Below are 113,530 nucleotides of genomic sequence, written 5' to 3'. Positions count from 1 at the left end.
TTAAGAACTGTTGTTCTGTAATAGCTTCTGTCCTAACTTTAGTCTGAACTGAAGTGGCCATGACAACAAGGCAGATATGATATGATCTCAGACTTGAGAAATCAAGATATGATTTGCTTCTGTAATACGAATTTGTTAAAAATCTTATATTGACCTGTCAGATCTTAAGACAGAAAGGTTTCTGTAATACGGCCCCAGATCATCCTATTCTATTGGCGGTGCTTTTCTGTGGAGATTATATAAACTGTGCAGCAATGGCTGCACCTTAAAATAGCTGAATTCACTCATTAGAGGGGCTGTCTGGACACCTCTGGACATGCATTGTAGGTCCCTGAGATCTTCTGTAACTACAGGGGTGCAAAGACATGTTGACTAAGCAGTCCCATCTTCAGTCCTGCAGTCCACCAATGGTTGTTCCACAATACTAGATAACTTACTAGACGTGGGCCTCATTCACCAACCGTTCTAAAGAAGAAATCTCATCTTAAAGCCCACTTACTCAGTTTTCCTGAAGATTCTGACATTCACCAATGGTTTCTTATTTGGGATTTGTTCTTAGGCAAGAACAGAATCTACACACACCTAAGAGCACAAACGGTTCTGCGGTTTAAGAATACGTCATGAATCTGACGTAGACTTTTTCTTAGGACCTTCTCAAGAACTAATCTAAGAAAAAATCTTAGAAAGATATTGGCAAGTGTGGCCCAATGCTTTTAGCTCTTCTCCTGTACATTCTAGAAAAATGGTTCTTTAAGGGCTTTTTTGTTAATGCCAGGGTCCTATATAGAACCATTTCATGCTCTTCAGATTGATGGAGAATGTGTTGTATATAGAACCTTTTTGAAAAGGGTTCTTCTATTGTGATGTCAAGGTTATAACAATAGAAGAATTCTTTTCAAAACGGTTCTATATAGAACCATCTACAGCACCAGAAAGTGTTGTTACAACACTCCTAAAAAGATGGTTCTTTAAGGGTTATTTAGTAAAGGGAATGGTTCTATTTAGAACCTTCAGTTCTATATAGGCAAATTTGCATGTTATATATAGAATTTTTTAGTAAAAGGCTTCTACTACTGTTATGATGTCAAGCTTGTCACAACTTCTTTTGGTGCTATACAGAACTTTTTTTTTAAATGGTTCTATACAGCATATTCTCCATCAATCTGAAGACTCATTTCATCATGCAAAGGGTTTTGTGAGTGTTGGTTCTATATAGAACCTTTGAAAAACCATCTTTTCGCTGTATCTCCAAAATGGTAACTTTCCAGCAGAAGGAAAAAACCTACTTTACTCTTAATATAAGTCAATAGAACCAGACTTTTTCCAAGTAATTTTGGGCTGTTTCTTTTGGACCATCCTTCATGAAATTTACACACAATTTAAAGACCAACGGGCTTTTTCATATTATGTCAAAAAAACCTGAAAATTGGCTAAAATGGTGATAAGAGATTTTCTTCCGACCGCAGCGTTTTATAAGTCTGTAGGCTTCACTTAAGGCCTAAGTTATCTGGCTGCACAGGTTTTGGTTCTGTCTTTAACACACATACAGGACTAAGGCTACTTTTACATTACCAGGCTGAAGTGGCACAAATCTGATTTTTTGCCCTAATTTGACTCAGATCTGATGTTTTCAGGGCTGTGTGGACACGCAAATCTGATCTTTTCAAATCCAACCTGAGCCACTTTCATATGTGGTCCTAGATCGGATACGTATCTGATTTGTGGCCGTGCTGCTTTAATGTGATGCTCAGATCAGAATTCATGTGCTTTTTTTTACACTGCCCGTGACCATCATTCAGCGTTACCATGGCAGCAGCGCTGAACAGAAGTTAAAGCCTGTAAACGGTGGAAAAGCAGCTCATCTCACCCTTTTCTCCTTCGTCTCGCTCTAATAATGAAGCTGAGAGCTGATCAGAGTTAATTATCTTCTCAGCGAAGCTCGTTCTGCTCGTTAGTTTGTGCTGATGATGAACGTGATTCATTCACGTGACGTTACTGAGTAGGATAAGCAGGTCATTTCAGGACGCCGGTTCGTCACATTAATGACAGATTTGAATCACTTACCTAAACGAGTGTGAACCATCATGTCAGAGAGATCGGATCTGAGCAATGAGGCTTGTAATGTGAACGTAGCCTAAGAGTGTTTTATGCATGTGTTCACACTGTGGCTCAGCATCCAAGCAGTTGCAGAAGGCGACCAGTGTGGCCTGCAGATTCTCCATGACAGGCCAGCTCTGCTCTTCTGATGAAAAGAGAACACACAAACAGACTTGTGAAGAAGACAAAGATTTAAACCCTACACTCTTAAAAAAAGTTCTTTAAGGGTTCTTTAGTAAAGGGAATGGGTCTATTTAGAACCATAAGTTAAATTAAGAACTATTTGCATGAATATTTGCATGGTGAAATGGATCTTTAGATTGATGATGAATGTGTTGTATAGGTTTCTACATAGCATCACAAAGTGTTCTTCTATTGTTACAGCACTCCTAAAAAAAGATTGTTCTTCAAGGGTTATTTAGGGAATTGTTCTATTTAAAATCATGAGTTCTTTACAGAACTATGTGCATGCTTAAATAGTTCTTTGCATGGTGAAGTGGTTCTTCAGACTTCTTTTGGTTCTATATAGCACCAAAAAGTCTTCTTCTATTGTTACAACACTCTTAAAATGGTGTTTTTTCAAGAGTTCTTTTAGAACTGTATAGAACTATTTGTATGAATATTTGCATGGTGAAATGGTTCTTCAGATTGATGGAGAATGTGTTGTATATGGTTCTATATAGCACCAAAAAGGGGCCTTCTATCGCTACACCATTCTTAAAAAAGATTGTTTGCCAAGGGTTCTTTAGTAAAGACAGTGGTTCTATACAGAACACTCAAGGAACCATTTGCATGCAAAGGTTCTTTGCATGGTGAAATGGTTCTTCAGATTAATGGAGTATGTGATCTCAGAGGAGAGAAATATTCTAAATGAGATCTAACAATATGATGTAACAATAGAAGAACACTTTTTGGTGCTACATAGAACCATTTTGCAAAAAGGTTTGATACAGAACCATATACAGCACATTCTCCATCAATCCGAAGAACCATTTCACCAAAAACCGTTCAAGCATGAAATGGTTCTATAAAGAACACTTGGTTCTAAATAAAACCCTTTATTAAAGAGTGTAGTAGAGGGTTCTTGCCGGTATGTAATTTATAAAAAATGATTTTTTAAAAATGAGGTATTAAACTCTTCTTATCGTATTTGAGGCTGTGTGCGTGGTGTGTGTTGCACTGGTACGAGTAGATCAGACAGCAGTGCAGCACAGGACTAACATACTAAAATCATTTTATACACTTAGTGTATAATAAAATAAACATTAATTCATATTAGATTTGAGGTTGTGTGCGTTGTTGTGTGCTGGATATTGATTTTTATTTTTTTTTTCATCTACTGAAATTTTAAAAAGGTACTTTAAGGTATTAAAAAGTCTGTAAGCTGCAGATAAAAAGCTGAGTTCAGAGTATTTAGTGCCCTGGCTGGTGTTTGAGTATCAGTCAGCCTCTCCGGCTTCTCAAGCAAAAAATTCTGAGGTAATTTAAGTTGTCTTACCTTAGCGATCAGTGTGAATGTCGTTATTCCCACCTGAATCAGTTTTTATGGTGATAAATGTATGTTTTTACACCGCTAAACGTCCTGCTTGCCTGCAGTTCTGCTTCCAAGAGAAGACCGGAGGCTAAGCTAACACAAGCTCGTTAGCCAGCAACAGTTAGCTATGTTCGGTTCTCTAGGGAGACAGGTGAGAAAATGTAGCTTAACCTAATAATTATGGTGTTTTCACTTTTCTCATATAGCATTTAAACTGCTGTATGAAAAAAAACTACTTTAAGAAATCCCTATTCGGTATTTTCTGACAGGTTTACGACTAGCCAGCCGCTTCAGCTGTGAAGCTGGGTTAAGGTTAGCCTGCTATCTAGAACAGGTTTCCCTTGCTCACAGTTCTCACATACAGTCGATGATTTGTCCAGGTTCAAGAAGGTTTCGGTGCCAGTGACCAAGTTTGTTCTAACATATTAGTCGTTGAGGGTTCTACACGGTTAATAGAAAACTAATGTCTCCTCTTTTTCAATCTTAGTTGAAGAAGCTAACGCTAACGGTCCAGCTCCTGCTGTCTAGTTAACCTAGGTTAGCTAGCTACCGTTAGGCTTGAAAGTCTCCAGGCACTTATAATAGTGTGTGTGTGTGTTATGTTTTAATACTAAGTGTCAAAATAATTTTATTTTATCAAGTAAATCCCTTTTTGTACACATTTTTATACCACTGCATTGTCATGAAACCCAGCAATTAATTTAGCTGAAGGAACAGCTGAAATTATTAGCTAGCTGGCCATGCTAACATATATAAACTGGATGAGACACAGTTTGACAGCTGTCAAAGTTTGTTAGCAGTCAGAAATACATTTTAACAAGTTGAAATTACGTTCCTTCAGCAACCAGTGTTTTGATAAGAAATAGTTAACGTTAGATAAGAAGTGGGTAAAGCACAGGACCTGCAACTTCTAATGAAAACGTTAAGGCAGACACTGAACAGTAAACGTTTGCCCTACACTAGCATTCAAAGGCTTGGAATTAGCTAACTAGCTTTCTTGACTAAGTAATTAAAAATAAAAGCTATATAGACAGTTACAGATACCCAAATTATGGAAAGTTTGACTTTCATCCTCAGTCTCCTGTCCTTGTTTCTACACTCATTGTCCATTTATCAGCTCCATTTACCATATAGGAGCACTGTAGTTCTACAGTCACAGACTGTAGTCCGTCTATTATTTCACCTTTTACCCTGTTCTTCAGTGGTCAGGACCCCCATAGTACCACCAGAGAGCATGGTTTTATTTGGGTGGTGGATCATTCTCAACACTGCAGTAACAGTGACGTGGTGGTGGTGTGTTAGTGTGGGGTTGCACTGGTACGAGTAGATCAGATACAGCAGTGTAGCACAGGACTAACATACTAAAATCATTTTATACACTTAGTTTGTATAGTTGTGTATATATATTACTGAAAACACTGATTCCAAATTTTTAATGGTCATTCCACCCTTCTCAATGGAAATGAATTTGGGAACAACTATTACGTTTTAATTCATTTATTATCTTACCTTCCGTTCTTTTTGGGAGACTTGCTTTCAGTTTTTAAAAGAAATCTGCAGGGATGTTTTCCCATACTAAGCCAAAGGTAAATAAGTGGAAAAAAACAGGAGTTCCCTAAACTAGGGGTTTGAAAAATGATTAAAAGATACAGAGAAAATGAGATTCCTGACAACCACCTGGAAGACCTGGTAGACACCAAAACTGTCCCCATCAGATAAACAGCACTCAAAGCTTTCATCTTTGAGAGAGAGGAGAAAATTAAGCTGCTTCAGGTCTGAAAACATCCACAGCTCAGCGTTATGGGTCTGAAAGGATGTGTAGCTGTCAAGAAGCCCTTAATGTCTCCTGAAAATAATAGAAGCTGTAATAAAAGCAAAAAGTGGACAAACTAAATGCAGAAAAATGTGGTATTTTGGTATTTGGTATGTGGTATTTTATTCGGATGTTGAGGTATTGAGGTGGTTTGCTGTTAAATATGTGTATTCTGTTTCTTTTCTTGACACTTAATAAATAAATGTTATTTAATGGTCATTTTGACTAGAAATGGAATGAAGCGGTGGTCTCAGACTTTTGCATGGTACTGTATTTATATAGGGAGATTCACTCGAAAGAGGCCCCAAATATTCTGTACTAACTCTCTCTAGGACGAAGCAATCTGAACGAAACAACGTGCAATGAGCTCCTCAGTATATGGAGCTTTAAACAAGCCACGTTGCCCCTGCGTCAGAGCGATATGGGAGGCACCGGACAGCCGTCGCGACATTTGACCTCCGTTTGCAACTTCTAGGTGCATACCCCCGTACCCCTTCATGTGTCTGACAGAAAACAGAGATCACTTCCAGCATCAATCGATTACACATACATCAAGGTATGTAGCGTATTTTCTGGTTCAGGTTGCTTCGTCCTAACGGGAGTTACAACAGAATATTCGGGGACTCTTTCGCTTGAATCTCCCTTTATAATGAATGGCTCTATAGTAGAACCATACATAAACCAACCCTTTGGAGACTTTACATTTAAGAGTGTAATTGGAATATGTATTTATATATTTATCTTTTTTTTGCTATTTGCAGCAAATACCTATGATGAATACATTATGAAGGAGGTTTTCTGAGTGTACTGTAGCTGACTGCATCCTTCAGCAGTGGATTTTGGTAAGTACGTTGGTAAGCTTGTGCAGGTTTTGCACCCCTGTAACCATTTACGGTAAAAGCATCACTGCAAGACTTCACTTCATGTCCTAATTGTTTCCGACGTACCAGTACCTTGTAATGGAGTTTGGGTAGCGATCCATCATTCCTCACTTCAATGAGTCGTTGCTTTTTGATGCCTTTTGGGGCCTTTTTTTTATTAGCCTGGCTTTGAAAGGTCAGACGGTATCTGTTAAACACGACTTCTCCCCGTTGTTGACTGCCACACTCCGCTGATAACAGCCGGCTGTTACCATGACGATATTTCATCGTCTCGGTGTCTAGACGCCTGATGACACCTGACACCGTGTCCCTTCAAGCCGAGGTAGATTGTGTATGTCAAAATCAATGTCCCGCCGGCTCTTTGGTTTTGGTTTGCTGACCATTTATCATCGTGGGGTCCTAATTTATGAGCATAAGGTATAACTACAAAGGCATTTAGAGCGCGTTGTTCACAATGTTTTGCCTTAAATATTTATGTGTACATATATTATATGAATAAGTATACAGTTATATATATATATATATATATATATATATATATATATATATATATATATATATGTATGAAATTAAATACATGAAAGAGGATGTATTTATTCGTATTGGTAGGATTTTGTCACTTGAACTGATTTTAAAGAAAAAATACAGCCCCATCCATATTAGGTTCTTGCTTGCTTTCTTCTGAATATTTATTGATTCTGTCAGTTTGAAACTCCCCCAAATGGGCCTTTCTTTGTTGTTTGTGGACAAAATGGCCATTCATTGTTCCAGAGAATTACAGCAATGTGCAAAAGTCAGAGAACACCTTTCATTCTTCTGCTTCCTTTCTTTTTGGAAGGCTTGCATTCAGATTTCAGAAATCTGCAGAGATTTTCTTTCCCATACCTCCAAAGTTCAGTCTTAGAAACTGCTTCTCATGATCCAAGTAATCCAAACACATTCAGCGATGTTGAGGTCTGGACACTGAGATGGTCAGTCCATTCTTCTGAGAACACCAGCAGCTTCTTTGTTTGATTGTTTGTTTGTTTGTCTATTTTCTTTCTCAGTATGAGCTTCTTGACAGCTACACATCCTTTCAGACTCATAGTGCTGAGTTGGAAGGATTGACTGTGGATTTTAAATAAAAGTGGAGCTTGATTTTCTCCTCTCTCTCAAAGTGGAAAAGCTTTAAATGCTGTTTATCTGATGGGGGCATTTTGGTGTCTGCCAGGTCTTCCAGGTGGTCGTTAGGAGTCCAATTTTCTCTGTATCTTCTAATCTTTTCTGAACTTTTGGAATCTCCCTGTTTTTTCACTCATTTTCATTATAAGTCGTATCTTATATCTAATCTCTTCAGAAATTTCTCCTGAAAAATGAATAGCTTGTACTTAGTGGCCGTTTAGACTGGAAGTTAAATAAATGAAGGGTGAGTTCTGCACAGTACTGTATTTTGGACGTGCTTTCTTTTGTAACCAGGGTCTGCAGAATGAATAGTTGTTAGGACTGTGGTTCTCACCATAAGACTGGCACGACGTGCTAACTGTTGGCAAGTTTCGGTGCCGTTTTCACCAGGGATCTGTAGATTTTATTGTGATTTCTACAAAATGGGGTCACAGAAGTAATTTATTCTGCCATCTGCTTAAAAACCATTATATTGTTGTGGATGATAATGTATATGAATGGCCAGCAGCAACTGCTGTGGGTAAAATCCTGCTAGAATATCCACTGCCCCTTGGGTCTGCCTTAGGCAGACCACTACGAATCCTGCAAAAGAAGGCTTCAGAGGGCATTCTGTTCAAAGCCATTCAACAGATATTTTTGTTCAGGAGTGCTTTTTTTTCCTTTTCCTGAATTGAATATCAATCAACAGACGCCTCTTTAGTCCGCTAAAGCTGGAGAAAAGAACCTCCCCACCCCACCACCTCCTACAGAAAAGGGAAGAAAAAAATCAGCTCAAATTGCTGTCAGTTCACTTAGCGCTTAATGATGCTTTCTAAGAGCTGCTCTAGTTGGGCTGTGTTTTATGGTCGGATAAAAGTTGGTGCGGGGAGAAAAATGCCGTCTGGGCTCCGTGCCAGAGTCTGGTGTTTCACAGCAGCCGCTGCCTCTCACCGGGGAACGCACAGTGGAAGCTGAGGCGGCCTGTCCTGGAAGAGGTGGGGGTTAGCGGAGGGATCAGGTTGAAGGGGAGGCTGGGGAGGGGGGGCTGCAGAGAGCCTCTCAAGGTGCCACTTCCATGGAGACGCAGCTGGCCTGAACAAGATTCCCATCAATCGACAAACAACAGCCAAGCTGGTGTCTGTCTCCAGCTCTTCTACGACCACGCCGTTACTAGGAACCCAACAGCCAATCGAGCCGCAGCCCCGCAGCCAATTAGCTTCACTGACGACTCGCCCGTTTTTACAATTATACCCCAATGAATTTTGCTTCACATATCATTTTCCTCACCTAGATTAGTTTAGAGGATTTGTTATTCTGACGACGAACTCAATCCGTGATCTGTTCTACCTCAGCCGCTTTCATTTCTTCGCTTGTTTGCACAGCTGGGGCAGGCATTTGCTCTCGATCCTTTTTGTCCTGTCCTCATTTTCATGAACAGTATCTCATCTTCTCTCCCTCTGGTCAGTCTGACTTTATGATAATCATCTCGTTTTTGATGAAATGTACAGTACTGTGCAAAAATCAGCGACCGCCCTTGATATTCTAATCTCTAATCAAAAGAACCATTAAGTACATGTTATTTATCAGCATCAGGAAAAAAGCAGAAAACATACAGGCCTATGGAGAAATAAAAAAAAAAATGATGTTTTGTCGATAAAAATGAGTAAACACATCCTAACATTTGTGGAAAAAAACTAATATATATTTAAGTTTATTGCATGTAAAGGATGTGGTAACTTATTTTTTGCTTAGAAAATCACCAAAAAAAATGTAATTTTACCCAAATTCTTACTTTTATTGAAGCTTACATTCTTTTCAGGAGACTCACTTTCAGTTTTTCAAAGAAATCTACAAGTAATTTTTCCAAAAGTTCAGTCTTAGAAGTTGGTTATATTTTCTGCTTGTTGCGATCCGAGTAATCCCAAAGACATTCAGTGATGTTGAGGTCTGGACTCCGTTGTTCTGAGAACACCAGCAGCTTATTTGTTTGTTTTACTTTTTTTTTAGATCCGATGCAAGAGAGGAGCTTGGTGTTCTCCTCTCTCTCAAAGATGAAAGTTCTGTTTGTCTGGTGAGGACAGTTTTGGTGGTCTACCCAGGCTTTACCAGGCAGTACAATTGTTAGGAGTCCCATTTTCTCTGTATCTTTTGATCAGCTCCAATTTGGAAACTCATGTTTTTTTTCACTTATTTTCCTTTAACTTTCCTCTTTCTTATACAAGTGGATTATCTCATATCTAACCTCCTCAGAAATATCTCAAGAAAAATGAATAACTTCTACTTAATAACCGTTTTTAAATAAATGAAGGGAGGTCTCTGACTTTCACACAGTACTGCATGAAGCAAAATAGCTTTGCTTTGCTTCGACACCCACTTGACTTCAAGTTCTGACTTTCTCCCTCGTAAACATGTTCGTTCAAGTTCAATCTCCCATTCTCTTCCCATTACATCTTAGCAGGAACTTACTAAACATTTGAAGATTGCTTGAAGGAAGCACTGAATCCTCCACACAGACTGCAGTCAGGGGAAAACATGCCGTAATCCACAGATATTTTTGGCATCATTAATGCTAATATGCTTTTAAAAACCTGTTAACCTCTTCTGCTGATAAATGAATAGAAAAGCAAACTAGATTGGGTCTATAAATTTACTCACTTATACGTTGCTGAGGTATAGGCATTTGCTCGTACCCTTTCATTTTCATAGTTTCCCAGCTGTAGATCATAATTTGAGGCAGCTGTAAGATGTCCTACTCTGGGGTTGGGCACCCCTCAGGACTCTCAGCTCTTATTCTGGACCGCCAGGGCTTTCTCGGCTGAATGGAATTACTTCAGGCTCATTGCCATGGATTTTTTCCTCCCTCCAATGCTGATTAAGGCATTCATGAATACTTCTAAAAACCTGCTTATCATAATTATCGTAAATGTCCTGTCCCTGTTCACTCGTCCCATACGTGTTGTTTCTTTGGACCTTTCCTGTTTGCAACAGAAGATACAGGAGGAGTAAGATAGATTCATTAAAGTTTTATCCAAACATTTTTAAACTTTGAAATATAAAAGCAGTTTAAATAGCGACCTGTGGCTCTTGTTTCTCTATTTTGGGATTTTCAACAACTGCTCTTGTACCGTGCCATATTCGTATAGTGTGTCAATCTTGAGGCTTTGGCGCATTAGTGAACAGAATTGCTGATTGGTAAAGCACTTTTCAGCCCCACAGTTCTGCTTCTTCATCCTCTTTGTGCTTCTGCGAGTTGGGAAATTGTAGATTTGGAGGCTGATCAAGAAAGAGAGGCCGTATTACAAGCTGGCTTAAGGCAAGCGCTGGCTCTGAAGTTCAAATATATATAACCGACCATTAGCCGCTAAACCCGAGGCCAATGTAATATTCAGCAGAAAGTGGCTTAGTCAGATGTATTTAACATACGAAGAAATATTAATTTCAAACCCACATACTATAAATTATCCCTAAAATGATCTCCTTCTTTGTCACTTTCATCCCTCCCTTATTGATTGCCATGTAAATCTTTAAAACCAGTAGTTTGTGTTGCCAGCTTCTTTCAAACGCTTACTTTTATGTAACCTGCGAGGTATTTGGCAACGGCTCGCACTAAAGGTGTTTATGACGTTGTCCTCAGGCAACCCCTTCTTTTAAATCAACATGCTGACTATAATATATGATGCAAATCTCAGTCTTGGAGACAGCTTTTAAGAAGTTGTCCCTGTGAATAATGTGCCGGGTTTTTGTGCCAAAACCACCGTTGTGAATGTATTAATTATGAACAATTTCAAAAGCAATCGTTTCTGTTGAATAAACGTTGCCAGAGTTTGGCATCTTCAGTTGGATTAGTTCTGGTGTGTCTAAATTACAGGACATTTTAAAAACAAAAAATAACCATTCACCCCTTCTGGAAGATGAGCCACTGTCTCTGTTAGGCCTTTTGAATGATGAGAGTGGTTTGAATGTGGCATCAAAGACTTCAGACAGTTGGGAGGTGTCCAGTAAATGTGATATTTGCAACATGAATGGGACATTAGAGTCGTTCTGAGAGATCAGTGCCAAATTTGTTTCTTATCAAGTAATCGTTTTTTGGACGCCGCAGTTTTAATTGCGTTTTATGTATGGATCGTTCTGCTGAATTGGTTCAAAGTCAGAGTCGGACTTTAACTTTAGACTGAAAGCCTTTTGCTTTGATTGATCATATACCGTAATTATGTATTTTTAAAATACAACTATTGCTACATGTAAGCTAACTCTCCTGTGCACTGAATTGACATTGTAAGACTGGCAACCTCACCAAAACCGGTACGTTTTGCCACATTTGGTAGTTAAGTTGCTTTGGCAGTGAGCAGCATACAGTTTGAGTAGCTGCTGGTGATACATAACAGTTTAATAGTAGACTTATTTTCATGCGTACAGTAGTGTTGGCTTGTTTGTGGCACGAATGCAGCATTATTTGTGTTTTGACAACTTAAAGACCTCATAATTCAGAAGATCCAGTGATGTTTGGGTAAAAAATATAGACAAAACAAAATGTGATCCCAGAAGGATAAGCGGTTTAGATGATGTATGTATGTTTGTATTTCGGTACTGATAAATTCTTATTGATCCACACTGATTTTTAGACTTTGAGACACATGTACCTCAAAACAATGGGAACTAATGAACTGCTCACCATGTGGCCATGAGGGACAGGGATGCAGTCTCTTTTCCTGCTCTAAAATGCAGGGGTGTGGCTAAAATAAGGATGTAAAAGGTATGGACTAAAAAACTGTTTCAAATGTGGGAAAGCTTTTTTGTTTAAAATTTTAACTTATGATGAATCTAAATAAAAAAATCTTAAAAATATAAAAATGTAGGTATTATTTTCACATTTGTAAATTTAGGGATTAGGATTTGGGACAGACACCTCCCAACAGAAAGTACCCTTTAAATTATAATTTTGTATATATATATAGCTTATTACTGTCTCAGTTAAGACCTTAAATTAATCCTAATATAATCCTTGTAAATACGTAAGGATATATATACGGATTTGAGCTAATTCAGTGGAATGGTCCATATACTGTAAAGAATGTCTTTAATTTCCGCAATAGTGTTCTGTGTTCACGCCAGTTTGATACTTTAAATATAGCTTAAAGTACAGTTTATACAACATCGTGTTAAATTCTGAGAAAACATTAATAGTAAAGGCAGATTATACTGTATCAAACACCTTATTGCTACTTATGGCTACTGTAATGTTATTGTAACAATACTGTAATAATACTGTAAAAAAATCAACTTTGATGTAAAAGTAGGCATCAGAAAGTATTTTTCTGCTTTCCATTATTTAAATATTAAGAGCTACTTAAGCTGATTTAATATCTTTGAACTTTGGTAAAAGCAACAAGTTTGTATTTAACAAGTGGCAAAGTTGGTTAGTATTAGCCTGGCTAGCTAATACTAGGCTAATGTTTAATGTCTAATAGCACACTAGCTTACCTATTGTAACCTGTACCATCATAAATTAAAGCATGTAGTATTTGAGTGTATTAACTTTTTATTTTTTGTCATATTATTAACACTAGTAGTAAGTATGCTTCTCTTCGTACCTGTTTACCACTGCTGTGCTAATGTTAATTTCAGCTAGCTGTGCCTCTGTAGAATTTGCACTGTCGTGCTAAGGGTGGTGTACAACTTCTTTTCCACATTTGAGTTCAATAATGTACGGCTTCAGCTAAAACACTGATTTAAACTTAAAGCCTAACTGTGAGTATTATTACAGGAGCCTGTTAGCCTGTTAGCTTTTGAAAGAATAGTTGAAAACTGAAATAAAAGAAGTACATTGATTATTTTGTTAGAATTTCAAACGAAAGTATTTAGCAATGTTCGGTATGTGAAAGGCTCTTTATAAATTCTTCTTCTTCTTCTTCTTCTTCTTGTTTTTATTAGAGTAACTGCAATTTTAAAACTACTGTTTTAATTTTTTTTTTTATATTGCATTTAAAAAGTGCAATATGTCATTACTATAAATAAACATTGCAATATGAGAACGGTAAATATTTGTTTGAGTATCTGGGCTGAGCTACAGTTTTCCAAAGAAGTTTCCTGTAAGGACATTTTTTCTCCAAACATCACTGGATGCTTTGAATTCCATCATTAAGAAGCCAAAATACGACTATTGCTACATGTAAGCTAACTCTCCTGTGCACTGAATTGACATCGTAAGACTGGCAACCTCACCAAAATACCCCACACAAACCGGTACGTTTTGTCACATTTGGTAGTTAAGTTGCTTTGGCAGTAAGCAGCATACAGTTTGAGTAGCTGCTGGTGATACATAACAGTTTAATAGTAGACTTATTTTCATGAGAACAGTAGTGTTGGCTTGTTTGTGGCACGAATGCAGCATTATTTGTGTTTTGACAACTTAGAGACCTCATAATTCAGAAGATCCAGTGATGTTTGGGTAAAAAATATAGACAAAACAAAATATGTCGTTGGTTTTTGTCATAGAGAAAATATGGGCTTAACAGCAACCGCAGAATAACAAAAGACAAACATTTCCTTACCTTAAGGTTTGTTTGTTTTTTTAACAATAGCCAGAAAATGTAATTTCGGTCTGTCTTGGAGGTCCCTCTTTTTTTAATGTTAATGGAATATATGTATTCAGAAGAAAACCTCATGTCTCCAAAATGGTAACTTTACAGGAGAAGGAAAAAACATACTTTCTTTTAATGTATGTCAGTGGAACCAGACATTCTTCCAAGTCATTTTGGACTATGTTCGTTCATTCATTTTCAAAAAATGTAAAAAAAAACTGAAAAATGACAAAAATGTAGATGTATGCCTTACAAAATCAGAAGCAAACTGGATGAAGTTCAACATAACGTTCCAGCGTTTCACACACAGAGAGCCAACAGTGTCCTAGTTCATGAAACAAATTTATGAGGGAAGATATTTCATTTGATTGCATTATTTGAAAATATCGTCAGTTTCCATTTTGCTGGTACAGTGACTACTTGGAGACCTGCAGAAAGAGGTTAATAGCCGTTTTTATATTTTGTGCCAAATTACACTGAGAAGTACAACCCAATCACACTGAGGTTTTGACGAGGTAGGATATTCCAGGCTAAACTGGCTGCCACACTGCCTGTTATCCAGGTTAGACTTTGTAATGTCAGTTATTCAACAGTAAATAACATATTTTCTGTGTCTATTCCAAAAATCCAAACACTTTAGCTCTTCTGAAGGCTTAAACGATGTCACTTACTCTTCATCATGTCATATAGCCTTCTGCACATTTTAATGCACGGTTTCAACATATTCAAAAAATAAAAAAATAAAATATGAAAGGTGCCATAACATTTGCACAGGGTATTTATGCATTCAAATGTGCAGAAATGTGTTCACTGTAGAGAATGTGAACTTATTTTCACTTAGTAAATCAACAAAACGTAATTGGGCCGGGGTGCCCAAACTTTTGCATACAACTGCATTCTACTACGACTACTAATAATAATACAGAACTAGTCCCTCACATCTCGTTTACAAAGTGTTTCTGTAGAGAACCATCCACTGAAAATTTAGAGATGTGAAAGTGCTTCTTCTATTGCATCGCTGGAGCCCCTAATTTGTGTGTAGGAGGAAGAAAGGTTAAAGTGTTTTGATGGTTAAGTTACCCCGGTTGTATTAACTCTTCTGAAGGCCTGAAGGATGTCACTTACTCTTCATCATGTCATATAGCCTATAGATTTGGAGGCCCCTCAGTTCAGCCTTGAATTCTAATGTATTTAATTAAGTGAAATTTATTTTCATATTTTAATTATGTTTTGATTTAAACAATTGTATTTGCTTATAATACTAAAAATATCAGACGAGACAGTTTCCATTCCAACATTATGAGGGCTGCTGAAAGGGGTTAATGTGGCAGAACATTATTTTTAATGCTGAAACATTTATGTAACAGGATGGAAAGCAAAATGTAAGGGCATATATATAATTATATTTTCTTAAAATTGCTGTTTTGATGTGTTAATGTGGGCCTGGCAAAGGACTGATATTAAAAAGACTTATTTAGTAATATTTCAGATGCAGCTTGATCTGTTTAAATGTGCAAAAATGTGTATATTCTTAAAAATACATGAGCATTTTTTCCTTTCGCGATAAAAACATACTGTGTTAACGAAGAGTTTTAACTTAATATTTTTAAGTGTGAGAAACACTCATTATCAGATTATTAATTTTTGTCATTGAATTTTGTGGATTCAGTATGCCACTCTCTTCATGGAGTGACCCTATACAGCATATAACTATCTAGAAGATGACAAGAGGAAGAAAGATGTGGATATAGATTTATATAGAAAAAAAATGTGGATATAAATTTATCTTAAAAAATTTAATTTTGGATGTATTACAGGACCAGACTAACTTTTTCAGAACCGCCCCGAAAAATATTGTTAGCTGATGTGGGCATGGCTGAGGGTTTAAATTAGAAAGACTTTTATTTAGTGATATTTCAGATGTAACTTGCTCTGTTTGAACATGTAAAAATGTGTGTGTTCTTAAAAAATACATACAAACTGTTGCGAAACAAACTATTTTATCAAAGAGCTTTAAATAAGTGTGAAAAAACACTCATTATCTGGAGAATACTGACCATTTTAAAAAAAATTACTGCTTTGTTCACATTTTTCATTAAACATTTTGTACCACTATATTATGACACACACAATGCATACAAACACATTTGTGGTCCATAAACACCTTTATCTAGTATCTATGAGATTATGTGTTTCAAAAGCTCTATAATTATGTATGTGATGTTTTAAAACATCACTTTATTCCATGTAATGAACTGCGTTCTTAAAATGCAAAATGAATCTCTGTAAATTCAGATTGTGTTCGGGTTTTGTTGCAATAACTCTTAAAATTATAATACATTAGTACAGGAATGTTTCTGCTCTTCAGAACCAGCATGCATTGTATTGGGCACCAGAAACAGTATATATAAATAATAATTAACATTTGATAGTATTAACATCGTCATTTAAGGCAGTCTTCAAAAAATAGCATAATTTTGTGCCCTGGAACATAATTTGGGTCTGAAAGGGTTAAATGTTCAGGCTGCATAAGACATCGCTGGCTAATCACTGAACACAACAAGCACTCGAATAGTCCGTAAGTTACTACCATAATCTACGTTCTAGAGAGACTGTAAAACCCCAACAAACAAAATAAGAAATATATATCTGTTTCAGGCTGTAATTGCCCAAGTTTAAGGTAAAGCATGCTAAAAACTTGAATGGATATTATTGTTAGCTTGATGCTATTAATATATAGGAATTCCTATTGATAGGCTAAAGGAAATTAGCATTATGCTGGTGGAAGAAATTTGATCATTTCTGGATTAAATATTGCTTTGGATGGATGGCACTTTCATGATTTTATGACTGTTTTACAGACATTAAGTGTTCAAGTTAATTGTCCCTGAAGTGTCCCAAAACAGTTTAAATATCACCCTGTGTGCTATTTTTATTGTCCCAGGGGCATTAGTCTGGAGCGCTGTGTTTTGTAATCATCCCTCCAGCTTTCCCACTCAAAGAAACTTCAGTAGTTCAGCCTAAGATGACTCCTGCTTGAGTTTGGAACAAAGCTAATGCTCTGTCTCTTTCAACCTTTACGTTATGTGAAGGTTCCTTAAACTTTAATAAGGCTTTTCAGTCTCACACATCCCATTTACAGAAATGGTTTTTGAAGAACCGTCCACTGGAAGCTGTTTTGAGACCCAAAAGTGCTTCTACTCTCACATCGTGCAAGGAGCCCTTTTTTTGGCAGCCTTTTAAGAGTGTAGGAGGAAGAAAAGTTAGTGTTTTGATGGTTAAGTTACCACAGAGCCATAAATAACAGACTCACATACAGTTCTGTACAAAAGTCATGCCCTTTATTTATTTAATTTCTAGTCGTAACTGCCATTAAGTACAAGCTTGAGATTGGAACAAAGCTAATACTCTACCTATTTCAACCTTTGCAAGTAGTATATTAGACTTCGTAGTCTGGGTGTCCAACTGAGATGATGCAGTATGGTGATTTCTCTGCTTGAACTGACCTGATTCAACTCCTCTAAATAGGTTTAGGTTTAGTAAGTGTGTTGAAGCAGAGAAATCCCAAAACAGTAAACTCCAGCTCCCCTGAGTCCTGAATTAGGCACCATTGTTGTAATCAATTAATGCTAAATCCTAGAATTTCTAGACTCAAATAACAAATCACAAGTCACTGAACAGGAGCATTCATGTTAACAGTCATGCATTTTCAAGCTAATTTTGACTGCAGTTCAGTCTCTGTATAGTATTTATCAGTCATAGATTTTCTCCACTTCTTAAAACAATGTCTTAAAGGGGAATTCCACTGATTTATAAACCATTTCTGCATAATTAAATGGTTAAGATGTAAACAGAGTCATTCAAAGTGGTGTGATGTGAAATGCTCTGATCTAGAGAAACTTAATGAGTCAGAATTGCTCACAGTGGTGGTGATGGGAACCAGACGTTTGAAGAGTTTAATGGCTCTAAAAGCTGCCTCAGATAAAGTTAGTACGCTATGTGGTGATGAATGCACTGCCTGATGTCTAAGACATTGTTTTGCGATAATTATGAGAGAAGATTTTGGCCTAAAATGTGTATTTTTTAAAAGCTATTCATGGTGGAGGGGTACAAAAAAACATATTTTCTTCAGATATATAACTATTTTACCGTCATCATCATTACATATAACAACCCAGGGGACACATGTAAGTACACAAAATGGGTAAATACAGTGGTTAGATTTGTGTTGTAGACATTGTGACCTCTGGTTCCTATTACCACCACTGTAAAGATGTCTGAGTTGGTATGTTTTTCTATAATGCACATGAAGCCACTCTAAATGTGTTGGTTTCTATTGCACCAAAATAATTATGCAGAAATTTTGAAAAACTCATCTGTAATGAGGGTATTTTGCCATCATAATCCAGTGAAGCGTGTGAAGCATGCAGTGTCTAGAATGTTTAATGCGCAATCCAGGCATTCTCAACCCTGCTTTAATGTAATCTGTGTTTAAAAAAGGACGTCTGCTTAGTCTCTCTAGACCAGAGCATTTCACATCAAACCACTCTTTGATTTAGCACAAATTTTGAAAAATTGGTGGAATTACACTTTAAGGTATGGTAACAGTAAATGGCACAAAACTGCTTGCTTTAGCTTTTGTCTTCAAAGTTTGACAGCATTTTAACTATGCTGAATATGCAATAGTAGCATTAACTATGTGGAATATGCAATAGTAACACATTCTGTTGACTTCCTAAGTGAAAAAAATTACACATCTCTATAGAGAACACACTTCTGCACACTTTAATCACAGTTTCTGTTTGTTCAGTGAGTTTACCATATTTGAAAAAATAACATAAAATAAAAAAGTGTGCCGTAACATTTGCACAGGGCACATTTTGTTTTAATTTATTCTAATCATGTTAAATTCAGCAAAAATACCCCAGCATTTATGCATTAAAATGTGCAGAAATGTGTTCACTGTTAACTTATTTTTACTTAGAAATTCAACAAAACATGTAATTGGGCCAGGGGTGCCCAAACTTTTGCGTACGACTGCATTCAGCAACACATATTTTATACTAATACAACAACTGCTACTACTACTACTACTACTAATAATAATAATAATAATAATGATGATAACAATATTAATGATAATAATTATAATACAGTCTCCTCATATAGCAACTTTTGCATACGACTGCATTCAGCAACACATTTTATTCTAATACAACTGCTACTACTACTACTACTACTAATAATAATAATAATAATGATGATAACAATATTAATGATAATAATAATAATAATACAGTCTCCTCATATAGCAACTTTTGCATACGACTGCATTCAGCAACACATTTTATTCTATACAACAACTGCTGCTACTACTACTACTACTACTAATAATAATAATAATGATAATAATAATAATACTGTCCCCTCATATAGCATGTTTCTCACACTCAGTTACATTCGGAAGCAACAAGAGACCTTAAAAAAATGTCCGTCAAAGTTTCTTTATGGCGATGCTGTAGAAGAAGCACCTCTAGTTTGCCAACATGCTTAAGATTTTTGAGCTTTGAATGGTTTAAAAAACCTCCACATTATGTAGGGATTCTATATAAAGGGCTCTCCTAGAACCTTTACATTCTGTGGAGCTTCTTTAAACTTCTGCATGTTCTGCAGTCTCTCACATTTCATTTACAAAATGGTTCTTTAAAGAACCATCCACCGAAAAAAACTTCAGAGATGCAGAAGTGCTTCTTCTGTTGCTTTGTACGAAGAACCTTTTTGGTGCCCTTAATTTGTGCGTAGGAGGAAGAAAGGTTAGTGTGTTTTGATGTTTAAGTGACCACAGACTTATAAATAACAGACTCATATACAGTTCTATACAAGAGTCAGAGACCACATTTCATTTGTTTAATTTCCAGTCAAATCTGCTTTTAAGTACAGATTATTGATTTTTCAGCATCAAGGAAAAAGCAGAAAACATATTTAAAAGAAAGTCACACAGAAGCCTCTAAAACTAGATAATGTAATTTTAAAAAAATAATAAAAAATTATACACACTAAAGTTGTAGTCAAGACCACTGGAGCTGAGTCCAAGTTGAGACTTGAGACCTGAACACATTGAGTCTGAAGTTAAGTCTGAGTCAAGACCAAGACTTTGTAGGGGTCGAGTCCAACCAGACCGGAAGTAACAAGACCAGATTTAAATTTTTCAGAACATAAAAATATGAAGAAGAAAGGGGAAAAACTGAGACCCATTTTTAGTTCATTGTACATTCAGTGCTTCATTATACATGACATATATTAAAAGTCAATATTATATAGTACAATATATATTGTAAGATATAGCCTAAACATATTTTTAATTATTGTTGTATTATAGTCTTTAGTCCAACTTTTGCATTAGAACTTTTGGAAGTAAACGATAGAGAGGTTATTTTCTGTTCATTCCTCTCTAAAACAAATAATACCCAGTTAGGATGGAATGGATCACTTAGATCCTCATTGGCAAATTATATTTAAATATATAGAGAAAGGGCTGTTCTATTTGAAGGTTTGTTGCTATTCAGTATTGATAGAAATAGGTTCAGTTTCCAGTTACCTCAGTCGAGGACGATGTAAAGCTTACCCCAAGACCAAAACAAGACCAAGACTGTTTATCTGCAGTCTTGAGACTGGGCTTGAATACTACAACACAAGCATCCATGCTTTCAGTTTTTCCATACCTCTAAAGTTCACACTTTTGTGCTTTTTCAGTCCAAAAACCTCACCCCACATCTCAGGTGTCCAGTTCTGGTGTTTCATTGCAAATGTTCTTCTTTTTTGTCTATTTCCTTTTCTCACTTGGTGACAGCTACGCATCCTTTGGAAAAGGATTCAGGGCCATTAAAACCAGCACAACCAGTCATGCTAACAGCTCTTCCACCAGAGCTGTAGTGCTCAACCCTCCTTACTGTATTACAGTCTAACTCTTACAAAACAATACTCATTTGCACAGCTGTACAAATGTTGATTTCATTCATGTTCTCTATATAATAGTTATTATGTGTCTCCGTAGTCCATACATATGTGCAGATATTCACATATCTTTTTAGCTCATTTCACATTAGCTCTTTATCTATCCACTCATTCTTTATTCTGTTTTTTATTTGCTTGTATATTCTGGTCTGTGCGCTTGTCTGCCCTGTTCAGTATGTTACATGTCATACATGTGCACTCACCAATACAAATTCTTTGTGTGTGTAAAGTGATTCTGATTCTGACTCTTTCAGACCCAGAGCGTTGAGTATCTCTCACAGTGGAAGGATGGACAGAAAGACCTGTGGATTTTTTCAGATCTGAAGCAGCTTGATTTTCTCCTCTCTCTCAAAGATGAAAGCTTGAAGTTCTGTTTATCTGTCCCCTTTTTCGGGGACTCTTATTGTGGTCTACCAGGTTTTTCAGGTGGTTGTTAGGAGTACCCATTCTCCCTGTGTATTATAATGATTTTTTTTTTAACTGTGGTTGTGGTAACCCCTGTTTTTTCACTTGTTTTCCTTTGACTTTTCTGATCTCCTCAGTAATACCTGCTGAAAAATGAAATGCTGACCTCTGTGCATTACTTTATAATGGCTATTTCAGTAGTGTCCCACTTACTTGAGATGCATGTCAGTAGGTTCAGCTTGCCTAAACTTCCCCCCCTTCCCCCTTTTAGCTCTCTCTCTTTCTGTCTGTCGAACTCTTTCTCTCTTGCTTTTGCACACACTTGCCGTGTCTGACCCCTAGGTCAGGGTGAATTGACTTTGAGCCTTGTCTAACTGGGCCTCTTTGAGAGCAGCCCTCGCATTCCTGCTTGCTGCAGCGCTTATTACCAGCGCCAGGGAGGAAGTTTCTACCGGCAGGGATTATGCGCAGTTTCCTTGCCCAGAAGCTTTTGGGCTTTGTCCCCTCCCACTCTTGAAAAGCAGCGATTCCACAAACTAGAGGTGGTGGAAAAGGAGGGGGGGGTTATTAGTTAAAAGCAAACTTAAACCTGCTCCTTTTGCAATGCCTTTTTCTCCCTCCTCGTTTTTTCGGAGCTGGAAGAAGGAGCACGTTTCGGCCACGTTTTTGTACGGCGGGCGGCACAGAAGTGCATTGTGTTGGGACCGGAGTAGGGAGGGAGGAGGAGGAGGGTGCTGGAGGAGCACAGCTGCACGGCGCACAAGAGCCGGCTTCTCAGCCTGACAGGCAGGCAAGCAGCGAGAGGGAGAGAGCGAAACGAGGGCTCTTCCGCCGCTCTCTTGGGGGGGCCCCTCCGTCCAGCAGTCCCCCCCCACCAACCCCACAACCTCCCCACTCCTCCGCGCTACAGCAGCTCCGTCCGGGATTTTTATTTATTTATTTATTTATTTATTTATTTATTTTAAAATCAAAGCACCGAAATGTGGAATGGGCGCGGACGAGTGAAAGGATTCTGTTCCCTTCTTCTGTGGCTGGCTACTCAAATTCAGTACAGTGAGTACAACTCTACTCTTCGCTAAAGTTGCTCACACTCTCGCACTCGCACAAAGAGCCGTCCTTTTCACGATGCCCACAGGCGCTCTGCTTTCCATTTGTTGTCCGTGTCTGTCGTAAGTCTTTCAGAGTGCTTTTCTTTCTCGGTCAGAGCAGAACTACCTTATCATTTTTACAAAAGTGGCTGTCTGTGGGGAAAAAAAGAGGGCTTTGTGCTTTGCAAATTCCAGCCGTGCTTTAGGGTCACGGCCCTAAAAATGGTGTCTGTATGTTTGTACATACCAAAATACAGAATCCAATCAGATAACGGCTGATCATAAATCTGCCCAAGGCCTGCTGCACTGCACAAGTTTCTTTTTTCGCGCTTTTCCTGCTTCAGGTCTTTTTTTTTTGTTGTGTTTCACAACTTACATGAAATGTGCACTTGATTTGAACTTGGAAATGACTGAGGGACTTTTCGAACACTGTTTTTCTTTTTTTTCGGACTGTACAGTGCACTAAGTAGTTGCACAACTTAGGTGCTTGCTCCTGAGAGAATCGCACATGTTTTTTTCTTTGCAATAGGAAGTGACTAACTTATTGGAGGGAAAATGTATGTTTAGGTGTGCTACCCTGTAGTGTATTCACTGTTTGTGAAGTTCGGAAAGCTGTAGGGCCTTTTATGCAGCTTGCGCTGGAGAAATATTAAGGCCTAATAATGCCAGAACTGTTCTCTGGGCTTAGCAAGTAAGCAGCAAATAAATTTGTAGTTTTTCGCTGTGCAAATGCTTAAACAGGCCTGTAATGTTTACCATTCATTTACCATCTTGTCTTGTGACCATAAAGAATATTAATCACTGCAAACAGAATTTTCAGTCTGCCAAATTAATATGAAGAAGATTTCAGAACAGCTTTGCTTCTGTATGGAATTTATCGTAGTTTTTATTGTTGTTATTGTTCTGGTCTGTTTTTTCACCCCTGCTTATGACCCAATATACCAATATATTATATTATTTGTGTACCTCTTTTCTCAAGCAAATTTCAGTTTCCAAAAAGTTCAAAAATTGAGTACAGCCTCATTCATTTTTTTAAAGTGTTCTGTTAAATATAATCTTGTGGACTGAATTATCCTGTTTCTTTTAAAGTCGTTTGCTTCGGAGTCTCAAGGCCAAATTTTTGTGTTTTTTAATTTTTCATTATGCAGAACTTAAAAACTAGATTCCCGTCCCTGAGACAACCTTGTGACACAGGATTGAAATGTTTTGACAGGAGTTATTGGACTGCTTTCTTTTCACGAGTGGTATTTCAGAACATGGCCAGAGGCATGGAAAAAGAAATGTTAAAAAAATAAATAAATAGAAAAATGAAGAAAAAGAGAAAAATGGTTTCAGCCAGTGCTAATATTTTCCCTTTTTTTTAATATCTGAAATGGGGATATTGTGCCTTAACTGTCAGTTTTATAAATACACATACAGAGAAAGAGAGAGAGTGGCCTGCGCTGTATCTGGCCCTCTATTTTGGGTATATAGGTCAGTATCTTCTAAAGTAGCAGAATTGCACACCTTCTTATCGAGGGCTTATGAAGTCATTGTGGCAAGGGATTTATTTTTGGCCGAGGTCTTTGCTGTTCTCTAGGCATAAAGCAAGTTGTTGCCCGGACTTTTCTACCACACATCTACCCCCCACCACCCCCCCCCCCACCCCACACCCCGCAACTGCTCTCCTTTCGCAAGCTTTTCATAAGCTGCATGGCTTCCTTCCTTTTGAAATGTGCTGTGTGCTGTACAGTAGGCTCTGCGCTGACCTTAATGAGAGCTGCTCCAGATATTTTGACAGCAGTGTTCGAAAGAAAAGGGACATTATTATTGCGTGTGTGTGCTCAGTGGGCTGCAGAAGCAGCAGATCTAACGGCTAGTCAGGTGGATGTGGGCTTGCTCCCCCCCTCGACAGGCGGAACACTGGGTGCTCGATGTGTCTTAACTGCCTCGCAGGCTGTAAATGTGTCGTATTGCCATTTGCAGGGAAAAGAAGGAAAACCACAATTAGCCACAGTGTTTTATGAGCTGTTAGCTTCCAGGTGCTTGGTGGCAGGCCGAGGAACAGGAACCCCGCCTAGAACATGTTTTTCCAGGTATTACGTTTCTTCTTAAGCACCTTCTCGGCCTTGACGGACATGTTGTAAAAAAGGCAGGGTCACTTCTAAATTGGCTTTTCTAAATTGTGCACTTTCATTACTTTCAGGAACAAAAAAAACAGTCTAGAAGACAGTGATGTCTTTGCTTTTGGGGTAGGGTCAATGAGGTTTCGCAAAATACGAGCATTTTTTGGTGCAGCTAAGCTGGTTTTTATTTAAATTTGGTCTCCTGCATTTGACTTATTGCTGTGAAATTTGAATTATTCAAACTGTGCGCTCAGAAAAAGAATTGGGTGAGGCATAATCTTATCTGAGTGAAATGTAAATAGCATTTTTCTTTTTTTGCCATTCTACCACAGTCCATACAAATTTGAGGCTCTGATATAGTTAACACGAATGTAATTTCTATGAAAGACCCTAATTTTTAAATAATTCCATTTTTATTCAGTAAATTTTGAGCAAATTTCAAGTGTTAGTCATTTTTTAGCCTGCAAATGCAGCGAAAATAACCCTTATCCACCTCAGTACAGTGTCTCAGGCACAATATGACACTGTTTCAATCATAGATTTTCCACACTTGTCCATTGTGTGCCATTGAGGTACCCCATCCATAGTTGTTTTTTTGTCTCTCTCCCTCTCTTTCTCTCTCTCCCTCCTCTTGTTATCAGAGAAATGGCACTAAGGAGCTTTCTCCCTCACAGTCCCTCACCGGGCGAGCCATAAAAGAGATGATGTCATGTCTGAGCCGGAGACTGTGTGGCCATTCGCAGTGATCCGTTTCTTATTCAGCTCACTTGAATGGCACAAAGCTGAGTGAAAGGGATTGAGAGAAGGATTGGAACCCCCAACAAATTTACCACCGGCCCCAGGCTGCACACAGTTCCCAATCTGGCTGGATGTAAATGAAAACATTTGTTCGCAAAAATAAGTGGACGAAGGGCCGAATCTTTCCAAAAGAAGATGGAGGGAACGAACGCCCATTGTTTTGTAGCCCGCCATGCTGTTAGAAATTACACAGCTGGGTTTAAACAACAGGTTCTGAATTTGTAGCTGGACAGAAGCACAAAGGAATATTTGTAGTAAGTGTAACTGCGAAAGAGTTGTGGCTGACATGATGATGCTGTACAGTCCAGTGCAGTGCTACACAGCAAACTGGACTGTGATATCACTTCCTCCTCATTAGTAAGACCACGGCAGGGGCTCGTTGGAAGGGAAGACGTCTCCTTGTTTCAGAGGCGCGGGTTGTTCGTCCTGGCCCGTTTGAAACAACCAGGCTTCTTTTAACTCGCTCAGTGCTGTCCTTTTGATGGCCAGCCTGACAGGGTGGGGGTACATGCCGAGGCAGTCTTCATTAGGATGTTTTAGAGAGAGGGGCTGCTGGGGGTGTGTGGGGCGGGGGTGCTAAAGAATATATAAGGAAAGGGGAGTATTCCAGACACAAAAGGCAAAGGCAAATATTTAGTGTGAGACAATGGCTGCGCCAAGTAACTCACCATGGGGTTAACTTCTCCTATTGTCTGCTCGTAATTGGAGGATCAGCACAAGCAGAAAGTCACTGGTCGGTGCTGTGGTGGTCAAGTCTTTGGAAGTTGTGCTAACTCTAAGAAGAGGGGGAAGTTCTAATCACTTGGCTGACATTTTGCCAGCATTGTGAACCTGTAACCTGGTAAAAATGAGTTAAACTGGACTTTGGCATTGTCATTTTATGCAACTTTGCCATTTTTCCTGTCTTTTAACAGAAGAAATTGGTTATTTTTGTTTTGGAAAATCTCTTTATTTACATACAGTGCAGTTGCTGTATCTTAACTCACTCTATGAGACTGTAATGCTTTGTCAGTCATTTAACTAGAACGTAGTTATAGTAATTGCATTTAGAATCTCAACCTTCACTTATTTTCTAATTACTTGTTAAAGCTTAATTAGGTTTTAAAGATCGGTATCCACTTTCAAACAAAGATTTTGTTATTTTAGCCAAGATTCTGGTTATATTAAACTAAGAATGAAGGTTATATTGGTCCCCACATGGAAGAGCAAGCTTTAACATACTTTGAAGCTTTCAGTTTCTGTAGTTGCTCTGAAAGCCTCTAAATGTAGTCAGACTTCATACTGATGCCACCACCCTTTATTTAATTTCCAGTCAAAAACATTCATTATATTTCTGAAGAGAATCAGATATAAGACAATCAGTTTGCATAATGAAGGGGAAAGTCAAAGGAAAATAAGTAGGGGGAAAAATTCCAAAACAGGAGTACAAAAAATACAGACCACCAAAAGACAGACCACCAAAACTGTCCCTGTCAGATAAACTACTCTTAAAGCTTTCATCTTTAAGAGAAAATCAAGCTCCACTCTTTCTTCAGATGTGAAAGAAAGTCTGCAGGTGTTTCTGTTCAGACTTACACTATGAGATGACAACTCAACACTGTGGGTCTGAAAGGATGTGTAGCTCTCAGGAACCCCTTACTGAGAAAAGGAAAGAAACAGAAAAGAAGACAGTTTGCACTAGAACTAGACATTTGAGATGTGGAATGAGGTTTTTATGGACTGATGAATCTAAATTTGTAATTGGGATTATTAAGACTGAACTGTAGGTGTGGAAAAATATCCCAGCAGGTTTATGTGAAGAACTGGAAGCGAGTTTCCTGAAAAGAATGAAAGCTTTAATAAAGGTAAAGGGTGGACACCCTGAGTGTCGAATAAACTGATATTATATGGCTGCTGTCGTAACAAAATCTCCAGTACATGTCCATGTACATCATGAAATTTACTCACAATGTAAAGGGTAACGGGCATTTTCAAATTATGTCAAAAACTGGAAAACAGCAAAAATGGTGATGCAATGTTTTGTTCCAACAGCAGTGATATTTGGTTGTTGAGGCTTCTGTGTAATTTTCTGTTAAAAATGCATTTTCTAATTTTTTCCTGACACTGAAAAATGAATAGATTGTACTTAATGGTCATTTTGACTGGAAGTGAAATAAATAAAGGGTGTTTTTTTGCACAGTACTGTACCTTCTGGAATGATATCAGTATCTTCAAAGGAGAAGTCAAAAATGGAGTAGTGTTCTGTAGGTACAGAGCTGGGTTTCATATATGATCAAGCCTCACGATGATTCACTTTTAGTTCAGTAAAATTGATATATGCCCACATTGAACAATGTATAATTAGCATCTCAGCTTAATGTAAGATTGACTGGCTCTTTATTTTAAAAAGATAAAGTTTAACCCTTAAGCAAATCATTTCCCCCAGATGTCTCTAGCTGATACATTAACAGGGAGGTGGGACCACACAGCTACGACTGAACATGTGGTAAAACTTTGGCATGCATATACGAGGAGATAAGGCTGAGGCTAATATGGAAAGGTCCTGACCCTGTCAGGCCAGACACCGGGGAGTCTCTGCTTCACGGAGTGTGTGCATTCGGGTGTTTGTGCGTGTGTGTGTGTGTGTGTACGCAGCTAAAGGGCTCTTGTGAGACAGGTCTAGAGGCAATAAAGGGGGATCTGGGAAGTGGAAACTTAATACTGCCTGGCTGCTGCTATTGTGTACATCAAGTCTCCAGCTGCTGGAGATAGCAGCGTGTGAAGTAATGAGTTGTCTGGTTTTATATTGACCAGTCTGGTGCTGTGGTCATGGGGCCTATTAAATTTGCTATTGAGAGTGAAGGATTATGCACCTAAAATAAATTAAATGGTGGCAATGAATAGATTGGGAGAGAAAATGAGGCCTACTGCCTCCTCTGTGTACGTGCTAATCAGATGAACATTTTGCTCTTGGTGGATAAATAATACACATATATTGAAGATTTTGTGGCAGATTTATTTATATGCATTCCATTTCGTCATAATTCAGGGGTGGAGGTGGATTTTAGTGTTGCTATTTTATGAAAATATTTACAGTGCTGTGCAAAAGACTACCCGTCATTTATTTACTTTCCAGTCAAAACGGCTTGTCGTTTTATTCAACAGTTATTCATTTTTCAGAAGATATTTCTGAGGAGATTAGATATAAGACAATCTGCTTGCATAAGGAACAGGAAAGTCAAAAGAAATTAGGTGAAAAAGTACGAGTTTCCAAATATTATTAACAATGATTAAAAGATACAGAGAAAATTGGACTCCTAACAACCACCTGCAAGACCTGGTAGACCACCAGCACAGTCCCCAACAAATAAATAGCACTTAAAGCTTTTATCTTAGAGAGAGAGGAGAAAATCAAGCTCCACTCCTGATTCAGATCTGAAAACATCCACAGCCATCCTTCCACTGTGAGAAGACGACTCAGCGCTGTGAGTCTGAAAGGATGTGTAGCTGTCAAGAAGCTCTTACTGAGAAAAGGAAATAGTTAAAAAAAAAGTAGAACATTTCTAAAAAAGAAGCTGCTGGTGTTCTCAGAACAAGTCCAGACCCCAACATCATTGAATGTGATCAGTTGGATTGTGAGATGTAGAAAATACAACCAACTTCCAGGACCGAACTTTGGAGGTGTGGAAAAATATCCCTGCAGATTTCTTTGAAAAATCTAAAGCAAGTCTCCTGAAAAGAATGGAATATAATGAAGGCAAAGACTGGACACACTAAAGACTTTAAAAAATGCAATCAACTTCGAAGGCTGAACTTGGTGAAATCCCTTTGAAAAGTGTTTCTTTGAAGCAAATTTCCTGAAAAGAATGGAAGCTGTAATAAAGACACAAGAGTCGCCACACTAACTACTAAAAAAATACAAGTTGTTGAAGCTTCTGTGCAATTTTCTGTTAATTATGTGTTTCTTGCTGAGATTGAAAAATGAATAACTTGTACTTCATGGCAGTTTTGACTGAATTAAATAAACGAAGGGTGGTCTCTGACATACGCACAGTAATAACACATGTTTGAGTAAGTCTACTGAACAAAATGATTATGTATTGTATATTGTTGGTGGTATTCAGTCGTTGTGGAAGAATCTGTTATTATTCATGTCGAGGGACCCCATTAGTCTTGAATGTGTTTAACGTTTACGTTTTTTGAACATGTTTTGTTGGTAATGGCATTCAAGCATTATGTGATACATTTATCTTCAATAAAAGAAAATGTGTCTTTTTCAGGGAGTGCTTCTCGCCTTGGAGGAACATCGTGGCGTGTTTTGGAGACAGAGAGAGAGAGAGAGAGAGGAGAGAGAGAGAGAGAGAGAGAGAGAGAGACAGGGCATTGATGGCGTGTAATGAGGAGAACGGCAATATAAAAGTATTCTCTGTAAGAGGAAATTCAATCGGGGCCCGGACCCTCCTTAGGGGAAAAGATTTGTGTCTCTGTTTACAGGCTCCGTGATTGGTTTCACTTACGGTTGCCCGGAGAGCCAAACATATGCTTGCGCTGGTGGAGCAGACAGTGGCTCCTGGGCCTGTGTGGGGCCGCGGCACTGACGCTTGGGGCTGCTGTGGAGGGCCGGAGCTTTCTGGAGCTGGAACTATCTGTCATCAGACGTGTGGGGTGAACTCCGTGCCCCCAGCGGCTGGGGGGGGGTTGTTGGTCTGAGTCCCCAGACCATGCTGTAATAAGATCGGCCCTTAATGGTGGCCGGGGTCTATTTGAGCCCCCCAGCCCCCTCTACGATGAAAAGCTGTGCATATTGGCTAGCTAAGGTTTCAGTTGGGTCAGCCTCATCTGGGTTGGTGGACCATAAGCCTTGAGCGTACCTCTGAAATGACAGGGCGCTGATGTCATGGTGCTATTCTTTGTTTGTGTGGCGTGCAAACGTGGCCTGTGGTGGGCTTTTCGGGGTCAAGACTAGACTTAATGGAGACAAAAAAGGCAATCGATGCAGTGTACTGAAGTGAAAATGCTTCTTATGACCATTTCTTTTTTAGGGAGCTGTTGGGATGATTGTGTATGTTATTTCATTATGTCTGCTCACATGCTTATGATTAGGGATGCACCAGTATGGGAATTCATTTTTCATGTGTATATCTGCTGATGCAGATACATAAACTTTCATAGAATGTAGAAATTGTGCCTCCACCTGGATTGGTGTTATGGAGAAATATAACATTTATTACTACGGGGCTACAAGTGCAGTAAAATGGATCATATACAGACATTTTTCATTGTGTCTTCTAAACATTCTGCTTTTCCTGTACAATGAATACTCATGATAATCAACTATCAGCTTGAAATATAAATCTAAGAATCTGTCCTGTCTGTCTGTGTGTCTGTCAGTCTGTCTGTCTGTTTAGTATTAGGGATAAATAAAACTCCCTATCTATCTGTCTGTCTGTCTGTCTGTCTGTCTGTCTGGTAGTAGGGATAAATAAAACTCCCTATCTATCTATCTGTCTGTCAGTCTGTCTATCTGTTTAGTATTAGGGATAAATAAAACTCCCTATCTATCTGTCTGTCTGTCTGTCTGTCTGGTAGTAGGGATAAATAAAGCTCTCTATCTATCTATCTGTCTCTCTGTATCTCTGTATCTCTATCTGTCTATCTGTTTAGTATTAGGGATAAATAAAGCTCTCTATCTATCTGTCTGTCTGTCTGTCTATCTGTCTATCTATCTATCTATCTATCTATCTATCTATCTGAATCTTCCCCAAGTATTATATATTTCTCTGCCTTTATTCTTCTTTTACCTATTATTATTAATACTATTATTATCAAAATTGTCATTAATAGTATGTTTATATCTAGGAATAAATATAGAGATAGATATCTAACTATCTGTCTGTCTGTCTGTCTATCTGTCTGTCTATCTGTCTGTCTGTCTATCTAATTGAGGCTCACTCTATATATTTTCCTGAAGTATAAACTCTCTAATCATCTCTATATTTACCTCCATTTGACTTCTGTTGACACGGCCTACGTTTCAGTTTCTGCTTTAATCTTTTATTGCCCAAGTTTTCCCTGCCTGTTATGAGACAAAAGCATCTAGCGTTTTGCAGTAATTGCAGTGATGATATTTTGCTCCACAGAGAGTAAACTTTCAGGAGTTTTTAATTTTTTTTATTAACATAGTTTGATGATTCAAAACAGAGTGTATAACATCTTGCTAATTATGTTAGACAGTTCAAACGTTCTGTGAATATGAAGACTGATGTTTACATGCTTTATTGGGACTTCTTTAGTTTTGAGAATTTGTCCTTGCTGTGTTTTCAGGATGCTCAGTTATTAGATTACTCTGTGCGTGTCTGAATTAATTCATTCAGCCTCTTTTTTGTGCTGCATGACCTTTTCTCAGCATAGGGAGCCTTTTTAAAACAGCTTTTCAGTTATTAAAAAGTCCTTTAGTGTCCACATATTTCTTGCTACAAGATACATGACAGTTTACATGAAGTGAATGTTGTCCAACACAAAACTGTAATATATTGAATAATCCATTGGATTATGTTAGGCACGCCCTGATATGACAATTGTGGGCCGATGCTGATATTCAATATTTTTCATGAACAAATCTGCTGATGCTGATAAAGAAGTTGGAACAATTTTAGTACAGTAACTTTCAGTTCAGTGAATACATCATCAAATCTATTGGTACCGTTAAACAGCTATTCAGATTTTTATTTTTAGCAACACTGATAGATAACAAAGACTTAATTGCAGTGTACAGCTGCAAAAGTTTGAAGACGCCCAGTCAAATGTTTTTTTTGATTTTCTGAGTGAAAATAAGTTAACACATCTTTCACAGAGAGCATATGACATGTTGCTGCAAAGTTTAGTGTGTAATTTCTATATATATTTCTGTGAGTTTAACATTTTAGGGGGGGCTCTCACTTTATTTGCATAGCTCCCAATAGATTATCTATAGATGTTCAATTTAACAATATGAACAAACAGTATCTAACAGTAATAGGGCTAAGATTAGGATTAGTACCAGGGTTAGGATTAGGATCAGGGTGAGGGTTAAGTTTGGGTTTTGGCTCTAGGTTAGGATTAGGTCAGGGTAGACGATTCAGGAAAATCAAGGTGAATTTAATAGGCAATTAGTAGAATGTAAGTTATATGCAATACAAGCATCTACAAAGCATTCACAGTGGACTATTCAAATAAGGTGTTAAAAACATAACAGATTAAATGTGCCTTAACCTTTGCACTGGCAACATTTTTAAAGTGTGTTAAATTCAGCAAATAAACAGTAATTTTTGCAATAAAATGTGCAGAAGTGTGTTCTCTGTAGAGGGTGTGTTCCCTTATTTTCACTTAGAAATTCAACAATACATCATTTGAGAATAAGTGCCCAAACTTTTGCACACTACTATTTGTATTTTGCATTATGCTTCATATGGTTCTGAAAGAACGATTGAAAATACATAAAACTATATCAGATGCAAGTTTGATTTCTGGAAATGTGATTTCTGTGTGGTTAATGTTTACAACACTGTTTGTAAGACATCATTCCTTCAGCATCGTCTTATACTAGTGATGAACTGAAATAAACATTCTGAACCGAAACCAAAACCAGAATCAGGACATTTTTTGCTGAAAACTGAAACCATAAACTGACAAAAGTTTTAAAAAAATCAAACCGTTTATGTAAAATAAAATTACTAAAATTGTTATGTAGACTACAGTGTGTTCATGGAATTCAGTATCCTCAACATTAGAGAATGGTTGGTCAACCCAAGCAGTGATTTCCATTATTTTAAGTTACCTTTTTGCACTTTTGCACGGTTGTTTGTGAATTTTTTCACTTTATCAAAACAGCTTTGGCGTGCCAGCAGGGACTTTACTTTCTGCTTCTGTTGTTTTGCTGTATTTTGTGTATTAAGTGATTTTCACAAGGTATCAAAGCTGTAGTAGAGGTCATAGGGTTTTGTATGATTTCTTGCATGAATAGTGATTATAAAAGGCTTGTCTAATGTGCCTCATAGAAAGTGTGAATTGGTTCTAAATGGCTGACATTTTCACCATTGATCTGCTGCTCAAGCTGTTTGAACTTGTCTGCACTGACCGGTTCAGGAGAGTGAAAGAAAACAAACAAGTTTTTTTTTTTTTATCACTATTTCTCATTTACATTACAACCAAAATTGTTTGTAAAGGGGTGCGCAGTCCTGGTTCTGGAGATCAACCATGCTGCAGAGTTTAGCTCCAACCCTGATCTGGCACACCTGATCCGGGTAATAAGGACTTCAGGGGTATCTGACCATTAGAGCCAGGTGTGGTAGATCGCCAGGACCAGGATTGAACACCCCAGTCTTCCCTTCATTGTAGACCTGTTTAAACTTTATTTTTGTTCTGAATTTTTGTTTGTTTTTTCTCATAAGGCTGAAAACCAAAAGTGCCATTTTTTACCTTTTTTGGCCGAAAATTTGACCTGGAGGCTGAAATTTCAGTGTATCCATATCTTAAACCATGATACTGTGATATATTTGGAAAATATTGTGATATTGAATTAAAACCTCCCAGCACTAGTTCTGTTTATGGATAGTCTGTTTAACAATACAGTTGATTTGAGCTGTGTGTGATGCTTCGACAGTCCAAATACGAAGTCAGAGGCAAAAGCTTGGGCAACACAGGTCAAATTACGTTTTGTTGATTTTCCAAGTGAAAATAAGTTAAAACATCCTCTACAGCGAACATGCTTCTCCACATTTACCTGCACCGTTACTGTTTATTTGCTGAATTTGACACATTGGAAAAAAGTAAAGCACAAAATGTGTACAAAAGTTGTGGCACATTTTACGTTTTATTTCCAGTATGTTAAATTCAGAAACTGCACACTAAAATTTGCTAAAAAATGCCATACTTAAGTGGGATCTCTGTAGAGGATGTGTTAACTTATTTTCACTTCAACAAAACGTGTAATTTGAGCAGGGCAGTTCAAACCTTTGCATACGACTGTAAAGTAGTCATCCTCACTGGGGTGGATTCTGGGGATTAGTTTGTCTGAGTACTGGCGCTTCCACTCTTTCATTTAGTCAGTCGGTCACACCATCAGTCAGAGGTGTATGTGTGTGGGTGGGCGAGCATCCGCCTGTCCCTCACCTCCACCACCCCCGATACTACCTCCCCTTTCTCATCTCCATATCCCTGCTTCGTTCTCCGCACCCCACCCCTCATACCTCCCTTTAATTGATGGCCTCACCTCAGCAGGCCCACCTTAAAGGGCAGGAGGGACGTCCAGCGCCTGTTTCCGCTCGCTGCCGGCCCTCAGAGGCTGCGGCAGTGTGGGACTGATGTATCAGAGCTTGTTGTTGGAGTGAGACAGAGAAGGAAGAGAGAGAAAAACAGAGAGAGACATAGCGGTGCACTAACAGCGCTGATGCCACTGCGGGGGTCCCTGTGCCTGCTACATTTCAGACAAAAAAAAGCTGGAATACGAAGCAAAGGCAGGTGTGTTTTCTTCCTCCCGATCCCTTTTTGCTTCCCTTATCTCTCCCATATGTTTTTTTTCCATGGCGGCCGGGCTTTTGATGAGGTGTCGGAGGAAGCGAGGTTGAGGGTGTGAGTCGTAACCCATGCGTCATCGCCTGGGTGAGGAGTGTCTTTTCCACTCAGGCGGGTTGGAAATCCTTAGATATGGCAGGACGCAGTGACTAACGTACTAACGTCGAGCTCGGATTGAATTTTCACTGTCTGTGTGTTTGTATGTTTAACTATGATTGTTTCAAGAATCAGTTAATCTGTCAACTATTTGTTTTTTATTAATCAACTAATGTTTCTGTTTCATTGAGAAATGAATGTAAAAATTAATGGCACAAGAAACCTAAATTTGAAAACTCGGCATCAAAATATTAAATTGCTTTTGTTTTTTGTCAGTTGAAATTGCTGCTGATTTCAAAGTATGATTAAATCCTAGAGTTTGAAAAGGATGCTTTTAACTATTAACTATTTTAAATAATGGTGATATAATTTTGTGGCTGTTTTATGGCTTTCAGTACATTCACAGAAAGACAGCAACTAAGGATTATTTCTATAATTCACTACTTTTTCGATGAATTGACTGATCTAATAATTATATATATTGTTGATATTACTGTCATTTATTTCTCAGCTGAAGTTGTTGCTAAATCAAATATGACAAGAAAATTTAGTTAAAAATAAAGACTTTAATTAAATTAATTAATAACTGTTACATCCAAATAGTTAAAATAATATTACTTCATTTACCTTTTAGTGGCTGCTTTCATTATATTTATTTAACTTAGTCTTTTTTTATTTTTACGATTCCAGCCCGTGTTTAATGTTTATTTATGTATTTTTAATTTTTGCCACTATTTATGATTCTGATTGGGGCATATCTTAAATGCCTGTGACATCTGATACATCACTGGCTGAAGGTTTCTGCTTTTAACGTTATTTTATGCACTATTATCTTACCAATGACAGGACGGCATTAGTTTGGAGTCTTACCGTTTCTGTATTGAAGGGCTAACTCAGAATAGCATCAATTTTTCTACACTGTGCTTAACATCACTGAAATGTTCCTCTCTACTGTGAATTGTTCTGTTTTCCAAAGTGTAAGCTAATGTCACCTTTCCTGGGCTGATATTAGCCACTTCGGCTAGTTAGTTGGCCTAGCACTTACCTACTGTAGGCGCAAGCAGAAAACGTGTTGGTATTTGGGTGCTTTACTTTATTTTTGTGTGTTTGTTTCATTGTTGACTCGTCTCTGTGAAATGCCAGCTCCTCTTTTACGTTGTGCATTACATACTGCGACTTGTGGGTCTTGCCTTCTTGACTTTATCTCCATTTGCAACACTGTTGTTCAAAGTTGAGCAAAATGACAGAAGCCGTATCGAGAGTGTGTCGAAATCTGTCCGAATTAACATTCATACAGTACTGAATAGCTTCCTTTATTTAATTTCCAGGCAAAATGGCCATTAAGTACAAGTTTTTTAGAAGGTCTTTGTGAAGAGATTGGATGTAATATTTTCAGAACTGAAGCCACCGAAACTGTTCTCATCAGTTAAACAGTACATGAAGATTTTCATATTCAAGAGAAAAATCAAGCTCCACTCTTGCTTCAGATCTGAAGAAGTCCACAGGTGTTTCAGTCCATCCTTCCACTGTGAGAAGACAACTCAGCACTATGAGTCTGAAAGGATGTGTAGCTGACAAGAAGCTCTTACTGAGAGAATTTGAAAATCAAATAAGGAAGCTGCTGGTGTTCTCAGAACAATGGACTGACCACCCCAGAGCCCAGACCTCAACATCACTGAATGTGTTTGGGATCACTTGGATTGTACAAAGCAGAAAATACACCCAACTTCTAAGACTTCTGAAAGTGAGTCTCCTGAAAGAATGGAAGCTGTAATAAAGATTAAGAGTGGACACAATAAATACTGAAAAAATGACATTAGTTGTTGAGGCTTAGGTGTGATTTTTTTTTTTTCTTTCTGAAAATAAAAATAACTTGAATTTAATGGGTGTTTTGACTAAATTAAATGAAAGAGTTTTGTGCACAGCACTCTATGAACATTACAGTTAAATGCAAAGGTTTGGGCGCCCCTGGTCAAATTACTGAACAAAAAAAGCATAAAATGTAGCCTGCGCAAAACTGATGACACGTTTTAATTTTTTGTTTTTCCCAATGTGTTAAACTCAGCAAAAAATAGAAATTATACCCTAGAATTAGTAGAAAATAGCACATTTTAAGTGTGTAGAGGATGTGTTAGCATACTTTCACTCAGGACATTGAACCTGGGGGTGTTCAAACCTTTGTGTACAGCTGTATATGGTCCTTTAAAAAAACATCGATAACAAAAAATCCACGTCGACAGTTTTTTTTATCACTGACTTAGTCGACTAATCATTGCGTCCCTCATAGAGGTGGGCAGTATGATGATATTTTGTTCTTATCGTGATGACTTTTATCATGATAATATGCTTTTCTGAGTGTGGATATCATCCTTACTCAAAAAACAGTGGCCAACTGCATTTTTCATTAAAAAGAGAGAATAATTTGTAACTGAATTTCGTGCAGAGCGGTCTGTGAAACATTGGGTAAAAATGGTTGATCTGAGATTTTTGACTGGCTGTTTTTAAACGTGGCACTACCAGTGCAGTTTGTCTGTTTGTCAAGATATCACCATTCCTATTGTGTATTGTGAAAATGTCTTTTAAGTATCGTGATATGATTTTTTTACCGGATCACCCAGCCGTAGTCCCTGGTGTGGGTGCGTGTTTGTGTTTGTATCTGTGCGTGCGCATGCGTATGCATGTGTCTGTGTTGACAGGGTGCTTCTGCTGACATTGGGATTGACCTGCGGGGTGCGACATCTCAGGAGGGGGTGTGTGAAGTAGAGGTTATGTGCGCACGTGTATGTGTGTGTGCACAGTTTGGATGTGCATATGGCAGAGACAGTTGTGTTGTTTGGGGAAAGGGTGGGAGGGGATGACTAGGGGGGTCTATTCTGTGTGGCAGGACACAAAGCGAAAAAGGGATTTTTTTTTTTTTTCCCCAAGCCAAAGTCCCGTCCCCACCCCTCCTCCCCCACCCCTGCATGACTTCCCGGGTGACAGGATCTCGCACGTTCAGGCAGCGATTTTATTAAGTATTCATATGGTAATGGGGGGCAAAGGAGGAGCAGATTCTCACATAAACTTGATCTGTCCATGAATAGCGGCCTGTTTGGCCTGACCCCTCGGTGGCTCGAAAAGACACTGCCCACCCGAGCCCAAGTCCTGAGGAGAAATGAAAAGCAAAGCACATTCCATGGCTTCTCCCTCTCTCTCTCTCTCTCTCTCTTTCTCTCTCTCTCTCTTGCGTACTCTCTCTCTAAAAGACAGCTTGGCATTCTCAAAGAGCGACTGCTGCAGCTATCATCCCCTCACTCTCTCCGTTTCTCTGTTATTTCTCTATTTTTCTCTCTTTTTCTATCAGCACTCCCTCTCTTGCTCCTCAAATGGCTGTATCATACCTCTCTCGCCCTTTCTCCCTCCTCCTTGGCCTCTGCACCTGAGGAGCTCGAGGAGTTTTCTCTCTGCCCTGCGGGTCGGCTTTCAATTGTGGTTTCATAGAGGCATTTTTAAACCTCGCAGCTTACGCCGTGTTAATTGATGACGTAATTGTCGACAGAACGCAACACAGAATACGTTGCACTTTACTTTCTCTCACATGTTCACTGAATGACTGGATTATTATTTTTAAATGTGTTGCTACCCCAAACCATCGCTGTTCGTCATTTTCAGTGATTTAAATCAGATTCAGTCTTAAATAGCCATACATTGAGCCCTATTATAAAAAAAAAAATCACATTTCATCTATTCAGCGCTGAGCTGAAAGAAACATGCCAAAGTCCACAATGTTTTTTGTCATGCATACCTTCTTCATAACATAGCCTCAGGGTGCTAGCCTCCTGCCGGCCCATTTGCACGGGCTGCGCTAAATAAGATTTGTCCTGGTGGATATAATGCTCATCTTATCCCTGCCTTGCCACATCGCATTACGCCTCTTGATTATGTCTTCATCAGTATCTCCAGATCTTCTGAGTAGGGTCTTTTCATTCTTAATAAACATTATTGTTTATTCTTTATTACTGCTGGAGGTAGCTGCTTTGTGTTTTTACATTAAAACATTTCTATTGAGTAATAGCCTGCAACATCATTGAAGTGGATTTTTCTGTTCATTTTATTTTTTATTCATTTGTTTATTTGTTGTTATTTATGTGTTTTTTTTTATTTTAGGAACATAAAAAGGAGATAAATGTGAAATTATCTCATCAATAGGTTTACTAAAGCTTACTAGGCACTTTAAAATAAATAAAATGTTATAATCCCAAATATAGTGATGTTGCTAGTATACTTTATAAACCTACTGACAAGTGTTTGTTTATTCATTCATAAATTAATTGTCTCTTTATATATATGTGTGTGTGTGTGTGTGTGTGTGTGTGTACACACTTATGTGCTTATGTGTGTGTTGATACTTAAGATATAAATATAAGTATCATACACTCTTCACAAAAAAAGGTACTAAATTGTCACTGGGGTGATACGTTTTCAGTCTTCAGTGCTTTTAGATAATGAACATTGTGCCATATTTCATTACAGTTACATTCCTTAAATTCTATTGACTCCATGCACCCCGTCTCGTCTCCAGGCTTTTTTATTTTGTTGCTCTGTTTTAAAACATCAGGTTGTGAACAGGTGCTAATATGTACTGTTTCCCTGGGAAAAAAACGTACACAGTTGGACCTTTAAACCACTGTTGTACCTTTGAGGGTACATTTACATTGTTTGTACCTTGTTGAACAAAAAATGTACCTGAACAGAACCTTTTTTCTGACAGTGCAGTGATGTTGCAATCATGTTTACCTTTTTTATTTTTTGCTAATGAATATGAATTTTAAGGGTGGCAGTAATATTGTGGTTATGTGGTCTATTAGCTGGAATGAGGTAAATGGGCTTTGCCTCACAGTTATTTAAAATGGGGCCACTTTGTTGTTTCTCCATTAGCCTCATTTGAAAAAAAAAAAAAAACAATGAGATGGAAAAGCAGATGGGAGGCTTGTTAACGCAGTCGTTTATGAACTTGGGTGTCTTTGAGACGGGCCATTCGCAGGGTTGTCACGGACTTCTTTCACTGAAGGAGCTGATTAAGCACTTCAGGAGCACCGTTGTCCCATCACCTTAAACAAAAGAATGTGTTTTTTTTTGCAAGCAGTTAGAGGCTTATTTGTGATGTCATCATACAACCTGTGTTTTCTTTGAGTTTAACTGTGATGTCATAATAGGATTAATGTTTTGCTGGTGGTTCACTGTGATATAATAGGAAGAGTGTATTGTTTGAATGTAATTGTAATGTCATAATAGGATGGATGTTTTGTTTGAGTTTAATTGTAATATCATAATAGGAAGAGTGTTTTTTGAGTTTAGTTGTGGTGTCATAATAGGAAGAGTGTTTTGTTTGAGCTTAATTGTGATGTAATAATTGGAAGAGTTTTTTTGTTTGAGTTTATTTGTGATGTCATAACAGGAAGAGCATTTTGTTTGAGGTTAACTGTGCTGTCATAATAGAGTGTTTTGTTTGAGGTGAACTGTGTTATAAAATAAGTAGATAGTGTTTTGTTTCCGTTTAATTGTGATGTCAAATAAGGCGTGTTTTGTTTGGGTTTAATTGTGATGTCATAGGGGTGTTTTTGAATTTAATTGTGTGATGTCATAATATGAAGAGTGTTTGGTTTGAGTTTAATTGTGCTGTCGTAGCAGTAATAATGTTTTGTGTGAGTTCAGTTGTGATGTAATAATAGGAAGAGTTTTTTGTTTAAGTTTAATTGTGATGTCATAATAAAAAGTGTTTTGTTTTAGTTTTATTGTGATGTCACAAGAGGAGTGTTTTGTGTGAGTTTAACTGTGATGTCGTAATAGGAAGAATGTTCTGTTTGAGTTTAATTGTGATGTCATAATAGTGGTAATGTTTTTTGTGAGTTTAATTGTGATGTCATCATTGAAAGAGTTTTGTTTGAGTTTTAATAATAGGATGAGTTTTTTTGTTTGAGTTTAATTGTGATGTCATAATATGAATGGTGTTCTGTTTGAGTTTAATCGTGAGGTCATAATAGGAAGTATTTTTTTGTTTGAGTTTAATTGTGATGTTATAATATGAGCAGTGTTTTGTTAGACACACACATTGTTAGCTCACCTTGCGGTTTGCTTTCCCCCTTTTTTCCCTTTTAGTCTGTCACAGCAGTGTTGCTTGTGGTTTTGAAGTACATTTTTCTGCCTAACTGAATTGTTTTGCATGCGGCGTAATTTATCCTGCTTCAGCTGATCTCTTTGTATGGTATCATTTGTGGATTATTTAGGTGCAGAAGTGGCACTGCTGGATTCTGTGGTGCTCTGTTAACCCGTAATGGCGCTCTTTTACAAATAGTCTGATTCCGGCTGTTTATTTTATTAGGGCTCGAGCCGCTTCAAACAATGCGAGCCCCATTAGTCAGCTGTGTGCTAAGTAAATGAGGTAATGTTGACATTAGAGCTAGTGTAACAATAGGGCTGGTGTCGTAATGCGTGACTCCGTGGGTGCTTCATGCACGTGAATGTGCCTTTGACTCGTGGAGGTCGGCGACGGGGGGTGCGCAGCAGAATGGAGGGTGATTCCAAGTGACACTGTCATTATGGAGCCTCAGTAGCTGAGGATCCACAAGGCACCGCTGGAGGGGAGGGCAGTCGTACCCCCTGGCTCCAGCGGATATGACACCTCCAGTAGCGCCTCTGGACATTGCAAATCCTGGGGGAGGACTCATATTTTTCCTTTTTTTCTTAAAGTCATGGAATTCTTAGCTTTGTCCCAATCCTGTGGCATCTTTGAGGGTTTCTCGGACTCCTGGAGCTGGAGCACTGTGGCTTTTTGGTTCACTTACTCTGTGTCAGGCCACAGTTTTGGCTGAGCTCAGGGGAGAAAATGTCTCGATAAGGAAAATCCAAAACCATCTCATGTTACCTTTTGAATTGATTTCTGTTCTGGTAGCATTCAGAGACAAACGTGACAGATGATCTACATGTAATATTAAAGTTTGGATTCATCGTGTTTTAACGAGAGCCAATTTAGGTCCAAGCAAATGATTGAAACCAACAATTTGTGTCTGGTTGAAATGTCTATTTTTCATATAAGGTGGAGTCAAACTTCAGATTTATTGTGTTTTAATGAGGGCCAATTAAAGTCTAGTCTTTTTTTTCTTTCTTTTTTTTTTGGCTCAGATATCTATATTTTTCATTTGTCTTATTTGTCTTTTCTGAATTTAGCTGTGTTCCTTCAGGTTTGTTCTAACAAACCTAATCTGGTGTGGAAATGTGAGTAAGTGTGCTGCCGAGCCTCTGGAGCCTCTGTGCTGCCAGCCACCAGCTCTCTGCAGCGTCTGTGAGGCAGGCACGGAGCTCCGTTTTCTGCTTTTGTTCCCACCCAGGGTGGCTCATATGGTGGTCCTTATCCTTCAGTTGTTTAGCTTAAGAAATGCTTTTTGCTTTTCTCTGTTTTCCTGTTGTGCACATGCAATACTTAGCAGGACTAACACACGTATTAGCATATTTTATTGTGTCCTCATAAAAAATATAATAAATAAGAAAAAAGACGTGCATCATTTTTAATAATAATAATAACGCTACAAAAATGTTATCTTTAACCTTTATTTAATCTTTATTTAAACATTGAGGCATTTTATTAGCTTCTTTCTAAAATATGGATTGTCTTTTGAATATGAAGTGTCTTTTGAATAGCTTCAAAAATAAAAATATGTACATAAATCATTTTTTTTTTTGTATTTTTAGCAAAACAAAATATTAACAAGATTAAAAGATTATTAGGAAAATTAAATATTTAGTCTTCTTTTTTTATTTTATTTTTTTAACTATTTCAAAAAGAAATAAAATTTCAGGCACAGTTTAGTGAAAAACATCATTACATTTTTAAAAATCTATTTAAAATAAACATTTTCTGTCATTTTTAATTTTGCTTTGTTAATTTATTTTTAATGTTTTTTTTAAAGCAGTTAAAAATTGGTGGCTACCACATTAATTCTACAGTCCTCTTCGTTTGTCTTTTTATTTCTTCAGCATTTAAATATTATTCATTTTGTACAAATTATATCTACTCATGTATTTATGTATCTAAGTAATACCTTATTTTATTAAAACTATAAAATAAAGACGGATGTAATTGTAGCATTTTATTATCTTTGGTAGCTGCAGTTCCAAAGCATCTGCAGTGACGGGATCCTCAATGTTATATTTCATGTAGAAAAAGATGAAGAATGGTGCTTCGGCTCAGCCGTACTTTAACCTCCGATTCTGTGGGCGACGAGGTTTGAAATCCGCCGTGTCTCTTCAGAACGCAGCTTTATTCAGGAGCGAACGTGGCTGCAGATCGGAGTCGCGCTTCTTAAAGGCCATTGCTCTGCTCATTTTCTGCATCCCGGGAACAATGACATTGTCTTCTCACTTCACTGCTCCCTTTCCTTCCTTTGCCTTTGAATTTGCTCACTTTCAGCCGGGTTTTTTTTTTTTGTCCCCCTCCTTCGCTCCCCCTCTTCCCAGACCTCCATGGCAACGTGTCAGATGGAGTGCGGGACCCCCGTCCATCCAAGCATGCTTTAAATGGCTTTAAATGTTTTGGTTACAAGCAACAAAAGAACATTGATCACTGTTCTCAAATGTTCTAAAACCACTTAGCTTTTTCAGAAATATGAGCACGCTATGATCTAGTCATGAAATATTCTCAGGTTTTATAAATATAAAGATACATAGATGTTTTATGTACCTTAAGAAAATACACATTTTTATTATAGAACATATGTTTAATAAAACACCATATAAGTGAAAAATGTGGGGAAAAAAATCTTGAAGTCAGTCATTTAGAAATCATTAAATAAATGAAAATTATTTCCATATTAATCATGGCTAATTCCATATGTAGTGGGTGTTTTACTTCTTAGATTAAAATACTTTTCTTTATGTACAGCTGTTTGAAAAGGTAGCCGTGTCACTGAGGACACAGTGGATGTGATGTCACATTCGTTGACTGTGCAAAAGTCTTAGCACTAATTTAGCAAACTAAATTAATGTATCTGGACAATAACTGCATTTTTGCTTGGAAAACACTGCATAATATTAGAATAAATACATACAAACATTAATGCAGTAAAAATGAATGAGAAATCCTATTTTTAAAAAAAAGTTCCTTTGAGCTAAAGGTTTGGTTCTAGATTTCTTATTGATGCACAACAGCCATCACAGAAATGTGTGTAAATTCTACCACTGGATTTAATAACTACAAATAAAACTGGGCTTCCATGAGGAGACGTTTGGAAATTTGACATTCATGAAATCCTGTATTTATGCTATTTGTATTTACATTATTATTAATTTCTCAGAAAACAAACCTTAGATAAATAGCTTTTTAAATATGATTTTCTCAAGCCTCCACGCAAAACTGTGCATTAAACAAGTCACATATATAAGAAAAGCAGCATTACAAACAAAAGAAAAGGATAATAGAATAAGATAAATTAAGAATAATGGAAAGTTTTATAGTTATTACAGTGCTTTTACCTCAGTCATATCATTTTGTCTCAAATCCATTCCAAACACATTTGCGATAGTATTCAAAATTTAATTCATTTTAATTTGTTGAATCTTTTTAATGAAATTGCGAAGACTGAAATGACAAATCTCAGCAGTACTGTGTTTCAGTGAAGTCATATTTTCAATAATTTAATTTTTGATCATTTTAATTCATATTAAATACTTTGACTGCTGAAGTGTTCACTAATGCAGATATGAGGATGAAAGAAAAACGTTGCCAAGAATTCCTAAAAGATGAATACAGAATTAAATGATTATTAATTATACTCAGCTAAACATTTATTTAAATGTATTAAAATGTGAGGTAATCAAACTTTGAATCATAATTAAATCTGGAATAAGAAAAGGAGCTGTTTGGCCCCCTGCACCGGTCTGACCAGAGAAGAGAGAGGGGGGAAAAAAAAAATGCTTGCTAAGCTATCTGTTTCACACATGCACCGACAGAAGGTTCGATATTCATTCGATCGATGAATGAAAAGGCACAATGGCAAAATCGGACGGGGCTCCTTTTCAAATCCACATCTCCGATGTCCCCCCGCAGTCTGCAGTCTCGCGGCTGCTGGCGTGGCAGGCGGAGAGCAAGGGTTACATCAAGGCTGCTCCGTGGACCGTGCAAACAAGTCTAGACCAGTGACCTGCTGAATGGCTCCCTTTGAAGAGCAGGCAAGTTCGGTCAGGATGAAGAGAAATCGAGGCGGACCCTCTTTTGAATGGGGGAGCAGCCCGTGGCCGCTGGGAGGTAAGGAGGGCAGGGGAGAGGAGGCATCTGCTTCCATGGTTACGGGCCGGGCATGGAGACCTTGCTATTGAAGACGCTCTGTTCTCATGCTCCTACTAAGGCAATGTCATGCATTTTAAAAGCGGACGCGCTTCGGTCCGGGACGGGTCTCCACATCAGCACCGCCAGAGCGAAATAAAAATGATAGCACATGGCTGTTTTGGAGGAGGGGGCTTTGTCACATGATCCCACCAAATTCTTATTTTAGAGGACACTTGTATTTATATATATATATATATATATATATTTTCTCCCGGGGAGGTTTCGGATCTTGGTGGGTGGAGTGGGTTGTTTGTCTTCTCTTTTATGCCGCAAAGATGAATTGCGTTCGAAAGGAGCAGAGGTCAAAATCTTTTGTAGGTTTTTTTTTTTAACTTCAACTGAGATTTTGTATTTGCTCACTTTGCTCATGAAATGCGGCATTGAAAAATTTTAATTCTTACCTACTTTAAGTTTTCTCTTGCTTCTGTTTCACTTTTCATTGAAACACCAGTCTTTTCATCCAACTTTAGCACATTTCCAAGCATTTGTTTACATCATTCCTTCAAAAAAATGACCAGCCAGAGTGTTTAGAGTTTGCTTTATCATGGCTTGTGGACAGGATTTTTTTTTTTTTAAAGGGGGGGGGGTGATTTCACTGTGGGGGTAGTGCTGGAACGTTGAATTTGATCATGCAGCTGACGCTTGCCCTCCCAGAGTGAAAATAGAGCGGACAGATGGCTGTCTTCTAGGAAGGGCTCAGGGCAGCGGATTTGCTCCCGGATCGTGGGAAAGTCTTGAGCTGAGTTCACCTGCTCACGGAGGCTGCGGTAGGATTAATACAGAGCCCAAATGAACCGCTGTGTAGTACACAAAGAGTGCAGCAAAGCAAGCAGGGCAGAGCTCTGGACGTTTACTCGCCTCTTTAGTCTAACAGGGACGGAATTGTGGATTGTTGAACCTGGAATTTAATGCGAAAACAGGAGATTGTCTTTGGAAAATTGTCATTTTGTTGTAGGATTCCTTTATTTGTTGCTGTCATTGTTTCTTGTCATGCAAAGAAACTCATGTCTGTCTTTTTGCTTTGCCTTTCATTATGTTTTGCTTCAGCTGTATAACTGACCACACAGCTAATTTATTTTACGTTGGTTTACATCGTGTTGAAAATGCCCAGTTTTATGTATAATTAAAAACAAAAATAATAACAAGCAGCAACATTTTGAAAAATGAAAAACCCTAAAAAGTTTCTAGATACTATTGATATACCTGATACATGTATAAGTACATGAAAAAATCTGAAAAAACCTAATATAAAATATATAGAGAGAAAAAATACAGGTCTTTGAACTCTCTTTTGTGGCTGTAAACTGGGCCAATTGCTGCTTTACGCACCACTTTAATTACGTAATGTATATTTTAAAAAAACGTATAAATGAATGAATTATTTTACAATACGTTTATTGTTTTTATGGATAGAATCTCCTTCAAGGACATCTCTTCGTGATAACTGATTTGGAAGAGTGCAGTTCTCTAAATGACAGAACATTTACAAATCCTCAGTGACGTGGATAAACCACATTATTCCTCACAATGATGTTTTCAGACTTCGCTGATCACCTTCATATTTACGTTGCTTACGTCCTAAACAGAAAGGAGATTTGTGAGGGAATGTGCATAAATATTTAATCATCAAAACATCATAAATATTTAAAAAGATCATGAGTAAGTCCCGCTAAGCATAAGCGATGACCGCACCTCCTTGAACGTCCCCAGCGGCGGTGTCATTAGGTGTTTGTTGTGATGGTGGATAATGGGGCTGAAAAAGGCGCCGTGTGTTGTCTGACTCTGGTGTCCTTCAGTGAAGAGACGGTAAAACAGAAGCCTCGCCTCCACAGACTGGAGTGAGGTGCACTGAGTGCAGTCCTTAGACGCTCCACTCCCGCTTCCTTTTGTGCGAGGAAGATCCTGGCATGGGCTCAGGAATTTGTGCCAAAAGGGATTTAAGGTGAGGACAGAGAGGACTTTGTTAGCGGAACCATGAGAGGAAACTTGTCTTTGTGTGCTCTGTCCAAGTCCCTCATGTTTCATAAAACCAGCTGAAAGCGAGCGCCATGGCGAGGGCGTCTGTCTGATAGCAGTTTAAGAGCGCCACTGCTCGGAGTCAAGAGCCCTCCAATGGGGCCACAAGATCAAACACAAACGTTAGGCCGCCCATACAATGCTGTTTAATGATATAGTGCTTGACTCGGCGTGTGAATTTGATGCATTTCAGGAATGTTTAAGAAGCCTCCATGGAGTTGAGCTTGGACTGCAGCCACCGCATGGCCAAGAGGTCGTTTAAACCACAGTCTGGTTTGTTTGTGAAATCTTGTGAGAGCTTTTGGCCATTATTTCTCAAAGTACGCAACATTTTGTTGGGGGCTCTGGACTAGAGGAACTTCTCAGAATTCCAGTGGCGTTACTCAGGCTGTTTTTGTGGTCAAACTTTTGGGAACAGGTCGGTTAGCAATGTGTTTGGCAGCTCGGCGAGGATGAGCTTCACACTGCCATTGGGATCGCTTTCAGTCACTAGAGATCAAGCTCTCGTTTGGAGCGGGATCAGGACAAGGCACTAATTGGGTTACTGGGCCTCATTAGCCCTCGCCGTGCCCATTCCTATATAAATATACGCAGAGACTTTTGGTGTCATGGCTTTGCTGACCTGTTCGCATCGTGGGCTATTTTTAACATGGTAATTTGCCATCGGTCTCAAAGCCCATGATCATTCATCATCGAGGGCAGCACTGCAGTAATTACACTAGTGCTTTGTTTACCCTCCATAGGGCGCCTTTCCCCACGATGGCCGTCTTATGCCAGCCATTAAAACCCCAAAACAGCAGAGAAAGCAGGCTCTTTGGACATTTATCATGGGTGCAGCCAAGCTGATGTATTTTGGTGAATTACAGCTGCAATAATTAGTTCAAAAAGAGTTTAAAAATTGACAATGTCGATTTTTTTTTGTTAGTCTCGATGCATCATTTGCTTTAAAAAAAAAAGCGTGGTATGTTGTTCATTTGTGCTGTCCAGTCGTCCAGCCGGAGAATAACACAATACAACCTGTTTGAAGATGCCCTCAGGGCAGTGAAGTTGCGTGTGTTACTTAAAATCTGCATTCAGTTATGAAATCATAAACGTTTCATGCAATCCATACACATAGTAAAGTTTAATGTACACACCTTTAGTCAATGATGTATCAGATGTACCCACTTAGAATTATATAAACGGTGAAATGTAAACAGATGAATCGAGAAAATAGGAAAGGTGATTAGTTAAGAAAAACTAAAATAGCCACGAATTGATAGTTATATGAAGTTATTTTCATGTATTTTTAACTGTTTTGAGGCATACGTAAATAGTTAAGATTTCTAGAACTTCATCAGTTTCGTTTAAAATTTTATTTAACTGTTTGGAGGCTTTAGTAAATATTCATATAAAAGTTTTCTTTCTTGGCTTTAGAATTCAGTTATACTTTTAAATCTGCAACAATTTCAACTGAGAAATTACTGTAAAAGCAATGTAAACAGAAGCAATTTAATGTTTTGATGGTGAGTTTTCGAAGCCAGGTTTCTTGGCCTATTATTTCCATTTATTTGTCACTGAAATAGGAACATAATGATTAGATTAGTTGATTAATCGGGACAAATAATTGACAGATTAACCGATTATAGCAAGAGACAAAACAGAGCATAACCATTTAGTAAGGCTCATTCCTACATTAGATTCAGCAACAGTTTAAACCACAGTGAATTTTTCAAATTCAGGTTTCTTGTGCCATTATTTATGTATATTTCTGCCTAAAATAGAAACAGAAATAATAGATTAGTCGATTAATAGTCGAAAAGAATAGTCAGTAGAAGAACTAATTAAACAAAGAGACAAAACAGGTTCGTAACATGTAAAAACAAATTCCACTGGGCAAAACTGTGTAATTCTGTGGTGAACTTCAGCCATAAAATATATCAGCATTGTTTAGTAGAAAAGCTTGAATTAAAAAATGGAAACGCAAATAAATTATACAAAGTTTTGACATAGAAACGTTGCTATTCACAGCTCTTAGAGAAGCAGAGATCTGCCACTTGACGTTACATACTTCAACCATGTTTTGTTTTGCTCCATGCATTAAGAATAAGTGAATATACAAACCCCGGGGAACAAATGCGGAGGATCAGTTGCAGTGGTGTGTAACCCCTTTAAGATCTTTGTTCCAAACAAAATGGCCCCCCAGGGTATGTGACACTTGTCTCAATGGCCTCTTATGTGGGATTTAATGGGTTAATGCCAGACAAAAGAAGCTGAAAACATGTAACACAGCAGGAGGGCCCAGTGGTAACACCAGGCAGCCATAATCTCAACCCAGTCAGTTCCTGTTTGCTTTGCTTACAATCATGAGTATTACACAGGGCTTCGGTGAGGGAACCACATGTTGAGGCAAAAACACATTTCACCACACCTACGATATCCTGCGCAAAGTTAAGGTTTTCATTACACTCTAATACAGGCTCGAGAGATAATGAAAGACAAATGTTATGACTGCGGTCTCGCGAACATAACTTATAAACTGAAAGCTTGCGGCCATAACTTCTTTTCAATCGGCTGCCTTAACTGTCCACACTGCGTAAACATTTCGCCAAACAAAAAGTTTTTTTCATCAGCATCGGTACTTTTTTTCTGTTGTCATGCGGTATTTCTGATGAGAGAAGGCAGTCTTTGGGAAATAACAAATCTGGAAGACCTATTTGTGGGATGTATCATCAGTACTCCCACAGTCTGTCTAATGTTTGGGAACTAAGAACCTTTGGGTCAGTTTTTGGTCATTTTCTTCTGTAAATGACTCACAGATTGAGTCTGTTAAAACCCAAGACACTAAGAGTTGCGTTGTAATTACCAAACTACAGCGAGGGTTTAATTTGGCTTAATGCGATGCTGTTGATCTGTCTGGATTTGTCAGCCCACTCTTAAAAATGAATGCCATAGATCAACCACGTTTGGTTCCCTAAAGAACCTTTCAGTGGATGGTTCTTTAATGACACATTTTTGGGAATGAGATGTTAAGGATCTGTACCAATTAGGGATGCAAATTATTGCCAATTGTTTTGACCGATAACCAATCATCATTAGTTCACAATTAATTGTTAACCAGCAAACCTAAAAAAACGATTATAAACTGGATGCTTCCGGTTCTGAAATTTGATTGGCTGAGCCATGTTCAGTGCTGTTGTAAAATACTAGATATATGCACAGTTATGAGTTCAACATCAACTAAATTCTGTATTAATGCACCAAGATATTAAACTGATATAAAACGTATAGTGATAGGTGGGGCCAGGCATCAGCATGTGTATGAAGTAACTGTATTAAACATACCCTACTTAAGGATCCGGTTCCGAGGGGCTCATAACTATGATATGTTCATGATTATTTGACCAAAAACTAAAATGATGAAACTAAAAAATGCTGAAATGCCTGGAATTTATATTGATGTGCTGAAAGTTCTATTTTCTAAAGTTGTAAAGATGTATTTCCCTTCATTACGAGCCCAAGTTAAAACAGACATAAATGCCATGAACAGGTCTAGTTTTAGTGCAGTGTACCTTAGTAGCTCTTGAAAGCCATCACCATTGCGAACATTTTTTAGTAGGCCTTTCTGGAGCAACCTAATCAAAGACGTTCCTCAACTTGAACAATAAACCTTCCTATTCAAATAGGAGCTAAAATGAAATGAACATTTTTTTAACCAGCAGCACTTGTTAAAGCTGCTGATTTGTTGGTTAACGGGTAATTAGTTGATAATTTTGCATCCCTAATGTCAATTACAAATTCTTCCTGGAAGTACACGTCCAAACCAAGAACCATTTAGGAACTTTTATATTTAGGAACTTGAATTATATTATAAACCATAGCAAACTCACTGCCCAAGAAAAAAACTGCCCTAACATTAGTTTGCAGGCGCTTAAGCTGTAAAACATTTTGTTTAGAAAAGAACACTAAATCCAAAAAAAGACTGAAACTGGCTGAACTAAGAAGAAATAAGAAAAAAAAGGTTGCCAGATGTGACCAAAACTGTCATTTTATCTTATTTAAAACTCTTGCTAAAGTTAAGTCTTTTTTTGGATTAGTATAGGAGTGAAATTGCCTTAGCGCAGGGGTCTTGCCTTTTGGTCAAAACATTTCTTGTTTTTGGCCACTAAAAATGCAGAGCCTGTGGTTTTTGCTTCTTTCTATTTTAAAAAACCATCAGACCACACATTCACAAATATCCACCATTCATAATTGCTTTTCATTCTCCCCGGTGAGATCTAGAGTCTGTTTGGTTGGACACTAATTGCTGCAAATCAGATTCTGTCAGACTTCACCAAATGTGTGTTAACTTTACCACCATGATAGCTAATATGATTGTACGTGACAGCTTCTTTCCAGAACTCTAAGCATTTCTTTATAGCCTGCCATGATGGCTGGGTTATTAAAATATGGCTTTAATGCCAGTGACAGTGCTGACAATAAAAAATCAGGTAACGGTGATGACTACACTGTAAAAATGTCACAGTAAAATTTCTGTAAGTTACTGGCTGCCATTGCATTACTTTCACAGTAATATGCTGAACCATATTAACAGTAAATGACAGTAAAATAGCAACTTTATTTGTGACTTCACAACCACCTGGAATACAAGATTGTGATGTATGTTTTTTTCTGTACACTCATTCTTGTAAGTTGTAATTAAAACACAGTAACCACCTGTGGTTCTACAAAACTAATTCAACTCAGTATTATAAAAATTACAGTAAACGCTGCTGCCAGTATTTTACTCAATTTTACAGAATAAAATTACAGTTTAGCCTTTATTCAAATAAAGTAAAAGATCAATTGAAACAAAATAAAAAACAATATCAATGAGCATGTTTATGTTTTGCACTGAATATATTTAAATGTTTAATTTGTACAAACATGACCAACAACTCTGGCAGTAACATCTGGCAATCAATAAACAATACAAGTTTTGTCAACACCTCATGGTTCCAGCATCTAAACAATCAGGAAACATTAAACTTTAAAAGTCCTTAAAACATCAAAACCTGAATCCTCAAAATAAAACACTTAAGATGAGTTTATTAAAATGTTTTGCCTTTTTAACTCAGCTGCTGTTTTTTTTTCCCATAGCGCAGTAAATATCAGCACCTCAGTACTGTACAATCATTGTAATAATGAACAGTGTATAAAAAAATGAACTGGAAAGTTTGAGCGGAAAGAGCTGAGTAGAAGACAGAATTCTTTAAAAAGTTTAAGAAGGATGTTAAGTTCTGTTAAACATGTCTGTTTCCACAACAGACAATTCAATATTCAGTAACACTTAAACCCTGCTACATAATATTGATATAACCATGCCATAAACATGTCAGACTAGATGTCTTATGTTGTTGTGAGTTGTTGTGACGGATCATGTTCAGTAATATAACACAGTCGTGTTACCATTGCTGACGTTTGATGCTATGACAGCTTATGCCATTCAGTTTTTTGCTATGTAGTTAGCTGTTGTGACATCAAACATTATCGCATCTGTCATGATGACTCATATCACAGCATATGACATCTGATGTTTATAGCATCCTTATGTCAATATTATGTAGCAGGGTTCAAGTAAAGTGTTACCATCATACTATATTGGAAGTAACTCATTTAGATCATTTTTATTGAGTGATAAAAATCTGCAGACTGGCTGACTTTATTGTGAAAATGAAGATTTCCTTCTTATAATCTTCCAGCTTAACTGGTATAATGGAACAGAAATAGACTGGATGTGGAGGACTTGTAGCAAAAAGCACATCTGGCTGGTTTTTGGCACTGAAGCACACTTGTTTAGATGTAAATACTATGCATATATGATAAATGCTTCTGTAATTCTGGCCACATATTCTTAAAATGGCCCTCCAGATTGATTGGCTTGGTGGCCCAAGTGGCCAATTCAGATATTTCTATGTGTCTACCCCTTCATTATTGTGCGATTTTGTCTTGAACACCACCATATCAGCCATAAACGTTCTGTCTGTTTCTTCTTTACAACTGTCAGGGTCTCTTCACCTCATTTGTGTGCTTAGAAAACACTACTGCATGCACAGAACAGTTACCTACACTATTTACATCTTTCTCGGCTTATGAGGTGGTCTCCTTTTTTTGTTTTCTGTCTATAAATGCGAGGCAATTTTGGTTCTGCCATTTCCTGCATGCTGCAGAGGAGAATCATAATTATGCCTTTGTGTATAATTCCTGCAGCGGCCTCGGCGTATTTTGCTGAATCAACATTTCAGGCAGTGGAAAATGCCACGCTTTTCATACTTAATTCTTTTCGGCGTAGCAGTAGAGTTATGAGGGTTTAGGAACGGGGAGTTTAAAGTAGGATACTTAAAATCAAGGGAAAAATAGGTTAGTACAGGTTGGAGAAAATGTGACTGTAGTTTTATATGAATAAACTCCATAGACTCCATAGATTTACATGAAGTCTCTAAATAATGAATCAGTCTCCAGCTTTAGCTCTACCTGAAAGCAAAAGTTCACTCATCTTGAACCAGCTGGGGTTAAAAAGATTGAAGATTAAACCTGTTATCTTGTCAAAAGGTGTAATACGCAAAAGCTTCTTTCGAGGTATTATTTAGAAGCTTAGATATTAATATCTGCACTGGTTCACGAGTTTGCCTTATTGAATGCCACTATGTAATTACAGCTGATTGCTTCACAAGAGCCTAATTACAGGCTTAAATGTATAACATTATTTCTTCCAAAGGCTTAATACTAATTTAGGTAATTTTTTGACTTTCCTTTCCTATTGTCTGTCAATTGCTGTGACAAAAAGAGGTTGTACTGGCGGGGGGATTATCTAAGGAAACACTCAGAACAGGCATGATTACAGAATGCAGTAATGAGTGTTGTTCTTGCTTGCCAACTGAAAATAGATTCATCTTAGAGCTGCACAAAATGATAGACTGTTTCTGCACTTCCACTTTAGAGTGGAAATTGTCAAGCAATGTCTTTTTTAATTGTCAAGATGTTTTTCTGCATGATAACAGAGAAGGATTGTTTGAACTTTACTAGAAAAACTTCTACAAAAATGGTTGAAACGTGATGGCCAGTATTCTGGTGGACTGTGCAGATATGTTTTTCTCAGGTCAAAACAATGTATGTGTGCTCTTAAATAACCCAGTTGTGTACCTTAAATGAGTATACAGGTACACTATGTTCACTTTTCTAAGGTGCATATTTGAATATTTTCATCGTTTAAATAAAAACGTTGTATAGAAATGTGAAATAAAAAGCCTGGGTGTGAGGTTATCAGTGCAGATTTATTATTGCAAAGGAATCTGGTGAAATTACAGTACTGGACAAAAGCCAGAGACCAACTTTCATTAATTCAGTCAAAACAGCCATTTATTATAAGTTATTCATTTTCGTCAGCTTCAGGAACATATTGTTGATGTCGTGCAAGAAAGCTTGTATTTCCCTTTTTATCGTTTTTGACATGATTTGAAAATTTAATCTACCCTTTGCATTATGTTAAATTTGCCTATGAATGGTCAGATAAAAACTTCCATTATACGTTAAGAATGTTTCTCTTCTCTCCTGTAAAGTTACTGTTTTGGAGATATGAGGTTTTGTTCCAATAGCGAGAATATATTTAACAGAAGATTGCGCAGGATCGTCTACAACTAAATATAATACAAATTGTTCAGTATTTAATGTTTCCCAACTGTTGCCTTTATTACAGCTTCTGTTCTTTTCAGGATGGTTTTTTAAAAGAGATTTTAAGGGATATTTTTCCACACATCCAAAGTTCAGTCTTAGAAGTTGGTTGCATTTTCTGCTTCTCATGATCCAAGCAATCTCAAATGCGTTCAGTGATGTTGAGGTCTGGACGTCTGGGGTGGTCAGTCCATTGTTCTGAAAAAACAAAACAGCAGCTTCTTTGTTTGCTTTGCAAACGTTCTTTTTTATCTATTTCCTTTTCTCAGTTGGCAGCTACACATCTTGTTTTATTGTACGTGTTGAGTTACAGCACTGGATGTTTTCAGCTCTGAGGCTTGATTTTCTCCTCTCTCTCAAAGATGAAAGCTTTAGTACTGGTTTATCTGATGACAGTTTGGTGGTCTACCAGGTCTTGAATGGTCGTTAAAAGTCCCATTTTCTCCAGTTTTGGAAACTCCTGTTTTTTTCGCTTTCCTTTGATTTTCTCCTTCCTCATGCATATAATCTCCTTAGAAGTATCTCCTGAATGAATGAATAGCTTGTACCTAATGGACATTGTGACTGTAATTTAAATAAATGAAGGGTGGTCTCTGACTTCTGCGCAGTGCTGTATGTGCTCTAATTGAAGAAATTTGCAGTTTAAAAGATGTGTATCTTGGTAGTCCATTGACAGCATCTTTTGTGGTCAGAGATGATGCATATCATTATGACTTAATGCTATTTTAAAACCATTTTCTCAGTGAAAATTAAATTTCGTCTGCAGTTCCATCTGTGCTGGATAGCCTGATGCTCCTTGCACTTGTGTTTCGCCTCTTGGGCTATATTTCCTTGGCCGTTCTGAAACGAAGCACTGTTAATTAAAGACCACCATCCTTTGAATTCATTTTAATTGTCTATGTCAATTAAAGATGATGCTCTCTCAGGCTCTGTATAGTGCCGTTTTTATCGATCCTCAGACAGTGTTTTATGAAGTCCAGTGGAGGATACATTTATGTTTTCCAAAGTTGGATGCTTGGAATTCATAATACATTGATCAGTGTTGTGATGTTAAAGGAACGAGGTCTGCTGGTCGCTCATGCTTAGCAGTGTTTGGCCAGGTAATCAATGCACGCTATTCAGAAACTGATTAAGCCTCATGTTTTAATTGAACGCCCTTTTATATTCCTGACCCTGCAAAAAAAAGGCTCAAAGTCATTGCTTGTTCTATTGAATGTGGTTTTAAAGAGGAGAGAGACCTTAGCTGAGCCCCTCAAAGAAATGCTTTGCTTTCTCAAAGTCGGTATTAATTAAATTAGCGCTGCATGCTCATGCTGTGACGTTGTTATGAGGGGCTTCTCTTTTAATAGACTGACTTCTCACCACTAATGGAGGCTTAACTACTCCTGATTGTCTCCAGACAGGGAATGTGGGTTAAACTTATGGTGGAGAATATGGTTCAGCCTTCCTCTGTTCTTTTTCTCCTGCAGTGTAGTTTGGCTTTGGATTGGGTAAACCTATTCCCACAGTGCAAAAACTGCCTAGCAACACACAATGAGGTGAAGAACTCTTTGTATGTAAATGACACGAGCGTAAATGGAATAGCAGCTGTTTCCCCCGCTAAAGTTGAATTAGCTCACGACATCTACCGATGTTTTAACGACGCGTTTAGCCAAGTTATTTAGTCGACCAAGTGGCCGCGCCGCGATTGGCCATGTGTTTGCAGTAGGTGTCATGCACCAGCTCTCTCCTTCCCTTTTTCCCTTGTCAACAGCCCAGTTTCTGTGCCTGGCCCCGCCCACGGAAGGCAGCTGCAACCAATGGGGCTCGCTGGAAAAAGGGTCTGTTTAGTCTGGGCCCTCACTGCCGAATTGATTGGCAGTCGGGTCAAACAAAGTCATTTTCTTGGCTCGTTGCCTGGCAAACCTCTGCAAACATTTAAGGAAAAGGTAGAAGGCATGGCCCTTTTCCACTGATGCTTTTCACAAAAGTCTCTTGCCCTAGACTTTCTGCTCTGCTGTCTCTGTAGGGTTCTAACCCTGAAAATTAGGACGCTTTGCAGCTTGTTATTAGATTACACACATAAGGATTGCATCTTGCCGTCAAAACGTCTGTTTTTTCAGTTTTTTTTTTTAAACCCCATTTGAAAACACCTGCCAGTTATATTGTCTGAACATTTCAGTTCTAATCAACAAATAGACACTGTGTTATATGAATTTTGTAACATGCATTAAAGGGGGAGGGGTGCAAGTAGCCAAAACATAGCGTCACGATACTTGACATTTTCACAATATGTGAAATGTTTCACTATATTTAGTTTTTCTGAAGTTTGACTATACAGTGGTTTGTATTGGACTTTTTACATGCTGCATTAAAAGCAGTTAAACAGGACTAATTCTGTATTTAAAAAGTGCAGTTAGTCTTTTAAGTACCAATGAAATCAATGACATTCTCAATGTGACACTTATTGTGATACGTTTTATTATGATAACGGTAAAATTACATCATGAATGATTTATGAATGATTTAAAATTTGTTTATTAGATTAGCGCAAAAAGTTATTAATATGCTGTTATGTTAACATAAATATAAGGGGCAACAGTGATCTGTTGCTTGCCCAATAGTGAGCCCACATTAATCTGTAATCTCTACTATCAAAGGTTTTGTTACCTATCTTACTTCATTATCAGCCAACATTAAACCTCTCAGCTTCATCAGATATTCATATTCATCAGATGTAACTGCTCACTTTTGCCCTTTTTATTTGTTAACAGCTTATTATGATTTTTAAGGTGGTTATGACGTTATTAATCACAATTAATAACTTAATTTCAAACAATTAATAGGCCCGTTCCAGGGATAGTCTTATTATAGGATTATCTTTATTTACAGGGTTAATTAAGAAACAATAATAAGCAAATTTCAAACCATCCATAAACCCTTTATAAGGACAGTCTTTTTGTATGATTAGTGTTCTAAAGGGTTTGTGACCGTATTAATAACCATTAATGAGCTAATTATGAACCATTCAGAAGACCTTTAAGGTAGTCTTATTGTAAAGTGGTACTTCTACAAAGTTACCTTGGAGACACGAAGCCCTGTTATGACAACGACTCTGCAAATTTTCTTTTTAACGAAGCAGCTCTGCATGGTGTAGTCAATTTATTCAAAAATATAATAATTACTTATGAAAGAGTCCGTTGACAGCAATTTTTATCCCCCTAGCTGCTCTTACTTTCTTCCTTTCTTTGCATCTTTTGTCAAGGAACAAACTAAAGCAGTTTTTTGCACGAGAGGTCAGGGCTCCCAGATGCGTCGTTTGACCGAGCTCACAGCTGGAATAGCCAGCGCTGCGCCAAACTATCTTCTTTAACCTGTACTCTGTTCCTATCTTGCTTGAGGCAACATTAAATTAGTGATGATGAAGCCCCGTTGCACATCTATTTGGCTTTGAGACAAAAATAACGGCTTCTCCCTCGTGGGCTCTCTGGAATAAGAAGCGGATATAATGTTCCCCAGGAGCTTATGGCCAGTCGTGCAGCCCCCTTCTTTTTTCACTGAAGATTAACAAGCCATGTAAAAATAATGTTTGACATTTCATTTTCACTGCAAATGATACGGCTCAGACATGCGGGAAGGTCAGCGATGTGCATTTTCCTGCAGGATTGCGGTTGCAGAAGCAGTCTAGACAGCCTCTGGACGTGGCCAGGGTTTGTTTTTTAATGTTATGAATACAGCAATAAGGCAAATGAAAACTTTTACGACAGAGCAGTCCGTCATATTTGTTGACATCGTTTGATAGCGGCGATAAATAAATGCAGTTAAGTAAATGCGGCGGCTATCGATCGTCTGCATTTTTGTGCCTGTGCCACCCCTGCGGTGTGCGCAGAAAGCACTTGGTTTGTCCCGCTGATGGGACTGCATTACGACTGTTTCGCATTATGGGGACGTCTGTCTGATACCATATTCCCCCCTGTCTGGTTTGCAGTGGTTTATCCTGTCCCATGGGAAAACCTTTTCTTTTTTTTTCTGCTGGTCTCCATTGAACTTTGACCCTCGCCTCCTGCTTCTGTGGATATGAAATTGCACCCCCACTTTTTTTTTATTTTTTTTATGGGGAGTAGTGTATACAAGCAGAACGATGCAGGTGAAGCTGTTGGCTTTAACAGAATAAATAGAGGTAACTATTAATCAATCCGAACTTCTTCACCGGACTAAAGGACATTTAAAAACCCACATCCTACATTTTTCTTGCATTTTATTATTTCCTCTGATGTCAGCTTCTCACGTTTATGTTGGTTTATGAACAAAAAGACTCATAATTATTTTTTATATGACCATTTTCCAACCTCTCTTTATCCCATAGTGTTAAACTGGATGTGCCTTTACGAATGACACATGTAAATGATCTCTGTTGTCATTGGCTGCCCTGTATTGTGCCCAAGGGTAGACATTCCCCCTGGCCACAACATTTCACTGGCTGCTAAAAATGCCATTTGCCACACACACACATTTTTTTTATATATATATATATATATATATATATATATATATATATATATATAACAAACATTTTATATGCTGTCATGAATCGTAATGACAGTATTTGTTCAGTGTTGTGTTCCCATCATTTGCAGTTTCCACAACAGATCCCATAATGTTTGATGTAGTGGGCCATAAATTGGTCATAACTTAAGGAAAACCTCCACCTCAATGACGCTGCTAAGTTCTTCTAGTGTTCTTATTCGATTCTAGTTTGGTACCACTAAGCTAACAGTGATTGGCATGAACACTTTCTGATGAGGGTGAAGTTCTTGGTTGAATTTTCCCTTCCACCCTAAACAGTACAGCGATTACCAGAATGTACCTGCTGCATTATGTAAGGTGAGATGGAAAGTTTGAAAAGGCAATTCTAGATTAAACACAGACATTTGAAACTTCTCAAAGACTTTCTGCATTTTATTTGAAGCTGGTGACAGACGTATTAGCGCATATTTTACCTTGTAGCAGTTTCACAGTGACTCAGCAGAGAGTTCTGGTACAAACCAGCTGTTGTTTTCAATTTCTAACAACGTATTGATTAGGCTGCCACTCATATTCAGAATCAGTGATGTATCTAGGACTTTCAGAAGGCCTAGAGTGACAATTTTTCTCATTAAATTGGTTAATAATTTTGCTGAATTAATCTAACATGTTAGGACTTTCCTTTAGTTCCTAAAGTCCTAACCAATAGGAGAGCTCACTTATTTATATCTTCATACCACGGAGAAAAACAATTCCTTATTACCCAACTTTCTGCTGGGCATTTCAAGAACTGAAGCCTTTTGTTTCCATCTAAAACTTCACAGTTGAACAGGAGTAATACTGTAATACTTGTAGAGTATAATACAGGCATAACTCTCCTCTTGTTTGATGTCATGACAGCTTGTCACATGATGATAATTAGCCAATGTGACATCAAACGTTACAACATCTGTCATGACAACTGACGGTAGTGGTAAAAACCACACTGATATAGTGCTGAACTAAATTTATCATGACAACTCATGACCACAAATAACATCTGCTATTGTATTTTTATGGCATCCTTATGTAGCAGCATTAAAAGTAAAAATTTTCATAGATTTTTTGTTGGTTTTTTTTTTCACTTTTAACAAAGCTGTTTGGTTGGACACAGAAACAAAGGATTCAGATTTTGTAACAGTTCGTAATCTGCAGTAATTAATTTGATGGTGTGGTGACCTAGTCGAGCTAGAGCTGAATTCACAAAAGCTTTCTTAAGAAAAAAACTTAAGAAGGATCTTGAGTAAATATTTAAGACCGTATAATTTTTTTAAGAATATCACTTTTAGAGAGAAATTTTAAGACAAACATTGAGAAGTTCTTCAAAAAACATCTTAAGATTTTTTTTCTCATTTTTTCTTATGTATATAGTTTTAGTAGATTTTCTTTATTTAGACTCTTTTCTGAATCCAGCCTCTGGTCCGCCTAGCGGTGTAGATGCTCTTTCATTGGCTAAAGTTTGCTAATATCACTCTTAAAATAAAGTGTTATATAAGCTGCCGTTACACTAAGAGGCTATGACTGCGGTAGCTGTACAGTAGTGAAGTAACCTAGATCAGACCAGTGTTGACGAGCTTGACAGAGGACATCACCATGGTCACCACAACAGCAATTATTATTATTATTATTGGTAATGGAAAGTGTTTAATAAGTATTTCCTTTTTCAAAGCTACACCAAACAGGCTTTGATACTGAAGCGTGCTTGTTAAATGTAAACTCTATGTATAAAAACTAAACACTTCTCCGTTATTCTGGCCACAGGTTCTTAATTTTGGTCACAAGACTCATTGGCTTGGTGTCCCTGTGCAGATTTTTACTGTCTGTCTACCCCTGATTGGACCCTTTTCGAAAACTAGTCGAAGCTCAAACAGTCATTATAAGGTCAATGTGAATGGGCGGAGCTAAATTCCTCTAAGCTCAACAGGCAGATATATGTAAAGGCATTTGTTATTGTTGCATCAAAAAACTATAAATTAAAAATGTGTAGCTAAGTTTCCATACAAGGACTACATAGACTGGGGAGTGAATTGTACTTGTAAAGTGTTTACAATCCACCATCATATGCAAAAGTTTGGGTGCCATTGGTAAAATTACACGCTTTGTTGATTTTCTCATGGTAAAAATAAATACACATCTTCTACAGGGAACACATTTCTGCGCAATTTAATGCACAGTTACTGTTTATTTGCAAAAAAAAAGATAAAATGTGGCTTTTGTGAATGTAATGTCACATTTTATGTTGTATTTTTTTCTAAATGTTCCCATATTGTGATTTAAACTCAGCAAAAAATAGAAATTGTGCACTTACATTTGCAGACAAATGCCGTATTGAAATGTATTCTCAGTAGAGGATGTGTTAGCTTAATTTCCCTTCAACACTTTTATTTCAAAGAGGAAAAATATTATTATTATTTTAAGTAGGATCCTCTTTAAAGTGGATCATGTATCATTTATTTTTGCGTTTACAGATGTGTAATGCATGCGTACAGCATACAGTAGTTATGAACTCAGATTTTCTCAGCGCTTGTGCTTTTTTTTTCTCCTGTTTTATTTTAAATCACTATCCATGTTTTAAACACATTGGAAAATGTGAATGTCCTGCAAAAAGGGGAAAAAAGAACGGATTAGCATCCAAATTACCCCTGCCGCACACAACCTCTGCGTCTGCATTTTTTAATCATCGAGGTGGGGAAGCGCAGTGGACGCAGCACACTTTTTTGATTTAAGGCTAAATTATGTGGGGGAAACACATGTAGACGAGGGTTTTTGGTGCATAAATTAGATTCCACTACCCGCTGAATGGCGGACCCTATGTGAGTCATGAGGCCTGTCATATGGCTGAGTTATCTGAGTTATCAGTATGAACCTCTTGACTTCTGGATGCTGGAGAGAAGCACCATGTGGCCAATCAGGGCATGTTGAGGAGAACTTTTTATCCGCCGTTTTATCAAACCACAGTCCTCATGGCTGCACCTTTGAGCCACGTGTCTTTGTCTCCACACCATTCCCCACCAAACCATACCGAATGATTTACACTTAAACCGTTCCATGTTGTTTCTTTAGGCCAACTTGTTACGGTTTTACCTGTTTTTTTTCTTTACTGAAGGGATGCCAGCAACCCCCCCCCCTTCTACTTTAGTAGTGTGATTTCTCAGTGTTGTTTTCGCATTTATTCTGCTGTGTACAGTACCGTGCAGTCCAGTTGAAAAGGTCATTAAGTACAAGGTATTCATTTTTCAGGAGATATTTCTGAAGAGATTAGATGTAAATCAACCTTAATAAGCAAAAGTTTGCTTAAGAAGTTGAACAGTCAAAGAAAGAATATGTGGAAAAAACTGAGAAAAAAGAGTAACAACTTAATACCTGATAGACCACCGTCTGCGAGAGAGGAGAAAATCAAGCTCCACTCTTGCTTTGGATCTGAAAAATCACAGGTGTTTCTGTCCTTCCACTGTAAGAAAACAGCTCAACTCTATGGGTCTGAAAGGTTGCTAAGCTGCCCTCACTGAGAAACGGAAATAGCTAAAAAAATAGAACCTTCCTTGGACTGACCACCCCAGACCTCAACAAGACTGAATGTGTTTGGGATTAGTTGGATTGTGAGAAGCAGAAAATACAACCAACTTCGAAGACTGAACTTTGAAAAAAATGTCCCTGCAGATTTCTTTGAGAAACTGAAAGCAGATCTCCTGAAAATAATGCAAACTGTAATAAAGGCAAAGAGTGGACACACTAAATAGTAAATTTAATATTATATTTACTTGTTGAGACGTTTTTGTAATTTTATCTTAAATATGTTTTCTGTTTTTTTCCCTATTGCTGAAAAATGAATGGCCTGTACACAATGACTGTTTTGACTGGAAGTAGCACAAATGAATGGTGTTCTCTGACTTTTGCATTGTACTGTAAACACCATGATCAAAGTTGAAAGTTCACTAACTACCATTTGATTAAGCAAACATATGAATAGGAATCTGCTTCACACTTCAGTCACTGTGTATTGTTAAGGCAGTAAGGACGTCAGTACATTAATTTGAACATGTATATGACTGATTGCGTTGCATTCGATGTGCATGATGTTGGTGCAGAAAGAAGTGTGTTGAAGCCTTTGCTAACCCATAATAAGCGTTTAGATAATGTAATGAGTTCTGAATGTTTACGCACGGTCACTCATTGCAGTGCATCCGACAGTAAAGGTAACGTCAGGCTTCTTTTATATAGCGATAGAAAACAGTGTCACACAGAAAGCTCCAGTTCTACGTGCTGTTCTGTTTTACTGTGATCAGCATAGACATGCACACAGCCCAACTACTTTAGGGGCAGATGTTTATTAGTTAAACACTCTGAATGGCTCACTGTTAGCACTTTTTAGCGATTACCAGTATTGAAACTTTTGTATTGGCTAATATCTGATATTTAGTCTTTAAAAAAATATACTTTATAATGAGCAGTTTTTAGTTGAAACACTTCACTTCAGAATGCAGAAATGACTCAAAAACACTAGATGAGCTCACCAGCTCAATTGAGGATGATGAAATACAATGTCAGACACCTCAAGATGGACATTGTGAGCATTTGTGCTGTGCAAAATACAGAGCACGAAGCTGAAGCAGACGTTTTTCTAAGAAAGTAATGGCAGCATGTTACGAACTCGGTAGACTTTGACTCACAGGCGTCATCTCACACAGATTCAAAGTCCAAATTCTGCCAGAAAATAAGAGCTTAAGAAGCTAAAGAAAGTCTGCTGCTTCCTGTCGTGGGATTGTTGACGATGCCATGGCTAAACTGCCATCTCCTAATGTCCCCAATCATCCCCAAATGCCTACACAGTTCTGGTCAGGCATAGAAATTCAGTTCTCTAGCCTTTCCTTCCATTTGCACTACGGTTATTGGGAAAGTAAAGCTATGTTCAGCTCTAAACACGCTATCAACCCACAAATTACTGGGCAGCCAGAAACCACCCAGTTGTCAGCTGCACTTCTGGTTGCTCAGTGAATTAAAACAGGAACAGCCATGTTCAAGTTAACGGCGTGACGTCAGCATTTTCAAAAACATCGGGACAGAAGCTGCTACACATCTCCATCCTGAAGAGTGTTTTTTAAAGAAACCAGTGTTTTGAGTGATCGAAAACACGGGATAGGAAGCCAAACTTTTTCAAAAATATCTGGACACTTGTGCACAGGGCCTTAAAACGATTCTCCTGGAGTCTTATCTAATAATCTTAAATATATCCCCACACTAGCTTGTTCTATGCACATCTGCCCTCTATACTGTTCCTTTATTATAGACGTGTACAACCTATGTTTGTCTCTGAATGTTAGCATACATGAGCGTAAATAGAGCGTATTTTCTCATAAACAAGTACGTGTCCTACGCTGTTCCGAGAAATGTGCCTAAGCGGAGGTATTTCGCCTCGGCCAAAATTCTTTCCCATGATCCCGCGTGCCGCTCCACAGGCAGCGGGAGCAGAATGGAGGGAGGTGTCCACTCAGATGCTATCTGTCGATCCAGGCACAAAGGCAGACGGGTTCAGGGTAATTGAATCCACATATCGAGTGTTGCGGGCCGGATTCCACAGGGCCCAGGGCTGGCATGCGTCTTTCGGCTGAATGTCCGTCTAAAAGCTTTGCTGCTGTTACTGTACCGATCGCCCGGCGGGTGGGAGAGAGGGGAGATGGCCATGAAATGGTCCATATGCTCGCTGCTGAATGTGTCTGACAAACCGGGAAGACCCCTCAGATGCTCTTCTGTCAGTTAAGCAAGGATCTGAAAAGGCAGCACAAAATCAGAAACACTCGAGCGAGTGATTGGACGTAGTTGTTACCGGCAGCGCAGGGCACCGAGTTCAAAACCGGGGTGATTTAAGGTAAGCGTTTTGTTGAATGGAAACTAGATCTCAGTGTGACAGGAAAAAAGCCACCTTTCAAAATAAGCTTTACAGTACAAGTCCTCCAGAAGGGCTGTTCCTAATTCATTTCAGATGTGATTTATTTCTCTCGCTGACACAACCGTTGGCTCCTATTCATTAAGATTTTCAGGCAAGGAGTGCTAATCTAAGATCGCTTCTCCCTGTCAGTGTACTGTGACTGCATTTGTAAGGAGGTAAAAGCAAAGATCCTAGACCAGCTTTTTTAACTCTTATCACCAGAGATAACAATAGAACAAAGTAATATGATATCAGTTATTTCTCAACTGTAACTTGTTGAAACAAACAAGTTTCTCAGAAGTACAGATACTCAACTTTCTATCCAGGAGGCTTGGATGATAATGTAAATTTAGATGTTGCAATAAACAATATCATCTCGATCTGAATTCATCTGTGATCTGTGAGCTTTAACCCACCGCTCACGTTTTTCCAGATGGGAATGAATTTAGTGTATAATTACCAATTAGGCTGTACCAACTATAATGATAGCTGTGTTCCTCAAAGGTGGCCTGTGGTGATGACCAGTGGTTCTTCATGTTTGTTCGGTTGGAAACGACAATATTGGTAAATTGGTGCGTCTAGACAAGCTTGTCCATTTTACTCTACATAAAATTGGATCTCTTGTACCAGAGTATCTTTGTTTCATTTGCATACTCCCCAGCATTCTTTGCCAGTCTGCAATTCTACATTATAATCTTTCCATGTGGGATTTGAATATTTGGTGATCTGTTTGTACAGCCTACATATAAGTGCAGTATTTTCTGTTGCCTACATTTAAATTAACCATAAATTACAATGACCATACAAACGCAATGGCAAAATAAAAAAAATCATGAAGAAGAATGAAAGAAAGATAATTTGCATATTATCAGCACCTATTTAAAGCACAATATTCAGTAATATCAGTTGATATCAGTTAATATCAGCTAGTATGTCAGTCAATTAATTGTGTAATTAAACATGGAGGTACATAATTACTTTTGAACAAAATGGCAAAACAACACGTTAAAGCCTAAAAAGTACAATAAGTATGGCGTACACTCTACCTTGGACGAAACCTTAAACTGGCTATGTTTAAGGCTTTTTAAACCCTCACAACGTTCTTCACACTTTCATGATCCTTTGGGGAACCAAAAATGGCTCTAGAGTGTAGGGTTTCTGATTTTCCTTAGTTAGTTTTGCTCAGTCAGTTTAGTTGAGCATTTGACCTGCAGATAAACGTCCTTGTGTTGCGCCCAAAGTGAACCTGAGCATTGCTGGTAGGCAGTGTGAGTCTCCTTTGTTACGTTTCAGGCAGTGGTCAGATGTTAAGTGTGGGTTATCAAGTGTACACAGTGTCTGGGGAGTAGCCAGCGATGGTGAGAGTCTCTGTAAGGAGCATGAATCTGTGGAATGGTGCAGAATGTTAAGTACCCTGTTGGCCAACACTAGAACACACTTGATTGTTTTTTAGTTCAGTAGGAAGTCAGGGCAAAATCTGTTTTATGTATGCGTTGTCTACATAATGTGACATGGAATCAATGCAGCTACTTGAATTAACTGCAAAAAAGTCATTAAGGTACTTTTTTGTAATGGCTTCAAATTGGCATTTGGCTAATTGGCTGATAATTAGTCAATACCCCAATTAGATTTCTCTGCATCAACCACATTGTAAGCAAATTATTGAGAAACACAATAGCCTGCCTAATGAGAACTGAGGGTTGTGTTTTGGAATATGTATTTCAAAACCCGTTTTTCGGTCATATCTAATGGTAATGTCACCAAGCAGTATTGATTTTTAGTTTTAGTCGTATAGATTTGTTTAAAAAAACAGTTTGAAATACATAAAAACATAATAAATAGTGTGCTTAATTTCTGTCAGATATGTGTCTGGTGAACATTGACAGTACTGCAGTTTAAAAAAAAACAGAACAAAACATGTCAATGAAAACAAACTAAAGTACTGCGTGGAAGTTGAAACAGCCATTAAATACAAGTTATTCCTTTTTTAGCAGAAAACTATATATATTTAACAGACGGTTACCCAGAAGCCTCAACATCTAAATATATATACATTTTTCAAAAGTATTTAGTGTGTCCACTCTTTACCTTTATTACAGCTTCCATTCTCACTTTCAGTTTCTCAAAGAAATCTGCAGGGATATTTTTCCACACCTTCAAAGTTCAGTCTTAGAAGTTGGTTGTATTTTCTGCTTTTCATTGTCCAACTAATCCCAAGCTTATTCAAAGACATTGAGGATCTGGACTCTGGGGTGGTCAGTCCATTATTCTGAGAACACCAGCAGCTTCTTTGTTTAATTTGAAAAAATTCCTTCTCTTTTCTTTTCTCAGTAAGACCCTCTTAACAGCTACACATCCTTTCAGACTCATAGCATTGAGCTGTCTCACAGTGGAAGGGTGGACAGAAACAGTGGATTTTTTTCAGATCTGAATCAAGATGGAGCTTTAAATGCTGTTTATCTGGTGGGGACAGTTTTGGTGATCTACCTTCTATTTCAGGTAGTCCTGTATTCTCTGTGTCTTTCAGTAGTTTTTAAACTCCAGTTTTGGAAACTCCTGTTTTTTCACTTATTTTCTTATGGATTATCCTACATTTAATCTCCTTGGAAACATCTTTGGAAAAGTGAATAATGGCCATTTTGACTGAAAAATAAATAAATCAGTTTTGCACAGTGCTGTTTGTTAGGTTTGTATAATTTAAGATGGACTAGGAACATTCAGAAACCATGGGTTTCTTAACCCAGAGTAGAAAAAACGGAGCTGTTTTAGCGACTCTGTGAAATATGTTGGTACTGCAGCATTCTGCTAAGGTAGTGATCCTGCAGTGAGTCACTCTTTACACATTCACAGGCAATGGTTAAGATTCAGCGCAGACTGCCACAGTCTGAGCATTTGCCTCACCTTCCATCTGCAACCAGACAGGAGACTAAGCCTGTATCTAAGATCGAGTGCTTCCTTTGTGTACTAGTCACTATAAATGTGTGTAGTATGATCTCCAGAATATAAAACAGTACATAATATACTGTTAATACCAGTGAGGAACCCTCAGGGCCTTCTAGGGCTTCAGAGACAGCCTAATCATTTCTGTGAAATAAAAAACAAAATACATTTCTGTCATTTTTTGTTCGTTTTTATTTAGTAGAATCATTGTGCTTCTTGTCTTACAACTCTGGAAGCATTGTAGGTCAAATTCTTGAAATGACCAACAGAAAATTATCCAGTTAAAAAATTAGGTAAAAACAGTCAAGCTTTCCCATTGGTTAGGCATTCAGACGCAAGTTTGAAAGCCTAACTTGTCAGATAAATCACCAGAATAATTAAGATGTGACAGTGGAGTCTACTAATCACATTCTGATTTCCAATGATGGTGAGAAAAAATAGTGATAGTGCTGGATATTATTAAGTGCGGACACTAACAGTAGTTTTTGACATTTTGACATTTATGGCCTAAACTGAAGGCCTCGCTGTAATAGTCACGGTTTGCCACTGGTTACTACCTGGATGATGTAATAGCACTGCCGAAAACTGAAGTGTGGAACATTTTGCACTCAGAGGCCACACTTAGGTCATGTTCTATCGGCAAGTGTGATTCAGTGTTGTATTGTATTTGTCATTTCCGTTTAGTGCCCAACATTATATGGGTACACAAAAGCCAATACATTTTTGGCCAAAATTAAGAGTTTGTAGAAACAGGTTTATCGTATATACATAATATTTACAATTAATAAGCATACTCCAATACCTCCCCCAAAAAGTCACGTGGTACATTTTGAGTCCACTACATTTTTTGTTTCATTACATCAGTCAAACCAAGGAATAACGTAAATCGTTTTTCACAGTATAGTCAGCCAGATAAAATTTTTATCATCCAGTTCCACTGACCCACCTCCAGGAATGCTCTCCAGCTCGACTCTGAGCTTTCTAATACATTTTTTCATTGTCATCATCATTGTTCATCAGCAGTGTTAGCAAGGCATATTTCAGTAATCCAGCCTTTGTGGCAGGCTATGAAAAAATGCTTAGAGCTTCAGAAAGTAGTAGACACTTGGTATCACGTATGGTTATGGTAACGTTGTCATTACAGTTGGTAAATCTGCTATTAATTCTGTGTCTAACCAGACAGCCTTTGGATTTCGCACGGGAGGGTGAAAAGCAGTTTTTATTAATGGTGAATATTTGTGAATGTGTGAAAATTGAACTATTCTGGTGGTTTGTTTAAAAAAAACCCAGAAGACAAACAGGTACTCAGGCTGCAGGTTCTGCATTTTTAGAGGTGAAACTGTGAAATGTGGCCAGGGACTTTAGGCAGTGTTGAGATATTATTTTAAGGCAACACATGCAAAAGGGACAGATCAGTCACTGGATTTCTACGCGACACGTTTTTCACATTAGTTAATTTGCAGCGTGCAGCTAATGATTTCCAAATGTTATAATGATTACTGGGAGTCTTATAGCCAGCTTTAGTTAACTAACTGCAACAGTCTCCATTTACTGCAAAGTGTTAAAGCTTCAATATACTTTCAGCAAAACAAAGCTTGCGAGAAGACAAAATCACCTTTACGAAATTACAAGCTCATGCACTTTCTGCAGTTCTGTTTTTGGCTGATTACGCCTCTTGTGCACCAACCAATCGCAGGCCTTGTTCGTGAAATTCCCCCTGGTTGTCATGAGTGTGACACGGCAAGCAAAGCCTCTACACAGTATGTGTGGTTAGATCGTTTTCTATGCAATAGTACATTGTTCATCAAAGCTAGGTGAACATCGTCTTCATTGTCTATACCGAGGCCTTTAGTGTTCAGTTTGTGGTGATACAATTATACAAACATCCAGGCTCTGGAAAGTACATACTGTATAGCCCCCGGTTCACTTGTTGACCGACTCAAAGCTTGACATGGACTCGTCCTTAAATGACTCAACATTGACTCGAGATTTATGGCTAGAGACATTTCAGTCTGAGAAAAAAACACATAATCAACACTGATTATATTATGACCACCTGCCTACATGTGGTACATAAATATAACCTTTTGTCTCTAACTGTATGTTACTTCGCATTTCAGTTTTGCTGTGGTCAAGTTGAGTCATGACTGCAGTGTATTTCTATACAGCTTACAGCGGCATCAAGTTTGATGCAGCTTCAAATAATGAGCCTTTCTGTATAGGAAACCGTTCAGTCTGATGGACAGAACGAAGCGCAACAGGCGGTAAATGTAGTGTTTAAAGGAAAGGGGAAACTTGAAACATTTGGCTAGCATGTGGATAACATTTGAATAGTGAGTATAGTTAGCGCAAAGCTAATTTAACTGAAGTTGTCAGCTATTCTAGCTGGAGTTATGGTAAGTTACAGATCACATTCCCTTAAAACTTACTAAAACCTTAGCTGGATTAACTATTGTGCTTGCTAGCTAGCATACATGCTGCATAATCTACAGACCAGCCAACCTTTTCAAGTTTAGATTTAAAAACCACAAGCAGCACTTCAGTTCTGTCGTTTTTCTTTAATGAAAAGCTAATTATCTGAAGTCGTGTTGAACCTGACAGGTTTCAGGGGGAGTTTATATTTGTATGTTATGTCTGCAGCTAATAATGAGACTAAACTAAAATTCTCTGCTATAGACTTGCATGGGTAGACCAGTATGTAGCGTAAGAATATAGTACATAGCGTCTGAATTGAGATGTAGTTACTGAGTGTGAATGAGTCTGTCTGGTGTAGCTCGGTCGGCCGTGGAACGCTCTCGTTTTCAACAATACGGAAAGGTGCTGGCACATTGCTGTTGAAACCGAGGCACTGGCGGTGAATATGAGATTGACTTTGGCCAGAACAGAGCATTCCTATTCTTCCTCACGTAAGCCAGCGCTACTCTCCATGTGTTGATGATGGGCAGCGTGCCAGAGGTTGCCATGACTCCCAACACCACCCCTTTTCTCGTCCCCGCTTTCTCCCCCTGGAAGGTGCCGAATTTTTCGGGGTAGGCAGGGCTCAGGGTTTTGATTTAGACAAAAGATGTCTTCACACTGTCAGCTGAATGCTTCATTGGAATGCTTTGCTTTTTTTGGTCTCGGAACGGAGAAACCATGTGACCTTATGGCTAAGGTTTTGTTTTGGTGCCAGGACAGAAAGAGCGCAAGAGAGAGAGGGGGGGGATAAACTTGGAAAGCAGTGCCAATTCTTTTGCTTTTTCTTTTTTTTCTCACTTCCCTGTCTTTCGATTGCTGAGAAAATGGCGGATGGCGCAGAGCAGACTTTTACCTGAATTCGCCAAGATTTTTGGATCCAGTCTGGTTTTGGCACGACACCCGTCTTTTTTTTTGTCATTTCTACTCAGTCTCACGCCTTTTCTTCGGATGGGACGCAAGCGCGTTAGAGGAGATTTTTCTTGTATTTTTATTCACACAAAATGAGCACGTTAAACTTAATCGGGTTTGCTAAGCTGGTACCCACTTTGGTACTGTTTATTAAAAAAAAATGTCCTTAAAAAAAAACTGGCTCCATTCGCCTGGAAGTCATGTGAATATGTGCTGGTGGGAGCGAGTGAATGGGAGCTGTTTTGTGGCACAGCCGTTTGGCAGGCTTGCTGCCCTGGCAGCTTCTTTGCTCTTTTAAAAATCACTGTGGTCTCATCTAAGCTTACCCCGTCCTTTCGCCACAGACACCAGGCAGCAGAGCATGGTAAGCACTGGCAAGTGCCTCTTAGAGCAGCCTGCTATTGCTGAACTTTGTGGTACATTTTTCCGTGAAAAATGCAGTGAAATCGTTCAATCTTGTACGTATTTAATATCTGTTTGCATGCCGCAGTGCTTCATGTAAATGAATGTAAATTCAGTTTCACAGTGCAAGGCTGTTGTTAGATTCTTGTTTGTCAGTAGACACAAAAATATAAATACTTCTGAACAAAGAGCAGAATATTTTTCAGACATCTGCAAATTCAAATTAATGTCACATAATGCATTAGTGTTAATTATTCTGTAATAGCTATGTCATTCCTATGAAATAGGCTGAAAAAGTGCAGCAGTAGGGTGTGTCTTGTGTTTGTTGTAAACACAGTTTAGGAGATAAATATACACAATTTATGTATATATTTATCTCCTATTCTTTATGTGTGTGTACATTTTATATGTGTGTGTATATATATATATATATATATATATATATATATATATATATATATATATATATATAAAATGTATAAAAAATTATATTTAGGCAATAAACTAATTGCATAATCTAGTAATATTTGAGGGAAATATTACGTATTGTTGAATTTCAGACCGCTCTTTCTTTAATTTAATTTTTAGCAGATGTGGCCATTTAGTACAAGTGACTTATTTTTCAGCATCAGGAAAAAGCAAATCACATTTATTTAACAGACAGTTACACAGAAGCAACAATTAAATATGATATTTTGTTATTAATTTATTTCAGTATTTTAGTGTGTCTACTCTTTCCCTTTATTATAGCTTATTACAGCGTTCACTTTCAGTTTTTCAAAGTTCAGTCTTAGAATTTGGTTGCATTTTCTGCTTCTCACGATCCAAGTGCAGAATATTTATCACTTTTCACTCAAGTTTGGGAATTTATTACCTTTTCCAGCCATCTGCAAATGCAAATGAGTAATTTTGTTAGAATTGTAAGTGTTATAACTATGTAATTACTATGGAATAGGCTGCAAAGGTGCCACCTTAGTGTGTGTTATGTGTTTGTTGTGAACATAGTTTAACTAGGTAACTAATATCTATATTTTTTTATGTTTTCAGTGGGTGGAGCAGCATCTGTTAATGCAATCCAGGAGTGCTGACATCAAGCCAGGTAAGCTTTCCTTGCTAATCTCTCATACTGGGTCAGTTTCATCTCACATCGAGTCTCTGTGTTCCTCCAGAAAAACTCAGCAAAACAATTTATAAAGTGATTCAGGCACTAAACATGTTTGTGAATGTTCACGTTCCTGTTTGTCTTCAAACTGCTGATGAGTGGCTTTCAGTGTGAGATGCCTTCCAACTCGAAATCAAGACGATGTGTGCATAAGATGGAAACCCAGAGTAAAGTCAATGTACTATGCACTTTTTTTGTTTACAGGATAGCAAAGTGCACAACTGAGGCCATATAAGTAAACATATTGCACTGTAAAAACTGACATGTAAAATCTCAGTGATTAACTGGCAGCAGTTTTGTTGGTATAGAGCTGTTTATTTACAGTACTGGCAGAGCCATTCACAATTACACCACTGTAGTCCAAATATACAGGTTATTTCTTTATTTACACAAGTTAACAGTACTGTTTTTACAGGAAGATATTGTTTATGTATAGCACTGTTGCAGTTCCCATTTTCACAATAATACTATAATGTTTGAAGGAAATATTACTTATTGTTGAATTTCAGCTTTTTATACAGTACTGTGTGAAGGTCAGAGAGCCTTTATTGTGTTTAATTTCCAGTCAAAACAGCCATTAAGTACAAGAAATTCATTTTTCATCAGAAAACATATTTAGCATGAAATAATTAAGCAGCATCTAAACTGTAGTCTGTATATATATATATTTTTTAATACTTTGTCGTTAGTACAGCTTCCATTATTTTTGTGAGACTTGCTTTCAGTTTTTCAAAGAAATCTATTTTTCCACACAATGGTTACATTTTCTGCTTACTCACAGTCCATAAAACCTTACTCTACATCTCAGACGTCCAGTTTTGTTTTAGTGCAAATAAACTCTTTTTTCTCAGTAAGAGCTTTCTGACAGCTACACACCCTTTAAGACTCACAGTGCTGAGTTGTCTTCTCACAGTGGAAGGATGGACTGTGGATGTTTTCAGATCTGAATCAAGAGTGGAGCTTGATTTTCTCCTCCCTCTCAAAGATGAAAGCTTTAAATGCTGTTTATCTGATGGGGACAGTTTTGGTGTCTACCAGGTCTTCCAGGTGGTTGTTAGGAGTCCCATTTTCTCTGCATCTTTTTTTAATCATTTTTTGAAACCCAGTTTTAGGAATTCCTGTTTTTTCACTTATTTTCCTTTGATTTTCCTCTTCCTTGTGCAAGTGGATTACCTTACGTCTAATCTTCTCAGGAGTATCTCCTTGTAGGCATTTTAGGCACACATGAGAAAGAAATGTACGAGGCGGCTAAGGTGAGTTTGGGCAGTTGCTTGTGTGAATGTTAAGTATCTTTGAGGGGGATCATAATGTCAGTGAGATATTTGGGAGCAGCTTTTGTTGGCAGCTGTAACTGGTTGGTTTTAAGATTCAAAGGGTGGTTAAAGTGCACAAAAGTAAAGAGTGAACAAATTAAATACTGATAGATTTAATATTACACTTGGTGTTGGAGGCATCTGTGTAATTTTCTGTTAAATATGTTTTCTGCTTTCTTTCTGACACTGATAAATGAGCATGTACTTTATAGCTGTTTTGACTAGAATTTAAATAAACAGAAGGATCTGTGATTTTACACAGTACTTTAGCTATTCAAACACTGTTAATCACCCAGCATTAAACTGTTTAGCAAGCACACATCATACATAAAACAGCAGTTATGTGCATTCATGCCAGTCTTTAAGATAACAAAACTGACAGTAACCAAATATCTGATTGTTTACAGCACTACAGTTTGACCAGTTAACTAAAACAAGAAATATTTATATGGTTGGAAAGACAGAACATATAGAATGCATTCAGACTTGTATGTAGGTTAAGAAAAACTCACCTGAAGGGAACTGTAGATGAGGAAAAAGGCTTGTTAACAGCAACTAACAAAAGCAGAGGGGATACTGAAGCTCTGCCACAAGTGCTACAGGATTTAGAGACTGCTGCTCAGAATGGAGCATATTTATGATCACTTTTTCAATATGCTGTAAAATGTGTCATTAAGCCTCTTTGACTTGAAGCTTGACCTGTATCTCCTAGAACCTAGAGTGCACCATTTTTTTACAGTAATCTCCTATAAATCCACAGCTATTTTTGTAGTTTTATATGCGAGTTCATTGTAGTTTAGTTTATCCTGCAAATGCTGTATTATTAAGTCCCACACTGACCTTGTACTTTTCTTAAAGTGCGATTTTCTACATTCTGAATGAAACACACTGCATAAGTAATCGGACCTCATTTGCTATTGTTGAGTTTCTGCATGTTCATAAACAGCATAACTTAACAGTGTAATGTGGTATGATGAGCTGAGGTTTGTTATTTTTATTATTATTGTTTTTAATTTACTTTTTGAACATTAACCACTTGTCATAAACCCGTAGATCCGATCTTGTGGCGAATATGGCAACCCAAGCTCGCTTCTGTGGGTCTCTGTCACTGTGGTACAATCAGCATTTTTATTTTTTTTTTAAAACCAGTGCCTGTTTTTCTATCAGTGCTTTGTTTTTTGCAGTAGTGTTGCTGTCGTTTTATTTTTTCAAGGCTGTCGTGAGCCCAGCTTTGTGAAACAGTACACTACATCTCTTCCTAATTGAAAAATCTCTTCTAAATCTTTGGGAAACGTCTTCGCTTGACGTTCGTCAGCGTTTCCAGGTTGACGCCCAGGCGTTTATCCCCAGAAGACAAGAAGAAAGCCTGCAAGGACGTGTGCATCCAGGTTGAGGTAGTAGGTTGTATGGTTTAGAATTACACCATGGGAGTTAACTGTACAACCTTCTAGCTTTCCTTGGAGTACACTAAAGTCATCCAGCAAGACCTCGTTCCACTAAACAAAATAAACACTCAAAAGTCCTGTTGAACTTAATCTCCCATCACTTGAAGACTTAATCCGCTAATTCCAAGACAAAAAACTCTGCAATTTAATCTTCTCATCTCCTTTGATATTTTTTTTTTTAATGATGTTGCAGTTACCACAAAGCGCCACAAATGACCATGCTGAATGTACACATAGGAATATACAGTATTGTGCTAAAATCAGAGACCACCCATCATTTGTCTCTTCAGGAGATATATATCTGAGAGGATTAGATATTAAAACAGCCCACTTGCATAAGGAATGGGAAAGTCCAATGAAAAATAAGTGAAAACAACAAAAAAAAGTGACAAAAAGTGTGAAAACTGGACTCGTTACAACAACGCCAGATCTGGTGACCACCAAAAGTGTCACCGTCAGATAAAACAGTACTTAAAGCTTGCATTCTTGAGAGATCAAGCTCCACTCTTGCTTCAGATCTGAAAAAATCCAACAAAGAAGCTGCTTGTGTTCTCAAAACAATGGACTGACCACCCCAGAGACCAGACCTCAGCATAGCTGAATGTGTTTGGGATTACTTGGATTGTGAGAAGCAAATAATTCAACCAACTTCTAAGACTAACCTTTGAAAAACTGAAAGCGAGTGCTGTGATAAGCTGGAAAAATATCCTGCAGATTTCTTTATTTTATAATGAGTTGTATGAAAATGTTCTGATAAATATGCATTTTCCTGATGGTGAAAGATGAATAACTTAGTTGTTTTGACTGGAAATTAAATAAGTGAAGGGTAGACAGTGCTGTATAGGGATAGAAAACGTGGTAGCACACAATTTTTTAGGTAATATGTTGAATAAAATGGGGTTAAATAGTTACCCCTAGTTTATTGCAGGCCAATAAGACCTTGCCTTTTTTCCAAAATCAGACATTCAGTCTGTAGCAGCCTATTACATTTGAATACATAAAGATCAGAATTGTTATGTTTCTCTGCTTTTTTACGATATTTTCATTTCCTGTAACTGCTGTTATGGTTTATGAGTATCAATGTCATGTCTCACTTTTAACTCTTGTGTGTGATGAGCCTCATGATGCGTTTTAATTTGTAGAAAGCTTTGTCTGTCCCTGAGGTTGGTTCAGACCAGATGTTTCCCTTTTTCACTTCACTTTTCCTCACACCTTTATTCCTCGCACTTTTTAGTTCTAAGTGTTTCCAAAGCACACATGACATATTGTTAAGATAATTGGTGAAAAGTCCTTGCAAAACCATTACAAAAGAATATGATGCTGTAACTTATTAACCTCTGGGTCAAATAGAACAGCTGCACTCTTAAAAATGAAGGTTCCTAAATGATTCTTGGACACACAGTCTCTACACTCTTAATAATACAGGTGCCAAAAGAACACCTAAACTATAGAAGACCATTTTCGAGTGTGAAAAACGTCTTTTTTAAAGTTTAAAGAACACCTCCCCAATTCAGGGTTATGTGAAGAACCCTTAAATTATCGTAGCACCTTTAAAATATGTGACCTTCAAAGGCTCTTCATGCTCTCCAGTTTCTTTTCAAACATGATTCATTAGGGACCAATATTGGTTCTTCTATGGCAAGGCTCAAAGAACCCATTGTGGCACCTTGTTTTCAAAAAAAGTTTGAATTAGTTTAGAACCTTTACATTCTGTGAAGGTTCTTCAGATGTTAAAAAAGGTTCTTTACATCCAAGCAAACGTGTTTATTTAAAGAATCATCCATTGATGGGTTCTTTAGGGAAGCAAAAGTGGTTCCTCTATAGCATCACTCCAAAGGACAATTCGCAACCTTGTTCTTAGAGTGTGAAGAAATGCTAAACATAATGTAAAACATGCAAAACATGCTGTATACTTCATGTGTAAACTCAACCAAGTAGTTGAGTTGACTACAGTGGAAATGGTCTGAAGAATCCAGTGGCCTCAGTTGAATTGTTCTTGCTCAGCTTAGTTACACAACTAAAGAGCGTAATAGGACAAATGTTTTTAATGATGGACATTGTTTCGAAAATATCTGGATATAAGTGTATGAGGAGTAAATTTAACATAGAATTTTTATCTTTGTTTTGGCCTCCTGTCCACACGAAAATGGTGTTTTCGGTCACTAAAAACAGTTATTTTTAAAAACACTCTCCTGGGTGGACACCTTTAAAAGCATTTTTCAGTGATTCCATGTGGACAGGCAAAACTCAGCTTTTTGAGAATGCTGACATGACGCCATTAACTTGTCTGTGCCTGCTGCTGTTTTCATTTATTGAGTTTGCAGAATTCAGCTGACATATGGGATTTTGTGTACTCAGCCATGTTGGGGGTGATTTGTGTTGATAATGTTTTATAACTGAATTTAGATTCACTTGTTCATTAAACTATAGTGCTGAGTTGTTAAGATCTGCTGCGCTCAGTTGTTTTAAGCAGAGTTTAACTTTGATTGCAAATATGAAAAATACCTAAATGATTTGGTGATCTGTAACTTGTTCATGAACCAAAGTCAGATTTTTAAAAAATCCTAACTCTGTGATTCACATGGAGTTAAAAACTAGGAAAGCTCAACTTATCCATATCAGCGTATCAAAACAGTGTCAGTGTTTGCACTAGCAGTGTAAACAACCACACAGCTGCAACATTTCTCTTGCTTTTTTTTAAGCTTTTGTTTTCTGGCAGAAATCAGACTTTGAATCTGTATTAATATTGCAAGGTCTGACAGCCTGCAAGCCAAAGCCTACTTTCTTGGACAATTTCTGTTCAATACAAATTTTACATGGTATGCATGCTTACATTGTTGTTCTTGAGTTGTGTGACCAAGAGTTTTGAGCTGTAACCACCTTCCATTCGGATGACATGCTCATGCAAGCTTCTTTGAGTTGTTTTTGCATTCTTGTGTGGACGGTAAGATTCTTGAAAATGCTGTTAGTATGGACAAAGATTTTTTTTTCAAGTTTTTAAACATATCCAGATACATGTGGACGAGGCCTGAAACTGGAAAAGTGTGCAAAATGCTTTCCAGACATCCAGCTGTTAACAGATTACTGTTACCAGTGTTCAAGGCATTGATAATAAAAACCCATAAATGTCAATGTAATAAGACTTTAAATAACCCTGTCTCAGAAAAGCCCTGTACTTAGTGCTTGCTTTGCATATATATTGTCAAAATCTGCCTCTATTTGGGTAGAAAAAGTTTGACTGCTTCTTCAGAGTTTAACACTGACATGACGTGACAGTGGAATTCACATTACGGTTGCCGTTAACGCGGCCTGTTAATTAACTTTTCCCATTCTCTAGAGGGAGCCCACACTCTCAATTAGTGGTATTTTGCCGTGTTGTATATTTTTAGATGGAGTTTTAATCCGCTGTGGGGACAGGGTACAGTACACAGCACATACTGGCTGTAACCCGATAGGGCACCTTCATCATAAACACGCAGGCTGAACCGAATGAACCGTGGTAGTAAAAAACCCACCGACTCCCTTCGAGTCTGCTGCGGTTCGCCTTCCGCACGTCGTCCGTGCATCGAGCCTGAATGCCTCGTGCTCTGCTATCGATGACAAGTCTTGCCATTCAGAAGGAAGCTATACGTTTCCTTTGAGTTCCTCACCCTCGGAGGTTGAAGCAGGTTTCAAGAGCTATCAGGTTTTCCATTCAATTTTATGTTGGGTGCTAAAGGTCAGCAGTGTTCTGTGGCAAGTTCGTGTTAGCATAAGGAACCCATTTTACATCTGCTTCATTGTTGCCTTTTGCCTGTCAGCCTATCCCTGGCTCTCGGTGCCTCCTGTGTTTGTGTAGCCTCAGTCAAGGCTCACTCCCTCGTACCAGGCCTTGACATCAGCCTGCTTCTTGCTCAGCGCTGCGAATCAGCTACGTTTAGAATGATTTACAGATGGGTCCAGGACATAAACATAACGTATGAAACGTAATATTCAAACTGTACCATATGGGAAAAGTCTCAGTGTTCATGGTCTCCGCAGTCTATTGCCTTTTTGATATACAGCTCCGCGCTCCTCGCAGTGAAAGATGGCGTAGCGCTGTAATATGCGGTCGAGCATGCAGATTGACTGGTCCCAAACCTGCATTGCCTCTGCTGCTGAAATCATTCAACACAGACCCAGTTTCTGCACAAGAGGGGAATGCTGGGTTTCTTTGGCCGGACGCCACTGCTTGTTAAGCGCATTTGAATACCCGAAGAGGATAAATGTGAAGAAAGGCCTCAAATCTGGTGTCATTCCATTGACACAACTGAGAGGATATACAGCTTTTCTGAGTCAGCAAAGTTGATTTAGGATTGAGTTGAGCATTATTAGTTGAGAGTCGTTAGAAATATTGTGTTTTGCCATGAAAACTGAAGACCCAGAAATACTTTTATGCCCCATACATGAAATGGAAGGAAATATTGGTAATTTTTTTGTCAAGTTATACAAACTTTAAACTTATACAAGTGTATTTTTTATGTCACGTTTTAGCTTGAAAACTTGTAACCCAGAAATATGTTTATGCTCCACTCATGAATACAACAGGACATTATAATGGTGCATTTTTAAGTTGCGCTTGTTTTTTCTCTCTTCTGTTATTTTTTGGCATAAAACCGTTATGCTCAGAATTATAATACATACAGTACTGAGCAAATTCAGACCACTCTTTCATTTATTTAATTTCCAGTCAAGACAAGACAAGTGAATAATTTTCAGTGTCAGGAAAAAAAGCTGAAAACATAGATTTAACAGAGAAAAGCATCAACAACTAGACATAATATCAAATCTTTCAGTATTCAGTGTCTTAGAAGTTGGTTGCATTTTCTGCTTCTCACAATCCCAGTAATTCCAAACATGTTCTCTGGGGTGGCCAGTCTTCTTTGATTTGCAAATGCTCTTCTTTTCCCAGTAACAGCTTCACACACTTTCAGATCCATAGCGTTGGGTTGTCTTCTCACAGTGGAAGGATGGACAGAGACACCTGTGATTTTTTTCAGATCTGAAGCAAAAGTGGAGCTTGATTTTCTCATGTCTCGAGTCAAAGTTTATTTACATAGCGCTTTTTACAACAGGCATATCTCTCAGAATGAAAGCTTTTAAGCACTGTTTATCTGGTGGTGGCAGTTTTGTTGGTTTTCTAGGTCAGAAGTCCCATTTTCTCCATGTCTTTTAATAATCGTTTAACTCTAGTTTTAGAAACTCTGCTTTTTTCAGCTGTTGTCCTTTGACTTTTCCTTTCATTATGCAAGTGGATTTTTATATCTAATCTCCTCACAAATATCTCCTGAAAAATGGATTTACACTTAATGGCTTTTACTGGAAATTAAATAAATGAAGTATGGTCTCTGGTCCTTTTGTACAGCAGTATAAATACCCCAGGCATGAAACATACGAAAATATTGGTGACTTTTGCAGAAAAAACTGATAAAAATACACTTGTGCCTCAGTGGATCTGCCCTCCACTTGAGAATACAGAGCATTTTTCCCCCTCCTTTCTAATTTGTGTCCTGTTCAGTGACGTGTTTGCCAGGCTTGTCCCGGAACTGTCTCAGTAAAGCCTTGAGAGATTTAAGTTCACAGTTTTTGTTCCCATTTCATGGTGTGCATGTGTGTATGTAGGGCTTTAGTGTGAAGTATGCAGAAGGCCATTGCTCCAGACATAGCCTGCTACGTCTGCTTGGCTTGTTGTTAGCGTGCCTTTTCTGCCCGTGTGGTCTCGGAGGCCCAGTCCACGTGCTGTATTTCAGCTGAGTCTGAAAGAGCCTCTCAGCACACGGGCCTCCCAGCTACATGGCCAATAGGGTGAAAAGGGACTTAACACCTATCAATTAAGCACAAACAAATGGCCTGTGATATTAATGGGGATTCAATAGTGTTGCATGAAAGCTTCAGTCATTGATTCTTAGTTGCCACTGATTTGCTTTCCTCACACCACCAGCAGCTACTTAGTATTGTTTGTCCAAAGTGTCACCCTTCAGTAAATAAATGTTCCTAATATTTCCTGCTTTGGACATAAGAATGCTAGGAAAGACCTTTATTGGTATAGAACCTTCACATTAGCTTTAAAAAGGGTTCTTCACTCTCATACTTCTCGTTTACCACAGAACGACTTACTGGACGACTCTTTAGGGAACCAAAAGTGGTTCTTCTATGGCAGTGCTCCAAAGAACCCTTTGTGGCAAAGAGTGCCGGCTTAATTCTGATTCCTTCTTCTTTGGACTCAGACCAGCTGTTATATCCAGGGCAAAATATATGTTTCCGATTTTGTTGCTACATATTGTAATTATATGCCTGCAAATAGGGATATAAATGATAAACAGATTAAGAATTAACTGACTAATAAACAGCTGTCGACCAAAACCTATTGTTTATAAATACGTTAATTTAATTTTATTCAATTTCAGCAAATAGGAGCAACAGTTTCAACGTTGTATGTTCCAATTGTTTCTTCAGCTCTTACGTTTTTGGCAGAGGTTGGTAGTAACTAGTTATATTTCATAAAGTACACACACTTCAGTAAAACATAGATGGATTTGCACTCAGTATTTCCAAATACTGAATAAATACTTTTACTTCTACTGACGTATATCAGTGAGTGAAGGTATCTACTTTTAATTGTTTTGTGTTGAATTTCGTTATGTTTTGGTGTTGACAACATCTGCACTCACATCTCTGACTTTGGAGCTTTAGTATCTTATTTTAGACCAAAAGAATCCCAAACAGAGAAAAATAGAGCCACACAAACTTCAGTTTGCTTATGGCAAAGCTTATGGATGCTGGGTTTACCTTGAAAGTCCACTTCTGCAGTTCTTTAAGTTGCTTGCTACTTGATAACTTTTGTGCTTCTGTTGTTTTTTGGGTTCTTATGTAGGGTGTGTTTAATATGATTTCAGCTCGTTTACTTCATATACACGCTTCTGACTGGCACCACCTATCAGTGCAGCGCCCCACGTTCCATATAAGGAACTTTCTTAGTATTTTTGTGCATTAGTACATAATCCAGTTGTCGTGCGCACTTAGAAGTACTTTACAATGGCTTCAAACATGACTCAGCCAATCAGATTTCAGATCTGGAACTAGTAGTTTTATAATGGATATTTTAATGGATTTTAGGCTTGCTGGTTGATGATAAATCACCAAGTAATGACAGTTGGTAACCAAGAAATTTACCAAAATTTGCATCATTACCTAAAAATATATTAACACAATTGTAATCCCTTCTAATGACGAGTTATTTTGACCAAAATTAATTACACTTTTTGGGTCACTTGAACATCAAGACACCTGCAAGGACTATCTAGGATTGGTAAGGGTTCTGTGATTGGTCAAAGGGTTCATTTGCATATTGCAGTCTTGTGCAACATCAGAAATGCACAGGCCAATATTTTGTTAACAGTTAACAAGCACTATTTTGTGCAGCTCAAGCCTGGATCTTCAAAACAGAGTCTTCAGTGAATTTCCTGTAGAAACATTACTGTTTTTAAGTTTCTAACATTCCTAAAGCTGCACTTTGAAACAGCACAGAGTTCAACCCGAGAAAAGAAGCGCATTAGTTCGTAAACCCGATGTTGCTGACAGCCTCCCCCTCCCCTCCGAGGTAAATGGCTGGAGAGAGAGAGAAACGAACTCCGTCGTCGCAGGAGTTTGTTTTAAGAGGGAGTTTTTGTCTTCACCTCTGAACCCCGATGGTTCCTCCAGATGTAGCCAAGCGAACAATATTGGAAATCTTGCTGCCTCAGCAGAATCAGGTCCAGCTGGCTGGGGCGGTCAAGCTGCAACTCATTGGTTACAGCTGGGCTTCGATTTATGTGATAGTTGAACAAATAAATTACTGGATTAGACAAGGAAGGGAAGAAGGCACGTTTGTTTCACTGCGCTGTAGGCCCCCAAGAAGCTACGCTCAAAAGGGTTTGCGGCGGTTCCCTCCAGGGCCTTCTCAGTGAATTCGAGAAAAAACTAAAAACAAACGTTCTCTTGTTCTACACCATTTCAGAGCCCTAGGCAGTGCATCGTTTTAAGAATCATAGCCACCAATTTCTCAGAAAGCTTTCTCAGACTTGTTTTGTGCTTAAGGCTTAAGTGAAGGTGGAATTTATTGCTCTCAAAAACTATGAATCCATTGCCCATCCAGAGTTTTGCAGATTATGATAACCTTATGATGATAATACTATTGATAACTTCGCTCACCTTAACCCTGCCAGAACCCTAATGGCCTATACGCCATGAACTTTGCTGCTTTTCATTTTAATCATCATTCGTAGTTCATTGATCATTGATTCTGAACTTTCAATCTTTACCACATTTATATTTGGAAGTTAAAGAGGAAAAAGTTTGTTAGGATCTCAACTTGATAAAGTTATTTATGTGTGTATGATCTTGTTTGTTTTGTGCTTTGCCACATTTTTGACATTGAGACAAGCATGTAAATTACAGAATGTAATAGAATCTACAGAAACAGAATGTAAATTAAATTTAAATCTAATCCATTGTATAACTATGTTAATTACAGAATTATGGAATTATGGAGTTATTTAATATCTGTGTTTTGTACAGTACAGTGCGAAGGTCAGAGACCACCCTTCAATTATTTAATTTCCTGTCAGGACGACCATTGAGCACAAGTTATTCATTGCTTCCTTTCTTTTCAGGAGACATGCTTTCAGTTTTTCCGAGAAATCTGCAGGAATATTTTTTCACCTCTGAAGTTCAGTCTTGGAAGTTGGTTGTATTTTCTGCTTTTCTCAATTCAAGTGATCCCAAACACATTCAGTGATGTTGAGGTCTGGACTCGCGTTGTTTTGAGAACATCATCAGCTCCTTTGTTTGATCTGGGAATTCTTTTTTGTCTACTTCTTTTTTTCAGTAAGAGCTTTCTGACAGCTACACATCTTTTTAGACCTGTAGTGCTGAGTTGTCTTCTCACAGTGGAAGGATGGCTGTGGATGTTTTCAGATCTGAATGAAGAGTGGAACTTGATTTTCTCCTCTCTCTCAAAGATGAAAGCTTTAAGTTCTGTTTATCTGATGGGAACATTTTTGTTTGTCTGCCAGGGTTGTTGGTGGTCCTATTTTGTCTAGATATTTTAATATTTCTTTTACTGATTTCACTTATTTCCCTTTGACTTCTTTGTTTACTTAAGTGGATTATCTTATAGTTAATCTTAGAAATATCTACTGAAAACTTGGCCAATTATATAAATGGATTGTGGTCTTTGATTTTTGCACAGTTCTGTAAATCTAATGAATATTAAAATGACCATAACTCTAGGCTTCTGAAGCTTAAATCACAGAATTCCTTCGTCAGCAGTAAAGTACTGTTATTCATACATATATTATTTTGGTGTATATCGTTGTTGTACTGCATTAGTCACACATTTTCATGTCTAATTGATTTTTGTTTTGTGTTAAGAGGGGGGTGTAATTGACAGGTTAGCCTGCTGCCCCGCTCCCATCCAAGTACAGAACATCAATGAACATGACCTGACCATCCTTGATCTAGAAAAGCCCAGGTTTAGACCGTGTCAGAGCGAGTTGTCTGCCTGGAGAGGGCATGAAGTTCGTGAAGGCACTCGATAATTTGTGCCAGTCCTTTGCGTTGGCAGATTAGGCAATAAAGTGAATCATTTTGGGGCAAATAAATAACCATAATATATACATGACCGAGGTGTCATTGATCTGTCTGGACTCAGGACTGGCCTTGCTGCGTAAGGCACTTTCTCCCATCAATATACTTTTGCCCTCTGACCCCTGGGAGAATCAATATGATTGATTTGCAAGGGCAGGGGCAAGGGCAGGGGCTGCAGACTGGACCATCATCTGCGGCGACAGGACATGATGGTCATTAATGCTTCTCACTCAGCATGTGCGTCTCCTCCAAGGCAGCCAGTGTATGTGTTTGTTTTCGTACATTTCCAGGACAAAAATGTCCAGAAAAAAACGGATATGAAGAGAGACAACATGCAGGACCAGTACACTGGAGACTGTAAAAGCCTGTTTAAAAAGCCCCATATTTTTTTCTTGAAAACTGAGAAGGTAAAACAGTTTAATTACTGAGGTTACAGTTAGGATTAGGTTAACCTTTTATAATGTATAGGTGATTAACACTGAGAAATAGGACATATTGCATAAAGATATTTATATATAATACATATTTTGCATTATCATATTTTGCAGTACATATTACTACATATGGTACATATTATTACATATAGGTACTTACATACATATATGTTACATAGAACATATGGTTATTATATACAGGTAGTTACGTATATAATACTTATTGAGCATATGATTACATGTAGACACATGTATAAAATACATATGGGACATATTACATACAGATACCTATATGCACATGATTACATATGAGTACATGCCTATCTATGGGACATATTACATGTAGTTAAGTACATATACATAATACATATGGAACATATTATTATTATATATATAATATAATATTGCTGCTGTTGAAAGAAAACCTCGCATCTCTTTTTTGTCGTTTTCCAGTTTTTGACACAATTTGAAAATAGGTCTTGCTGTTTACATTAACTGTAAATTTCATGATAAATGGACCAATAGAAATAACCCAAAATGACTTGACTCACATTAAAAGTAAAGTAGGTATTTTCCTTTTCCTGTAAAGTTAAAATTTTGGAGATACAAGGTTTTTTTTCCAACAACAGTGATATATTGCATATGGGACATATTACATATTGCAGAAGTATTTTATAGGTATTTATGTGTGTATAAAGGAAAAGGGACATATTATATATAAGCATTTACACTTTCATGTTGATAATGCATATGTAAGATGATAGTGATCTAGTGTGTGTGTGTCACACATGCTGTTAATATGGCTGTTCTGCATTTAGAGCGGTGCTGAGTTAATGCCTGTATCTCCTGTGCTCTGCAGCTTGTAGAGATACGGTGCTTTTATTCCTGCTGATTTTCTTTATGTTGAAATTGGATTGATTTCACCGTGTCACTGGTGTGTGGCTGAGCTTTATTCTCACTGAATGCATGAAATACCCAGTGTCATAACTTGTCTTTTAAAGCTCCCACATCTGCTTATTCCATTTGATATTATTATTATGTTCCTTATAACTTACATCTATGAAAAAGCAACCCTCCTTTTCATGACTGGGCGGCCCTTTTGAGCTGTTCTCTCTGTTATAGAAGTCACAGTTGTTGCTGGTGATTACAAAAGCAGGCTGTAATTCGAGATTCTCACTCGTAGCTCATTGAAACAAGAGGAGGCTTTCTGTGGAAAGTGCAGATTCTGAACTTTCAATCCATGCTACTGTTTGAGTTTGTAAGTAGAAGAGGAGATATTTTATGGGATGAATTTAATAAAATGTTATTGTTGTGCATACTGCTTTGTTTTGTTGAAGGAAAAGCTGTTATTTACATTTCTGAAACATTTTTGTCATTGTTTAATATTAATGTAGTTACATTTGAATTGTATAGCAAAACCAAAGAAATTACTGACTCCCACATCTGATAATTCAGCTTGATTATATTATTATATATCTTAAAATTCAAGCCTTTGGGCAGCTACATGAAGCTATTCCTAGCCCTATAGCTCCATCTAGTTGGTCGAAGATCTTTCTCTTATTCTTGCGTTTCATGTGAAGTCACGCTGTATAATCGCTGCTGTGTTGAGGACCGAATAGACCATGTTAAGATGCTTTTCTATTTGCTGCACTGTCAGTTGCAAGAACTATAAATGGAGGAATTATAGCATTCCATGAATTGAGTTACTTTGTCTCATGTATTCACCTTCAAAATGTATTCAGAAAAAAACTAAGCTAATTCCACGATTGGTCAGAACAATCTGACTGACCACTGTAAGCCTCCTTCATTGCCTTTTGTTATGATCAGATCTAACCAACTTTGTCTAACTGTCTTTAACTAAAACAAATCCATCAATGTTGCCTGCTTATACTTTCTTCTATTGGAAGAAGAATCTCTTGCCACAAGTTAATTTTTTCTTTAAATGGACGTAGGTGGCTACATATTCAACCCTCTGGACCCCACAGAGGCCTCGGCTGGACACTGTGTTTCACTGAGGTGATTTCTGACAGTATGATCATTTCAGCAGTCTTTGACTCAGAGTCTAATTTGGACCATTAGATATTTCGTTTTTTAATGAAAACGGTCCAGTCTTTTTACTTCTTTTTCTCTTTTTTAAAAGTCTTCAAAAGTGTTCTGTTCATTAGAGCGGTTCAAAGAGAAAATCTTAAAATCTTTGATTAGCAATGTGGTTTCATAGCTAATTTAGCCAGTCCATGCTCCATCTTGAGTGAAGAAAGAGAATCTAAGTCTTCTTCACGATGATTTGCTGTGTTATTTCAGAGTTTGACAGGAATTTGTATTAATTTAAAAGGACAGTTCATAGCCAATGAATTTGCTAGCCTGTTACCTCTGTGTTTTCCACTTTCCAGTTAGTCTCAGTCCCTCAGCTAACACTACACTGACCTAACAAGTGAGTGAGGATGCACTCAGCTTCGTAACATTGAGTGAACAGTTACAGCTGAAATCGATTTCCCTTTGTGTAAATGCTGGTTATCTCTTAGAAGCTCTTACTTCAGTCTTCAGTTCAATTAGGTTGAGGCCAGTGAAACTGTAGCTGGAAAGAATTCTTAGTCTAAAGGCCTCTACACACGAAGGACCTGCTCAATTTTTGCGAACTTTCGCCGGCGACATGAACTCCCTGACCAATTACAGTCGTCTGTGGCGTTAGCATGACGACGACCAAGATGATGGAGCAGCTGTGTAGCAGCAAATAGAACTTTTCCACAAACGTCAAAATGATCAGAATCTTCAAACTGAGGTTCAAACATTTGAGTTGTAGCCTATTTGGAAGCACTTGTGATGAAGCTCTTCATGCTACTTTCACTTTTCCAAAATGGACAGTGTCCAAAATGAACTCGTCCCTTTTGCAAAAAAGCAAAGTAGATCTTATTTGTGCTTGAAGGCTTTCTGCCTGGTTGCTTTGTGTTTCGTCTCCTGTGGAACTGCTTCTCCAAAATCAGCCCAAACTGAGTTACGGAGATCCGAGCTGTGAGTGAAGAAGTTTACAAAGTTTTATGAGTTGGAGAAGCTCTCCGTTCTCCTTTCACTTTTCCAAAGTGGAGCACCCTGCACAGTGTCACAGTTTGCCCGTTTGGTGAGAAGCCAACAGCCTTTTGACAGTTTGACGACGTGTATAGTTTTGATGCACAAAAAATTGCATCCGAATATTCCTTATTTTAATGTTGTTCGGTCACATTGCGTTCAGTGTGTAATAGCTGTATGCAGCCTTTAGCTAGATTGATATGACGTTGTGATTTTTAGCATATTCATCACTAGGAAGTAATGAGGAATTTCATTAGTTAATGTAGTCAGTTCATTTCAAATCCTTGTTCTTTGTTTACGATTTTATAATTGTTTTGCGATTGTAGCATTTCTATTACGTTTTCATCATTACTTTCTTACTTCAGCATTACCTACAATGCCTATTACAGGTTCAGTGTCTATATTCTCTTCATTCTGGAACTGACAGCTCTGAGTTATTTCTCCCTGTCCTTATCACTCGACAATGAACTCAACTTGGAATTGTCACGGTTACCTGTTTTTATGATAAAACAATTGGTTTAAAAGCCTCTAATTTTGTTAGCAGTCCAAAAAAGTGTTTTAGAATTCTGCAGGGGCTCAAGCATTAAGCATATTTAAGCATAGCTAAACTGCTATCCTGTAGTTAATCACTAGCCACGTTTACATGCAGCCTGATAATCCGTTAATAATCCGACTAATAGCTCAATCGGAATAGAACACGTCCATGTAAACACCTCAATCGGAATAGTCTAGCCCGATTGAGGTCATTCGGAATACGATTTCTATCCGATTGAACGAGGTGGGTAAACCTCTAAATAATCCGTTAAATAGAAGAATAATAGCCATGTAAACGCCTGAATCCGATTACATCCCAATCGGAACGTGTAAGCATGTTCTACGCATGTGCGTCGCGTCATGGCGAACGTTTATACCGTTCAACATGGCGGAGCAGAAACTGGTCTGCAGAGGAGACGAAGTTTATGCTCTGGTCTTTAAAAGACGGCGGTGGGACGGACGTCCAGCTTATGTGTCTCAGAACACGACGTCTTCCTCTCGCCGCTTCCTTTATAAGTACATGTGAAGCATGTTTTCCTGAATCTGACCTCATTTTAAAGCAATTAAAACACAAGCGCGCCAACTGGAAACTCATCTCACGCGGACTGGACCTCACGTGATGCTCGCTGTCATGGTAACGTTTACTCTAAGCGCTACTCCACGCATGCGCGTCATTTTGCATCGGATTACTTGTAGTGCTCATGTAAACGAAGATTTTCCATCAAATTGTTGAACAGAGTGTGCATATAAACACCTCAGTCTGAATCTGTAATCCGATTGTATTCAATCGGATTGGCAAAAATCTTTGCATGTAAACACAGCCACTGTGAGCTAGTTAGCTGCTAAACTAAAGGTGATAGCTAATTCAATTAAGCACACATAATACAGATAATATTCGATTGACGTCATGTTTGCTGCCACCACCATACTCTCAGTATACCACTGGTCAGTTTGGCGCTTATAGAGTCACCATTTGTACACTGTCAGTTAATTAAGCATCCTGACAGATAAAACATAGCCATAGCGTGCTGCATGGTTCGTGGTTGTAGTAACAACAGCAACAAAAAACTAAACGGTGTAAGCTTTGTAGTATCCTGGCTGTCCGATGTCCTGAGGGCAAAGAGGCTAAAGAGCTGAGCCAGTGGAGGAGAAATCTTTGGATAGCGGGAATATACAGGCAAAACTTTCAGCGAGCTCCCTATCCCTCTCATCATAGTTTGCAAAATATATCGTTTTACAAAATATATCATCATCTTTTCCAGAGTAAAGTCATTTTAGTTATCTGGCGCGTGTAGTTACATTTGCATTAGGCAGCTATGCCAGCAATTCAGATTTGATGTACCGTAATGTTTTGAAATCTACATTAGGTATCAGGCTAGCATATGCCTAGTTTATTGGATGTGTTTTTCTTCTGTAGGTTGTAATTGTGCTGTTATTTCATTTCAATCGTAATGATTTAGCTTTCCAGTGATCTGGTCACCTGTTTGTCTAATGCACTTTAGAATTAAATTGAAAACTGCTGTATAAATAAAGATTGTAGTACTGTAATTATCAGTTGCCAAAATAGAGGTTTCTTGTGTTTCCTAGTGAATAAATAGCATCGCATTGAGAGAGAGGGAAGTGTGTTGCAGCTGATTGTCACAGCGCTAGGGAAAGTGCAAAGAAATTAGAGCTTTTTTCTCTACCCTGCGTAGTAGCACCTTCCAAATTTCACAGATTTCACACAGTACACCAGTATGAGTGTTACAAATGTTGACTCCTGCTGCATTGACAATTGCTGGCCTTATATTGTGAAGTCTACATTCTCTACAAAATGGCGCTGAAAGCCGTAGCGGAGGTGTTGTAGCCTATGTCTGTGTCTCCTGTGTGTGTGTGTGTGTGTTTACGTGTTTGTGCTTGTGTTAATGGCTGTCTCTAATGTGTGTGTGTGTGTGAGGAGTCGGTCGTGCTTTATTGTCTGGATGTGTGTGACGGCAGCCCTCTGCTGACGGCCTTTGTGTGCATAAGCTTGGCTGCTGGCCCAGACACTGCCATAGCAGTAATAGAGTTGATTGATCACCATCACTCCTTTAAGGTCCCTGCTGATTTCACCAGCCCTCCCTTCCTCCACTCACTGTGCACACACAAACTCTTGTTTTTGTGCAGTGTCAGAACGTGGAATTGTATATGTGTCCTGTATGTAAAAATACTATAGCATATATATATATATATATATATATATATATATATATATATATGTATATTATATATATATATATATATATATGCAAGCATCTATATGCAATAGTGGTATGTAAGTATGTTCCATGTGTATTGTATATACCACTGTTGTCGGAAGAAAACCTTGTATCTCCATTTTTGACGTTTTTCAGTTTTTGGCACAATTTGAAAATGCCTGGTCTCCTTTCCATTGTATGTAAATTTCATGATAAATTGATTGACAGAAATGGTCTGTCTGGTTCCATTGACTTACATTAAAAGTTAAGTAGGTTTTTTCCTTCTCCTGTAATGTTACCATTTTGGAGATATGAGGTTTTCTTCCGACAACAGCGATATATGTAATTAAGTAAGTGTAATAAGTCCCATAAGTGTGTTATAGTATCTGTATGTAATAATTATGTGTATCATATGTATTATATATACGTGTTTTATATATGTATTCATATGTATTATATATACGCGTCTATATGTAATAACTAACAATAAGTATCTATATGTAGTAGTAGTAGTATGTCCCATGTGTGTTGTTTATATGTAAGCACGCACACACACACCCACACACACACACACACACACACACACACTCACACACACACATACATATATACCTTGTGTGAAAATTTCATGATGTGTGGACCAACAGAAACATTGTCTCTGTTATAAGTCAAGAATGTCCTGTATACACACTTTTTTAGAAACTAACGCTTACCTTATTACCGATAATTAACAACATTTTTATAAGCCTAACACCAACTCTGGCCTTACTCTCAGTAAAACAAAGGAAATGGTTTTACTTTTTCAGCTCAAAAACATTGAAACTCAGAGCAAGTCTGGACCATTTTATTAAGTGTTTCTCTCTGGTTTTTCTACAAAGTCACGCTGTCCTTAAAATGCACAGTTGTGCTTCTACCCTCTCCTGTCCTGAGTCTCGACCCAGCATTGCTATCATCAAACCTGTGTTTGGCCATCGATGGTGCATCTCAATCCGCTGTGGGTTTGAATCAAAGACCCTCGGTGGGTCTGCATTCACGTTTGGTGTCGGCGAGTGTGTGTGTGTGTGTGCGCGCGGAGCTCTGCATTGCAGTGCGGCAGACACTTTCGAGTTTGGCTGTTTGCATTAAGCACATAATCAATGAGCTTAGCCTGCAGCCGCCTGGCTCTGGCTGTCAGCGCAAGGGGTCGTGACCCCCATCCACGCCAGGGGTGCCGCGAGAGAGGTCAGAGGCTGAGAGATTAAGACTGGGCAGTCTCGAGCCCTGCACCCAGACAGATAAATCAACCATCATCTCATCTAATCAAACGTGTCTGCTCCTCTGAGACTCGCCCGCTCAGACACTAGGACTGGCTGGCCTTTTTTTTTCTTTCTTTCTTTTTCTTTCTCTTTTGCACACTATCATCAGGACAAAAGACAGTGGCGCTGGTGGCTGCGTTCACCGAGGACTTTATGAGCTGGTGACGCTTAAGCGTTGTTTGATGAACTGCAGTGGTTCTGTCACGTGGCACTGCGCTGTGTGAGGAAGAAAGTTACAGAAGGCTGTTCCCTCATGCATTCTGCTATAATTCCAATATTTACTTTATATATGCATATAAAAATGCCACTATTTGAAGAGATTTAATTTTTTTTTTCAGTTTCATTTTAGTCATTTAGGTCATGTCATTCCTTGTGTTGTATTCATGCTGCAACATCTACTTTTCTCTCCATGGATTAATAAAACGTTAATGCACTTATCTTTGTGCTTATTTTAAGTGACACATCTTGTTCCACTCTACAATAAAGCTTTGCATTCCTGACAATGCAAAATATAACTTGTATGTGTAAAGTTACATTATTGTTCGCTGTTGATTTCATGTTAAGCACTGTAATATAAAATCTCTGCGGTACAACTGAGGTCAAAGACCAGGCTTACATCCATACTTACAAAAAGTAGAGCCCAGCATCAGCAGCTATAGTCATATACCAGCACTTCCCTGTGGGGGGTTGGGGTGAGAGGGGGTCGGTATTTCCATGAATCATTTTTGAAAATGTGGTCACAATATTTTGACACACCTCGCGTGTGTGGCAGCGGAGAGCTCAGCAGTGAGCTAGCCGCCATCATCGCCACCCCGCTGGCTTTAGCAAGCCTTTTTTTCTTTCTTTTTTTTCTCAAAAGGAAAGGATTGATCAGTGCAGCAGCAGCAGCACAGTCTGGATGGAGGGAGCGAGACGAAGGAGTGAGAGAGAGTGAGAGAGAGAGGTCGAGAGACAGAGAGAGAGGGAGAGAGAGAGAGAAAGAGGGAGAGAGAGAGAGAAAGAGAGAGAGAGGGGGCGGTCTCTGCAGCGCGCCGCTGCCGGCTGGTGCTCACACACACTCGTGGAGGTGCAAGAAGAGCTCTCCAACGCCGCTGCCGCCGGCCCAGACAGGTGCACAGACCTGGGGGGAGGAAGAAGTTGGGGGGGAGGGGCAAGGGGAGGTTTTTTTTTCGGTGAGTGGTCGTGGTCTTTTCCGGCATGCCGCTGTGGTGGAAAGCTAGAGTACGTATGAGAGAGAGAGAGAGTTAGAGAGAGAGTGATACAGAGACATAGGGATAGAATGGCCGTGATGGAGAAGCAGTAGGATTTGTAGATGTGGTCCTGATGCTGAGGGAAGGGGGGTGGGAGGGTGGGCGAGTGATGGTGCTGATGATGGGTGTCGGAGTGTGTGTGTGAAGGGCGGGGGGTGGCAGACGGCCCACTTCAATGACCTGCCTGTGTCTGGAGCAGTTTGGGATAGCTCACTCACCTTCTATCTCTCTCTTATTCTCTCTCTCTCTCTCTCTCTCACTCTACCTCTTCCTTTCTTAGACTTACTCTCTTTTTTTGCACTTTTTTTTAAAAGATAAATGATACAGCTAGTATGTCAGTGCTGACGGGGTGTGTAATGTTGTGGGGGGGCGGGGGACGTTTAAGGCTTGTGGTGAGCCGTTCTCATTTCCGGGATCGTGCGCTCTCTCCCTGTTCCCCAAGGAGGAGGAGGAAGCAGCCTGATTGTTTGTGGGGGAGGAGTCTGGTGTTTGGGGGGGTGCAAGCGTGGCGAAAATGACATGAAAATGTTTTGGCTGGTGTGTGAACTATTGAAATTGATGGCGGGGCCAGCCTGGTGTCAGTCATTTCAATTGATCGATCAGTGGCCAATGAAAGTGGATGAGAATAGACAAAAATAGATGAAAATAAAAGAGCGATGGGCTTTTGCAGCCCTGACTTTGCCACCTCTTTTCCCTCCTTTTGCACAGCTCCAGTAAGCCTGAATGACAACTTAGTCCTGGAGCTTATGTGCAGAGTGGAGCACGCCACTTTCGTTTTGTTGCGGCTCTGTGTCTGAGTTAAAGGGGTGCAGGCTGGGGCGGATGTGGGGTGGGGGCGGGGGGGGTGTGCGGGGGGAGTGTAGTCTGAGGGGGGTGGGGGGAGCACCACTACCAGCACTGGAAAGATGCTCCAAGAGGGAAGAAGAAGCTAGCTGCCTTCTTTGTGATGCCCCAAGATTCGGGGCTCGTTTTTTACCTGCATTACCCACCGCCTTGTGTCTTTTTCGCTGCTGTTGAATCGTTTGTCGAACCAGCCCAGGTCTTCTCTCTCCCCTCCTTACCCGCCGGCTGCAGCAGACAGCGGCCGGCATCTCTGGCAGTCGGTTCAGCTCGGCTCAGTGGGGATAGATGGGAAAGGTGAGAGAGAAGCAGACTGATGCTGTGGCTATGGCTCGTGAGGACAAAGAAGAGCGAGAGACATAGAGAGACAGAGAGAGAGAGAGGGGGAGAGGGAGAGGGAGAGGGAGACTGACCGTCTGACTGGGGGTTTTCCTCAGCCAACAAAGGCTAGTTAGCGCAGAGCACAGGCGGCGCTGCCCATTCGACGGGGAAATTAAAGTCTAAAAAGCTCGGACGAGGTTGCTCTGTCTTCTTTTCCACTCATTCCATTTCCCTCGTTTGCAGACTTATTGATCGTCTCGCGTCTCTGGTAGCGAGTGGCAGGTTTCGTGCAGTCCGGTTGGGTCAGCGCGAGCGTATGCGTGGGGTGCTCAGAATCCACCGCGAAGCTGCCGGGAATTCAGGGATAAGTTATCTGTGGTGGAAAAGATGAGGGGAAAAACAGGAAAGATGTTTTTATTTTTTTTTTCCTGATCCATCTGCGGAGGGCCGGTGTTATTGAATGGAAAAGATAGCGCTTTGGCCCATCGAGCCGAGCAGAACCGGACAATCGCTGAACAAACAGGGGAGTCGGTGTGGACAAGACTAGGCACAGGAGGGGATAGGGAAGTGTGTGCATGTGTTTGTGAATATGTGTGTGAGTGAGTGAGTGAGTGAGAGAGAGAGAGAGAGAAGGAGAGAGAGAGAGAGGCTGGGACAGGAGCACTGCTCCATCCCCCTGCTGCTAAAACCCTCGGATATTGTACTTCTCCTGTTCCCTGAGACCCTAACTTGTGAGCTCTCTCAATGCAAAATCACGGGTTAGGCTCTTGGGACCTGGGCGGAGGGCAAGAGCGACTGAACTTTCGGTCACGTCCCCGTAGAGGGTGATGGGACACGAGAAAGAGCTAAGCACGGATTGATGTTCTGGAGCTGAAGAACCGGACGAAAAAACGAACCGGGGAACGTCTGAGGAAGGGTGTTGAAGGATGTCGCTGGAAGGCTGCTGTTACAGCAGTTTGACGAATCCAGGGCTGTCTAGACGACGCCTTTCTTTACGCAATGCACATTTCTTTATGTAGCTCGTCTTCATATCTCGCTATACATTTCGTTCCTTGCCAACGACTGTGATGCATACGAGTTTGACTTATTGTAGCACTTGCAACTACGTGAAACTTTCAAATAAAGATTTTTGTCCACACTGTGCAGCTGTTCAAATGCTTTACCGATGCAGGCCGGCGAGCAAAATCGTCAAGTCATTACTATCGAACATCAGTCAAGAATTCACCTAGCTTAGTTTCTGAGCTTGTCGCTTAATCGGCTTGACATGATGTTCCAGTTTATATCATAGAATAGATTCTTTTTGAACAGATATATTAAACATCACACTTTAGGTCTGAGGTCTGAAAAACAAAGAAAACACACATCGTATATTTGGGATCATTCTTATTTATTACTGAACATCCTACTTTTTGGAATATGAGGGTATGAATACACGGAGTTAATCTATGTAAGTGGAAGAAACTCCAAAAGGTGCCCGTACAGCCTTTAGCAGAAATGCCCATATAAATGGTGACTCATGCATGGTTGTCCCCTGTTGCCACTTATATTTCACATTGTCATTGGTTTCGAATATTGAGCTCATCTCCATCAAGAGTTTGACTCATGATACAATTTATACTGCATAATTATATCAGACACCTTCCACTCATGGCCTTGCATTCTGCTAATAGCAAAGCAGGAAGACTTTTGAACCGATTGGCAGACTAATCTTTTTTAATGCCACCCAACGCAGGCGTCTGCACTGACTGGAAGGCGAATATGTCAGAAGGTGGCTTTCCTCCGAAATGACATTTAACAAAGGATCTGCCGTCTGCACCGGCTCTGCTGGGTTTTTCTGCGGCACTGTAGGGTTTGCTCTTCTCTTTTCTCAGAGATTTGAGCTCATTAAGTGTTATGACTGATTTTGTTACCCCTCCTCCCTGGAGTGTTTAACTTTTTAAAATCTAATTTTGCTAAATTACCCCACATTAGAAGTGCCGTTTTCAAAACAATTGATTTTCCCTCTACCCTACCTCTCTCTCTCGCTGCCTCTCTCTCTGGCTCTAATTATATTTTCTCCCCCTGTTTGGTCTCACACCGAACAATGGCTGATGCCAACTAATCAGTCTGAGTCTTTGCCACAAAGCCCCCTGCAACAGCTGAAGCGCTGCCATGCTCCGCGCATACCAAGCAGTCAGCCGCGTCACAGCGAGCGCCAGCCTGGTGCCCACCGCAGGGCCAGACACTTTTATTAGGATCCGTCTGACACTCAGCGAAGCCTGGCAGCGCCGCACTCCCCCCCCCCCAACCACCACACACACAACATGTTTTTCATAGCCGCCGCTCATCTTAACAGTCCTATAAATATTGGCGCCCCCCCCCGCCTCCCCGGAAGCGGCCGACCGGCGCGTTGCGCCCGCAATCGCAAATGAATCAAGCCAAAAAAGAATATGTTTAATAAATGGATTGATGTGCTTTAAAGGGTCCGGTGCGCTCCAAAACCGGGCAAGCCCTGCCGCCGTTTGGCTTTCATATTTACGGATTCGGTTGACAGCACATTTGGAATATCTGTCATTTGTGCATGTCAGAGCGTGTTTTACAGGCTGATGCCTTAGAGAAAGGGGTTGTGAAGAGACGACATGAACAGCTCACCACCAGAAAGACCTTTCTGCAGAGGTTGAACAAATGCAGGAGAAAAAGCAAGTCAGTTTCATAAGCAATTGTGTGATTATCTTTTCTGCCGTCTGGTCAATGTGAATGTGTATTATGCTTCATCTCAAAGGAGCTGACCCTTTTTCTATTTATGTGCTTTATGTTTATAACTGTTATTACTGGACTGTGCTTTTTGTAATAAATGAAAGAAAAAAAGAGATAAAACTTGCTGTCATACTCTTTCTCATTAGTTTCTACAAGGGGAGGCATCTGTATTAGTCAGCTTGTCATTGTTGCTTATTTTTAGTTTTATATAGTTATGTAGAGCTGTAGAGCACATCAGTAACTTATTGCAGGGTCACTTTTGTCCATCCTAGGTGCTTCTCTATTTTAAGGTCTTTAATTGCAAGCCAGGCTATCATGTCCCTCTGCTCTGTATCTAGAACACCTGAAAAATGTCAAATTTGACATTTAGGGTTTGCGTTTTTTGCACCCATTTTCTCTTTTTCAGTTCAAGTTATATTATAAATGACTCTGGAACATCAAACATAATAAAAGAGTGACTTGTATGTTTGTCAGTTTCATAAATTATACATTAATACCACATTTTATTGCTAGTGAAGCATTTTATTGACTTTCATCACAAGTATTTGTGCTATAAAACTGGCCTTTTTGTTTGTTCGTTTGTTTATGAAAATGCGCCGCACAGGTGCTGGGTCTGCTCCATTGTCTCACCTGTCTTTGTTTTAGAAGGCGGCGTGAGAAGACTCCATTGTTAAATGTCAAGCGATAAAGGCCGATGGCACTAGACGGTAAATTAAAGAAAGACGCCGGGGGGGAGAGAGAGCGAGAGGGAGAGAGATAGTGTCCGTTGTTTGAGCATACTTAACATTTGTGTGTGCTAAATGTGCCGAAAGTAGATTAAGAGCAGCTCAGGACTTCCAGAACGGACCGGTGACGAGAGCTGGTGTGGGGAGCCGTGCGGATTTGCAGGATTACAGCCTTGTTTTTCCTATTGATTGTCAGGAATTGTTGTCTTGCATCAACTTGAGACTTGCCGGACGTCTTATCAGACTAAATCAGAGGAACCAGCAGGTATTTCTGATAGCAGGCTCACCGCGTTCGTGTGTGTGTCGTGTGTGCGCGGGAGGGGGCGGGTGGAGAGCCTGACGTCTGAGTTTCCAGACACTGCAGCAGGAGGCCAGACAGTCACCTGAACACAATCACCAACTCACCATTTTAATCACAATCCAACTCCATCTTGCTCCAGAATCAGACAAAGCCGCCTGGGCAGAAGTTTGACCGTTTGATTCAGTTACGGCAGTTCGATTTGATTGAAATGCAGTGAAATGTCTTCGTGATTCAATCCAATTATGATGCTTCACAATACGATCATATCTCAACATGATTCATATTTTAGATGCAAAGTGATTCGGCGATTCTGGAAAACTTAATCTCAACATGATTCATTTGACTTTGATTCTTGACCAGGTGTTTCAGTGTATTCGAAAAAAAATCTCCACATGATTCAGTTTGATTTCAGTTCTTTGCAAAATGATTTGGTGCATCTGGATAATAAATATCAGTATGATTCAAATTGATTTTGATTCTTTACAAAACAGTTCTGTGTATCCTGAAAACGCAGATCTCAAAATTATTTCATTTGATTATGATTCTTTCCAAAATGATTCAGTTTATCCTGAAAACACAAATCTCAACATAGTTAAGTTTAATTTCAGTTCTTTAAAAATGTTTCAGTGCATCATAAAAACTAAAATTTCAGCATGATTTCATTCAGTTGCAGTTCTTTGCAAAATGATTCAGTTAATCCTAAATCTCACCATGATTCTTTATGAAATGATTCAGCATGTCATGAAATCTCAGATGTCGTCATGATTTGATTCTCACAGATAATTTCATTTTGGGCCAAAAAGTGAGCACAAACTTAAAGGAATATTATCACTGATTATAATTGATTCTAACATTTCAAAATGAATCTGGCACCTTCATGCATTTGTACAGCCTGAGTCTGCACTGCAAGTCCGCACCCACAGAGAACGGTTCTGCTGTCTACGGTCAGCTGCGGCTGTCTTGCTGTCCAAACGTGTGCTAGTCCTGCACTGAAAGCTTACAGTCGTGCTGGCGCTGAGGCACTGACCGCAGCCAGAGCTGTGATTGTGGTCCCTGGTGGGACGGCCTGCTGGAGAAAAAGCCATGTGGAGGTTCTGTCCCCCAAACCCAGATGCTGATTTAGAAGGTTTGAGATTCACTGGACCAGAGATTTGTCACCTAGAAACATCTCCCACCTCGCGCTGTCTCGGTTCTTTCCTTCTTTTCTTTCTTTCTTTCTCTCTCTGTCTCTCTCTCTCTCCTTTTCCTACCTTTCTCTCTTTTCCCCCATCACTCCTTCTCATGCACCCTCTCTCTCTCCTACTCTGTTTCTTCCGTTCTCTCGCTGTTTATTCCCTCCTCTTTCTTTTACCCTCTTTCACCTCTCTATGTCATTCACTACGCTCCCCATCTCGCTCTCTCCCTCTCCATTGCACACTCTCCTTTACTCTGTCTCTTCCCTTTTTTCTCTTTCATATCTTTCTCCTATCTGTCTCTTTCTCATTTTTTGTCTTTATTTTCTCTTTTTTCTTTCTCCTTCTACTGTTTCTATTTTCTTTCTGTAGCTTTGTCTCTTTCTCTCTCCCTAACTTTGTCTCTCCTGTTTTCTCTCTTCTTTCTCTCTCTTTTCTTGTTCTTTGTCTTGTCCTTGACTCTGTTTTCTTTCTCACTACAACTCTTTTCTTTCTGTCTCTTTTTTTTTTATCTCTACTAGCTCTCCTGTTCTATATCTCTATTTCTGTCTGTCTTTTGTCTTTCTCTCTGTACTCTCTCCTACCCTCTCTTTCTCTCCTCTTTTCCTATCTCTCTGTCCTTCACCCCACTCTCTCTCCTTTCTATCTTTCTCTCTCTCTCTGTCTCTCTCTCTCTCTCTCTCTTTCTCTCTTTCTTCTGTCTCTGACTTTCTTCTCTCTCTCTCTCGCTCCATCTCTCTGTTTCTGTCTCTGTCTTGTCTCTACTCTCTCCTACCCTCTCTTCTGTCTTTTCCTATCTATCTGTCCTTCACCCCACTCTCTCTTTCTCTCTCTCTCTCTCTCTCTCTCTCTCTCTCTCTCTCTCTCTCTCTCTCTCTTTCTCTCCGGTTTTCCAGAGTCCCCGCCCGCCTCCCTGTGATCTCTCTGCAGAGCTGCTTTGGAGGCGTTGCCAGGGAAACGCAGTATCTGGCTGCCGGCTTGCTGGAGTTATTGAACCGCGACTGGCTTTTTCGCGATGGAGGATAATTAGGCTCTGTCTTAACGGCTCGGGCTTTTCCAGCAGCGGCCACCGCTCCGGCCTGACCCTCAGCTGGCCCGGCTTTGTTGGCCTTCGGGCTGCATCTTTTAACCTGTTGGCCAGCGGGCAGTGCTGCTCTGCAGGTGTGCCCCTTCACCGCGGCCCGCCGGCCTAACTAGCCCCAACTTTACTGATCTAGATGTGCACAAAGACACTCAGTGTGCTGACCCCTCCCCTCAGCGAAGCTGTGTTTGGTCTTGTATAAATCATGTGTGACCCGTGTTTGTATGCGTGATTGGCAGCTGAAGGGAGCCGGGTGTGGGAACTTTTAGTGAAGTTGTTCTGTGAAGGGAAAGAGAGTGTGACACACACACACACTCACACACACACTCACACACACACTCACCCAGCTAGCGGTCTTCCTTTGTACTAAAGCTCACAGCGAGCGTTGGCAGCAGAAACTTGTACATCTGCTTTACTGCATCCTCAAGTGAACTCTCTCACAACCACATGGGAAAAAAGAGAATATTTGCCTAAAGCGAAAAGAATTTAGCCCTTAATACATACTATTACACAAATTAGGATAATAATCCCTTAATTTCTGTTTAAATGCGCCTCATTGACTGATGTCCCTATTCATCTTTTTTTCTTTCTTTTAGGAGTAGAAAGTCAAGGAACTGGCTTGTGCAGTCTGCAGGTAAAACCTTTTGTTCTGTCTTTCACTGTAAATCTCTCTGTAAACATACAAGCTGACCATTTACTTTCTATTTTCTGCAACCTGTCAACAGTTTGGACACTCCTACGTATAGAAAGCTTTTCCTTATTTTTGCCACATTGTAGAAAAACAGTGAACACATAAAAACTGTGAAATAATGTGTGTCAAGGTATGTCGTGATAAATCCAAAGCACATTCTGTTTTACATTCTTTTAGAAAGTAGCCCCTTTTTGCCTTGATGCAACTTAATGCACTCTTGCTGTTCTCTCAAGCAGCTTCAGGAGGAGCCATTTGAAATACTTTTACAACAATACTGAAGAAGACCTTGAGGCCTTGATGTTGCTGGAAACCACTTGTGGGCATTTAAAAAGCCAAATAATTTTTTTTTTTTTGTTTCGGAAGTCATATATAGGCATTAACTTTACTGTTTCTGTTCGTCTTAGAAAGAAATTTCGTTTGCATGTTCAGTCAAAGTACTCTGCGAAAGTCAGAGATCACTTTTCATTGATTTAATTTCTAGTCAGAGCACTCGGTACGTACAAGTTACTCATTTTTCAACACCAAGAAAACAGCAGAAAGCATGTCCAAAGAAAAAGCATCATCGCTGTCCAAAGAAAAACAAATATCCCCAAAACTGTAACTTTACAGGAGAAGGCAAAAACACTCTTACCTTTTAATGCAAGTTAATGTAAAGAGATTTTTTTTCCAAGTGGTTTTAGAGCATTTCTATTGGTCCATGCAACATGAAATTTTTACACAACATAAAGGAGAGCTGGTGTGTTGAAAAGATGTAGAAAACTAAAACTCAACAAAAATGGAGATACATGGTTTTCTTTGGACAGCGACGATATATTTAACAAAACATTGCACAGAAACCTTGACGACTAAATGGAATATCCGGTTTTGTCAGTATGTACTGTGTCCACACTTTGCTCAGAGATTTTCAGAATTATTTTTCTACATCTCCAAAGTTCAGTCTTAGAAGTTGATTTAATTTTCTGCACACATCCAGTGATGTTAAGGTCTGGACTCTGGGGTGGTTTATTGTTCTGAGCACACTGCCACCTTCTTTGTTTGTTCTGCAGATTTTCTTCTTTGGTCTTCTCACAGTGGAAGAATGGACAGAAACACTTGTGGATTTTTTCCAGATCTGATGCAGCTTGATATTCTACTCTATCTCAAAGATGAAAGCTTTAGGTGCTGTTTATCTGATACAGTTTTGGTGGCTACTAGGTCTTTTAGGTGATTGTTAGGAGTCCCAATTTTTTCTCTACCTTTTTTTCATTTTTTGAACACCAGTTTTGGATACTCCTGTTTTTTCACCGTTTTTCCTCTGACTTTCACCTTCCTTATGCAAGCTGATTATCTTACATCTAATCTCCTGCTGAAAAGTGAAAAACGTGTAGCTGTTTCAAACGGCAAAGAAAGAAATAAAGAGTGGTCTCTGACTTTTACACAGTACTGAAGGTTATCCAGAGGTTATCCAAACCTCTGGTACTGTATTGGTGTCAAACAGTGCAACCTCCTAAAGTTGACTGGTTAAACTGTATGACTTTGCCCGGAGGTCATTCGGCCAGGCTTAAAGAATTTTCCACAGTTGTGCTGCAGCCGTGCATAAGTCATGTAGCTCTGCTCTTCTCTCCTTCAGTGCTTTACCTGCAGCGCTGTGTGTGTATGTGTGTGTGCTGCACAGCAGGAGCTGTTGGAGTGTGTGTGTGGACTGCAGCAGACACCAGTTGGTAAGTGCTGCATATACAGAGGGCAACACAGTCAGGCACATGTACGTACATCCATGTATTCATGCCAAGAAAAAGACAGAGGGCACTGAGTTGAAAACCTCAGCTCGCTCTCTTTCAGACAACGACTAGACACGCCAGCGTGCACGTACACACTTTCTCCTAGACAAGCTTACAAATCCCCAGCTAACTTAAAGGAAATTAATTTTCAAACTTATTGCTAATGAAATAGTTTAGATGTAAATAAAGTTATTCAGAGTGGTTTGATGTGATATGCTCTGCATTGTTTACAGTGTCGGCAATAGTTACCAGACGTCTGAAGAGTTTAATGCCTCTAAAAGAGGACTGCCCAAAGTTAGACTTTTAATTTGGCCTGCTTGAAAGTTTCCCCAACCCCACCCCCTCACCTAATGAGAGAACAAACATGTTTTAATACTATATATCGATGTTTTCGGAAGAAAACCTTGTATCTCCAAAATAACTTTACAGGAGAAGGACCTACTTTACTTTTAATGTAAGTCAATGGAACCAGACTTTTTCCAAGTCATTTGGGCCGTTTCTTTTGGTCCATTCTTCTTGAAATTTACACACAATGTAAAGGGAAACAGGTATTTTCAAATTGTCAAAAACTGAAAAACAACGAAAACGGAGAGACAAGGTTTTCTTCTGACAGCAGCAATGTGTTATAACAAACACTTTACTTTTAAAATTGTATTTTAAAGTATTTTAGTAACAAAATATAGTGTAATGTTTTAAAATACATTTCTAAAACCTTGACTGAAAGCTTCCCACCTTCTTTATTTGTATTTTTAAGCCTCCAGGCCTTGGCCTATGTTAAGCATTGCACTTTTGCCCCTCTAAGAGAGGACGTTTTTGCATTCCCACTTCAAAAGCTACCTTATTACATTAATTGGTGATGACATCGTTTTGCAGTAGTTTTGTGAAGGCTTTGGGCTTTGGCCTAAAACATTTTTTAAAAGTTAGGTACATACACGGCATTGTAAGGCAAAATCATCCCCAAAGAAAACTAATTAGAAATTTTTCAGATTTACTGTTATTTTACCACCATTAACCTTCATCGTCTCAGGAGGCTCAGTAGTAGTTTTAGTAAATAAAGTGTGTATATTTGTGTTGCAGACATTGCAACCCCTAGTTACTATCACCACCACTGTAAAGTTTGTCTGCATTGAACCATTTTGCATCAGACTACACTTTGACTTGGTTTACAGTGATTAAATTATGGAGAAATTTTGGAAGATCTCTTTAAAACTACGTTTTTCTCTGCATGTATTTGTCCTTTTGCAACTGAACTTGTAAAACTGCAAAATGATCAATAAATCGAAATATTCTGAATACACATTTTTTGTCTGTTGTCTCTTTTTGTGTGATGTCTTCATGTATTGCTCTGATATGAGGGGGTTATAGCTTATAAAGCACAGACTAATGGCACAGTTTTATATTTTATATAACCGTAATCATGATATAAATTATACTTCATTAAAATACAGTTTCTCTTTCACATAAATGTTCTTGTATGCATTTTTAGTGTTAGCATACAGTGTTGCTACTGTTACTCTTTGCCCTAGAAAAAACACTCTTTATACCATTTTTGAGAATTTGCATATCATCGCTGTGGGAACAAACCCTATATGTCCATTCTTTTCACTTTTTTTACATAATTTGAAAAGCTAGCTGACCTTGGCATTATGTGAAAAATTCATGCTGCACTTAGAGAAATGAGCGAAAATGACCAAAGATCACTTTGCATTCACTTTCATTATAAAAAGTTTTTTCTTTCTCCTGTAAAGTTGCTATTTTGGAGGTACCAGGTTTTGTTCTGACAGTGATGATATGTATTTCTATGTTTATGTATATATGTGGGTATTTATGTATACCATGTGCCACAATGTACACACACACACACACACACACACACACACACACACACATCAGGATGTATACGTGACTGACTGCTGTGTGTGCGCTCCGTCCTCCTCCCCGAGCGGAGCGGCCAGGCTGCAGATATCATCCATCTCCCTGTCACCTCGCGCCAGGGCTGCTGGGAAGGCAGCAGACAGCGCCGCGGCTCCGAGGATGGAGCTGAATCCTAATTCAGCCTGCGCCGCTCCCTCCCCCGCCACCCAGGACGGAAAATCGTTAACCCCGCAATCTGGGAACAAAGCAGAGGGCTTAGCCAGTCCTGCGCTCCCTCTCCAGCCCACTCCTATTAACTCCGAACACATCGGCCTGTCCAGTCCCGCTCCGCCGAAATACATTACTCAAGCCAAAGCTCCAGGAGGGAAATCACGCAAAAGTGGCACTGACTTTCTGCTCCTATTAGCTTATCTGAAGTCCATCATTACCATTTTTAGAGGAACTCTTTGAAGAGAAAACACCCATTAACCGAGTTGGGTTTGCAGCCAAGAAAGATGTGAAGGCTATGATATAATGGTGTACATGTGGGCGGATGTTGTCTCTCGCCTTTTGCTCCAGTGATGCTGTAAGGTTAACAAAAATGTTCTTGTCCTGTGAGAAGACCAAACCCAAATGTTCACATTTCTTGTTTTATGAGAACAAGAAATGTCCAAGAGAGGTCAAAACTGGTACTGATACACTAGGACAGTGAAGTGGTCCTCAGGGCCTCTTAGATTTTCGATTCTAACTCCCAGCACACAGAGAAAGATCAAAAATGTACCCAAGCACCATTTTGAGAACCACAGATGTGATTTTGTTTTTTACAAAAAAGATTTACATGTCTGGGGACAACTTATTTAATTTTTACTGCTGAATTGTAGCAAAAACCACTGCTAACAAGAGTACGCCCCCTCTAAGACCCACCCCAGTTTCCTCTAGACCTCTAGTCTTTTGACATTCAGAGAACAATTTAGTGTTGGAGTCAAGACCACTGATGGTGAATCTGAGTGAAGAACGAGACCAGGAGTGTCTAGACCGAGACCAGATTAAGATTTTTTCTGAATATAAAAATAATAAAACGAAAGGAGGAAACTGAAATTTGTTTGTAGTTCATTGTACATTCGTTATCATTCAGTAGACATGATATAGATTTTATATAATGGTAAATTACATGTAGCCTAAAAACATTAGTAATTAATATAATATTCTAGTCTTAGTTGCATTATAACTAACAATAAACAACATATTTTATTGTTATTTTGAATTTTGCACCCAGTGAACATCAACAAATACTGACCAGTCCAGCCATCATGGAGAGGTCAATTAGATCCTCAGCTGCTGATAGTGAACAGATCTTGTTTAAACATGTACAGACTGTTTTGTGCTGTTTGAAGGTTGTTTATATTCAGTAATGATGGTAAAAAAAAGTTTGCCGTTAGCTCAGATGGCTGAGAACAATTTTGGAGTCCATCTTACTTAGAGACAAGACCAAGTCCAAATGATGCTGAGACCGAGCCAAGACTGGCCTCAAGTATCAATAACACCAGAAAAGCAAGCTTGCTAGTGAAACATCTTACATCTAGTTTTAATATCTAATATTTATTATTTTGAGATGGTTGTAGGAGTATTATGATTGTTTATCCAATTTCCAGATTTTTACCTGATTTAAATGATTTTATTAAGTGAATTTATCTGATGTTGGCAGAAAATGTTGCTTGTTTCAAGTATATTTAGCAAAATAAGCAAACTAACTGCTAATATATTGAGAAATGCACTTTAAAAATGCTTAAAGCAAGTAAAGTCTAGCAATCAGTCAGCTAATCTTATCATTTTCCTACAACCATCTCAAATTATAATTAAAAAATATTAGGCATATTAACTAGCTTGAAGATAATGTCAGTTGCCAATATATTTTTGAATTGTGTTTCCCTTGCAAGAGTTTTTGGGGGACTTTTCCATCATCCAAACTTACACTACATAGGCTAACAACAGGCTTGTTGTCCATTGGACAATGTTAATGAATGTACCATCACCCAGTACTTTAAACTTTGCCTGCATGAGCTGTTGGATTAGTTAAGAAACATCACGCTGAGTTTGTTCTCACCCTCATAAGTCTACATTCCCACACAAAATTTCTGATGGTGGCCCTCAGTCGCTCTCCATACGAGAGAAGTCTGGCCCCATGAGACTAGGAGAACCACTGCCCTATAGTGTACTATAGGCAGTCATTGTAGATCTCAATCTGCCTTTAAATAGGGAGATGTCAGATATTTCCTGGGTTCCATATTTCAGCTTAGTTTAGATGTCCTCACTTTTTCTCAAAAATGTATCATTTAACCCCTTTATAGAAGTTTTATAACATGAGAATAACTTATGTTGTTTTCCATTTTGTTACCTAAAAACAAGTCGTACACTCTTAAAAAAGATGGTGCTTCAAGGGTTCATGAAGAAAGAAAATGGTTCTATATAGAACAATGAACACTCAAAGAACCCATGATTAAAAGGTTCTTTGCATTGTGAAATGGTTCTTCTTATTGATGGAGAATGTGCTGTAGATGCTTCTATATAGTGCCTTTTTGAAAATGATTCTATATAGCACCCAAAAAGGTTCTTATATTGTTACGGTGTCAAGCTTGTAACAATAGACAAACCCATTTCAAAAAGATACCACATAGAACCGCATGTATGTAGCACATTCCTGTACATTTTCCATCAACCCAAAAGACCCCTTTAATCATGCAAAGAATTCTTTGAGTATTGATGGTTTGATATAGAACCATTTTCTTTACTAAAGAACCCTTGAAACACAATAGGATGCAAAAAGCTTTGGAAATTAGGAGGGGTTGATGACATATTAAGCAGTATGTGTGCGACATTATAATGACATGTTTTTATTTAACTGAATAGTTTTCATTGTCCAAGAAGAATGTGTCTCATGGCTGGAAATCAGGCCTATTAAAGGGATGGATATTGATCATGCAATTGCTATAATGAGGGGAGATACAATAGTACAGCTCCAAACAGGTCACCAATACAGTTAAAAAGCTAATGTAGCTAAATGGAAAGGAAAATCTGTGATGTTTCAGTAGCACTTTATAGATTGGTAATAAGTGTGTAATGACATGTTAATATTACAGTAACAAGTTGTGCTTATGTAAACATTACATGCTGATTTTGTAGTTGCCACTAAACAATATGTTTGTAGTGGTAAATATTTGGTAATAGATAATAATGAATTAGTAATCATTACAGTAAAAGTGAAAAGTAAGGGATACTATACAATCAGTCTTCACATTTACAGGGGTCAGGTGTCCAGCTTGTACAGCATAACATCTGTTTAATAAACACATTATTATAACTTTTTAGAACATTATATGGTTTTATATTAGGGTTATTACTGCAGTATATATAGATACATCTATATATATCTGCTGATGTAGTATGAGTGCTGTTAAAACACATTCACTTTGTACCTGTCATGTCTTTAAATGGTCACATGTAGTGTGATGTACTGTAATTATGCAGAACTTAAAGTATTGGAGCTCTCCATCTCTCCATCTTGTTTCTCAGTTACTAAATCTCATTATTTTATAAGATAAGGTATTATATAGTAAGATCATTATTATATAGTAATAATATGACTAGTTGCAGTGAAATTATGACAGAATTACTACATTATAATCACTCATTATAGTTTATCTTAATTTCTATTGAAGATTCTGGATTTGCATAAAATATTATACTTAACAATATGCAATCACTGTGAAGAAGTGCAGAAAAGAGAGGAAGATGGAAAAACAGGAAGTCTGATAAATGTTTCATCATTGTCTTTAATATACCCATACTGTCTTGTACTCCAGATACATGGGCTTTCTATAAACCGTAAATCTTTAAATATGGGTCTAATGGTTGTTTTATTACATTTATGCCCACCTACAGATGTGTTGTTCCCCATGAGCAGATGAGGCAAATATTCTAACAAAATACTGTTAAACATCTGACAAGACTACCACATATATCTTTATATCTTTCTTCATCTTAAATTTACTTATTATTTATTAATAACCAGAAAACTAGCATTTTTAGGTTAGTTAACTTGTTAGTGTTATTTTACCATTTTGCTACTATCTTGTTACTGTTACAATCACTAACTTATTATTTCGCAACAACTTGAAAATTAGCATGTCATTTCGTGGTACAGTACAACTTGTTACCATACTATAACTGTGTCATTACACATTTATTACTGATCTGTAATGTGCTACTGACATTTCAGCAACCTAGACCAACATCAGCATCGTAGCTCCAGTGCAAAATGAAAAAAAACTTCATCAACTTTTTTTTTTTTTCCTTTCTACTGAACTGATTATTTCAACATCATCTACAAATGACGTTTCAGGCTTGTGCATATTTTAGTATATATTTTAAAATATAATCTTTTTATTCAGTGACAGTTAAACCAATTCCCATCAGAAAGCAAAAGCATCAGATTTTAATCCAAATGGTTATAAGGATCGTTTTCAGTAGGGAAGTGACCAAATCTGCTGGTCATTGTTAAGCGTTTTTGGTGGCACTTTACTTGAACCCTGATATGTAACACTGACGTGATGTCATAAACATGTTATAAGAGATGTTGTAGGCTATCATGAGTTATCATGATGTATTTAGAAACATAACAGTGTCATGTTACCATTACTAATACCAATACCAGCATCATGACCGATCTCATGTTTGAAGTCATGATGCTTGTATTAGCCATCATGACATCAGAAATCATGGCTACGTTTACATTACAAGCCTCACTGATTGTTTGCTCAGATTCCATCTTTCTAACCTGATGGTTCACATTCATGTAAGTGACTCAGATCTGTGAATGTGAATGATCTTGTGTCTTGAAATGAGCTGCATGCGCACATCCTAGTCAGTAGCATCACGTAAATGAACAACGTGCATCATGAACAACAAACTAACCAGCAGAAAAAGACTTTGCCAGGGACGTAATTAGCTCTGATCAGCTCTCAGCTATTCATTATAGAACGAGATGAAGGCGAAAAAGGGGTCAGATACACACGAACTTAAGGTGCGTTAACACTGAACGATGGCACGTGTAGTAAAAACACATGAACCCCAATCTGAGCATTCTCATTAAGGTCGCATGGCCACGAATCGCATGATGTACCTGATCTAGGGCCACTAAAACATTATGTTCACACACCGATAAAAGTGACCCAAATCCAATTTTTTCACCAAATCTGATTTTTTTGTTAGGCTGTCTTTTTAATGTAAAGAATATCAAACATTAGTCTGAACAGATCATGCTTCTAAACTGATCCACAGTGCTTAACGTGGCACGTTCATCCAGAGGTAAACAATCAAAGTGGAGTCAGCAGTAACAGCCACTAGCCTGAAGTTCATGTTCATGTTAATGTTCAGTGTCATCTTCGCCAGCATCACAGGAGCAATCAAGAACCCAGAATGCCTTCAAGCTTGCTGTAAAAGGGGGGTGATATTCGGACACGGTCACATCTTTGTTTCCTGTTCTTGGTTTCTTTAAACTTTACTTTCAGACTTTAAGTTTTTCGATACTGCAGTTCTTGTTCTCCTTTGACCAATTCTTTTGAAATCTCTTTGAACATGGCGCACTTTTAGTTAGTGCCTTCTAATTTTGTTTGAACAGAAACATCACCCTGAATGTTGGAGGACAGTTACCTCACTGTCCTGCCTCTGAAATCCTCCCTCACTGTTGTTGTCCATCTTTTCTTCTTGGCAGCAGAAAATTTTGACGAATGTGTTGGATTCATGTAAAACTTTGCATCTGGCCGAGTCATATTGCTGCATATCGGATACCAATCAGAATTGCATATGAAAGTGTCCAAACTGGAACTGCAAGTGTGAGATTCAGTGTGTTTTTTGCTGTTCACACAGCTGATAACACGTCTGTGTCACATGTGAAGAAAAAGATCAGATTTGGGCCACTTTTTTCTGCTGTGTGAATCTGATCAGATCTGATCAGAACATCATGACAACTCATGATAGCATATAACATCTGTTATGTTTATGACATCAAGTCAGTGTTACATCACAGGGTTCAAGTTCTGATCAGATCTGATCAGATTCAAGTTCAGATCTGATTTAAAAAGGTCAGATTTGCCTGTCAGCACAGCTCTGAAAACATCAAAAAATGGTGGAATAATACATATTGAAGTATTAGCCTAGCAACCCATTAGCAACCACCTTTGATAACATAGCAATAAAAAATAATATTTAACATAGGTATGTAATTATGTAATGCATGTGTAATTAAATATATACGTAATTACAGGTAGTAGATATGTATTTACACAGTGACTTACACAATGAATTACACTTGGTTTACGTTCTGTATCAACACCTTCGAGTCACTTCTTTTTTCGATGTCAAGAAACTACAAAACATGGTGAAACGTGGTGTAGGATGTTTTTCCTTTCTCCAAAACAGAACTGCATGCAACAATAACTTTATAATAAAATAAAATATTTCCTCTTTTACTTACAAAGTGAGAAAGTCTGCACATCTGAATTCAGAACTGTAGAATTTCTCCACTTTCCGCATGAGAAACAGTTTCGAACTACACAGTGACAACTGCAACTTCTAAGGGTTAACCTGGACGAATTCCTGAAGAGGAATTAGCACTGTGACTCAGCAGTCGTCTTCCATCCGATCAGATTTGATCTCTCTTTCTATTTTTATTGCAGTTTCACAAAGATCTTGGTTGAAGCGCACCATCATATTTCACTGCAGCTACACTCAAACACACCGTCCGGTGTCTTTGGGTTCGTCTAAGCCCCCTTTTTCTCTCCAGTGATCTGTTTGTTCAGGCTCTGGGCTCATATTGACCCGCTATCTGACTGCCGTTCTCCGTAAGAGGGCTCCCGTGCTGTTTTTATAGCTCTTGGAAGCCATCGGGGCACAGGCACACGTTGTTGTTTTGAACCCGAAGGACCCTCCTGGACGCGCAGGCCTGGGAATCAGATTCCCACAAAAGGCGACTTTGATTTGAAGTCTGTGTGTGTGGGGGGGGACTAAAACAAACGCTCTGCTTGTACATGTTATCAGAATCTGCTGACTTTTCTTCTGAAGTGTGGCCTCAAGGGATCTCCCGTGGAAAAGAAAAAAAGAGAAATAACAATAAAGCAAACTATCATCCACACAAGCCAAACAAGCCCTGCTCCTCTGAGTTACAGACCCAACCCATGAACAGACAGAGTCCAAAGTAAACAGCTGCAAGCAAAAGAAGAGGGAGGAGGATTTGCTTCCACACAGTCGGCTCAGCTTGCACTATTTTCCTCATGCTCTATCTGCTTATTCACATTTCCTATATGCAATGTAGTC

The 113,530-nt window shown here is 38.6% G+C and overlaps 1 long non-coding RNA gene across 1 annotated transcript; it reads left to right on the top strand.

The window, feature by feature from the left end:
• Positions 1-22,108: 22,108 nt before the first annotated feature.
• LOC118824866 lies at positions 22,109-103,066 on the top strand. Its single transcript, XR_005008631.1, has 3 exons — positions 22,109-22,518; positions 73,372-73,423; positions 102,454-103,066. It is a non-coding gene; the product is annotated as an uncharacterized LOC118824866 (long non-coding RNA).
• The last annotated feature ends 10,464 nt before the right edge of the window (positions 103,067-113,530 follow it).

The sequence above is a fragment of the Colossoma macropomum genome, unplaced genomic scaffold, assembly GCF_904425465.1.
Source record: "Colossoma macropomum unplaced genomic scaffold, Colossoma_macropomum, whole genome shotgun sequence".
NCBI classification, from domain to species: domain Eukaryota; kingdom Metazoa; phylum Chordata; class Actinopteri; order Characiformes; family Serrasalmidae; genus Colossoma; species Colossoma macropomum.
The sequence above is the reverse complement of the archived record's forward strand: the minus strand, read 5'-3'. Positions and strand labels throughout refer to the sequence as shown.